Here is a 144,179-nt window from a genome sequence, read left to right as displayed (position 1 = left end):
TCCCAGCGGCAGCTTATGGCAAGGAACAGTTTAGTTGTGAACCATTCAACACTGTGAAGTCTGCCATTGTGACTATATTGCTGAGAACTGATTTATAAAAACATAAAGCAAGTATTAGATGAAAAACCATATCCATTATTTGTCTTCAGATTGCCATTGGCTGGCTTTTTCGTATGAGTAGAATTTCTTCAGACTGTAATAATCAAAGATATAATGTTTGCAAAGTAACTGGTAGATGTTTTTAAATCATCTTCTTATATTCCAAAGGACTTTTGACCAGTCACATAAGAGGGAGAAATGATCCTTTATGGATTAAGAATTGGTTAAATGTCAGAAAGAACAGAGTAGAAATAAAAGGACAGTTCTTGCAGTACAGATAAGTCACCAGCAAAGTCCTCAAAGGATCATATTGGGACTGATGCCATTTATAAACAAATTAAATTAGGGATAAGCAGTGGCCCAGTTTGCAAATGATGCTAAATTATTCAGGATGTAAAAACCAAGACAGAGAGTAGAAACCTACAGGAGGACCTAAATGGCAAAAATATGGCAAATGAAGATCAGTGTTAATAAATGTAATGGGATGCAAATTGAAACATAAATCATAATTTTAAATATATGCTGAGAGAGACCTGGATTATAGTGGATAGCTCAAAGAAAATGTTAACTCGGTGTATGGCAGTGGTTAAAAACAGCCTCTCTGTTAGGGATTATTAGGAAAAAGATGGAAAATAAAATTGCTAATATTGTAATTGCCTTGTGCAGACCAACAGTGAGCTTGCATTTGGAATCTTGGGTACAATGTATCACCAGAGGATGTTGCAGAGCTGGATAAAATACAGAAGAAGACAACCAAGATGATTAAGGTGTTAGAACAGCTTTCCTTTGAGGACATACTACAAGTTCTGGAACTTTTCTATTTACAAAAGAGATGACTAAGAAGGAAAGGGCCTTGATCTCTATGTTTTGATTGCTGGGCCTCCAGGGCAACTGGCTGGCCACTGTGTAAAATAGAACATTGGGCTAAGGGGCCTGATCCAGCACGGCTCTTCTTATGGTCACACTCACGTGGGCTCTATTTAGACTAGGTGTAGGAGATAAATCATTATGGATCATTTGCTGTGATTTAGAGAAGAAGAGCTTTTATACTCTGCTTTTCATTACCTGAAAGAGTCTCAAAGTGGCTTACAAAACTTTTTCCTCTCTTCTCCTCTCCCCATAACATACACCCTGTGAGGTAGGTGGGGCTGACAGAGCTCTAACATAATTGTTCTGCAAGAACAGCTCTAAGAGAACTGTGATTAGCTCAAGTTCATCCTGCTAGCTACATGTGGAGGAGTGAGGAATCAAACCTGGTTCTCCAGATTATTGTTGTTATCACTTTGTTGTTACTATAGATGGAGTTACCTGTATTGGGGAGGGCAGTATATAAACAAACAAACAAACAAACAAATAAATAAAATCACAAGGTGAGGGCAAAGGGTAGATTGTGTCCTTTATCTCTTCTGCCAGACATGACTCACCATGGATACTTTTCAATATCTTCCCTTTTAAATCATTTTCCCATTGTGTAAGCTTCCTTGATCAACTGTTTAGGTGTGAATGTGGCAAGAAATTAATAAGGGTGCAAATGTCAAGGTACTTTTATTTATTTATTTGTGTTTGGACTTGTATACCACAGCTCCCAGCAAGCTAGCCCATGGCGGTTCACAAAAAGAATAAAACAGTATACAGCAAGTCACATCATCAATAATAATCTAAAAACAATCCCCAATCCCAAAAAACAATCACCCCAACACCATACAAAATGGTGGTAAACACATTAAAACCTCCTCATGCATTCCAACTGGTACAGATGCCAATTGTGATTGGCATTTCAATAGAATAACACAGGGTTCCTGGAATGGTCTAATACCATAACACAGGAACTGGGGGGAGGGACCCGATCTTGATCTCACACCCCGGGATCACCGCCCAGCCCTAACCAAATGCCTGGTGAAGAGCTCCGTGTGGAACTCAGAGAGTCCCATCAGGGCCCACAGCTCTTCTGGGAGCTCATTCTACCAGGTAGGGGCCAGGACCAAAAAGGCCAGTTTACCACATAAATAACATTATGGGAACTTGGGGGGAACAAACAGTAAAAACTAATGTAAAACAGGCAAATTATACTCTGTCATAGTGAATGATCTTCTTAACCTATTGGCTTTGTTGCTGTGATGTTGCTTGATGCCTATTACAGAAATAAATTGGCACCTGAAGGGATGTGAGAATAACAGAAAAGGAAAAGGAATGTCAAGAGATATAGACTGGGAGCTATATTCCTGATATACCTGTATTTGTTATTCCTAGGCTGATTCTGTTCTTACTTTGTTTATTCCATTGTCAATCCTGCTGAATTCAGATCCGTTTGAACCTGGGTCTTCCTCATTGCTTTCCCCCAACTTGAAATAGAAAGTGTTCTGCACTTAATTGAGGAATCTGAGAGGGGGGAGGAAGCCAAGCTGATATGTTTTATTTCTCCTCTTTTGACTGCCAGTGAAGAAGTTTAGTGCATCATGAGGCTGCTCATCTCTTTCCTTAATGGGGGGGGGGGGAGGGGGACCGAGCCATCCAGCAGCAGAAGCCTCTCGGAGAACAAGGCAAATCTCTGCTGATTCTGGAGCACAGTCACTTTAAAGCAGATTCCAGAGGGGAACAGATAGAAAAAAATAAAATCGGCAACCAGAAAGTCTTTGAACTGGCACCCAGCCAATCAGGGACAGACTGCTTCTCTACCTCAGGAGTTGGATCAATTATACTGAGTTATCTCTGTTCCTGGATATTGTGGGGGAAAGGTAGGGTCATTGCAGCTCAATCATTCATGTTGCAGATGGAAAATTTAAAGTGCCCAAAATCAAAATGGAACTCGAATTCAGTGTAGATGGCAGTGATTTATTTGGACTGGGAGTGGATAAAAAAACCCTGCACACTCCACCATAGTTCCTGGCATCATTTAAGGAAAGCTCAGAAGAACTCTGGTTTGGATAGTTCCTCACCTTTCCATAGTTCTATGAGATTCAAGGAAAATCATATGAATGATCATCTGCAATACCTTTGGATAGTCCTCCATTATTCCCAGCTTGAGAACCCATTGTGCATACTGTGACCATGCTGGTTTTGTTTCTCTGTTTATTAGCACCATTTAAATCAAGAAAAGAGATACCACAAAAACATCTATTCCCACAGCAAACAAATCTAAGAGCAAGTATTGACAGATGATATTTTAATTGGTTTGACCTCTAAAGTGATTAAATAATCATGAAACCTCTTCTGTTTAACAACTGCTTGAAGTACTTTATATTCTTGTCTCAGAATGAAACAGTTTCTAGCTAGTAACGGTGTGATTGATTTTCCCATATCAAATACAATGTTATGGTCTGTTGTTTCCATGGCAAATGCAAAAGAATCAGTCTTCAGACTCAAGCTTGAGCCTGGCACTTTCAAGCCATACTTTATGTGACCACATCCTTCCATTACAAGTATGAGTGGATTAATATTGATTTTCCCCTCTCTTGTCCAGAAGTGAAGATCCATCTTACAAGCAATAAATTACACAGCTGAAATTTGAGGATATGCTTGCTCCTCCTTGCTTTTCATGGTCAAGATTATTGTTAAGCATCAAAACTATTTTCTGTTGCTTTTAACCCATGAAAAGCAAAAAAGAAGAGACCAGGCTCAGGATTTGGAACCTTTGTTTGACATTAGATGTCCTGAGTTCCCAGTAAACCTGGTTCAATAAAAGCTCTTAACCCTTCCCAGATATTGGTGGGAATAAAATTGTGAGTAATTCATGAGTAGAATTTGTTTCAGATTATGAGAATCAAAGATGTCATTTATTAGCATCCCTATGACCGTTTATGCACTGGGGACTTCACTGCCCCAGCTCCCGTGCAGGAGCAGAAATCGGGGGCAGATGAGGTGCACAGGGACAAATGCTCCCCCGTGTGGGTGCAGGAAGAGGTGGGACAGCCTGCCATGACTAAAACTCCAGCCTGCAGCCCAGCATGAAACCTCCAGTGCATAAACGGTCTATCTGAAGCTTGAGTTACTTTTGGGAAAGGACAAAATATTTGGGGAGCCATCTCTTTGGTCATTACAACAGAGGAAAAATAAGCCATCTTCTGTGGGCAAGTCAAAAGAACCCGTTCCTTCCTTTCAAGTGCTCTCTCTGAACCTGTGTTAGGATAGAGGAAAGAAATGCCCCTGGATCCAGAAGTAATGTACAATGCTATCTGGTATAGCTCATTCTAGAACTGCTTGGTAAAAAATGAAACCAAAGGTGATGTTTCAGGTCCATCATCATCATCACTGTCATCATCATTGTGATTTATTTATATCCTGCCCTTCCACATCACTTTGAATATTTTCATTGTGTCCCTCAAATAACAAAGAGCATTTGCCATCGTATCTCATTTCATCCATTGGTAAGGATTGTAACCTCTTTTAGAGAGAAATTTAGTGTTGTTAGTGATAGCTGCACCTCCATTATTGCTATAGAACTCTTGTAAGTGGTGTAATATTCTTTCTTATTTTGATTTGATGCAGATTGTTACATTACACACTGACAAAATATATTGAAACAAGTGTAATTCACCAGGACTTGCTTGTTACTCAGTTGGAAATTGGCACACTCCTGTTAGGAGGTTCCCTCATTAAACTGTTTATTGAGCCTGCATGGATTCATTTGGTGTTTAAGTTTTGTTGCTGTCATTAAGAGGGCCTTTTCAGTACTGTTGCAGAACTGTTCCATAATATAGAGGATGTTTTCTTATTTTCATTGTTACCTAGTTTAAGTTATTTCAACTGTCCATTTGAGTAAGGGGAGAAATTTCATTACTTTTTCTTATCTGCTACACAGCTAAGGGTAAAAGAAAGCCTTCTAGGGAACCTTCTAGGGCAGTGGTCCCCAACCTTTCCGAGGCTGGGGACCGGCAGGGCATCGGGCCGCGCCCCCGCGGCCCGCGCCCGTGCGGGCCATGCCCGCGGATCGGCCCGCGCCCGCGGGCCGCGCCCACGGATCGGGCCGCGCCCACGCCGCGCCCGCGGGCCGCGCCCACGCCGCGCCCGCGGATCCGGCCGCACCCGAGCCGCGCCCGCGAGCCGCGCCCACGGATCGGGCCGCGCCCGCGGATCGGGCCGAGCGGGCGTGGCCCGCACAGGCGCGGCCCGGCCCTGATTCCCTCTCCCCGCCTCCCGCAGTAAGAAGCTTCCCGGGCCGCAAGCTTGCGGCCTGGGAAGTTTTTTACTGCGGGGGCGGGGCGGGGAGAGGGAGCCGCGGCCCGGTTCCATGGCCTTTGCGGCCCGGCACCGGGCCGCGGCCCGCAGGTTGGGGACCACTGTTCTAGGGAACAGGACTATTAATAGCTTGCATGTCTCCCTCATATATGTTCAGTATGGCTAGAAGTGTAATGTGATGTTATCATATGTATGGAAAAGCAGCCAATCTGTTGGGAGTTTAGGTGGGTAAATGCTGAATATAATGTCACCACTGAGATGTAAGTTATCAGCAGCAGAAGGTTCTCTGTGGCCTCAGTACAAAGAAAGCAGAGATCATTCTCATCTAGTGTTCCAGGGCTATTTATTTATTAGTATTTCCTGCTTGAACAGGGCCTGTGCCAGAGAGGATGTAAGGTAGAAGGTGCAGAGCAAAGGTTTTGCATTAATTGGTATATGAGGGACTATGGTCCATGCTAATAGCTGTAGCTATAAGGCTATGATTTAGCCTGGTTAAGAAAGATCTCTGCTAAACCCACTGTTTGAACTGATGGTACTTCTGGTGAGGTGCCAAATGATGGGAAAGACTCTCCTCAGAAAGTTTTCTTTACTTCTAAAAATATTTAGTTACAATGTGGACTCAAGTATTGCCTATTTACTTTATCAAATATGACATTTCATTATTAATTTGTTCTTTAGTTTATTTATAAATATTACTGTAAATGGCTTTTAAAAAGACTAGATTGTTGCATGACCTAGAAAGAATCGGCAGTAAGATGTCTTTCTGCTTTGACTCAGTGAAGTACTTTTCCAGCTCACTTTTTCAGGTCTATAAAAAAAATACCACAGATTCACACTGTCAAAAATCTGCCCAGATGTTCATTTCACCCTCCTAGTGGTTACAGTAAAGAACAAATGATACAAGGTGGATCCATAGGAATCAATAACATGTCTAAAGAGTACTTCAGAACCATTCCAAAGAAAAACACAAATGTTCTCATCTGTCTAAGAAAAATATCATATACTTCTGAAATCCATTTAATTCTCCAATTCCTCTTAGAGACCACAGTATTTATTTATGTCAGAGGAATAATATTGGGACATCTGTAAACAGCCCGTGGTGCCACGGGCGCCACGGACTGTATAAAGGAGTAAGGGGTAGTGGGGAGGAGTTAGGGCGGGACCGGTCCGGGATAAAAACTCGGGGGGGGGGGGGCCAATCAGGAGCCGCGAAGCGGCTCCTGATTGGCCCCTCCGAGTGTCAATCCCGCCCCAAGCAGATAACGGGGAGCCGCGCGAAGCGCGGCTCCCCATTGCCTGCTTCACTCGCTCGGAAAATGGCGGCCCGCCTGGTGAGAGCCTCGGCTGGGGGGTGGGCCGGGAAGCCTTCTCTCGGCCGGCGGAGCGGCCTCGCAGCGTTGTGGACGCTGCGAGCCCGCTCCGCCGGCCGAGAGAAGGCTCCAGAGAGCCTCGGGGGGGTGGATGGGTGGGGGGGGGGAAGGGAAGCCTTCTGCCGCCGGCCGCAGCGGGCTCACAGCGTCGTAGACAGAAAAAAAAACCCTGTAGGAGCCTTTCGCAGATCCAAGCAGCAGAAAACAAAACCCTGAAGGAGCCTTTCCCAGCTCCAAGCAGCAGAAAAAAAAACCCCTGTAGGAGCTCCAAGCCGGCACGCCCACGAGAGCTAGCAGGAAAAAAAAACCCTGTAGGAGCCTTTCACAGCTCCAAGCAGCAGAAAAAAAAACCCTGTAGGAGCCTTTCCCAGCTCCAAGCAGCAGAAAACAAAACCCTGAAGGAGCCTTTCCCAGCTCCAAGCAGCAGAAAACAAAACCCCTGTAGGAGCTCCAAGCCAGCACGCCCACGAGAGGCAGCAGAAAAAAAAAAACCCTGTAGGAGCCTTTCCCAGCTCCAAGCAGCAGAAAACAAAACCCTGAAGGAGCCTTTCCCAGCTCCAAGCAGCAGAAAAAAAAAACCCTGAAGGAGCCTTTCCCAGCTCCAAGCAGCAGAAAAAAAAAACCCTGTAGGAGCTCCAAGCCGGCACGCCCACGAGAGGCAGCAGAAAAAAAAAAACCCTGTAGGAGCCTTTCCCAGCTCCAAGCAGCAGAAAACAAAACCCTGAAGGAGCCTTTCCCAGCTCCAAGCAGCAGAAAACAAAACCCTGAAGGAGCCTTTCCCAGCTCCAAGCAGCAGAAAACAAAACCCTGAAGGAGCCTTTCCCAGCTCCAAGCAGCAGAAAAAAAAAAACCCTGTAGGAGCTCCAAGCCGGCACGCCCACGAGAGGCAGCAGAAAACAAAACCCTGTAGGAGCCTTTCCCAGCTCCAGGCAGCAGAAAAAAAAAAACCCTGAAGGAGCTCCAAGCCGGCACGCCCACGAGAGGCAGCAGAAAACAAAACCCTGTAGGAGCCTTTCCCAGCTCCAGGCAGCAGAAAAAAAAAAACCCTGAAGGAGCTCCAAGCCGGCACGCCCACGAGAGGCAGCAGAAAAAAAAAACCCTGTAGGAGCCTTTCACAGCTCCAAGCAGCAGAAAAAAAAACCCTGTAGGAGCCTTTCCCAGCTCCAAGCAGCAGAAAACAAAACCCTGAAGGAGCCTTTCCCAGCTCCAAGCAGCAGAAAAAAAAAACCCTGTAGGAGCCTTTCACAGCTCCAAGCAGCAGAAAAAAAAACCCCTGTAGGAGCCTTTCCCAGCTCCAAGCAGCAGAAAAAAAAACCCTGTAGGAGCCTTTCCCAGCTCCAAGCAGCAGAAAAAAAAACCCTGTAGGAGCCTTTCGCAGATCCAAGCAGCAGAAAACAAAACCCTGTAGGAACCTTTCCCAGCTCCAAGCAGCAGAAAAAAAAACCCTGTAGGAGCCTTTCGCAGATCCAAGCAGCAGAAAACAAAACCCAGAAGGAGCCTTTCCCAGCTCCAAGCAGCAGAAAAAAAAACCCTGTAGGAGCCTTTCGCAGATCCAAGCAGCAGAAAACAAAACCCTGAAGGAGCCTTTCCCAGCTCCAAGCAGCAGAAAAAAAAACCCTGTAGGAGCCTTTCGCAGATCCAAGCAGCAAAAAACAAAACCCTGAAGGAGCTCCAAGCCAGCACGCCCACGAGAGGCAGCAGAAAAAAATTAACCCTGTAGGAGCCTTTCGCAGCTCCAAGCAGCAGGAAAAAAAACCCTGTAGGAGCCTTTCGCAGCTCCCAGCAGAAAAAAAAAAAAAACCCTGTAGGAGCTCCAAGCCGGCACGCCCACGAGAGCTAGCAGAAAAAAATTAACCCTGTAGGAGCCTTTCGCAGCTCCAAACAGAAGAAAAAAATTAACCCTGTAGGAGCCTTTCGCAGCTCCAAGCAGCAGGGGAAAAAAACCCTGTAGGAGCCATTCGCAGCTCCAAGCCGGCACGCCCACGAGAGCTAGCAGAAAAAAAAACAAACCCTGTAGGAGCCTTTCACAGCTCCAAGCAGCAGAAAAAAAAAAACCTTTAGGAGCCTTTCCCAGCTCCAAGCAGCAGAAAAAAATTAACCCTGTAGGAGCCTTTCGCAGCTCCAAGCCGGCGCTCCCACGAGAGCTAGCAGAAAAAAAAAAAACCCTGTAGGAGCCTTTCGCAACTCCAAGCAGCAGAAAAAAATTAACCCTGTAGGAGCCTTTCGCAGCTCCAAGCCGGCGCGCCCACGAGAGGCAGCAGAAAAAAAAAAACCCTGGAGGAGCCTGTCGCCGCTTCAAGCCGGCGCCCTGGGAGCCCCGGCAGCCGCCCACAGCGCTGCTGCTGGCGGCTCCCTGCCCTCATGGCCCCAGAACACAATGGAGCCGCCGGGAAAGCCGCAGAAGAACAAAAAAATGCAGAGGAGCCGCCGCAGCCCAGCGCACCACACCTGGTGCTCCTCGGCAAAAACTACGAGACGCCGAGGAGCCGCCGCCCGCCTCCTCTTTCAGGTAGCCTGTCCCTCGCTCTGTCCCTCGCCTGCCGCTCGCTCTGGTCCCCACCTGCTAGCGCCCATTGTCTTCTTCATACAATGGGCTTTTTTACTAGTAATATATAAAACATCAGTGATAAATTTGAAAAATAGTAACTGGAATATTAATAACACACATCTGCCTTTAATACTAACTTTTTAAAATAGAAGTTAAGGCATTACCTGAATGTTGATAGGTGTTTTGGTTGCTCCAGATTACAACTTTTTGGATATTTATGTCCAACAAACTTGATTTATATAATTCAAACTGACTACATACAGTATGCTTACATTGGCCAGACCTGGAAAGCTTCATTTGTCATAGCTAGTAATTATTAAGATGAGGTTATGCCACCTACCAGTCATGCTGAAACTAAAAACAGAGGGGAAAACCAGGTGCTTAGCACGAGAGGAATCTGGCCTAGGGGATAGTAGGCACTGCTTCCTGCCCAAAGATTTGTTATGTGCACAAATTTCTCCAAAAGCAACTGTGAGAAAAGCTGGCCATGCCAATATATCTCTATGAATAGACACTGCAAGTAAGGCTATCACTTTCCTCCAGTAACCAACCATCTGCATACTTTATTGTCTCCAAAGTAGGTATAAATAGCTAAATGTTCAGTTTTAATTGTTTTAACTAAAGAGCACCATAGCAATGAAGTATTTCCAAGTGAGACCATAGTCCATGTGAAGTGTCCAACTCTGTTTTCTAACCAGATGTTTAGTCATCTTCTTCTGTTTCTTGCAAAATGTCACAATCCTGTATAAATACACAATGTGGATTCCTGCATCCTTGAATATTACATAACACAACTGCACATTCATAGTGCCATCCTAAGGAGAGTTATTCCCCTCTAACTATGTCAAGATAACTGGATTTAGAAGGGTGTAAGTCTGCCTAGGATCCCATTGTTTCTCCCCTCAAATGTTCAATCTATCTGTTCTTCAAGCCAGTGTAACACAACCAGTTCGAGATGGATTGTGATGAAGAAGAGGCCTTGGGAAAGTCAGGATCCTTAGGCTTTAATTCTCCATGTCTTAGGTAGTCTCTGCTGAAGCAGAGCACACTTCCTCTTGTGATAGCACCTCTATTTCTGCAAGACTTATTGAAAACCATTGAACAATTGGAAATGCTCGAGCAAGAAGGAGTACACTTCATGGCAGAGGCTAACTAACACATGCAAAATTTGATGATAGGCTCCAAGCAATTGGTTGGATTCACTGTATATTGTGTATTCATTTGTAATGGATGCCAGCCCATTGCTTCCCTTTGCAAATGCATATCTCATTAAATAATTCATACACAGAAAAGGCACAATGAGTTTGCCTTGTTTTTACATGGCTGAAAAGATTATATTAGAATTCTCTGTCTTGCACACACAAACACACACACATCTTCTTAATCTTTTCTTAGGGTCACAAATATATAATTCTTGGTTAACATACATTAAAATAAATAGGCTGTTATCATTGGCAGATGGAATTCTTTTGCCTGTGGGCTTCTTAGTTGACCCCCAGAGCTTAGCGTGCAAAGGCCATTTATAAATATGTTACATTTCCTGTTTAATTTAACAAAAAGCATTAATCTGATGATGAAATTTATTTTAGCGCTTCTCTAATGGAGGATAAATTTTTATTTATAAAATGTAATTAAGAAAAATACTAAGGGAAGTTAGACATAAGATTAGAGGAATATTAAATCCATTTCATTTTATTTTCAAAACTTAAAATGCTTTACAGCTGCAATAAATTCTAGGAGTGTGTTATCAACTCATAAATTTTAATAATTTAATAAACATTCTTCTATAAAGTTGGGAACGGTGCCAGACCCTTGAGCTGTTCACATAGTCTGTTTTATTAGGAATGCATTGCTTAGCTGGATAATTCAAACACAACCTCTTGCCATTTACAGAGCAAGGTGATTTGTCCATTACTTTTGATGGGTCATGAGTCAGTTTTCCAAGAAAAAAAATCAAATCAGAAAAGAATATCAAGGTTATTTTCCTCCTGCTCATTATTTGGAACTCACATACATGATATCAGACAACATGGTTGTATGTCCTTCTAGGTATAGGCATGAACCATGAACTGATACAAACTGGATGCTCGTTTGTTTGTTTGTTTATTTATTTATTTATATGCCTCCCTCCCCTGAGGCTCAGGGAGGTTTACATAAAACGTAGAAAACAGTACATGGAACTCAGCTTTTCACAATAACAATAACATTAACTATAACAGAGGTAACAGAGTATAACAATGCAAACAGGTCCAGAGTAGAACACATGGGTGGATTTCTAGAAGGGAGCAGGGGCTCTGTAGATGTTGCTGGTTACCTGGTCTCAACCAAATGCCTGGTGGGACAGCTCCCTTTTGCAGGCCCTGCAGAGCTGTTTTAGCTCTGCCAGGTCCCTGATCTCCACCAGGTGGGGGCCAGGACACAGAAAGCTCTGGCTCTGCTTGAGGTCAGGCGGGCTTCTTTAAGGTCAGGGATCATTAGCCGGTTGGTGGTGGTGGAATGTCTATGGCCTTAAAGGTGATTACCAGAACCTTTAGCCTGATCCAGAATTCAACTGGCAACCACTGTAGTTGGTAGAGAATGGGCTGAATATGGGTTCTCCATGGTGTTGCTGTGAGGAACCTGATGGCTGCATTTTGGACCAGCTATAGTTTCCAGATCAAGGCCAAAGGCAGGCCTGCATAGAGCAAGTTACAGAAGTCCAGTCTAGAGGTGACTGTCCCATGGATCAGTGTGGCTAAGTGTGGCCAGGTACGGCACTAATAGCCTGGCTTGGTGGGGGTGGTAAAATGCCTGTTGTGCTACTTTTGTGACCTGGGCTTCCATTGTGTGGGAAGCATCTAAGATCGTGCCCAGATTCCTGGCAGAGTGAGCCATTGAGAGTTGCACACCATCCAGAGAGGGTAGCCGCACTTCCTCACATGGACCCTTCCTGCCCAGCCACAGGACCTCCATCTTTGAAGGACTGAACTTCAAATAACTCTGCTTGAGCCATCTTATCACTGCTTCCAGGAAGCTGGCTAATGCTTCTGGGGAAGAGTCAGGGTTGCTATCCATCAGGAGGAAGATTTGGGTGTCATCTGCGTATTGATGACAACCCAGCCCAAACCTCCATACCAGTTGTACAAGAGGGCACATGAAGATGTTGAATAGGATAGGAGAGAGGACTGCTCCCTGTGGGACTCCACAAGTAAGCTGTCGGCGGCTTGATGTGCTCTCTCCTATTGCGACCCTCTGTCACACCCCCGCTGCTGCCTCCTGGCTCCCCAGGGTTGCCGGAGCAACCAGGGTCAACAGCCCAGCCAGATCTGAGTAATGAGATGGACTTGGGGGAGGGATGTTCCTGGCAGCTGGCAGATAACAGACCACAACTGGAGGATACCTCAGACCCAGAAGAAGTGGCTGTACGTCTGAGATGAAGCCAAAGGGTGGGGCTGATAGAACACAGAAGGAGTCAGAGATTGCAGGCGAACTGTCAGAAGCGATGGGGTTCAGCTGGACTCACGCTGGGAGAGGAGGGCCGAGTCATCCTGTAGGTGCAGCTCATTAGATGGGCTGCATTTAGGGAGACAGAAACAGCTAGCCAGCGTGGAAGCAATCTATGCGACCACTCCCTGGACCGGCTCTGCTATTGTGACCTGCTGCTTAATCCTTGACCCCCTGGCTTCGGACCTGACGACGGCTTTTGGTAAAGTGATTTGGCTTGGTTAACTCTCGGACTTTCTGGACTCAGACCTTCGGACTGTTTGACTACTCTTTGCCTGGCTCTACGTTGTTCTTATTAGCTCCCGGTGACCTGGACTGAACGTTACCTCCATCTGGGCTGGCCGCCCAGGCCTCACCAAGGCAGCTGCTACCGGGTGTGGCCAGCTAGGGCAGCATACCCTCTGTCCATGGCCCTGGAGGGAGGAGATCAGCCATTGAAGGGCTGTCCCTTGTATTTCGGCATTGGCAAGGAGGAGAGCTAAGAGCTCATGGTTGACTGAACTGTGAACTGTGAACTGAATGGGTTCATACTGGTTTGTGACTCCCTATTTTCTACTCCGCATCATTTCTGCTGAAAAGCAGGTGTTTAAATTGCTCCAAATTATTTAAACCCCTACTTTCTACTCCCTACTGCTTTTTGCAAGGAGAATACCTGCCTTCTTTTCCAAGTGATTTAAACTAGTGGTCCCCAACCTTTTTATCACTGTGGACCGGTCAACACTTGACAATATTACTGAGGCCTGGGGGGGGGTGTAGTCTTTTCCTGAGGGACGTCACCACTGCCATCCAAGCCCCTGCTCCGCTTGCTTTTCCACCAGTGCCCCTGACTTCCCGGCTGCCTGCTAGCAGCAACTACTCAGTGCCATGCTGAGGGGGAGCCCCAGCCATGGCAGTTGCCGGAGAGCACCAAAGGTGAGCTGGTGGCAGAGTGGCAGGGCAGCCCCTAAGGTAGCAGCTGGGGAGGAGGACCAGGAGGAGCCGCGGCCTGGTACCGACTGATCCACGGACCGGTCCCGGTCCCCAGACCAGGGGTTGGGGACCACTGATTTAAACCCTTGCATTATGCTGAAAAACTGGTAGATGCTGTAAACAGCACAGCAACAGCAGAAGAGTCAAGTGAGCAACAAAAGCAAAGGCAATCAAAAGTAAGTGAACTGCCTTCAGCAGGGATACCAAGGAGATGAAACAGAGGCATGTCAGGAGCAAAGGAAGGCAGCAGGCTAAGGGAGCCTGATTCCCGAGTATTGGAGTAAAGCCTATTTGGGGAAAAGTACAATGAGGACGGGGAAAATGGTAAGAGGATGATTAGAGCATGACATCATATGGTGGTTGTGGGAAGTGCCAACAAGTTACAGCTGATTTATGATGACCCAACAAGTCAGTTTTTCTCAACCAGGGGTTTGTGAAACCCTGGGGTTTTGCGATGGCCTGGATGAGATTTGCCAACTTCTCCCACAGAAGAGCATTTTAAAGTTCTGTGATACATAAAAAACAAACAAAAAAGCTCACTGTGCTCCCCCCACCAAATATCAAATACTAGCTGAAACTTCAAAACAGTTGTTGAAGCAACCCCACAGAGAGAATATTACAGTCATCAATCTCCAAGTCTACATACGAATGACAATAGCCAGATCTCTGTCCCACACTTAACAAGGACATAACATATCAGCCAATTGAGCAAAGTGAGTCTAGTGTCACCTTTAAGATTGACAAAGTTTTATTCAGGGTATATTTCATGTCCATGCAGACTTAGTCAGATACAGTGAAAGACAACATCCTCACTCATTATACATAGGCAGAGAAAGGGTGGGGTTTTTATTGCCAGGTAGGGCTAGCTATCAAGATCTGTAAATAAGTATACAGATACAAGAGTTAACAAAGAGATGCCAGATGAAGTTTGAGTTCAGTGGCAACCCCATGGTCAACAAAGTTCAACTCTGGGTATATACAGGAACTGAGAGACTGAGCATGTGCAGATGCACTATACTTCAGTTACACTAGAACAGAATTCCTTAAATAGTGCCAGGAGGGGGTAATTAGATCAAAGATGCATAAGTAGCCAAGCAATAAATACAGCTAAGATTGGAATAGCACATATGGTAAGACATGTAAATAGCAGAAAATTGGCATATAGATGACAAAGGAATAAACAACAGATGTGAAAACCGAGTTTGAGTCCACTGGTCTCCTCAAATTTAATTTCTGAGACTAACTGAGAACTGAGTGACTTAATATTTATAGTGAGATAAGAAGTCAATATCCCTGTTAGGCTGAGGGTATTTCATTGTCCTGAGTGTTACAATTCATCAATCTCCCACTCCAGTCTGTTTTTGAAATTCCTGTGCAATAAAATACTTTGAGATCCTCCCTTGAGTGTCCTGGGAGGTTGAAATGTTCCCCTACAAATTTCTCAGTTTCATGATTCTTGATGTCATTCATACTTTGATTTGACCTGTTTGCCTTAAGTAGATGGTATTGTTGGCATTTAGTAGTATATACAATGTTAGAAGATGAGCAAGTGGATGAGTCTGAGATGTTTGACTATTTTTAAGGTTGGACAACCATGATTGGTTGGGTTATAGTTTTGTAAATGGTGTGAATTTTATAGCTGGCTTATATTCGTATTTTAATAAATCATCATCATCATCATGAGTCTGAGATGGTATAGGTGATGTTGTTAGGTCTAGGGATTGCATTGTCTGGATGTATGTGGCAGCAAAGTGGGCATCTGGGTTTATTGCAATCTCTGGCACCAGTGTCCATATTCAAATTAAATGTTGTATTATAGTGGATAAGGAGTTGTTGAGATTAGGGGACTCTTTGTGGGCAAGAAAAGATTTCCTCCCTAGTACTTGTGAAAGAGAATTGTGGCAGAGTGCTTGCACTCAAAAGCGCACGCATTGAATAACAAAATTTCATCAATGAATTGCAGGTATAAGAGAGTTGTGAGTGGGTGGGAGTTTAGGACGTTTTGTTCCATGTTAACTATAAGGATGTTAGCATATTGTGGGGCTATGCAAGTGCCCATGGCTACACCATTCATCTGAAGGAACAAGTTGTTGCCATATCTGAAGTGGTTATGCATGCAAACAAAATGACAGACTCATTCTGCACTCATTTGATGGTGCATTCGTTTGATGGTGTGCTTTCAATGCACTTTAGAAGCAGATTTTACTGTTTCGCACAAAAAATCCAGCTGCTAAAGCACATTGAAAATGCATTATCTAATATGAACAGAATGAGCCATAGTCTGGTGGCAAAGTAGGCTGTGGTTTTGTCAGAAATCATATTCCTTATGGCTTGTAATCCATTATGTGGGATCTAGGTATACAAAGATTCCACATCCATGGTGGCTGAAATAGTATTTTCTGGAAGGTTATTTAAAGATTGTATTTTCCTCGGCAAGTAGGAGCATTGGTGACATAGGGTTTTAGAACAGAGTCCATATATCCAGATACCATGATGATAGTGCCTATCCCTAAGACAATTTGTCTTGGTTGATCACGTTTGTGTATTTTGGGTAGCAGGTGAAATGGTCCTTGTCAAGGTTCCTGTGGTATATCTGAACCTGATTTTGCAGGGGTAACTCATTTATAATCTTATTTTGTTCTTTTTTGTATTCCTACATATATTTTATGTAGAGATCCAATGTGGCATTGTGACCATCAGTAGAGGTCCAAGAGTCCTTTTTTTGGTGCATTGTTTTTAAGGTGTGTGGTAAAAGGTATCCTGTTTATTGGGTTGGAAGGGTGATTGCTGTTCTCCAGTCGATTATGTGATGGTATGTTGTGAAGATGCTGACTGGGAGCCAGCTTGGTGTAATGGTTAAGAGCGGTGTCTTCTAATCTGGGTGACCCTGGGCGTGTCAGAGTCCTGACAGAGCTGATCTCACATAGCAGTCCTGTCAGAGCTCTCTCAACTGCGCCTACCTCGCAGGGTGTCTGTTGTGGGGAGAGGAAGGGAGGGTGATTCTAAGCTGCTTTGAGACTCCTTAGTATAATGAAAAGCAGAGTATAAAAACCAACTCTTCTTCTTGTTCTATTTGGGATTTTCCAAAAGGCTTTGGGATCCCTGCAGAACTGAATTATCAGTGTGGATTTGGTGGGGCAGAATTAAAGTCCATGTTCAAGAACTGATTCTTCTGCTGGACTAAGTCTGTGCTGTGACAGGTTGTTAGAGTTCTTGTTATTAAAATTAACAGAGAGAGGGTTTTTTTGTTGCTTCAGAAGCTCTAATTGAGAGCAGCTGATGGTTTGTCTGTCAGCCGATTTCTAGTACACCAATTTATCACATTGGCTAGCTTGCATGGCTTGAAATGAAGGCACAGTGATGTGGCAATCTTAGTTCAACTGTAGGTTTGCTAGAAAGAATCAGATAATTTTTTCCCCAAACAAAGCACAATTGCATTGGGAAACTATACATCTGTATTCTCTCTCTCTCTCTCTCTCTCTCTCTCTCTCTCTCTCTCTCTCTCTCAGTATAATATTTATAGCATATATGAAAGTGGAACACATTCCTTCAGCTACATTTTGACTTAATGAAGAGCTTAATAAAAATCGGCATTCATAGCTCCTGCATAGACCGATAAATTAACTAATGCCAAAACTAAGTCCTTATGTATTATGCAAAAGATTAGGCTTTACATTTGCATAATGTGCTACAAATGACCTACTGTTTCAAGGAATAGCAGCTCAGTTAAATGTGATCTGAAAGCCAAAGTGACGTCAATAAGCTAATTACTCTTAGCGTGGCATATCTCATTCTTTGGAGGGAGTTCAAGACCTCTCGCTAGGCTTCACAGTGGTAAGAGGACAACTGAATGACATTGAAGGTGGGTCAAAGAAAACAGCAGAACATTAATGAAAGATGCCCAAAGTGGTGGGAAGCTGGGGAGGATTCCTATTTCTCAAAGCTTGGATTTCTCAGTCTCAGGCTGTGCTTCCAGTCTTGCCATTTCTTGAGCGCCTGCCTTGTGTAACTATACACAAACCACTACATATTTTTTTTTCTCCTAAACTGTACCACATTTTACTTTATTTATTTTTTTAAATCTATACCTCATCTCAAAAGCCCAATAGACTTCCACTGTACCTTATGACATTAATTCACCATAAACATATCAAAACAGAAATGACGAAGGGTTGCCCTGATAACTGCTCTGAACATCCAGCTAGTGGCAGTTCCTGAAACATGACATAATTTAAAACAATTAGCAATAACAAAACCACCTGATCACTGAAGAACCTATTCAGAGAAATGATAAGAATAGAAACACGAAAACATAAAATTTGATGGAAAAACACTGGTTTAAAAAGGTAGAGCTTTGGTTAGTGAGCACACTGAGAAGCCCAGCTCCTATGTGATTTGGGAACTCTTGAGTAGCAGATTAAAAAAAAATATATTTATTATTTATTGTTCTTTCTCACTGAGACTCAAGGCAATTTTTTTTACATCAAGCTATAGCTGATTTGTAGCAAACTTATAGAGTTTTCAAGGCAAGAGACTAACTTACAGAGGTGGGTTGACATTGCCAGTCTGTCGGGTGTCCCTGGGCTTCCTTGGCAGCCTCCCATCCAAATACTAACCACCAACCATGCTAAACTTTCAGAATCTGGCAATATAGAGCTAGTTTGAGCTATCCAGGTCACAGCCAAGGAAGATTACACAGTGTAAATCAATGCAGTCAACAGGATGGGACAATGCAGTCAGCTGAAGAAATCTGAAACCAAGCAGGAGTCTGAATCAGTGCTGAGCTGGTTCTGCACTGTTGTCACTGTTGTCAATCCTGCTGAATTCAGATCAATTTGAACCTGGGTCTACCCCCCCCCTCCGAATTGAAACAAAAAGTTTTAAGCACTTGATTGGGGAAGCTCAAAAAAGGGAGGGGAGCCAAGTGCAGCAGATGTCTCTTTCTTTCTTTTCCTGAATGAGGGAGGGGGGAGAGCATTGGAGACAGCAGAGGAGAGGGAAATAAATCCAAGAGGCACTGCTCAGAATCACTGCTGAGAGAAGTATGGACTTCTGGAGCACAGTCTACTTTAAAACAGGGAGGGAAGCCTTGCTACTGGGAACCAGGAAGTCTTTGAACTGACACCCTGGCCAGTTAGGGAAGACTGCTTGCTATGTCAGCATTGGAGGCATGGAGCAGGGAGTTAATTCACGAAAAACAGAAATCTACACTTATACTGATGGCGGTTTTTCGAATATCATGACTTATATCCGCTCCTAGATATCATGGGGGTAAGGTAGGGTCCCCGCGGATCAATCATGCATGTTGCAGAGGGAAAATTTAAAGTGCCCAAAATCAAAATGGAAATTAAATACAGTGCAGTGGAGAGGGATTTATTCAGGCTGGGAGTGGATAAAAAGCCCTGTGCAGACTTGACTCTGAAAGGAAGAAGAAACAAAACTGAAATAATGAATAAATATCTGAAATTTCATAATAATTCGTACATACAAAGAATAATGGGTAAGAGCACTTTGGCTCTTTCCTCATTTTTCCTGCTCTGCCTCCCACCCCCCATGATAGGTGGTTTGAGTATAAATCTGTTGAGAAAGGAAGGGACATATAGTTCCCCAAGACAACCCATAGCCTCCTAAGGCTGCTTGTATTCATAAAAACAGGTAAGGGAGATAAAAGCAAAAGCCAGTCTAATTTTGGCCACACTAATTCTACATACCAAACATTCCCAGTGCCAAACATTCCCAAGAGACAGCTTGGTGTAAGTGGTTAGGAGCGCGGACTTCTAATCTAGTGACCTGGGTTTGATTCCACGCTCCCCCACATGTAAACAGATGGGTGACCTTGGGCTCGCCACAGCACTGATAAAGCTGTTCTGATCAAGCAGCAATATCAGGGCTTTCTCAGCCTCACCTACCTCACAGGGTGTCTGTTGTAGGGAAAGAAAAGGCAGATGTAAGCTGCTTTGAGACTCCTTCTGGTAGACAAAAGCGGCATACAAGAGCCAACTCTTCTTCTTCTTCTTCTTCTTCTTCTTCTTCTTCTTCTTCTTCTTCTTCTTCTTCTTCTTAAGAGTGGGTGAGTTATCCATGTACGCTGCAATAATCTGCACAAAAGAGAATGGTGAGTACAATCTCTTCCTATCTAAGAACAATAAAGACAAAGGAAGCACCTAGGGCCAGTGGCTGCTCCCCTTAGTGATACCACCATGTTCCTTCCTGATACTGGAAGCCTTTTCTGTCCTACAATCGCTGGTGCATCAAGATTCTATTGACACCACCTCGGGCATTCCCTCCTGGACAACACCTTAAAACCACCTGGAACATTCCACTTTAGGAAGTTTCCCATCATAATTTCATTGTCAGAGCCTGGTTTGCCCATTAACATGCTATTGGGTCTTTTGACAATTCTCCACTTCATCCTGTCACCCACTGTCTCAGAGCTTCCTGCCCTGTCCAATGCCCTCCAGATACAAAATTTGCTATAAAGATAGATCAGAAACCCACCATTTTTGTTCTCATGTTCCACGAAACGCAACTGCAGTACAGGCTGCTGCTCTTCTGTGTGTGTCCCCCTGCTGCTCTTTTGGATCAGGTAAATATTACACAGTATTCCTCCATCTTCCTCCTTTGTGTGTCTGAGTTTCTCCCAGGGAAAAGACCCCATAAAAATAGGAAGAAAAGATCTTGCAATTATCTAGCCTCTTGCTATATATATTTATAATTCCCCATAATTCCCTTTGAGGGATTCATTTTGGGTAACACCACACAAGGCAGGTGATTGGGAGATGCTGCAGCTACTAGCTGACAGCCTCTGCCATAATGTAAGTGGACATGAATGAGATGGAAGTTGTGGATAGCCTATTCCATCCTTCTCCCTCAATTAGGCAGGCGGGTGGAAGAAGCAGGAGGGTGGATATGTTCTTTTCAGGGCTGCTTTTGCCTCCCAGTCTGCCCCTGCCTACAGTTTAAGCAAGATTACCAACATCACTTTGGAGTTCTCCCAAATTTATAACTGATTTCCAGACTACAAATATCAGTTCCCTGGATGGACATGGAAGCCTTGGAGGGTAGACTTCATGTCATCATAATTGCTGAGCTTCTACCACAAACTCTACCCTCCCGTCCCCTAATATTGTCCCCAAATCTCCAGACATATCCATGCCAGAGTCGGCAACCCTAGTTCTAATAAACTCTTTAGCCTTTGCTACAAAATATAGCCCTTTAGACATCTCAAGCAGGCTCAATATGAGCATGGCATAGAAACAATCCAAATAAATATATGCCTGGTACATGATTTCAAATTATTTGTGAAATAAGTTCAAGAGGCTAATTTAGTGGTATAGTAAAATTATGGTATTGTACCAGCTACATATTTGAGTAGCTGTCCTTTCAGCAACCAATACCTTAATTAGCGATCATATTTCCATTCCACTTAAGGTGACTGAAAAATTCTCCTGAGACCTATTTTGGTTATGATTTTGTTTAATATGTTATTAAAGCTAATAAATCTTTATTGTATCAGATTATCATCTGTACACCAGTGATCCCATTATTTAAACCAATTATTAAACATTACAATTCCACTTATTGTCTGACAATAACAAATCATAGTTATAGGTTATTCCAAGTAAATTACTTATAAAACACTAATAAAATTAATTGCAAGATGTTTGATTGAGCTGATTGAAATAGGAGCATTTTATCCTAGTCTTTGATCAACCATCAGTAATTTGAAGAAGGCTGCCAGCTCTAACTGTCTTGGTGCTTGTTAGCAAACAAAATGTAATTAATATGTAGGTGCCGAGGTACTTTATTTTCATTGTTGACAGACTTGAGTCTGTTCGATTACTGCTGCTATTGTTCATCCTACTCAAATTTCACTATTTTAGGATATTACAAAGAAGTGAGTTGGCTTTAAGGCCTGAGCAGAAATAGCCTCAGTTAGCTCATTAGGTTAGTTCTTAATTAAGTTCATGGTCTCAACATAAGCAGGACCTTCTCTAGTCATTCTAATGATCTGTGCTTTGCCAAGAGGTCTAAATCTTCTTGAGATGCCACTTGAATGGAGCTGATCCTCAGCATAATCCCCTTTATTTGTAAAGCATTTGCCATGGAATGGGACAAGATCATACTCTGCCAGGACAATCCTACATTGAGTTCTACCCAAGTCCTCTGAAGTTAATAAACTTAGAATGATGTCACTTACTTACTTTCTTTCTTTCTTTCTTTCTTTCTTTCTTTCTTTCTTTCTTTCTTTCTTTCTTTCTTTCTTTCTTTTCCTTTTTTAATTTTGGGGAAACTGTTGGGGTACAGAAAAGGCTAATGAAAAGGGAGAAAGGATCATCCTTATCTATATATTTGTGAAATGCCCCTGTGGGAGGAGCGTGTCTGGGATGTCCAGCCTGGAATACGGGCTAATCAGGCTGGCCACTTTCTGATTGGGCCAGCCCCTACTCTCACCGCCCTCCCTAGCAGCCTCCCTCACAGGATGCCTCTTATGGGGAGAGGAAGGGAAGGCAATTTTAAATTGCTTAGAGACACCTGAGGCCTGCTGAGTGACTGTGGATCATTCCATGTTCTCCCAGAGCTCTCAGCCTCACCTCCCTCACAATGTGTATTATGGGGAGAGGAAGAAAGGCAATTTTAAATTGCTTAGAGACACCCGAGGGTCACTGCAGCCCATTCCCAGTTTTCTCAGACCTCTCACAGCCCCACATCCCTCATAGGTTGTTGGGGAGATGAAGGGAAAAGGTGTTTATAAACCACTTTGAGACTCCTTTGGGTAGTAAACAGCAGGGTACAAAAACCCAGCTCTTCTTCTTCTAAGGGGCAACAGTGAAAGAAGCATGTGGGCACATAAATTTATATCAACAGTAAAAAAATGGAGACAGAAGGAGCAGGGTGGACACCTGTGTACTGTGACTACCCCATGTGGACTAGGGCAGGGGGACATTTCAGTTTCTGTGGCCTAATTCACACAAGAAGGGAAATGAGGTTGAACACAGAACTGGGAGGAATTGGTTGTCATGTAATCTCCCCCTAAGAAGAGTATCCAGTCTGATTTTCCCTTCACATATCTGGACATGGTTCTGGAAAGCTCATCTGTAACCACTGTGCCACAATTCCCAAAAGTCAGTCCTCTCCCACATTCAATGAACATTCCAAACCCCAGGTTCTTGACACCCATCTCTCCATGCCCATGCCCTCATTTGTCACCACACTATCACAACCCCCCACACAACATACACATTCAACCTCATGCCCTTACAGACTGGACAACTCCTTCCCTTACTCTTTCCAATGCCAAGCTCTCTCTAAATCACTCTCTTCCTTTCTACATCTCTCTCTCTTTGTTATTTCCCCCCTCTCCCTGATAGTGCTTGTTGTATCAGCTACAATGGGCTTTAATTCTAGTATAATATAATTATGTTTGTTAAAAACAATCATGTTGCACACAATATATAGAACAGAGAATATTTTCCCTTTCATTCCCTTCATTATAATTTTAAGGCATTATCTATAAAATCAATTATTTTTATTTATGTTGGGGTACAGTTGTATTAATCATTTAAGATTTAAATTTCAAATTTCATAGCTAATTATTTTGACCACAACACTGGATCCATTATTATTATGTATTTAATTTAACATATTTTCACCACTTCTATGTGTCCTATAGTATTTTAAATTGATAACTGTCATATTGTAAAAGAAAGAGAAGCCATTTTTAATTTGAGATATTTGGGACACATGTAAATTCTACATTTGTATTTGATATTTTCTAACTATAAGTTTGTCTCCTGCTAGTATAATATACATAATACACACTCCAGCTTTCAAATTGCATAATAGTCCTGTTTCTCAAGTAGATTGTTCATTTTACAATTACTGCATATTCAGCAAGTTTATTTTCCCATTTTTCTGAATGTGGACAGATGTAAATAGTTCAATGGTGTCACTTCCTTGAGGATTTCACTGAATATTGTTTAGCACAGCAAACAATTTTAGTAAGGAACCCATTGTCTTTCAGTGGGAACTTCATTCTCTCTACAATGCTAATGTGTGTGTGTGTGCCTGTGTATGCATGGAAATGTATACATAAATAATCCTGCAAAAAGATAATGCAGCACTAATTTCCACAGTTCCTAAACTTTCTTTACTTTAGAAATATAGAATATTGGGTAGATTGTAGATGCTGGGGTTGCAACTCTATGTAGAGTTACTTAGGGATTGGTATAATTGGTATATATTTCTGGTAAAGATACATTGGATGATGTTGAATCAGCATGACATCAGAATCCTAAACATATTTATGTCGAAGTAACAGTCACTGAAAACTGAGGCTGCCATTCTGTGCATATCTATTTGGGAACAATTTCAACTGAACAGGGTGGAACTTCTAAGTATTCATGCACAGGATTGTACTGAAGCATGTTTAGGATTGTAGCTGGAGATGCGAAACAGAAAGTCCTCATCCAGATTTCATTTTTCATGTTTAGTAATTGATATATAGCCTCAAAAGTTCGAATGTGTATTCCCACAACCTCCCCCCCTTTTCTACATTTTCTTCCACTCTTTTAGCCTTTGTGTGAGCCCCCATGAAATCTCCCTTCCCCATAGCCACAATCAATTTGTTATATAACTAACCCTCCCTTTCAACTTCAACTTTCTTCATAACCTGAATCTTTCTACCTGAACCTTACTGGCTGTAATGATTTTTTTTTTGTAACAAATGTGTATTTGAATTCTGTAAGGCAATCTATACAGCCGAGGTTGAGTATTGCAAAAGTAGAACACTGTAGCTAATCTGTCAGCTGACTACTGGCCAGAAGCAAGAGGCAATCCCATTAGAAGAGGTAGGTAAGTTATGACTCAAAGCCAGGACTCAGTGGAGCCTGACCTTTCTCCCAGTCCTTGGGTTGTGGCATTTTTTTAAAACAAAGAGTGTAAATCAGCTGCAGCTCACTTTCACTGGATGGCATTGTGTTTCCTCTAGGCTGTTTCTTCTAAATGTTAGGTTTACTGCATCCCGTTCTTATCTAATTCCACATCATACCTCTATCCTATTTTCATCAGTTCTCATATATTCTTTGGCTTGTAATTTTTAAAAATATTTTAATAAGATTCCCAATTTATTGGCTCTTTAAAACATCTATGTAAGCTTTTTTAAAAAAAAGGAAAACATGGTTTGCTGCTTAAATGATGATTTTTCCAATTATTAATTTTAGAGTAAATGTGTGATCTCAATTCTCAAAGAAGCATGAATTACAAAGTACTCATAATTTATTATTTTTGAAAAAAGAGATATAATGTTTAATGCCTCCCATACTGTAGTCTGTCACTCAACACAGTAAAATCTGTATTAGTTGTAAGCTTTTGGCATTGTGAAAATAATTGCTTCAGGACTATGAGGTCGAGGACAAAACCTTCCCTTCAGCTGTCAGCATCCAGGCAATTGATCTTCTCATTTTATTTTAATCTCACCAGCCACTTCCCTCCCCTCCTCAACAGACCCCCCTCTACTCAGAAGCTAAATGTCCCTACTGCCAGGAGTGCTTAGTGTAAATGTAATATTACATGAATCAAAGGCCCTTTAGGCTACAATATAGGCTGGTAATTTATTACTGAAGAACAGAGGCCTTTTTAAAAAAAAAATCTTTTCGTTGAGGCAAATCACTGTGAATTAACTAGCATGAGGGCAGCAGGTGCTCTCATTAAATTTACAGTCCCTGGCAGCAGATATCAAAGTTAAGGGGGGGGGGAATTGTGTAGTTCTACTGACACATGTAATATCAACTTTGTCGAAATACCACAGTAAGGCAACAGGTTTTTTTGTCAGCACTTGAACCAAATTTGTCAGGGGTTCATGCTATAAATTTGAATCAGATCAGAATGAGGAGATCTAAGAAGGGTAGACAGCAACCAATGGATAGTGCTAAGTAGCATTCTAGAGAAGGAGAGGTAAAAACAGGCAGAACAAGGAAAAGGGGGGAAAAGAAAAGGGGGGGACTGAAGAAAATCAAGATGCTCTGAGATGCTGCTCTGCCTACCAGCTGCTCTTTCCTGCTTTTTTTTTTAAACACAGGTATTGTGTTATGTGAGTCACAAGTCCAAACAAGGTTTACTTTGTAGAACTAAGCTGTACACCACAGCTGCTGCATTACTTTTAAGTTAGTCCTGAGAACATCTTCTGTCTTCTCATGTTTTCTATTCTGCTGGATGACTTCTTCCCATAGGCAGAGCTTGCAACTCTGTTTATAGTCACACTATTTGTAAGAATAAGGAGATCTCCCATTTGCAAAAAAATCTTGTTTATACTTAGCACATAACTCAGTTATATGAGTCTTTTATGAGCCGCTTTTTAGAAGTATTATTTAGCTGCTTTTAATGTGTTTTATCAGACCATAACCTCGAACTAATATCAGTTCACAAAGCTATTTGCTTATCTGTTTGAACCTTTGACCCCCCCTTGCATCTAGCATGTGGAACTACTTGTTCTGTTGAATTGTGACAGAATCCATATTTAAGCTTTCTACATGAAAATGTAGACAAATGACTATACAATGCGGAAACCAGTGGAAATAAACCAGATACAGTCAGTTTAAGTCCAGTACAAACGTGGCAGTGGTAGAGCATATTGTCCCACTGCACAGAATCAGTGGCGGCTCAGCATGGCCTCTGCTGTGCATAACGGGTCTGTGTTAAATAAGCTGATCCTTTTGGCTCCCAGCGTGCGTTTTGAATCTCTATAGCCTTAATACTACAATGAGTGACACACATATTTTATAGGTTTCAGAAGACCATTTTGGCTTCCCAGTTCTCTCTCTACTGTGCTTTGGTTATTTTGAAACAGCAGCCATGTGGAATCATATGGAAATAATAATAAATGTAACTGGCTTATTACTAAATCACCAACAAACAGAACTGTCCATTCACAGTTTGAGGACAATGTTTTCTCTAAGATTGTTGTCTCCAGTTTTTCTACGTTCAGATACTGAAGTCATAAACAAAGTACAATGCTTTAAACAGAGCAATTTATCAATCCCTAAAGATCTTCAGATAATAAGAATAAAATGAGTCCCATTTGAGCAACTCTAAACAAATTATGTTGCATTCCCCAAACTCTTATCAGACTCTGTCATTTTCTTACAGTTCCTTCAGTGGATATTTTTGGCTCTCATAGTGTTTTCCTATCAACTTGCTTCCTTATTCTGTATGCCCACTACCCATTTATCATTTCCTGGGGAAACCTATTATAATAAAAATCTAGCCCATGCAAAGGGATTAAACTTTCTGCTAGTCTTGGATCTGCTGCTCTCATAATTTAGTTTTCATTGTTAATGAACCAAGGGTAAAACAGCTTGTACAGATGAACTCCCAGTAGATATACTAAGGTTGGATTTATCTTTGGTACTTGTATGTAAATTAAAACATGAATGGGCCTTCCCAGAAGGAGCATGTAATACCTGAATGAATAAAGATCCCTATAATGCTTAAGAGGTAAGAGATCAGTATGAAATAAGGATCCTTGAGAACCCATTGGTTTATCTCATGTCATGTCTTCCAGTCATTAACAAGAAACCAGGTTTATGGGGGACTGTTAATCTGTCTATAGGCCCATTCATGACTGCCTCATATGTTGCATCACTTTTGACTTCATAACAGTATAATACAATTAGGTTTTTGTGAATGACTATTTGTCACAGTACCTGATGGAACTCTACTTGTTGCATCACTGCTCAGCAGGTAATTGTTGAAACAGAGAATTAAATCAGACATAAATCATATACACCAGTTATAAATAAATGTGGTTTAAAAACGATTACTGCAAAATTCATGGTAATCTTTCTCTGACACTGTTAGTATTTATATCTACTTTGATATAATGTAAGCTTATCTTCTGTTGCACTTCCTGGGAAGAAACAGATAACAGGCCCTTGGACCTCCGAAAGGTAGCAGAGGCGAAGGTGTCCTTTCCCCCAGTTTTGAGTTTCCTGGGTTAAATTTTTAAAAAGGGGATTAAGGGGACAGAATCCTTGTACCCTTTCTTATTCCATAAATTCCAATCGAACCATCAATTCCTTGTGGTATCTCCACTCCAAAAAATATAGGAATTGTCCAGGCTATTCCAAATCAATAATGAATCTTTTTATTTCTTCTTTTTTATAATGATTCAAAACTTTATAAATCATCCAAAATCATAAGCGAAATAAATCACAACCAAAACGGGTTCCTAGGTAAATTATATCCCGTTTTCCCAAACTTCATCTTATTCCAGCCAACTAACTTTCATGGCTGTATATCAATCATGCAACCCCAACAATGATCTTTCCGGAAATCAGCAGGAACTGCAGCAATAAAGGAAAATGTGTGAAAACTTTGATTACCCTCAGTGTATGATGACTGGATATGTGTCATTGTTGTACACCAACACAAACATAGAAGATTCTACCAACTAGCAGTCTCATGAAATTTATCAGTTCATTTACAGATTCTCAGCTACATACTTATTAATGTGCTTTATTTTATTTTTACTTTATCCAGGTTTCTACGAGGAGGGATAAGGGAAGAGGCTTTCTTCAGAATAGCCTGTGATTCGTAGAGAGACATTATATTGTAACATAAAGTATGCCTCTCTAAGAATCACAGGCAATTCTGAAGAAAGTCTCTTCCCTTATCCCTCCTTGTAGTGTTCAGCTTTAGCATAGGATGTTGCCATGTGATCGTTCTAGTTCTGTGACAGCCCTTTGCTCCCAATCTTACATGAAAGCCTTTGTCTCCTTAACCACCACCACCCCCAGTTTAAAAATAGTTTTTCAGTGTTGGAACCAGACTTCAATGGACCGTTTCCCTATACACAATTTTGGCATATGTTTGAAAGCCTAGTTTAAAAGGATTTTAACTTTTCAGCCTTGCTGTTTTGTTTCCTTTGGAGACGTTTGTAAAGATGTTGTCAGCAGATTTGTAGGAAACAAAGCAGCATGAAGGAGTGAGGGAATAATTCTGTGCATTGCCAAGAGCTAGAATAGCAGCTTGGAGCCTATGCAAAATAATTCAGCAGGTATTTGAATTCAATGCAACATAAAAATTAACATTACAAATCCCTTTTTATTATTTCGGCTGCTCTTAGTCCACTCTTTTTCCAGATTCATTCAACCTGCAAGAGAAGAATGGATAACCCCATCCCAAGAGTCACCGAAAGAGGTCCTGAGAAAAAACTGGGAATTACACATTTATATATACCTTCTTATAAACAGGCTTCTGCCCTTCTCAAACCACAGATTAAGAAACATGTGTGGCTAGAAAAGAGTTCATCTATATTTAAAATTTTAAAAGTTGAGATATCTCTAGCATTATGTAAATCTTTTCTTTAGTTACGCAGTTAAAGTCTTTCAACCCAAGGTTTGGAATGCAGTTCATACCTTTGAAGTCTGTTGTCTTCTAAAGGGATGTGAGACCATGCGGTAAAATGAAGTAATTGTAATTAAGACTATAAGGAAAAGCAGCAATTAATCTGTGCTGACAATGCCAGCTCCGTTCTATCTACCACAAATGGATCTTTTCCCTTCGGAGCATTACCAGTTCACACTAAAAAAGTGTTGGTTCCACTATCATATGTGGGATAATTAGAATGTGTCATATATGCATTTCAGGAAAGCATATCCTATTTCTCCTCCCTGCCCCCTGCTAAATTCTCCTAGAAACCAAAGTCACACAGACTATTTCCTCTCAGAGTCCACAGGCTAGTCTTCAAAGAAAAAAAATGAGGCTATGTGGTACTTACCTTATAACTGGAGAAGACAGACAAGCATGTCTGTCTATCATTGCAAAGAAATGCAAGCAGGGACAGTATTCCTGAAGGTATTGGCTGGCTGTCAAGTGAAAAAAACTTTGAACTCATCTCTAAAAAACCTGGCATTAACATCAAGACAAAATGGATACATTAAAAACAGTATCAACATACACTGAACTGTCCCATGTAATGTATAAAAGTTTTCAACCAACTTAAAAAGCAAAACACAGATATTTTATGCCTATAAGAAACTCGCATAAAGAAAAATGTGCATATTTTAAATAATAAAAAATTAGGTAAAGTATATTTTGCTTCAGCTCTAACAAAAAGTGGCACGACAAACTGAAGAAAAGTAATCAAAATGGACTTTTATCTGGAATTCCATCTTTTGAACTTTTATATTTTGGATCCCATTCTGTATCTACAATTGTAGCACCTATTTTTGTAACAGGAACTCTGAGGAGTCAATTGTCTTATTTAAACCAGTTTGGGGAATGTTACACGTCTCTATTCAATGTATATTTTGTGGCATGTTATAGCTCCTAACATAAATTATTTTGTACCTGCCTACACAGTGTTGCATTCTGCTTTTGCAGAAATCACAGTGTCATGGACAACATAATTGGATACTGTGACTTCTCCCCATATGGAGACAGCTTTTATCCTTTGGATGTTCAGTGAGCTGGGTGGAGCTGCCAGAGACCCACTGGCCAGCTGTTGCTGGAGCCAAGAGGTATCCTCAGTAAAAGTTTACCATCAGCAAACTGGAGGCTATAAGATGTTGTTATCACACCTTGGATGAGCTACTATGGTCCAACAAGGCCCAGCTCCATATAGGTTGGCATGCATCTTTCTTCCACATGGATGCCATACCGCTGGAGGGCCTGGATGGAGATCTCTGCTGGAGAGGACTGCCTACCTACTGCTGCACTGAGCCAACCAGGCAACCCCTGGTTGGTGCTCCTAATCCAAAGGTCAGCATCCCAGCAAGAACTGGAAGCATCGTAGTTGAAGCTGTGTCCCCTATACATGCAGACTATGTCATCCACGGAGGTCAAAGCTCACTGATTAGCCTCATCCAGACAACCCCCAGAGATTATTATGATCCAGCCAAGCCTCAGGTCAAGCCTAATCGTGATGCCACTGCACCATGCACAGTGGGCAGGACTGCACCATTGCTAGAGAGTCTGGAAAGAATGACCAATTAGCCCAACAATTTTGGGACAACATTTCAGTTGCACAACAGAAATGCTAACCACTGTCTTCTATCACCAATTCATGATGTGGTGCCCCCGCCACAAAGTGTGACAGGTAACACTAACTGAAAAAGAGTACACCCCCATGCCATCTATTTGAAGGTCTAGACCAATCTAGACCTGATGCTGGCCAGAGCTGCTGCTGGAGCCTCCGCTGGAACCTCCACCATCACCAGGAATGCTGCCACTGCTGGGGACACTACAACTGCTGGGAACACCGGCGCCACTGCTGGGAATGCTACCACTGCTTGGGATGCCACTGCCATGGCTGCTTTCGCTGCCCCTGCCAGGACTGTTGGCGACGTAGCTGCTGGTGTCGTGGCCGCGGTGAGCCATGGAGTAGTTCCCGCTCGACTCTCCTGGGAAAGAGGGAGAGCGGAGACATGGGGAGATGGCCAGCATTCATGGCCCACAGAGGGACAAATGAGGAAGAGTAGGGGGTAGGCAAGGGAAGAGGGGGAGAAGGGTCCAAAAAAGTTGGGATAAGGGAACAAAAGAATGGGGAAGGACTTACTTGGAGTGGAGGAGCCAGGATTAGGCAAATAGGACAAGCACGGGGATCCACAGGTGTTCCTACAGGGCAGAGAGGAAAGAGCATGTTAAGATAGAGGGTGGAGTTTAAGTAATATCAGTTAAGGGAGGAGCAGGGGATAGGAAGGAGGATTAAAACCCTGCAATATGCTGAACAGAATATAACCATTAAGTAGGGTAAACCATCTCAGTCATGAGTCACCTGAACTGAGAATAGACCAGCAAGCTTGCATGTATCTTTCTCCCTATAATAGCTGCCCTGACTTTTGCCACTGATGTAGGGCAGAAAGATTCTGACATTTAAAAATAAGAAAGAAAATCGAGGTGTGGAAACACAGTTGCCATCTACATGTAACCGGTACAGTTTGTATAACCAAGATGAAATATCTACTTGAAGCATGCACTTATGCTCATGTTCCAGAGCTCATCAAATGAGAGCTCCTGACCCCCCCATACCTAGAATGTGCAATAGCCATAAGTTAAGAGATGGGGTAACAGGATGGAGAAAGAGTGAGAGGCAGAAAAGTAGGATAAAAGTCCTGGCTCCTATGCATGGCATGTGTGCTTGCTAGGTGCCCATCATTCTGGCCCATGCCCATCCCTCCAGCTTCTGTGGAGACTCTGCCACCTCTTGCTGGCCTCCTAGTCTTCTGAGGCTGCAATTTGGCAGTCTTATTTTAGTATTGGCTGTGTTTGGCAATGGAACAGAAAACTTTGAGGAAGACTGAGATTAACTGATGCTCTTTTACTACAAGATGATGTAGTAAGCAAGTGTAAAAAGATCTGGAAGAATGTTTTAAAAATAAATAACACAGAAGGGATGTCCTTAGCTACAATTTGGGAAGCAAGCAAAGATTTTATTAGAGAAATCTTATTAGCAGCTGGTGCCAAGAAGAAAAGTGAAAAGTCAGAACCAAGATATTAGTAGAAAAAAAATCCAGAGATTGGAGCAAGAACACACACACACAAACCCTCTAATAAAGACACTAGCAAAGATAAGGCAATTAAAAACCCCCAATTATACATGTTAGAAAGGGACATAGTACAGAAAAAATTTAAATTTCTGAAACAAAGACATTTTGGATATGCAGGAAAAAAAACCTGGCAGATACTTGGCTTTGGGGTTTTTTGATTTACAGCAGGAGTTCAAATATAAAAGAGAACCATATGTTACAATTTTAAATGCCAGTTTCCTTGGTTTTGAGGATAGCATATCTAAAGTTTAAAGTTGACATGGGAGCATCAATCCTTTGACTGAATGCATTCTCTCAGTTAAAAAATGCAACAAAAACCCCCTAGAGATGTGTGTGTGTGTGTGTGTTTGTGTGTGTTCCTCTCGGTTCCAGCATCCATATGTTAGGATCATCATAAGCTTTATTAGTCAGTTGAGGTCAATTGAGAAATTGCTCTATTTGCTTTCATAATAGTGGTGTGCAACACAACACTCGAACTGGAAATCACACAATGGCTTTCATTTTACTTCAATCACTTGCAGATGCAGAGCAATTCTCTTTAAAGTGACATAAGGGATTAAAAGAATTCAAAAACATATTCAAGTAAGGGTTGTCTTTGCTTTCCATAATTCTACTTCTACAGACTTTAGAGGTCAGAGACACTTGTAATTTGTTCTGTCGTTCTCCCTCTACCAATTTGTCCATTGCCTCCTTTGTATCTTTAGAGGGGTGCCTTGGAAGCTAGCAATGCTCAGATCTTGTGCTTTTTGGCTGCACAATATTTCAAAGTTCACACCAATATTTGCATAACATTAGGAAAAATGCCTGAATTCCTTTGGCCCTGTGGCTAAGAATTCAAGAAATCCAAGAAATGAGAGATGCTTGCATAAAGAACACTACTTGAGTCCTTTTTCTCTAGTTTCATATTTACTTTATCTCTGCCCTTTCAAAAGGAACTTACTTCATTTTCTTCTCCATTTTATCTACATAACAATCCCGTGAAGTAGGTTAAGCTGAGACTGTGTAACTAAGCCCAGAATCACCCAGCTTCAATGGCAGAGCAGGGATTCAAACCTGGATCTTCCAGATCCTGGTCTGACACCTTAACCCAGGGTTAAGGGAATGCTGGCAAGGGCTCATTGGAATTGTAGTCCATGGACATCTGGAGGGCCACAGTTTGACTACCCCTGCCTTAACCATTATACCAGACTCACTTTAGCTTTGCTAAAGGTTCTTTTTTGACTTGCTATTAATTTGCAGTTCAGTTCTATCCACTTATCCTATTCTAAGCCTATTGACTTCAACAAATTTTGAAATGTATAATTCTGTCTAGGATTTTACTGTTAGGCTGTTTTGAAACAGGAACTGTGCAATCTTCTAACCAGTCTTCTTACCATGCTGACTTTGGTATTATTAGGATTGTACAGGTTTAATGGGATGTTTAACCTCATAAAGAATTTGTAGTCATTGTAGAATAGCTGCAGTGTTGTCTGGAAAGGTAACGCTGGGGAAAGGAATGGATTTAGTTTGTGCTGTATGTGTATATATTCTCTCCCTTACCTAACTCCACCCCCCCCCCCAATATAAACCCAGAAAAACTATAATGATCCTCAAACCATGGCCACCAAGAGAGGGAAACTTGTGTGTGTGTGTGTGTGTGTGTGTGTGGGGATTCCTGAGACTCGTCAGTGGGAGGGTAACTGAAACTAATGTCACACTGCATTCAGAATGCATCTCAATTTATTTTAATTTTAGTACAGTTCAGCACTGCAGTCAATTAGGGGTAAAGGGAAGGCAAAGCAGTTAACAACAGTAATTTTGCTTTATGCTTCTTGTGTCTTTCTGCACAGTTTACTACATGGGGGCAAACACTTGCATATCCTACCAAACCCATCAACCATGACAGCACTGGAGCAAGGCAAAACAAGCCCGCACAGCTTATGGCTGCTACAATTATTGACAGGCTGCAGGCTGTTGTTTCCATCAGTCTATTTCCCTTTCCCTTTCTTCTACTCAGCTCCATAGTTTTGCCTGTTTATCCAGATCTTCCCTGTTAGCATATTCCAGAAAATAAAGCCTTTCCTTTTTTTCTGCATTTCTCCTCTTTTCCCCACACTTTTCTCCTCTATTTTCTCTCTTTCATGACTTACCTTCATCTCTCACTTTCCCCACCTAATCCTGAGCTTTATTTTCAGTCTTTTTAATCTCTGGTTGGTAATTTAGAATATGCTTAATAGTTGTATAGCAGCAAACCTTCTCATTATTATGAACAGAAGGATGGGGGTGGTGGTGATTTCCCCATGCTAAGTGGTAAAATGCTGCTTTCCCCACCCCTTTTACAAGCATAGTAAAGGAATGTTAATCTGTTTAATGGTTACACATGTGGAACAACAATTAAAACTCATTTTGGATTTAATTACATTTCAAATTTTGTTCGAGCAGTGGGTTGTTATATTTGTGAGTAATCTAATATGTTTTTGTAAATGCTACTTTGCTTTTGTTGACATGTTAACGCTTTATGTTATATGACAGGAGACAATCTTTTTAAAGAAAATGTTGGCAAAAACAGTCTCAATTATCTCAGTACTTCTCATCTAGCACTACTCCACAATCAATTTGTCCCTGCTTTTGTACTAAGTAAACTTGAATAGATTAAATTAAATAATTTTTGCAAAGGAAGCTTTTGTGAACTACCACCCACTTCATCAGATGTAAGAAGAGTACCCTTTATTGGTAAAGAAATATATATGTCTAGAGCCTCATGGTGGCTTTGGCAGCCCTGTCCCAGTCTATGAAATACTTTCCCAAGAGACTCTGAAAAGCCTGGGACCACTCATAGATAGATTTTTGAACATCAGTTAAACAATTCTCTGCTTGAAGGCCTGGGAGGGGGGGGGTTGAAGTCTGGGCTGGAAACATGCCTGAGTATACCTTGAGGCTGGGATTCTGCTAGGGCCTAGGGCTTCTATCAGGACTCACTGCTTCTGACATCCACCACTCCCCATTGACTTGTGGGTACTTATGACTTATCAGTCTATACTTGTACAAACAACTACAGGTAGGGGTAAGCCCTGGGTGATGGGAGAGCTCATGAGCAGATAAGAGAAAGACACTCAGGAAGGTGGGAAACATATGGAGGGAGGATGAAAAGGAGGACATGAGCCTTGATAATGGGCAGAAGGGCCAATGGGCAGAAGGGCCCTGAATAGCATTAAGTTGTATTGTGCCAAGTTTGATCCTGAGGTTTGGTGGGGGCACTATTTCTTTTTTTTCCCTTTTTTTGTGGGGGAGAATTCTGTTGAATTTTAAGTTTTCAGTTAAACTCCACTGGATTTTAGTGTATCCTATCATTGCTAATTTTATGGCTCATATTTGTACATTTTATGCCCATATTTTTTATTCTTGTAATTCTTGCAGAGTATATTTTACGTAGAATGGCAGTGTATGAACCTTACAGACATATTTGTAAACACTGGCAGTGTTCAAAAAGCATTAGCTTGTCTAAAGGCTAAACATGGTAGTATTTACCTGAATCATGCACAGGAATTGTTGTTGAATTCTTTCTTAGTTCTATCATAGAATGGCTTGTATCTAGTCATAGCTTGCTAAGCAGTGTCCAGAAAAGAACAAATGCCCCTCTGTTCAAAATGAATCTGCAAGCAGTCCTCCTGAGTATGCAAAATTGTACATCTTTTAATACACTAAAACATTCTAAATAGCACTGCAAACGTTTTACGAATATATGTTTTTATGCTTTCTTGAAAGTGTCCTGTCCTGCCTTCCCTGTCTGCCCAATCTACATATTAGAAGAAAATAACCTAAATGCAAGTACTTTCTCTGAGTATTTCAAGTTTGCTAGGATTATGTGGGGTCCTAAGGCCATTCTGTGCATCTAGGCCAGGATTTTATGAAACACTGGGGTTTCTTGATGGCCCAGGAGGGGTTTCCAGATTGGGTGGGAGTTAATTAATTTTTATTTATTTTTTAAATTTGTTAAATATTTAATTGGATGATATGACCATATATAGTCATGTGAATGAACACACCCCTCTGAAAATGACCAATGAAGGGCCAGGAATGGATGGGAAGGGGAGGGGGCCCAGGTGAGTATGTGTACATCTAAACTTTCCAACCATATTCTACATGATTGTATTACTTCAGGTTTTTTTTTAAGCCTGAAAAATGTTTCAGGGCCACTCAATGGTAAAAAAGTCAAGAAAGGTTTATCTAGGCCAGGCTTTCTCAGCCAGGATTTCATGAAAGGGTTTCCTGAATGGGTGGGAGTTAATTAATTTTAATATATATATTTAAATTGGTGATATGACCACATAAGTTCAAATCAACCTGCTGCCTCCCTGAATGACCAGTGATGAACCTGGAGGGGTAGGGAGGGACCCCAGGTGGGCGCATTCACAGCTACGCTTCCCAACCATAAACTGCATGATCGTTCCATTTCTGGGGCTTCTTGAAGCCTGAGGAATGTTTCTCAGGGGTTTCTCAATGGTACAAAAGTTGAGAAAGACTGATCTAGGCAATTGCCTAGTGTACCAGAGGTAGAGAGCTCTGTTGCCACCCTGCCTGCCCACCTGCAGCATCCCTAACAGGTGCCCCGGCTCAAAGCCTACTACATTCATTTTAATACAGTGCTCTAAATTGGACTGAAACGCCATCTGGGAAATGTAGTTGGATATAGTAAATGGCATTGCTACACGACTATTATAAATACCATGAACTGATGAATGTCGATTACTGTACTCACTTTCACTACAAAAGAAATGTATATCTTCCAAACATAGCTGGTTTTTAAATGATGCATGACATGGTCATAATTATCTTGAGGTGCACCCAATCCAAGCAATCTAGTAAACAGCATGTTCCAAAAGCTCTTATGTAGCCACCAGTATAACGAATGCTATGACAGCATAAGTTCAAAGGGACTCAAAATACTTCATGGATTGATCTGCACAGTCATGTGAGATATTCAGTTTGGAAAGAAAAGAACATTCCAACAAGACAATTCTCTCTCCTCCCCCCCTCCCATTTCCTTATTAGTGAAAACTGAGTTACAGTTAAAATACAATCACCCATTGTCAATTTGCTCATTAGCTATGAGGTAATCAGGCTCATCTTTAACACAAGACATGTTCATCTGTTTGATCTAGTCATACATCTTTACTGTTGCCTCATCTGTAGGTTTCCCATTCTTTTTTCTTAATTTAGACTTTGGGTTTTCAAGCTCTCTTGCTGGGAGATTAAGTTTTCTGTTCTGTATTCCTCTCATGACACCCAGATGTCTTGCTTTTGAACTTATTCCTTTCTTCACACATCAAATGTTCCAATAACATTCTTTATTTTGCTGCCTCTTGCTAGAGTTCATTACTGCAACAATTCAGTAGATAATTTTGTTCAATGTGCAATATTAGCATTGTATGTAGAAAAAGTCATTACTGAAGGAGTAATTAAACTGAAGACGTAAGTTAAAGCACTCATGGTTAACAGAGGTGCAGCTTGGCAGACTCCCTTTAGGTCAGAAAAGTGCAATAGCTACCTTACAGTTTACTTTCAGTATTTATTTTTAATGCAATCATCTGTTTTGTTTGCCTTGCTTATAAAACCAAAGCATTATAAAAAATATTTAGCAATGCTGAAACGACAGTTTAAGTGCCTGTAATTTGTTCTTAAATAATAAATGTTATCCAATATGTTGATGCAAAGCACAGGACTTTCTTTCTGAAAACCAATGGCTTGAAGCATATGTAAGTTAGGGTGAGCCATTTCTCAAATCAAGCAGTTTATTTTGTATAGCATGCATATTAATTTGTGTATTATATAAATTTGGTAGGTAAGGAATAAAGAGTTAATGAACTATTTTCTACTGTTTACATGTGTTTCTTCTTAGCACATGTTACTCTGAAGAGAAAGGGCAGGTAATAAATACAATAAATAACAACATGACGAAAAAGGACTGGTTCAAAAGCTCATTGTCTACCTGCAAATGATAGCTTCATCTGGTAGCAGGAAGCATTTTTGCCAATTCCACTCTCCCACTGTAGACCTTGAACCCACTGTTGTTTCTGGAAGCCTTCTAAACCACAGGGACAGTACTTTGGAGTGTGGCAGGTGCTATGGCAGCAGGGGCATGGAACTTCCACCCCATGGCTCGGAGCCAGCAATACGCCAGCAGAAACATAAATGGATTTGACACATTTCCAGTTGCATAAGGAAACATTCCACACATGTTGGATAATGCACTTTCAATATGCTTTTACAGCTGAATTTTCCTATGCAAAACAGGAAAAATTGCTTCTGAAGTGCATTGAAAGTTCAATAGCATACAATACCTAGGTCCATTCCGCACGACTTCAAAGTAGCAGAAGGGTTGCAAATTGTAAACGCTACTAATTTGCAGTTCCACAAGACGTCGCACACCATCTGTTATACTCCTGAAACAGTCCCGCAAAAAGCGATTCATTGTAGTGCTTAAAGGGAAATCCAGAAAAGTGGATTCGCCCTCCGAAAAGCGCTACACTCTTGCAAACAATCTGCAACACTAGCGAAAAAGACCTGTGCATTCCCATTGTTGCGGTTCCAGCAAAGTCCCTCCCCTTGGCTCTCTTCTCCGAACTTCTGGCGAAGCAATCGCCATTTTTTTTTTCTCGGAGCGAGCAGAAAGCAATGAACCAGCGAGCCTTCATTCACCCAGCGAGGCTTCTCCGGCTACAGTCCCTCCACAGAAGTGCTTTAAAGCTCCCCTAAGTCCCCAAGCACAACACAGCCCCATTTGCCAGTTCCATTAATTTTTGGCCGAAAATTACGCCCGTGCAAGGGGGGGGGGATTTTTCTTTTCACTCGGGGGACTGCAGCAACAATGAATCGCCAGCTCACACACCAGCTGCCAGCTAAATGAGGCTCTCCGTTGCAATGAATTAATGCATATTCGTTTCAACATGTGTTTTTCTTTTTTAAACTTTTCTTAAAGGGAAAGGGGCTTTCCTGGAGCATGATACCAACCACCCATTGGCTGTTCGTTTGACTGACGGCCAGGGGCGGAACAAAGCACAGGAAAAATCTCTTCCTGGCTAGCGATTTTTGCAAGACCGGAAACCTGTGTGAAACTAATGAAACACTACTGGATTTCACTAAAAGAGCAGGTATGTGTAACGCCGAGATTGCACTTTTAAAAATAACGTTTCTGCTTTGTGGGGCCAATTGGCAACATTGGTCCTTGTGCGGAAACACCCTTAATATTTTCCTACCTATATATCACTGTGCCCTCTTTATTAAATCAAATATAGTGAAATAAATATATATACAGGAAAGAATGGGATTGCAGATTCAGTTTGCCTCAACCTATATAAGCAAAGGAAGGATGTCTGGCCTCAACCAGGGCCAGATTCTTTTTGGCCATGGCCCACCCTGGTGGAATGAGCTGCCAATTGAGCCCCAGGCCCTGTTGGAACTACCTAAGTTTCAGGGACTGGAAAATGACGCTCTTCCACCAGGCCTTTGGTTGAGGCCAGAACAACCTAATGTAATCAATAAAATCTACGGGCCTCCCTGCATTCATCTCTGCATTATTCCCTTCCCTAAACATGAAACTGAAGAATAATATTATATATTGTCCGTAAAGTGAACTTGGAGGTGAACAGGAACAACAGAACACTACAAGATTTTAATAATATTTGATTTTATAATATGGTGTATTAAATATGTGATGTTAACTGTTCCGAGACTGCTTGCAGGGAAGGGTGCTTTATAAAACCAATAAACAAATAAATATACTTTCAGTAGGCTGGTCTATGATATTGGGGATGAGGGGTGTGCATTCAGATTTACCTGAGCTGAAAATCTACCAAAGAAATACCTTATTGTTATTTTCCAGATCTATTTTGGAATCCCAAAGGTTTTCTTTTCCAGGAAAACTGGATAAATTTCCCCCCAAAATCATGGATATATTTGGGAATTACCTGATGTAGTCAAAAAACAAAGGAAAGGCTGCAGCGGGTTCCTTCTGCCTCTCAGGTGTTCATGGGCATCTATTGCAGTCTCTTTAAATTTTAAAGGAACAATAGAAGACAACCTGAGGATAAACTGTGCTTTATATTTAAACTAGGCATGTGCAAAATTCAGATTCAATCAAATCTTAAGCGATTCAGTACCTTTAAACGTCCGCGCATGCACGTTTGCCCCCTCCCGGCCCCTCCGGGCCGCCAGCAAATTGGCCACCAAAGCAGCTGATTAGCTTGCGGCTCGGCAAGCTTCTCTTACCCCCCTCCCGAAACAAGAAGCTTGCCGGGCCGCGAGCTAATTGGCCGCTTTGGCGGCCAATTTGCTTGCGGCCTGGCGAGCTTCTCGCTTTGGGGGGAGGGAAGGAGCCGCGGCCCAGTGCCAAGGCCTTTGCGGCCCGGCACCGGCCCGCAGCCCGCGGGTTGGGGACCACTGCTCTATTGCACCCAGACCTTGGTTTGGCAATTCAGCCAAGACAATTTAACTTCAGGAGAAGGTAAATTCAGACTGAATTAGTCCAAAAAGTGTCTGAATCAACAGGTACTCGACTATCCAAATGGGACTGCATGAGAAGCCAGCTCCAGGATCAGCTGTGCCTTGCACAGAAAATCTGCTCTCTCCCAGTGCCTGTTTATTATGCATGGTTATACTGAATGAAAGGAGCTGATGTTAAGGAGAGATATGGTAAACCGTTCTCCATCTATTATTATATACCTGCTTCTGATAATGTATAAAAAGTTCCAAGACTTTGGGGGGGCTCCTTTTAAATCTCTCAAAGTCTTGACCTCTTAAACTATTATTCACCAAAAAACCCTTGAGTTAGTAAAACTCATTAGGAATGCCTCATATTTTGCAGTGAACATTTCTGGCAGTTGAACATACTGGGGCTTTCCGCACTCCTTCAAAATTGCACAATGGTTGCCAATTGAAATCACTACAGTTTTGCCATTATGCACAATGTCGTTGACAATCTGCCACACACCTGAAACCGATCCGCAAAAAGCGCTTCCTTGTAGCGCTTTCAGGGAAATCCCCAAAAGTGGATTCACCCTCCGGAAAGCGCTACACTCCTGCAACCAATCTGCAACACTAGCGGGAAAGTTCTGTGCGTTACCATTGTTGTGGTTTCTACAAAGTCCCTCCCGCTGGCTCTCTCCTGATCTTCCGGCGAAGCGATCGCCATTTTTTTTTCTCCGAGCAAGCGGAGATCAACGCACCGGCAAGCCTTTGTTTACCTAGTGAGGCTTCCCCGGCTGCAGTCCCTCCCCAGAGCTCCTTACAGTCACTAAGTACAAACAACAGAGAAGCCCGTTTGCTGATGTATTTTCCCTTTATTTTTTACACTTTCGGCCGACAATTGGGCCCGTGAGGGGGGGGGGGATTTTTTTTTTCCACTCGGGGGGAGCGTGGCAATGATTAAACGACAGCTCAAACACACCTGCAAAGCTGGATGGGTCTCTCCGTTGCAACGCATCAACACAGATTCGTTGCAACGGGTGTGTTTTTTTTTTAAACTTTCTTAAAGGGAAAGAGGCTGTTTGGGAGCATGCTAACGGCCTCCCATTGGCTGCTTGACAGCCAGAGGCGGGACGAGCTTGGCAATAGCGCTTCCTTTCTAGCGATTTTTGCCGAGACTAGAAGCCTGTGGGAAACGATACAAAACGCAACTGGATTCCACTACAAAGGCAGGTATGCATAATGACGAATTCCACTATTTTAAATGGCGATTTTTCGTTCAGCAAACAATTTGCTACAAGGATCCCGGTGCGGAAAGCCCCACTCTATTGGAAGCTCACAATCAGACCATGAACCAATCCAGGATGCGTCTGGTTTGTACTCAACAAATCAAACAGCAGCAAACAGTGGCTATGGTCTTGTTCAGAAGTCAACTCTCAACTGATCTTGGAAATTGGGAGCTGGTGTCTGATATAAAAAGTGGTAAGATTAGAGGAAGGAATTTTAGAAGCCCCCTGCAATAGATCTTGGGGCTTCTCTAAGAGTCAGCTTCTCCCCCCTTATTTTGCCGCCCCAGCTGTGTTCCAGGACGGTGTTGCATGAATACTTGATCTCCAGTCAATATGGCAACTCTTCTACATGGCAATAATGGAAACATTTCTGAATATATCATTTTTTAATAGAGCACCACTATAATTTATAGCCTGTTTGGGCTATTGATAAGTTTCCTTCCTGTTTTACATTTCCATTGCTTGTATCACTGTTTTGGTGGTTTACCTCTTACCTTTGTGACTCTAGCAGAACAAAGTGGCATTTGTAGTAGGATGAGAAACAAGTATATTTCAGCACCATTGTTCTGCAGATTTTTTTTTATTGAATTGATCTTTGTTTCATATTACATTTCCCAAGACATATTAGGTAGCATTTTCCCCCAGATTGAAATGCTGATTTTGTTACTTCCTGGCCATGTTTCTGTCATCTCTAGACTCCTTTGTTCTATTATTAAACAAACCTGTTCATAAGTGTTATGAAAGGAGAGATCACACATGTTTAGGGCTTATTTCTATTGAATTGCGGTAAAGATTGCACCTTGAAGGTGTGTATATTATATTTAACTACCTTAAAAGATTTATTAAAATAAACAGCACAGGAATAAAAATAGACTTTCACATGAGATCATAAAACAGCACTACATGTGTCAGCATATTCCTGGTTCATATTAATAGGATTCTCCCTTTGTTTGAGCTACATTTGATAATGCAATGTCATGGAAATGGGAATTAGATTCTTTTCTTGTTTTATTGATCAACTTCCGCAAAACCTAATTGTAAAAAGAGATGACAGAACTTTAATTTTTCAAGCCTTCTTATTAACACAACTGCATTTTAGTATCTGTTGTCTGCTGAATTCTTTTCACTAAAAAAAATGATATTTTATATGCTTCAACATGAAGCAGCTTTTTCTTGCACAAATACCTTCCGCAAATTTTCTCACAATGACAACTGTTGAAAACATGACCATTAAAACTGTAAGTAAAAATAAAACGAAAGTAAAATCACAGGCTGTAATTGAGCCTCCCAGTTTACATTCAAATAAGACAAGATGGTGAGTTTCCATTTACACTAAAGATCTGGGGAGGGGAACCCCTTAAGATATGTCAGTTGCATCAACTCAAGGGACTGTACATATACAAAACCCACTAAGTGTGCTACTGTCATAGAAGAATAGCAACAGAAAACCCTCCAAGAAAACATCCACCCAGATCACTTGTGGTTTAAATGTATGGAGAGTCTAGCCAGAGGAAAAATATGGAATACTGGAGCAAGGAGCATGATAAGAAGCCTGCTGGGGTAAGGAGCATGACAAAATAACCCATGGGTTATTTTTCATGGGTCATTTCTCCTACAGTTACTGAGTAGGAAGAAATAGGCACAGATCAAAAGAAAAAATACGTCTAGACAAGGGGCTGTCCCCATCCCTGGCCTGGCCACACCCCTACAAAAGAGAGAAAAGGAAGGAGAAAAAGCCAGCCACCCCACAGTTTGCATGGCTTGGCTGGATACTTCCCACCACCCTGATGATCCCATGTGTGCCCATCAGTATGCTGAATTAGGCTCTGTTAGACTAGGCACATCTGCATCCAATTTGTCTGAGCCAAGGTGCTGCCTTCTCTGAGCTGGCCACCTGGCTACCTGTTGCTTGCTTGGGCCATATGCTATGTACCTCCTTCCACAGCCCTCCTATTCTGGACTAGCCCAGCACAACTGTGTGGGGGAACAGGCTACTAGCCCACCTTGAAATTATTCAGTAGCTCGTTTCTATAGAGCTGCCAACCACAGGATGGAACCTGGAGTTCTCCTGGAATTACAACTGATCTTCATACTACAAAATTCATTTTCCCTGGATGTAATGGCAGCTATGGAGAGTGAACTCTACCGAAACAGAACCCCACACTGAGCTCTCTCCCCAGGCAACACCCCCAACATTGAAGGAATTCTCCAAACTTCAAACTCACGGAATTGGCAACCCTATTAATCTTCTGGATTTGCCTAGGCATGGCTACACTCATGAGCAATAATACTGGCTATTAAAATCTGATATACCAATAGGCATACAGGAGAAAGAAAGAATCCCTGGTGGCATTCCACATGTGATGGGAATTGCATGTCTCATGTCTTGCCACGAACTGTATGAGATGGTCCTTAATTTACTACATATTTCAAAAAATGTTTTCTTAATATTTACCACTAATAAAATCTGCATGACCGCAAGACAACAAGCAAGACTCAAAGTGTCAGAAACAGCAGCAGGCCCATCTGACACTTATCAAATGTAATCAGGTTCAGCATCTCTTAGGAAGGTTAACAGACTGCGGCTTGTTTTGATGGCATTTCAGTTTTCTGGAACTCTGCCTTGTTCAACAATTGATCTCATTTGTGTCCTTCTGAACCTTATTGAGTAAATTAGAGGTTAGGGGATGTTGAAGAGAAATGTGGGAGAGCTGGATTTAAGCACTAAAAATATGTCTTCCTGACAAAAAATCTGGTATCCTTGAAAATCACATGTATATGCAAGCACTTGAGAAGATATCTGCTTCAGAATGGCAAGCATAGTATAGGATGGGGGGGGCGCTGTTTGGGTTGTGATATGAAAGTTACATTAGGCTTGATTTGGATAATGAAACAAGTCTGGTGTAACAATGTTACGAGTTAATTGTAAATAAAATTACTTTGTTCTGCTGCAATTTGGATTTTGCAGCAATAGTGAAATTTCTGTTGATCATATCATTAGGTACCCCAGTGATAACGACTTGAATTTTCATTCCCACAGAGCATGCGATCTCTTTTGCTCTTGCCATAAAGTTCCTTCTGACATGTCTAGCACATGGGAGCTGATAAAACATGTGCTGCATAAAAGGCTCCAGTAATTTGGATGGAAGCTCATGCCTTCCCACAAATTATGCTAGTCCTTAAAGTGCTACTGAACTCTTTGCTCTTTTCTACTCCTCTGCCACTGAGAGTCAGATTGCGATGACAAAGAGATTCCAGTAGTATAAGAGAGGCGTGTGATGGAAGAAGGGCTGTTTTTATACCATGCTTTTCTCTACCCAAAGACATCCCAAAGTGATTTACAAACTCCTTTCCCTTCCTTTCCCCACAACAGGCACTCTGTAAGGTAAGTAGGACTAAGAGAACTCTGAGAGAACTGCTTTGTGAGAACAACTCTAAGAGAACTGTGACTTGCCCAAGGTCACAAATCCCATTCTTCATATAAGGGTCCACTTTAACCACTACACCAAACTAGAGAGATGAAGTTACCTTAGAATGTCTACATTTCTGCTGTGTTGCGAAAGGAAGTGCTGTAAGAAATCAACAGTTGAAGAAAATTATGTCCCACCTTCTAAACAAAGGAGAAATTTCTATTGCCATTAAAAGGTAGATAAAGAGAGATGGATTTTCCAGTGTCCTTAAAGACAATATGGGTTGACTGGGGGGGGGGTCCCTGTTAATTTCTCCAGACTTTTAATGTCAAATTTCAGACCTTTAATGGCATAGTAATATAAACAATCATACTGGTGCATAATAAACAAGAATGCCCTATCTGCTTAAAATAAAACAGATATTTGAGGTAAAAGTAGTGATAGGACCTAGATGTAAACCATAAGTCAAACAGATTAAATTAAGGTATAAATTAAATGAACATTTCAAGCAGTAGTTAAAATTACTAGTGATTAATTAAAAGGGAAATCATAACAAAAAACATCCAAAAGGGGTATGAGAAGCACATTATTCCTTACAGATGTAACTTTTGCCTTGAAGAAATGTGTCCAGAAATTCATCCACCTTCTCAGTTTCTATAGAAAACTTACCTGCTAATAAAACTGAGTGTCATTTCTGGGAAACCGGATGCCCGATGATGGACCAGGTTAGTAAGGTTCAAGAAAGAGTGGGCCTGATAAAATGAGTAAGGGGATGAACCAAGGTACCAGGGAGAACAGATCTGGTTTATCCCTGCCTCAATAAGCTAGATTTTAATGTCCCAGATTCTTTGTCAAACAATATGATAGATTTGGGACCCATTGCAATTAGTCAGAGAGTTTAAGTTAATGCCAAGAGTGTTATTTTTGTGATATATTTCCTGAGATCACTTGAAGACATAGGAGTCCATTAGCATATCGTGAAGTAGACTCTCCAGTTGGGAGCAAAAATGACATTTAAACCAATATTTAATGGTTATCGTACAGGCTCTGGTTGTCAGTAAGTGAAGGCCAAGTTCATTGCAGTGGGTAAAAGGGCTGATTACATTTGGAATCACAAAACATGATGAAGGAAAAGGGAAGCTAATTGCTCCACTTCAGGGTTAGTGGCCTGGATCCAAATAGGGATCCCTTACAAAAGTTGATTAGTTACTTTATTTTGAAATCTCAGGATTGCTGCCAGAACATATTGATTCCCTTTATGATGATGAAAACACAAAATGGTGTGGAGTTGGTTCCTAGCTGCGGAGAGAGTGACTTCTTGATGTGAGGACCAATTCAGTTGGTATTGAAAAAGAACACCCAGATACCTAAATGTTTTAACTTGCTCCAGTGGTTTCCCTCAACTTTCCAGGAATAGCATTTCAGCAATTTGGGGGGGGGGGAGAATCTTGATTTTCTCAAAATTTATAGAGCGACAATTCTGGGAACAGAAGGAGTTTAAGGCTATTAGTGCCTATTGTGGGCCAATAAAGAAATAAGCATGACATGACTTTTAATGTCTTAAACCTTTAGTGAGCCAGGATGATGTAATTTTAGAGCATCCTTTTTCAACCTTTTGAACATGGAGAAGCCCATGAAATAATTTTTCAGACTTTGAGGAGCCCAGGAAGTTATGTCAGCAGGCCACGCCCCTGCCACACCCCGACAAGTGACATCAGTACCTGCACCCTTAACCTCACTTTTGCTTCCTCCCCCCTACCTTTACTACTATTCTGCTTCATGTAGGCTGGAAAGAAGTGTAGGTGCTGAAATATAACCCAGACCACCCCCATTCCACACCACTTCACAGTTCCTGCAGACCCCCTCTAGAGCTCCCAAGGACCCCCAGGGGTCTCTGGTTGAGAATGTCAAAGTATACTGAGGAGACCATGGGATCAAATTGCCATTCAGCCAGGTAGCTCATGGGTAATCTTGGGACAGTCATTTTCTCTTAGTCTATCCTAGTTCATGAAGCCACTGTGAGGATTAAATGGACATCAGGAGAATGAGATCCTTGGATAAAAAGCAGAATAAAAATGTGACAAAATTATTTAGTTGAGAAGAACTAAGCTTCCCTTAGAAGATATTTCCACAAAACCTGCACCAGTCCTGTATTCTCAATATCTGCATTAATGTATTTTATTGCTCTCTCATTCCTTCATTGAAAAACCTAAATCCACCCTTGCCTCAATCAAAGACAAATGATGGTGGTGTCATGGTTCTAAACCACCTTTGATTCTAGTGGCAGTCCTCCAGTAGGAGGCCAGTCAGTGCTGCAGTGGACTCCAAGTTAATAAACACTCCACTTAGACTAGGAATTGATAGAGAAAAATATTAACTTGAATAAGTCCTTCTATGGACAGGCATAGGATAAATGTATAAAGAAAGTATTTATGCTGATGTTTCAGACTGTAGTCAGGCTATTTGAATGTAATGACTGCCAGGTATGATATGTGAAACAAATGATCTTGTATGATGGTTGGCTTCCCCTCCTCTGCATGCTCAAGTGCTCATTACAGTTCTTTCTTTAAACTGCTGCCTAGACAGCTGCCTGTGCCTCTGAGGAGCACTGAGTGAGGAAGCATATAAATTACTGTAGCATTTTACAGCCAAGATAAACTCAAACTGCAGGGTTATAGCCTGAACTGATATAGAAGAAGAACCAAGCAGGGAGGAAAGTATTTATATTGAGTCATGTCACACCCACAAAAACATCTATACAAATATTTTCTCTTCATGCATTGCCTTCCAGCCCTTTAAGTCAGCTTAAATATTCTGTAGGGTGTAACATAAACCTCCAGTATTTCCTTCAGTAAAATGTAGTTCTAACTTACTGATGTAAAGTTGTTAACTAACATTTTGATTATTATTCTTGCTTTAAATTAGATTGGGCCTTCAGCTATATGTTTGAAACAAAGTAATAGTTTGAAATACATAAAATAGACTCTTCTGCATATTATTAAGTTGCAAAATGATTCACCTCACAAAAACATATTTTATTTATAATCTAAAATCTGCACATCCCTCAATTGTAGCATACTTCACTGTGCATAAATCAAGCTATGTCTATGTTGCTTGTTTAATAAAGCATGTTGTATTAGTTAGAGTAGTTAGAGGCAGAATGGTGTATTGGGTCAAATAGGATCTGGGAGACTCAAGTTTTAATTCCTACTCTGGGCACAGTGAAATATTATTGCATGCTTATTGTTGTGTGTTTCTCCATGGAAGCTTGCTGAGTTGACATGGACCAGTTGCACACTCATGTTATCCTAAAAGGTAGCCCCATGATGGAAGGGTGCCTCACAGATAGACACTTTCATGTATGATGCCTATGATAGGACATTGAGTACATTGGGGCACACAGAAACCAACCTGGCAGAGACTTACTATGGAGTCAGAAAGGTCCACTAACAAATGTAGGAAAGCCAGGCCAGATCTCAATTTTGTTTGGATTTGATCAGAAGCAAATTCCTTCCTGAAACTTGCCCAACTGACTTAGCTAAATGTGCACATTATGGGAAAGCATCGCTCCCTGTCAATAAAAAAGGAACATACTCCCAGAAACTAACTGGAACTTCTTTTGTCAAACCCCGGTCCTGTCTCCTTGCCCCAAACTGTCTATTTGTTCAGTGTATCTTCTATCTCCCTCTTCAGGGATCGCTGCCTTGTTGTGGCAAGGGGGCTTGCGTAGTTCAGTGAAGCTATGAGCTATACCGTGCAGGGCCACCCAAGACGGACAGGTCATAGCTGAGAGCTCTGACAAAAGGTGATCCACTGGAGAAGGAAATGGCAAACCACTCCAGTATCTTCGCCATGAAAACTCTATGGACAGTTCCAAAAGGCAAAACGTTATGACGCCAGAAGATGAGCCCCTCAGGTCGGAAGGTGTCCAATATGCTACTGGGGATGAGCAGACGGCTAGTACGAGTAGCGCCAGAATGAATGAAGCGACTGGGCCAAAGCCGAAAGGATGCTCAGTTGTGGAAGTAACTGGTGGCGAAAAGACAGTCCGATGCTGTAAAGATTTTTATTCCATAGGAACCTGGAACGTCAGATCCATGAATCAAGGCAAGCTGGATGTGGTTAAACAAGAAATGACAAGACTGAACATCAACATTTTAGGAATCAGTGAACTAAAATGGACAGGAATGGGTGAATTTAATTCAGATGACCATCAGGTATACTACTGTGGACAAGAATCTCGCAGAAGAAATGGAGTAGCCTTCATAATCAATAAGAGAGTAGGAAAAGCAGTCTTGGGATACAATCCCCAAAATGACAGAATGATCTCAGTTCGAATCCAAGGCAAACCATTCAACATCACAGTGATCCAGGTCTATGCCCCAACCACTGCTGCTGAAGAGGATGAAGTTGATCAGTTCTATGAAGCCTTACAACACCTTCTAGAAGCAACGCCAAAAAATGATGTGCTTATCATCATGGGGGATTGGAATGCTAAAGTAGGAAGCCAAAAGATAACCGGGATAACAGGCACTTGGAGTACAAAATGGAGCAGGGCACAGGCTGGTAGAATTTTGTCAAGAGAATACAATGGTCATAGCAAACACTCTTTTCCAACAACCCAAGAGACGACTCTACACATGGACACCACCAGACGGTCAACACAGAAATCAGATTGACTATGTGCTCTGCAGCCAAAGATGGAAAAGTTCTATCCAGTCAATAAAAACAAGACCAGGAGCTGATTGTGGTTCAGATCATGAGCTTCTTGTTGCAAAATTTAGGCTTAAATTGAAGAAAGTAGGGAAAACCACTAGGCCACTCAGGTATGAACTAAATCATATCCCCAACGAATACACAGTAGAGGTGACAAATAGTTTTAAGGAATTAGATCTGATAGACAGAGTGCCTGAAGAACTATGGACGGAGGTTCGCGACATTGTACAAGAGGTAGCAACTAAAACCATCCCAAAGAACAAGAAATGCAAGAAATCAAAATGGCTGTCTGAGGAAGCTTTACAAATAGCTAAGGAGAGAAGGGAAATGAAAGGCAAGGGAGAGAGAGAAAGATACACCCAATTGAATGCAGAATTCCAGAGAAAAGATAGAAGAGATAAGAATGCCTTCTTAAATGAACAATGCAAACAAATAGAAGAAAACAATAGAATGGGGAGGACCAGAGATCTTTTCAAGAAAATTGGAGATATGAAGAGAACGTTTCATGCAAAGATGGGTATGATAAGGGACCAAAATGGTAGGGACCTCACAGAAGCAGAAGAGATTAAACAAAGGTGGCAAAATTATACAGAAGAACTATACAAGAGCGAGCTTAACATCCCTGATGACCACAATGGGGTAGTTACTGACCTGGAGCCAGACATCCTGGAATGTGAAGTCAAATGGGCCTTAGGAAGTCTGAGCAACAATAAAGCTAATGGTGGTGGTGACAGCATTCCAGTTGAACTATTCAAAATCTTAAAGGACGATGCAGTAAAAGTGCTACACTCAATATGCCAGCAAATTTGGAAAACTCAACAATGGCCACAAGATTGGAAAAGGTCAGTTTACATTTCAATCCCAAAGAAGGGCAATGCCAAAGAATGTTCAAACTACCGCACCATTGCACTAATTTCTCATGCTAGCAAAGTTATGCTCAAAATCCTACAAGCTAGGCTCCAGCAATATGTGGACCAAGAACTTCTAGAAGTACAGGCAGGATTTCGAAGAGGCAGAGGAACTAGAGGTCAAATTGCCAACATACGCTGGATCATGGAGAAAGCTAGGGAGTACCAGAAGAACGTCTACTCCTGCTTCATTGACTATGCTAAAGCCTTTGATTGTGTGGAGCACAACAAATTGTGGCAAGTTCTTAAAGAGATGGGAATACCAGAGCATCTTATTTGTCTCTTGAGAAATTTATATGCAGGTCAAGAAGCAACAGTGAGAACTGAACATGGAATCACTAACTGGTTCAAAATTGAGAAAGGAGTTCGGCAAGGCTGTATACTGTCGCCTTGCCTATTTAACTTGTATGCAGAGCACATCATGAGAAATGCGGGATTGGAGGAGTCACAAATTGGGATCAAGATTGCAGGGAGAAATATCAACAACCTCAGATATGCAGATGATACCACTCCAATGGCAGAAAGTGAAGAGGAACTAAAGAGCCTGTTGATGCGGGTGAAGGAGGAGAGTGCAAAAGTTGGCTTGAAACTCAACATCAAGAAAACAAAGATCATGGCATCCGGCCCTCTCAATTCATGGCAAATAGATGGGGAAGAAATTGAGATAGTGACAGATTTTATTTTCCTGGGCTCCAAGATCACTGCAGATGGGGACTGCAGCAAAGAAATTAAAATACGCTTGCTCCTGGGGAGGAAAGCTATGGCAAATCTAGACAGCATCCTAAAAAGCAGAGACATCACCCTGCCAACAAAAGTGCGTTTAGTCAAGGCTATGGTATTCCCAGTTGCAATGTATGGCTGCGAAAGTTGGACCATAAGGAAGGCCGAGCGTCAAAGAATTGAGGCTTTGGAACTCTGGTGCTGGAGAAGAATCTTGCGAGTCCCTTGGACTCCAAGGCGAACAAACCGGTCAGTCCTAGAGGAGATCAGCCCTGACTGCTCTTTAGAAGGCCAGATCCTGAAGATGAAACTCAAATACTTTGGCCACCTCATGAGAAGGAAGGACTCACTGGAGAAGAGCCTAATGCTGGGAGCGATCGAGGGCAAAAGAAGAAGGGGACGACAGAGAATGAGGTGGCTGGATGGAGTCACTGAAGCAGTCGGTGCAAACTTAAATGGACTCCGGGGAATGGTAGAGGACAGGAAGCCCTGGAGGATCATTGTCCATGGGGTCGCGGTGTTTCGGACACGACTTCGCACATAACAACAACAATCTTCTATCTAGCAGTATCTCTCTTGCTCCAACAAGATGAACTAGAGCATGTCCAGAGGAGGGCTAAGAAGATGGTGAGGGGTCTGGAGATCAAGTCGTATGAGGAAAGGTTGAGAGAGCTTGGTCTGTTTAGCCAGGAGATAAGATGACTAAGAGCTGATATGATAACCATCTTCAAATACTTGAAGGCCTGTCTTATAGAAAATGGAGCAGTTGTTTTCTGTTGCCCCAGAGGGGTGGACTAGAACCAATGGGTTGAAACTAATTTAAAAGAATTTTCACCTAAGCATTAAGAAGTATTTCCTCACAGTTAGAGTGGTTCTTCAGTGGAACAGGCTTCCCGGGGAGATGGTAAATTCCCCTTTGGAAGTTTTTAAGCAGAGGCTAGATAGTTATCTGACAGAAATGCTGATTTTTATGAACTTAGGCAGATTGTGAGCAGGTGGGCAAGAAAGGGATGTGCCAGTGTTTGTCTCTTGAGGCCCTTCTTTGCATACCTAGGGAATTGCTAATTGCTACTGAGGGTTGGTAGGTGAATTTCCTCCAGGTGAGGCTGGATTCTGGAGATTTTCATGGAGGAATCAATTGGGCATGAAATTGGGGTCACTGTGGGTGAGCAGATAGCTGTGAGTTCCTGCATTGTGCAGGAGGTTGGACTAGATGATTAGACAATATGGGCCATTAAGAAGGTTTTAGTAATCACATTCCTCAACCATAGATTCCAAGCCATAGATATGTTTAATCTCTGGCCAAGGTATTGTTCAACTTAATGGACTTACATGACACAACCATTCTGTCCACCTTAGTTACATCAGCCCACCTATCAAATTTGTATATAACTCATAACTAATCACTAATCACTTATATCACATTGAACCTCCCTGTTTGGAATTTCAAACAGTATATCAACCCCAACTACATCTGTCTCTTTGGATTATCCTATTTTCAGGACAGGTGTAGTATATGTTTCATTTCCCCCTTTTCTTCCTTAAAACTCCCTTAGCAATTAGTTTGTGGAAAAGGTGTTTGTGTGTGCCTTTTGTCTTCTTTTATTCCATTTTCATTATTTTATTTTCAATAAAGACATTTTTTGTTTTATTTCTAGTGTTTTGTTTTATTTTTGGTGCTTTATAAAGTTTTCCCTTTAGGAATTGGGCTCCTGTATACACACAGGAAAAGATCTTAGTTACTCCTACCTCTTACTTCGCTAATTCCCTCCAACTAGGAGCATTTTGGGTAATACTCTCACCCTAAATGGCTTTCCAAGGCTGTCATGAAAATAAAATGGAGGAGAGGAGAACAAGAGAGGCCACTTTATACTCAATGGGTGAGAACGGTGCAGTATAATTGAAGCAAATAGATACTAAAAAGAAACTAAAGAAGGCCTAGAACAGCTGATTACAAAAATTATTGAAGAACGCAAGAAGTTTGGACTTTTCTTATACATTAAAAATAAAAAATAATGACCACTACAAAAGGCCTTATATGTCACAATAACAATTGATGGTGAAGGGATTGAATGCATTCAAGAATTCATATTTCTTGGATCACAAATTGCTAAAAGTACTGATTGTAATATGGAAATAAAACATTGAACATAGGTCTCTCAGCAATCACAAGCTTGAACTGAGCATGGAAAAGCAACAACATAAGCCAGACCACCAAATGTAGATTTGTCCTATCATAGTTCTATCATATTTACAACAGCCATTTATGGCTGTGAAAATTGGATGATGAAAAAAATCACACAAGAGGAAAACTGATTCATTTGAACTCCGATGCTGGAGTAGGCTTCTGCATATTCCATGGACAGCAAATTAACAAATGAGAAAATACTAGAACACATAAAGACCAGTATATCACTGGAAGGCAAAATCACAAAACTCAAAACTGTGTCTCACTTACTTTGACCATGATAGGTGATCCAACTCACTGGAGTAATTATGCTAGGACTGTTCAGTGATAAAAGGAAACCAGACTGGCAATGAACACAATGGTAAGACATGATCAAAATGAACACTGGCCAGAGCATCATACAACTAAAAGAAGTAATGTAAGCTCAAAAGATGGGGCAACAACTGTGCCATAGGATCTTCAAGAATCAGGCATGACTGAATGGCTAACATTATCATCATCAAGAAATCTGTGATATCTTACTTATCTAGTTTGATGATTAGTGTGCAACTTCTATCTGATTGAAGACTTAACTTAATCTATGCTGACTTTTGGTCATTTGTTACTAAGAGACCCTGAAAGGTAGGCAAATTTTGTTATTCTTATATGGCAAATATGTGAGATAATGCCTTTTCTAAGGTCATAACAGGTTCATGGTCATTAGCTTTAAAGACACAACTTTGAAGCCTATGCCTTCAACCATTCAATCAAATTGATCCTGGTTCCATTTGAAAGGAACTGTGATTAGGCCCATCTAACACAGCATCCAGTTTTCATCAGTCTGGGAAACTCACAGTCAGAGAAATGAAGCCTTAACATGTTCTGTGATCCTATCATCTGTTACTCAGTGATATACAACCACTGTAGGTTAAATTAAATATGTTTAACTTTCTCCAAATGGATTTTGAACATGTTGTTGATTGTTGGGTATAGGAGAAAAAAGGCTTGGTTGCTTGGACTTCAGGAGGATAATGGGAAAAATTCAATGGGAAGTAGGAGGAACAGGCTGTAATGTTTCCATCCTAGAGTCTGCCCAGGCACCCCGTAACCAGCTCACAAGCAGTCTAGCATGACCTAGCAATGCTCAGAAGCCAGGTGGGGAGCTCTTTTTTTCCAAGGGAAACTCACTGTACTCCACAATTGTCTTTGGCAGGGTGTTTTCCTCCAACCACTGCCACTGCCTTCTGAGATTTTTACATAAACACCTTTCTAGTTTATCTCTTAAATGATTAGCATGCCTCTAGAGCAGGGGTAGTCAACCTGTGGTCCTCCAGATGTCCATGGACTACAATTCCCATGAGGACCACAGGTTGACTACCCCTGCTCTAGAGTGTATGCAGGCTACAGAGATTATGATGAAGATAATAACAAGGAAAATGGAACATAGAATGGTTTCTAACCTAATGTGAAAATACAGCACCTGGCATCTGCTTTCTCCCCCCCTGCCTGGAAGATCCAAATGGCTGCAAGTGTAACAATTGCTCTCTGGCTCTCATTCACATGGACCCACACAATTAAGAGCAGTACTTCTCCACAACACATACAAGTGTACAAAACTCCCAGCAAATCAGGGCTCTGGGTTCTGGTTGCACACACCAGAACTCATCAGCCAACTAACTATTGTTTGTACATTAGAGAGATTTCTTATCTTCCCCCACAGGGTGTAAAAACATCTAGTTTTGGGAAATAAGAGAATTTCTCAGCCTCTTTGTCATGACAAATTTTGGACTATCTCCATATAAATGTCAGTCCTTTATAAGATGAAAGGCCTTGTCTTGGTCTCCATCTGTTAAGTTTTCAGACACAGCCAAGGAGTGGCGTGCTGCCAGGCAGGTAGTTCCAAGGGAGAACATGCATAGTTCTAACACATGCTGAGGGTCAGAGCCAAAACTGTCACTCACACAAACAGCCAAACCAGGCAATAGCAGAAGAGGGTCCATAATCCAGGTCACTAGCCAAAGGATGGTAGAGCACATAGTATCTGAACAAGGTAAGGTAGCAGAGATGGGAACTGCAGGCCCAGGATAAGTGATGTTGCCAGCACAGAGCGTTTGGGCCTGCATTCCTGTGGAGCAAGCACTCATGAAGACCATTCCTGTGTTGAACTCTCCAGTAAAACCAAGTGTTGCTTGCTATGCTATTGTTCTCTGGGCTTGGGAGACAAAAGTGGGGAATGAGCTGGTGCTTCTTTTCCCAGACGGGGGTCAAGAGACTGAGTGCTTGTACCTGGTTCATGTTCTGAGCTGGGCTTCCTGGCCAGTTCTCAGTCTGCTGGTAGTGCCTGTGGCTCTGGTGCTGATCCTGGAAAGGTTCTCCACACTGTTTCTTCTTCAGAATACAATGGAGTTGCAACTGGAGGGAACCTGACACAATCCATGGCACAGACTGATGTTCATGTGTTGGATACTGAATTGGTCAATGATGCTGACTCAGTCAGAGTGTACTGGTTGCTTCTGGTGGGACTTGGGGCTGGGAAGTGGGCTGTCAGCATTTGAATCTGGTCAAATAAAACTTATTTCTCTTAGTTATTTTTTAACCATTATTTTTCAGTTCAAGTCTACTGGGCCCCCCAAATCTTTGGGATCCCCAAAAAATCCTGGTTTCAAATAGTGTTATAGCATTCAAATTCAGGATTTTTCAGAAATCCTTAAAATTTTTAAAGCCCATTTGGAAAGCTGAAATATACCTGAAAAATATTGACAGGGGCTTGGGTTGATTTGAATGCACACCCCTAGTTGTCTTTCCAAAGACTACCCATGCAGCCTACCCTTAAATATATGAGATGCACTCTTATTTTTAGTGATAACGAATCATGAATTGAGACATTCGAAATGTAAACTTCATATAACAATTTCAATGCAAGGCAAACCTTTTGAAACCATGGCTGAACTTCCATTAGGATCTGAAATGCAGCCAGATAATACTTGGTCTCCCCCACCATGATCTCCCCTAGAACCATCCACCGTCCTTTCCTTCCCCAGACTAACTGGGTAGTAGGGCTATACTAGTGACAAAATATTCCATGTTTCTCTTATCTGTCTCTTCAGGCCTCACGTGTCTAGAAAATTACTGCAATGCCTATAATTTATTATTTTAATTGTTAGCCTCATGGAGCTGAACTCTGAAGAGGTGGCATTAAAAATACCTAACAAAATACATTTATTCAATGCATTCAGGAAACACAGTTATCCAGGGTCCTGAGCTAATATGGATTGATTCCAAGGGCATTGTGATGTACACTTGTATTTTGCAGATTTCTAGGCAAACCCTAAAACTAAAGGTTTTAAAAAAAACTTACAAGGGAAGCTCACAGGAAGCATCTGTGAATCAGTGAGTTCGGTTATCAATACATATTTTATAATAATTGCCGAACAAAAATTGTGTTTTGGTTTCCATTAATTAGTTTCACATTCCAAGCACCTAGATGGTTGTTTCATTGGAAAAGTGAATTCCTTGTTTGTACCTATCCCTATGTTAGTGTCATGCATGCCTTCTGTATAATTTGTATCCTAGAATTACTGAACTTTGAATTGCAATTACTGAACTTTGGATTGGACCACAAATCCAAGAAGGATATCAAAGTGGATGGGGGTGAAGCATCAGACCTCTGAAGTGTAGTACTCAAATACCACTTGAGAGGTCACAGCTATCACTACAAAGCAAAAACCTTAGAGTCTGACATTATCAAGCCATCGGCACTAATAAGTTGAACTCAGAAAGAACTTAACTCAGCTGTGGAAAACAATCCAATTTAAATCACCAGTGTTTTATTTTGGTTGGATTATGACCCAATACTGAAATCCTACACAGTAGTGTTCCTTTTCTAGCATGTTTACTTATTTTCCTGCCAAATAAGTTAGCATAGCTTTTGATTCAACAACTATGCTTATGACTGGTGCCTAAAAAGTCCAAACATGATTGGTATAAATTCTGTTCAGCCAGTCATCCATGAAAAATGAATGTTCAGGAGGTTATGACACTCCTGTGAATTCAAGGGCCTCCTTTGCATAGAGCCTCAAATTTGTGAAATTAAAAATGTATAGGCTTTCCCCACAAATTATACATTCATTTAGATCATACATATGAAAAGATACACACATTCCAGCAGAGACTCTTTAAAACCAGAGATCATTAATACATAGAAATTTGGGGCATCCGAATCATCATATAATCTCTCTCTCTCTCTCTCTCTCTCTCTCTCTCACTCTGCTTTTCTGACATGGAGGAATGTCTGAACAAAGCTATACAAATGCCTGGGTATGGTTTATAAATCATGTTAAAAGAAACACTGCTAAATGGCAGTTGCATTCAGGCTAATATTTTTTTAACCTAAACATGATCTTATGCCGTAGATATTTCCAAATTGGCCTTCCTTCTTTGTGTTTTGCTCATCCAACAGCTGCTTTTCCATTTGCTATTTGTGCTATGAAAATGTTTGGATTTTTGATGTTGAATGTGCACTCCCAGAGGTTGCAAGGTTCCGGGCAGAAAGATAAAGCTTTACTCTTCATGTTGCCTTGCAGCAGAGCAGTAATACATGCCACACACTGTGTTTAAATCCTTGGTTTTATGAAAGTAAGAATAATTTCTACTTTGTGGTTCTTTTGACATTCAAGTGGTGTTTCCTGAGGGAATGAGTCAGCCAGCAGAACATTTTCTCAGCTTCTCATGGTTTCACAAACTATATACAGCTCTCAGGGAAAATTGCTGGTGGTGCAGAAGAGAGGCGAAAAATGGACTGAAATTGCTAGAAAGAAGCATAGTTCATTCGACACCGCTGGCTGCAATAAAGACACCATATATTTATGGAAATAACTGCTTCAGCATTGTGATCTATAAACAAAGCAAAATCCATACCACTGTAATTGGTAAAATGCAAAATTAAATTCTGTAGTCCGAATGGGAAGCCATAAGTTGGTTTTCCAATGAAAGGAAAGAGAAAATAAAGAAGAATTACAGAGTGCATTTTAAATAATAACAGATGAAACACACAGGCTACAAATTGAATCCTTATATACATGCCCTTCAAAGAAAACTTGGATTTCAGTTCCTGATAGAAGTGCAGTCTCATTAAATATACTTTGTTAATGCTTGGCTCTGCACTGATCGTCTAGGCTGACTCTAAGTATAATTGGAGATAGTGGCAAGAAGGATGCTGCAGATTTCACTGTGAATATGTTGGCCAGTCAAACTTACCACAGTTGAAGGTCTGTTCAGTTCATGTTCACTCAGAAGTGCTATTAAATTCATTGGAGTTTCTCATGAAATAAATTTCATGAAATAAATTTTCATGCTGAAAAGCCATGAATGTGTGCTGAACAGCTTTTTGTTGGTTTATGCCCCCCCAAAAAAAGACAGATGGGCAAAGACACTGCTGATTCAAACTGAACTAGGGATTACTTAAAACAAACATTGATGTATAGAATTTTATTAAAGCTTAGCATTTATTTGACTGATGTACAGGGCCGGATTTACATGAAAAGAAGCCCTAGGCTATTCCACTTATGTGGCCCTTTCACCTCCCATTTTTAAGTTTGCAAATTACATGAGAGATAATAAAATACATCATTACTGTGATATATATCAATATGTTAAATGAAACATGTTGTGATTGGTACTAACCTTTATAAAAAATGTGGAATATAGGCCTCTCTTGATCTTGAGGCCCTAGGCTGAAGCCTAGTTAGCCTATAGGAAAATCCAGCCCTGCTGACAATTGTCTGTGTATACAATTGCCTGCTAACAGAAGCAAGGATGGGGTGGGGTAGTTGGATTAAATGCACATTGTACTACATGGTTAGAAAGGAATATAACAAACGAAGCAGCCAAACTAGTCTATGAACAATGAATAAGTGATCATCAAAAATCAGGCTCCCTGTTTGTGATTGATGAACAGGATGTGAGATGAACCAGCAAGTATTTCTTTCTTAGGAACATTTAAACAGTTTTGTTCTTAAGTCCAAGAAGGCCATTTGCCATATACTATTTCAGAATGCCTGTGCAGTATGGTCTGGTAGCATACACAGAAATGGCATAACTATGGAACTCCTCCCCTGCAGGAGTCATCAAAGTCTGACTATCTTTTGGCAAACCTTCGCTTTTATCACACAAGTTTGCCTTGGAGGAGGGGTAGTTGATCTGATATTGGGTTTAGGGGTTGTTATTTATTAGTCTTTAAACCTAAATTTGATTTTATGTGAATTGAAACAGATCATATTTCATATGTACTTAACTGATTTTTAGCCTTTCTGATTCCTGGAAAGAACAGTAACTGTTATAAAATGTTTTTTTTGTCAAACATCAGATCAGTGTCAGAACGGCAGCAATGTATTTTTGATGACTTAATTAAAGAAGCTTTATTACAATGAAAAGTCAAATAGGGTGAATTTTAAAATTGCTCTGAAAATGAACTCCAACTCATCTGTTGATTGTAGTGTGTTGGTCTCATCTAACAAGGCAATTCTCGTGGTATGACTTTTTCTGAGGAAAAGAGGACTAGATGCAATCTGAAGGGTTTGGTGCTATGATGAATCCCTTCAGTCTTTCCTACTCTGAGGTAAAATTTCCCTTCTAAAATAAAACGTTGTTCCCATACAGACTGAGCTGCCCTTGTAGAGTGGATCCTTTGTTATAAAAAATGAGCTCATTGTTCCACTCTGTGACTATAAGGTTTTTTTTGGCCTTACTCAGTCCTGGAATTTTTGGGGCAGCTGTAAGAGCCCTCTTTGCTTTAACCATTGTCAGAATGGCACTGAGATGTTGATATAACAAACAAATACCATATTTTATGAGGATAATAGTTGGAATGAGGAATCAAGCTTTTACATATAAACTGGATGCTATTCAGTTAGAGCTTCATAGTTACAGGTTTTAAAATAAATTTTAAGTCTTTCAGTCATTTAAGTCTTTTAGACTGTTCTATTACTGTGTTAACTAAAAACACATCTGTTTTTCTTTTTATATATATTTGAGTTCCATTTCAGAAACATAATAGACTAATGGCGATTCCGCACCCAGAAAATAAAGTGAAAGGGTTACCTCTTCCAGATGCGCTTTTTTTTTTTACATTTTACAAGATGCTGTCAGCTCCAGTGTTCCAGCAGCAAACTGGCAGCTACATCCTCCTTTTTAAAGAGCTAGCCTTGTAGCATGAGCGGGAGGAGAGCAACCAGAAACCACTAACGAAATGGCTGTGGCCAGAAGTAGCGTGATCTCTATCTCCAGCACCTGCCCTCATGCCCACCTCCCTTTCCTTTCCTTTCTCCATGGAACGGGTCTTTTTGTTTGTAGCAAGCTGCCTGGAGCAACAAATACGTGTTGCTTACGCCAGGGAGAGTAAAAATAATTTCTACTTACCAGTTGCCGTAACAAGCATGCCTCTCAACACCCCACTCAAATTGGGAAAAAATTACATTTGTGGATCTTCGAGCATAATAATTCCAAAACAGGTTGGCATTAAAATATGCACAGCAACGGAGAATTTATTCTTTAAAAAAAGATCACTTTCCCTTTAAATCTAGGAGAAAGCTGACTGACTGGCTGGCTGGCTGGCTGGCTGGCTGGCTGCCATGACTGACAGGAAGGGGGAGACACACTGGTATTGTGAGTTGCTCTCTACAGCCATTTTAATTAGCCATGTGGAGTGCCTGGGAGTGTGGGAAAGCAGGAGAAGAATGTAAGAGAGCAAGGAGGTGAGAAATGGCGAGGGGGCATGATTTTTAATAGTGTTACGCGTTTGGACTGGCTTAATTCATTTTTTTAGAAGTGCAGAATGTCCCTGAATCTTTCTCCAGAATAAAGTTGGTATTTCTGATGTTGATATGCACACAATCAGAATACTCAGAGCAATCTATCACTCCTGCTCTCTCTGCCTAGTGAAGATTTGTAACACTTCAGCACTCAGAACCTTATTTTATAGTGCTGTCTGTCCAAGATGCATATACCAGGGCTGTTAATACTCATGGATCATCTTGTGTGTGATGGCTTCTTTCAGTTCCTAGTGCAGTATTCCATAAACTCAACAAGCAAAGTCTGTGAATAGGACTCAGATTTTTATTTCCAAAAAAGAAAAGAGGAAAATATACTAAAAGCTTTATGTAATGACTGTAAAGTATAAGCATTCCATGTTTTTTCCCTTCTTTGTATAATAATGCTACTATGTAAGACTAGGGGCAAAGCCCGTTGTATCCAAGAATACAACGGGTGCTAGAGCTTGGCAGTGGGAAGAGGAAGGGGAAGAGTTGTTCAGTCTGTAAGGGCATGGGGTTGAATGTGTGTGTTGTGTGGGAGGTTGTGGTGGTGTGGTGGCAAATGAGGGCATGGGTGTGGAGATATGGGTGTCAATAACCTGTGGTTTAGAATTTTTGTTGAGTATGGGAGAAGACTGACCTTTGGGAATTGTGGCATAGTGGTTACAGATGAACTTTCCAGAGCGATGTCTTCAGGTATGTGAAGGGAAAATCAGACTGGAGACTCTTCTTAGGGGAAGATTACATGGCAACCAATTCCCCCCAGTTCTGCATCATTTCCCTTCTTGTGTGAATTAGGCCACAGACACCGAAATGCCCATCTGCCCTAATACACATGGGGTAGTCACAGCACAAAGGTGTCCACCCTGTTCTTTCTTTTCCATTTTTTCACTGTTGATAAAATGTTATGTACCCACATGCTTCTTTCATGGTTGCTCCTTAGAAGAATGGATTTTTGAACCCTGTTGTTTACTACCCAAAGGAGTCTCAAAGTGGTTTACAAACATCTTCTACATTTGTCTCCCCACAATAGTCAACCTGTGAGGTATGTGGGGCTGTGAGAGGTCTGAGAGAACTTGGAATGGGCCACAGCGACCCAGCAGGCCTCAGGTGTCTCAAAGCATTTTCCAATCATCTTCCCTTTCTCTCCCCATAGCAGACTCCCCATGAGGGAGGTGGGGTAGAGAGCCTCACAGGGAAGCTGACAACCCTAAGAGGAAGACTCTCTGTGCACAGCAGCCTTGACCTTAGTAAGGTTTTTTATACTGTTTTTTTTATTTGCCAGGCCAAGGTTGAAAAAAGTCATGTGTCTCCAGCCATTTACTTGTTCACTATTTACAGTTTCAGGCTATAAATATTTATTTAGATCTTCCTGCACTTTCCAGACTCACAGGACTGACGCTGGTCTTCCTGTCTGTGCCCCAGAATACAAACAGTTGCTGGTAAGGGCTGGCCATAGCCCAGAAGGGACATACCTGCACCACTTCCTCCCCACTGCAGGCAAAAAAAAAACAAAACTGCAGGCACCACTTCCTCCCAACTGCAGGCTCCTTTGAAGGCTGGACTGATGCATTGTACGATTTTGAAGTCCCACTCCAAACCTCCAGGAATATTTCCAACCCAGGGGTAGCCAACCTCCAGGTGGGGCCTGGAGAGCTCCTAGAATTACAGCTCACCTGCAGAGTATAAAGATCAGCTCCCCAGGCAGAAAGGGCTACTTTGGAGAGGGTTGTGGTAGAGAAGAAACATTTAAGGCCTCCCACACAGGTTGTTGCTGAATTGAAAGACTTGAGGCCTACTGCACAGGGTTGTTGTACAGATGAAACAGGAGACAAAAGAACCAGTTTCATCTGCAGAATAATGCTGTGCAGTAGGCCTCAAATCTGCAGATAGTTGCAAAGAATAAAGATACATAGCTTGGCTATGTCTAACCTCCAGCCAGAGCAGTGTTTTAAGTGAGAAGGGGCTTTTCTGTGGCCTCCCTGTCAGCCAACTGTTTGGCAGAAGGGGAAAATTCCCCACCCTCAAAAGGAAGGCCCTCAGGCTCCCCTGCATTGCTCTCTGAAGGAAAATGCCTCCCGCCCCTCGGTCAGGGCCTGTCAGAGGCTCCTTCGCAGCAGGCCTGAAAGGGGGGAGGGGGAGCACTCACCAGCTTCCTGCCAGGTCTGTCAGGGTTCTGAGGCAATTTACAGTTGGAACTGACAGTTAGGACAGCCTTGGGGTGAAAGGGGCTGGTGTGGCCTGTCCAAGCCTCTGTTCTCATTCCCCTTGGCAGCACTACTGACCTTGTCTCCCTGTGGTGGTCAGGAGCAGACTAGCAGCCATGTCTCCTGATAGCCACTGGCTCGGCTGACTGGATGGAATTTTGGTGTGTCCTGATGAGGGGCCATTGGCCCCTTCGCTTGTCAGTCTGGGGCCTAGGGGCCAATTGTTGCCCCCCCATCCCAGACTGAGCCCACCCCAACACCCCTTACTGTTTTATTAAGAGGGAAAAGATAAGGTGAGGTGGCAAGGAGATATTTAGTATGTACTATAAGAGTTCTTGCTCAATTATTGCAGTAAATGAATTAATGGCAATGGACATACTTTTCATATCAACTCTTGAGCACATAAAAATTATTATTTGTCTATAGAGCCATTTGTCTATTGAGCCAGTTTGGTGTGGTAGTTAGGAGCACCTACTTCTAATCTGGGAATCTGGGTTTGACATACAGTCCCACATACAGTCAGCTGAGTGAAGATGGGCTCAACACAGCACTGACAGAGCTGTTCTGACCGAGCAATAATATCAGGGCTCTGTTAGTTTCACCTTCCTCACAAGGTGTCTGTTGTGGGGAGAGGAAGGGAAGGAGATTGTAAGCCGCTTTGAGACTCCTTATGGTAGAGAAATAAAGATGAAACTCAAATACTTTGGCCACCTCATGAGAAGGAAGGACTCCGTGGAGAAGAGCCTAATGCTGGGAGCGATCGAGGGCAAAAGAAGAAGGGGATGACAGAGAATGAGGTGGCTGGATGGAGTCACTGAAGCAGTCGGTGCGAGCTTAAATGGACTCTGGGGAATGGTAGAGGACAGGAAGGCCTGGAGGATCATTGTCCATGGGGTCGCGATGGGTCGGACACGACTTCGCACCTAACAACAATAACAACATGGTAGAGAAAAATGCCATACGAAAACCAACTCTTCTTCTTATAGCATAGAAAATATATTATTTTAAAACCAAACAAAACAAAACAAAAAACTTTTTTGTTTATTATGTCACTTTCTACTACTTAGCTTTTTTCCCATTTGCTCTAGTACTTTGTTCTAGTATGGTTTCCCATTTGTTCTAGTAAATTAAAATAAAATCTGTGGCATTTGGAAAGACTGAAAATACATTTGTTGTTATCATAGGTCTACTATATCTATGGCTCAAGCAGGAGTGAAAATGGAAAAATTCACTTAGGGAGCCAACAAAAAACTAAGCTGAGAACTTGTACTATGCCTTATTTATAAAATCTCTTAAGAATTTTATGGGTATTTTCCTGAAGGTTTTCAAAGAGTTACTGACACAGTTTTGGGTGGTTACAAAAAAAAAATTCTTTACTGCTGATATATAGAAATCTATGCCTGGAAGGTGTCAAAATAGCTTTATGGAATTCATCCAGAAGTAATATAACGGCAGGAGAGAACAATCGAAAATAGCAAAGAAATAGTCAACCTTTGGACTTACCCAAGTCTGAAATATTGGAAAGGTGAGAAGCAAAGCCAATCAGTTAAGTAAGGGAAAAAATACTGGCGGATATGAGGCAAGATATAATACTGAAAAGGAATCTTAAAATACCTAATTACCTTATTCTTTCAAGTATTCTTATGGTAAATGAAAGAAAAACACATATGACTTTTTAAAAAAAGGAGCAAGAATAACTGAATTGTGCTCCTTTCTTTGGAATCGGACACAGAGGGTAGCAGTGGGGAAAGAATTATCACATCTATATCAACTCCCTTGCGGGGTTTTGCAAGGAGCTATACTCTCTCCTACACTGATTAACATATTTATATACCCTCTGGCCCAGCTGGTCTAGAGTTATGGGCTGAGCTGTCACCAATATGCAGATGACACCCAGCTCTATATCCTCATGGACAGACACCCCTATATATTGCCAGTAGTTTGGAAGCCATGGCTGGATGGTTGGAGCAGAGTTGCTTGAAACTCAACCCCTCCAAGGCAGAGGTCCTGTGACTGGGCAGGATGGTGGCAGAACAGGAAATGCACCAACCCATTTTGCCTGGGGTACATCTTAATATCTTGCCCTCAGCCAGGAATTTGGGAGTCATTTTGGATGTCTTCCTATTGATTTTTCCATCTTCATCAAGTGAGGCTACTAGCGCCCAACCTGTCCTCAGACAGCTTGACTACATGATTCATACAATGGTCTCCTCTAGACTGGATTTCTGTAACTCACACTATGTGGGCCTACCCTTGTCTTTGAACTGGAAATTGCAGCAGGTGCAGAATGCAGCTCATGGATACATCGTGGAGGGCCCATATCCAGCCAGTACTGAGGTAGCAGCATTGGTTACCAGTTGCAGCCTGGATCAAAGTTTTGGTATTAATCTTTAAAGCTATTAATGACTTGGGCCCCAAAGATCTGAGGGACTGCTTGCCTCCTTATGCAAGGCTCTTTGCTCTGTGTTTGCTAATGTGTTGGAGATATCTGGCCTGAGGGAAGTTCATGTAGCCTCAACCAGGGCCAGGGCCTTTTTGGTCCTGGCCCTGACCTGCTGGAGTGAGCTCCTGGGAGAACTAAGGGCCCTGACAAAGCTCTCACAGTTCCACAGGGCCTGTAAAATGGAGCTCTTCTGTCAGGACTTTGGTTGAGGCCAGGACAGATGAGATTGTGGGCCCCTCTCCAGGCCAAGCTGGGACATTAGGCTACTCCTTTAAAACCCCAAGGTGGGATGCTGCCTAGAGTGTGTGGGGGGGGGCTTTTTTTATTACCACCGGGTTATGCTGATCTTAATTGAATTGCTGGAGTTTTACTGGGGGGTAAATGTTTTGTTCCCCAGCACAAACCACTTTACAGGAGTGGTGGGCTAGCAATTAAATAAATAAATATAATATTGATTTTATCGACTAATCTCTGTTGAACTTGACCTTTATAAAACTTACCCATGTTCCCACCTATATGTGCTAACCAACAACCAATTGCTGAAAAAGGAGTGTAGACAATCCCATGTTTAGCATCATAGCGCTTTGGTCCTACAATTATTGTGGAAGATTTTGGGAACTTCCCAAATACCAGTATTTGGGTCTCTGAATAACATTTTGGGATATGGATTCTATATTTTTGAGATTTCTGAATTATTTGGGTTTCATTAATCCCCATGGCTGTTGTAGTGGCTGCTGGTCAACCAGATGACACCACAATTGCAGGTGATTTGAGGTACATTAAAGACCCAACAAAGATCCAACAAATTTCTAATACATTGGACACAGGGGTATAGGTCTATAGACCCCTGAACAAAGAACCCCTAGACATCATATTTGTCTTTATTATTTCCTATGGTGGAAGAATTCAAAGAAGCCAATAACCGGACATGGAAGAATATCCACTGTCCAAAAGCTTCCCAATTCAAACAGAACTAAGAAGCCAAACAGAACTATCTTCAAATTAGATAATTACAGCAAAACCATGGGCCACTATGGCAAGCCCATCATAATGGCCAGAGATTACCACAAGGTACAACTTAAGCAAGGAGTACTTTTGCAAGCCCAACATGATCTAATGTCTAGCCTGAGAATCCCAGCAGACCCAACTTAGCAAATGACAAAACTACCTTATTTTAACCAACCACAATGCAACATGCATGAGCTTAATTTTAAGTATCTATGTGGATTCTGCTTCTGTTTGTTTTAAATTGAGATAAAGTGGCCGCGAATAAGCGCGGCCGCTGTGGATGCGGCGGGGGCGCCTGGGAGCGGCGCGGACCCAGCCGGGTCATCGGCGTGGCACGGCGTCAAGGGTCGGGGGCTGTCGGCCTTAAAAAGGCTCAGAGCAGGCAGCCCTCCCATTTTGGCCAATGACACAGCCCGGACAGCTACCCTCCCATCCCTCCCTGTAATGTTTTCTTTCATTAAGTTCGTCGCAGCCGGGTTATGCCACGTAGGGAGCCTGTTGGCGGGGAGCCCGTCTGCGCACGGGACTCCCTGGAGTAGGGGGTCTCATTAATGAGACCGCCCGTTAACCGGGTGCGGCCTACCCGGCTGGGAGGCCAGGGGCCTGGGTCCAAGCGGATAGGGGACCCAATGGAGGCGGACGCCCGTTGGGTCCTCCAGTGTCGCTTCCCAGGGATCCCACGGGGGAAGGCGTCCCATCCTCCCGGCTGGGAGCGAGGCGTGGAGCCGGAGCGCCGCAGTTTGGGTGCTCAGCCAGATGGCTGACAAGGTTAGGCTCCCTTACCGGCATTCGGGCCAACCCTCCATGGGAGGGGTTCTGGTTAATAAATGGCTGCGGCCAAGTTGTTACCAAAACTGGGTTTGTGTTGTTATTGGGATAGTCACCACCTGCTAGTCAAACTTATCTGCTTTCCTAATATCTCTTGTTCCATTGACACTTGTGGGATATTTTATTTACAACACCAGCAAGAATGACATGACTGTCAGTGTATTTATTTATTTTCTGCTCAGATGTGCTCCTCTTAACATCTGATCCCATTGTCTAAGAAAGCTGCCTCCCTCCCCTTCTGTCTTCTGTTGCATGGGACACTTGTAAAATGTAAGAAAAACAGGCATGGAACCCTTAAAATGCCAGTTCTGAATATTTTCAGATTTTCCTAAGAATTAATGTCTGATACTCCTGATAATCTTGAATATCACCTAGATATTTGAATATACCAAAATTACAAATAAGGTATTTTTCAGATATATAATTGGATAAGAAATATCTGAAAACCCATCCCCAGAGAGAGTCTGTGTAAAACTTTTTCCCATTAAGTCCAGTGCTAGCAAATATGATGTGTCATTTATAAGAACCATATTTACAGAATGAACCCACAGAAGATCAGAGAATTTCCCAGTGCAGCTTAGGTCAGATTAAGGTCTAGAGATCCATGGAGGCTCACAAGCATGTTCCAGGAGCCCTAAGTCCCTTGAAAGACTTTCAGTCTTCTCATTTATCTTTGTTTCACCATTTTTTTTAAATGGCAGTTTTTCTACTGTGATCTTCAGTTTTGTTTTGACCTGTATCAATCAAGGTTTCTCAACTTCAGTCTGAAGCTGTCCTTTGCACTTGACATTGATTTTGTACTAATATACTTTGAGTATATGCAAGCAATTGAACTGGAAGGACAGTGTTTTATACATTCTAATCAAAGAACATTTTCTACTGAAATGTGGGATTTGCTGAGGAATGAAAATTCTTGAGATCAGATATTTGTCTCAGAATCCTTGAGATGAGGATGGGAATTCTTATCTCGAAGGGTGAAACTAATATGTCTGTGTTAGGGTGCTATAGTTGGTCAGTTCCACACGGGCAGAAAAGGCCAAGCGAGTAGTCATATGGAAGTGGGGCTAATCACTATTTCCATATGATGCAGCCACGAGGCAGGCCCTCAGTTGGCCTAAGGTTCCCTTAGCCTGTTGTGGGGACAAACAGGGCCTGCAATTTAGTAGGCCCATGTGGACAGGGAAGAGCTGGGCCTTCCAGGCCTGGCACCTCCTTGCCCTATGGTAGCCCAGAACCAGCAAGAAATACCCCAATCTGCTTTGTGGTGCTTAGCTGCACCATGGGGCAGACCGGAGCATCTGTAAACCGCCCGTGGCGCCGCGGGCGCCACGGTCTAAATAAAGCAGTAAGGGGTCCTGGGGCGGGATGAGTCCGGGATGAGGAAGGGTCCAGATTGGACCCTTCCTCATGACAGACAATCGGAGGGACCAATCGGCAGGCGCTTCGCGCCTGCCGATTGGTCCCTCCGATTCCCAGCCCCAGGAACTGAGAGCCGCGCGCAGCGCGGCTCTCAGTTGCTCCCGACCTGACGCGGCGAGAGGCGCGAAGCGCCTCTCGCCGCGTCAGGCCGCCGCCTGAGGGAGCCCCCGGCAGTCGCGCTGTGCGCGGCTGCCGGGGACTCCCTGCCTGACGCGGCCAACGAGCCCCGCAGCCCGCCGCCGAGTCGCTGACCGCCCCGAAGCCGCTGGGGCCGTCAGCCCAACAGTACAGCCGCTTCTGCTGCTCCACGGAGGTAGGCTGCTCCACGGAGCGGGGGGGGGGGAAACGCCGGGGACTCCCTGCCTGACGCGGCCAACGAGCCCCGCAGCCCGCCGCTGAGTCGCTGACCGCCCCGAAGCCGCTGGGGCCGTCAGCCCAACAGTACAGCCGCTTCCGCTGCTCCACGGAGGTAGGCTGCTCCACGGAGCGGGGGGGGGGGGAAACGCCGGGGACTCCCTGCCTGACGCGGCCAACGAGCCCCGCAGCCCGCCGCCGAGTCGCTGACCGCCCCGAAGCCGGTGGGGCCGTCAGCCCAACAGTACAGCCGCTTCCGCTGCTCCACGGAGGTAGGCTGCTCCACGGAGCGGGGGGGGGGGGAAACGCCGGGGACTCCCTGCCTGACGCGGCCAACGAGCCCCGCAGCCCGCCGCCGAGTCGCTGACCGCCCCGAAGCCGCTGGGGCCGTCAGCCCAACAGTACAGCCGCTTCCGCTGCTCCACGGAGGTAGGCTGCTCCACGGAGCGGGGGGGGGGGAAACGCCGGGGACTCCCTGCCTGACGCGGCCAACGAGCCCCGCAGCCCGCCGCCGAGTCGCTGACCGCCCCGAAGCCGGTGGGGCCGTCAGCCCAACAGTACAGCCGCTTCCGCTGCTCCACGGAGGTAGGCTGCTCCACGGAGCGGGGGGGGGAGACGCCGGGGACTCCCTGCCTGACGCGGCCAACGAGCCCCGCAGCCCGCCGCCGAGTCGCTGACCGCCCCGAAGCCGGTGGGGCCGTCAGCCCAACAGTACAGCCGCTTCCGCTGCTCCACGGAGGTAGGCTGCTCCACGGAGCGGGGGGGGGGGGGAAACGCCGGGGACTCCCTGCCTGACGCGGCCAACGAGCCCCGCAGCCCGCCGCCGAGTCGCTGACCGCCCCGAAGCCGCTGGGGCCGTCAGCCCAACAGTACAGCCGCTTCTGCTGCTCCACGGAGGTAGGCTGCTCCACGGAGCGGGGGGGGGGGAAACTGCTAGCGCCCATTGCATTTCAATCTGCAATGGGCTATATTTCTAGTTTGTTTTAATTTTGCAGGAATGGTGGGATTGCGTTCCATGCAATTCCCCCTTCCTGCAAAATACTACAACCCTTCCTGCCACTGACATGTTTCCTGTTGGGACTCTTTTCAGCAGGACACCAGGTGTGCTGCTGAAATGTGTCCCCATGACCGATTATGCACTGGAGGTTTCATGCCGGGCTGCAGGCTGGGGTTTTAGTCGTGGCAGGTTGCCCCACCTCTTCTTGCACCCACATGGGGGAGCATTTGGCCTGGTGCACCTCATCCACCCTCTATCTGTGCTCCTGATAGGGGGGTGGGGCAGTGAAGTTCCCAGTGCATAAATGGTCCATGGGGAACATTTCAGTGCCGGAGATTATCCTGCATTGAGATGTGTCCCCCATGGGGTCAATGCACCAGAGGCAGCCAGGAGTGGTGCCACTGGTGCAGAATCAGCTCTTGCCAGCTTTTTCCAGGAAGATTTCCTGTGTCCTCAAGAACTGAATGGTAAACAGAGATAAAGCCGATGAAATTTTTCTCACATTTGGAGCTGCAGTGATTCTTCACCCACTGAATTTACTCCAGACATGCAAAGCTTCTGCCAGGAACAATATCTGGCAACCCTATTTTGTGCTCATAGCTGTTTGGGAAATCAGAAACCTCAGCTGAGTATAGGGTAATATTTAAATGATGTGCTTATGGTTCATTGTGTGTAAAATTTACTGAATGGAAATGGGCTTAGTCAGTTATATAAATGACAACTGTAAATTTCCAGACTGAGAGTTAAGCTGTTGGATGACAAGCAAAAAAGACCGAATTTCAGCATCATCCATATATCTGAAATAGCTCTTGGCTAAGCATAAAGTGCACACAAATACCCACAATTATAATCCAGTTTGCCTCCTGGGTTTTGTTCTGTCTTTTGTTTGTTTGTTAAGGATTTATCAGTGGAACCACATTATCAGAGGAGCCGAATAGTAATGCTTAATAATGCTTACTATTAATAATGTTTTTTCAGGAGAAAAACAACCCACCCAAAGCAGTCATTTATATTTTACCTAAGAAGATATGAAAAAAAATCCTAAAAGACAGTAATGCTCCGAGTACCTGCCAAGTACCTATTTTGTCTTCCTGTCTCATTGCAGCATTAATAGTCATGGTATGTATATTCTGTAGAGACCAAAGTAATTTATTGTGCAATTTCAATAAGGTATTTTGTTCAGAGAACTGCAATTTTTAAGTTAGCTGCATTTTCCCCTAGTATCCAAATATAGGCAACAGTGTGGGTGTTACTAGCTTGTATAAATTTGTTCAGATCAATTAAAACTGCTGTTATTTAATAGAGGATGAGCTGCCCAAGGCAGCCTGTCCATGGCTGACTTTCTACTGGCAAATCCACCCTGGCTCCAAACTAAGCCAGTGATGACAGCTGCCCTTGTTTATCCTCACCTACACATAGAGTGTTGAGTGATGCCCAGCCTCAGTCCTCTACCCTGATGTACTATTAAGCCATTACCTGCTTGGGGAAGATATTGCTCAGCACCAAAGTTGCTTTTCCCCAAGCCCCATCCAGCCATCCAGCAAGTGATGGCCTGTTCAAGACATGTCTTCCATGGCACTTGATGGCTTAAGGTACTCACCACTTATCCATAGCTAAATGAGCAATCTGTCCTTTCTTTGCCAAACAAAGTGGATAGTTTCACTTTACAACTCTTACTCCACACGTGAGATATAACTTCGCAAAGGCCCAATTTGTAGAAGACAAATTGGTTTTTATACCTCGCTTTTCATGATCCAAAGGAGTCAGCTTAGTGTAGTGGTTAAGAGTGGTGGCCTCTAATCTGCAGAACCAGGTTTGATTCCCCACTCTTCTACCTTGGGTTATTCACAGTTCTCTCAGAACTCTCTCATCCCCACCAACCTCACAGAGTATGTTATGTGGAGCAGAAGGGTAGGTGATTGTAAGCCCCTCTGGGGGACCTGCTGGGGGACCTTGGGCCATTCACAGTTCTCTCAAACCTCTCTCGGCCTCACCTACCTCACAGTGTGTCTGACGTGGGGAGAGGAAGGTTTGTAAGTTGATTTAGGTCTCTGTCCAGTAGTAAAAGGCAGAGTACAAAAAAAAGCTCTTCTTCTTTATGCTGGCCCAAACAGCTTTTGTTTGGCCAAGTCCACCTTTGTTTTTAAGTGCTTAGAGCTTAATATCTTGTTCCAGGTAAGGCATGTACCAGCACTTAAGCCTTGGCATCTTGGAAGCTTGAAGCACAGTGGGCAATAATGGCCTCATTGGCACTTTGTGCAGCGACAGTCTATGGGAAGAAATGGAAGGGGTTCATAATCTCATGACCAGGAAGGAATAAGGCAATGACCTAATCAACTGCATGAACCTAGGTTTCTTAGAGGACTGACTATTCACTACCTGGACTACAGCCTGGTTATCACACTAAAACAAAACACTATTGCTAAATTGCTCCCCCAGATGTGCACAGCCACAATTATGGGTAGGGACGTGCGCTCCAACATGCTTTGGCTGCTTCAGCAATCACTGAAGCCCAAAGCAGCCAGTGCCATAGCACAGAGGGGAGGGTGCCAGTGGTGTGCCAGCTGGCATGCAGGCACTGCCCCTCCCCTCCGCGCTGCGATGCTGGCTGCTTTGGGCTTCAGTGATCGCCGAAGTAGCCAAAGCGCACCTGAATGCACAACCCTAAAAACAACTAAAAAAAGATTATGTCTCTCAGGACACTCTCCTAACCCTAACCCTAAGATCCCTGTTAAGCATACCAATAGTCCCTAAAATAATTCTCAAAATCTAAATACCCTTCAGCATCAGTCTGAATCTGAAAATTGTGGCTTAGGAGATGTGAGTGTCTCCATAAAGACACCTCATGTATGGTCACCCACATTGATATTTTAAGGAGGTGATGGAGGCTTCTTCATTCCCTTCGTTATGTCAGCCATACATTTAAGGAAAGCCCTGTCTTACATACAAAGTTCAAATGCCCTAAAACAATTTGTAACTGCATTCTTATCTCACATTAACCTTGCAATAACTCCTTGTAGGCACTGCAGGAATCTTCTAGTCTGTTCCAGTGGAAGTGACAAGGGTTTTTTTTTAATTGCTTCATTTATACCCCACCTTTCCCCCGGGAAGGGGGGGATCTAAATGGCTTACTGTTCTCATCTCCATTTGATCCTCACAACAATCCTGTGAGGCTTTTTAGGCTGAGAATATCACCCAACTAATTTCACTGTTAGAATAAGGGCTCCACCCTGGTTCTCTGAGATCTTGGCCTGGCACTTTACTGTTAAGCCTTTTTGGAGGCAATGAGGGTGCCTTCATTGTCTTTGCTGGGAGGGATTTACTTTATCTGTCTAAACTTTAGCCGTGGGTATCCTTGGAGAATACCATAAGTCCTTTGTTTTGACCAACTTGAATAAAGCGACAAAGGGCAGAAGTGTCTTCCATGAAAAACAATAACAAAATTGATTCACAAAAATGAAACAGCCAAAGAAACAATAATGAAACAAAACCATATGAAACAACTTAATAATGAATTAGGCCCCTTTGGAACAAATAACAAAAGTGAAAGAAACTGAACAAGTTCCTGTGCACAAGTCTAATGGAAATATTTTCAAGAGTTTCTTTAAAATAGTGATGAAAGTAATACATGGATATTTTCTTGATAGATTGAAAGAGAGGAGAAATGCACATCTTTTTCTAAAGAAAAGGATTTTAAGAGTTTTCATCTACACACTTGAGGAATATTTTCTCTGATGCGAAAAGTGACCTTTCTAACTTTCGTGTTCACAAAGGCCCCCTCCACAGCATGTGATTTATACAGAGCCATGAAATTTTGCATAATGCAAGTGACACTTTTTGATCCATTTTCCCTTCTTTCTTTTTCTTGTGAATTGCAGATGTTACATCTGTAAGGGTTACCATAGAAACAGTCAATTTGGGATTTTCAAACAGGTTGAAGGGTGGGGTACAGAAGACTTGAGCAGCTTGGGAACAAGTGAATGGGAAATGGAGTTAAAATAATTCATCATTTTAATGCTAGTTAAATATAAGACAAAATTAAACATATGAATCATCTGAGGACTCTCATTGGAGACTGGAATATTTGATTAGCCATGGACTCCATGTGTCTAATGACAGAATCTCAGTATACTGAAATAGGCCCATGTGATTCCATCGGATAGGGAAATTCCCACAAACAAAAATATGTTTAACTTTGTTTAAATTCTTATAAGAGACAAGCATTGTTGAATGTTATAATAAGAAAGCAAAATCCAACATGGTTGTACAGAAAACTTTTGAGGCTATGGCAATGCCCAAGACAAATGGTGTGAACTCAACAAGTAATGTTTTGGCAATGGACAAGGTCACAATCAAATGAATTTGTAATTGGCTGGCTGATAGAACCCAAAGGTTTCTCATCAATGGTTCATCATCTTGGAGGGAGGTGACCAATGGTGTACCTTAGGGTTCTGTGTTGGGGTCTGTATTGCTTAACATTTTCATTAATGATTTGGATGAGGCAATAGAGGGAACATTATTCAGATTTGCAGATGACACTAAATTGAGTGGGGTGGCTAATACCCCAGAGGAAAGGATTACTATTCAAGGAGATCTGGATAGATTGGAAAATTGGGTCATAGCCCACAAAATTCATTTTAATAGGGATAAGTGTTGAGTATTAAATTTGGGTAATAATAATGTGACACAAATGTAAAATGGGGAATACCTGGTTTGATAGTAGTACATGTGAAAGGGACTTAGGCATTCTGGTGGAAAATAAGTTGAACATGAGTTAGCAGCTGTCATAATAGCTGCTTGAACAGCCTTCTCCCCCACCATCTTCTCTAAAGACAGGAAGATGTTCTGGAGACTTATCATTTACTGGCCAAGCCAATAAGAACAGGCTCACAGCTATGAGAGGACACACAGTAATGGGTTTAAACTACAAGTTTAAACGATATAGGCTAGATATCAGGAAAAAGTTTTTCACAGTCAGAGTAGTTCAGCAGTGGAATAGGCTGCCTAAGGAGGTGGTGAACTCCCCCTCACTGGCAGTCTTCAAGCAAAGGTTGGATACACACTTTTCTTGGATGCTTTAGAATGCTTAGGGCTGGTCCTGCATTGAGCAGGGGGTTGGACTAGATGGCCTGTATGGCCCCTTCCAGCTCTATGATTCTATGATTCTATGATCATTAATATTAACATTTCAATTGCTTTTATAATTTTAAGTGTATTATGTATATATACCTGTTGTGAACTGCCCCAAGACACTAGGTGTGATAGGGGTTGGTCTAGAAATAAAACAATAAACAAAGAAACGAACAGTGCATTATGACAGCTAAGAAAGCTAATACAGTTTTAAACAGAATTGCTAAGAGTATAGAATCTAGTGCAAAGGGAGTTATTATACTACTCTATTTCATATTGGCTAGACCTCATTTGGAACATTTGCAGTTCAAAAGGATATTGACAATTTGGAACGTGTTCAGAAAAGGGTGACTAGGATGGTTGAGGAGTTGGAATCCATGCCTTATGAGGAGAGTCTGTGAGAGATGGATATGTGTGGCTTGAAGAAGAGGAGGGTAAGGGGTGATATGACAGCTGTGTTTAGCTACATTAAAGGTAGACATGTTGAAGTGGGGACCAACTTGTTTAAAGGTAAAGGTATCCCCTGTGCAAGCACCGAGTCATGTCTGACCCTTGGGGTGACGCCCTCTAGCGTTTTCATGGCAGACTCAATACAGGGTGGTTTGCCAGTGCCTTCCCCAGTCATTACCGTTTACCCCCCAGCAAGCTGGGTACTCATTTTACCGACCTCGGAAGGATGGAAGGCTGAGTCAACCTTGAGCCGGCTGCTGGGATTGAACTCCCAGCCTCATGGGCAAAGCTTTCAGACGGCTGCCTTACCACTCTGCGCCACAAGAGGCTCAACTTGTTTACTACAGCTTTAGAGAGAAGGACTTTCATGCTAGTCAATGATCATAAATAAATGAATGAATGAAAGAGAGAAGGACGAGAACCAATGGATTCAAATTTCAGGAAAGGAGGTTCCACTTAAAGATTAGAAAGCATTTTTTGATGGTGAGGGCTGTTTGTAGATGGAATATGCTACCTTGGAGGGCAGTAGAATCTCTTTCAATGAAAGTATTTAGGTTAGGAGGAGATTGGATAAGCAGCTGTCAAGAATGTGTGATTTTTAAGTCCCCAAGAAGGCGGGGGGCTAGATTGAGTGGCCTTTTGTAGTCACTTTCATCTCTGTGTGATTCGGATTCTGATGATCAAATAGAAACACTTTAAAATTGGAAGTTGACGTTTTGCATTCAGTGAGGTTGAAGGAAAGGCTAGCAATATTGTAACTTTTTAATTTAAAAATTAAAAAAAATATAAACTGCCATGTCCAGTAGTTAGAATCCTTTGTGTAAAAAATGTCAGAAAGGAAACATGAGATAGTTCTATATAACAGTGGATGCATATAGAAATCTGCTATAGAATTATACAACAACTTGGATTTTGACTGAATCATACCAAAATATATCTAACTATGCAGTGTGATAGATTCAAATGTTGGTCTGAAGTAGCACAACAAAATCAGACCAACAAAGATTTATTCAAGGCGTGAGCTTTCGAGTGCAAGCACTCTTCCTCAGACTATGAACTACCATCATGACAGTGGGAATATAAAGCAAAAGTTAATTCTGTTAAATAGAATATGATACAACAAGGGCAATTGCACTTTGGGCAGTGCAATCACTCAACAATTGCATGCCACTTAACAGAACAAGGAATTTACTCAAATGTATTTGTACTGTAGGACTGATTTTTCTCACTCTTTCTCACACCACTGAAGTGGGGAAGAAGAGGCTAGAGTAAGCTGGCTGTTTTGCTAGCTCATGTCCTTGTTTTTTGAAAAGATGTGGGGGTGTTATAGTCTAGTCAGGAAGTTAGTCATAGGCCAGAAAAAAAGGGTAAATCATCCTTGACTGTAACCACAAACTCTTTACAGTGCTCGTGTAGGCCATTATTACATGCGGAATGATAAATAAGTGATCCAAGTTGTATTGCTCATCTCTTTGGCTATGGCTAGATCTACCATGTCAGATGTTAAGGCTAAAAAAACACCGAACCTTGCAGGGCTTCTGTTTGCCCTGGGCATGTACTACAGAGAGCAATTTTCATTTGGAAACAAAGTTAGACTTCTAATCTTCACGAGTGAAAACATTTCCATGAAGCACAAGATTAAAAATACTCTAAACAAAAGCCATAATTTCTACTTGGCAAGGGAATTTATGCCTTAACCTGATGTAACCTAACTGGAATTCATCACTCACTTCAAAAAGGACAACCAAAACAGCCCCTCCCCTTCCTGAAAAGCATCCTTTTCAGCAAAGGACTCCATTTTTTCCCCATGTAACCATGGTGAATGTATGCAAATTAAATGGTTAGTACTTCTGCAAAAGTGGCTTGACAAACATAACAGTTCAAATCATGGCTGGGGAGGGGAGGGGATAGGGAAGAGGTAGGACTCACACTTGAAAATCCATAGAGAGTAGCTTCTTTTGCTAATTTACAAGCTCAGGCTGCACCTGTCACTTTTACAAATCAATGAGAGTGTCTAGCTTTTAATAACACAGGGTCACTCATAAAGGTTGAAAGTGTGGACCATGCAGACAAGACCTTTAGGGATGTCAGAAAAAGAACCTTGGTGACGCGCATTAACACCCACATGCTCTTTTATGTCACTTCCAATTTACTTTATCTTAAATTGTCAGCTAGCAGAACACTCTCCCATATTAATAACTTGAAGTTTGTAGCCAAGCCAGGAAAAATAAATCCTGCTGCTCTTTAAGACAGCTGGCTTGCTTAGCGAAAAACCAAAAGGGGAAAATATGCCTCAGCCTGAGAGGAGAATGAAGAGGGAAACACAATGGAATTTTAAAGATTTCTCAGTGGGTTAGACTGAATGTTCTGCTTTGATAATTTCAAGAGTCATTCTTATAATACAAGTGAACCATAGAATACATTGTTGTACCTCAGTACTTGAGGTTTGTGGTATTTAGACACAAATTGGGCTGACTCACAGGATCCTTTTGGGGCTAGTTTTAAACCAAGTTGCCTTGGTTTCAGATTCAGGTTCACTGAAGGAGACGTGCTACATGGCCGATCAATGCCAGCTGAGCAACTTTTTGCCTCAATGGATGATGGGAATGCTGTAGATATGGGTGGGTGGCAAATCTCTTTAAATGTCCAGTGCTTTTTTGCTTCATTTCTGTAGTCACGCCAAATAAGACCAAGATTGAAACAAGCTTTCTCATCAACAGGCAGAATGAGTCTTTGATTTCATCCAACTTCAAATAAATGTGTTTGAAATAATTGTTGCAGCTTTGAACAATTCAAATTAATGTTGTGACTCCTATTTATTTGTAGAGCTCTAGATAGCTACTTTAGAACATTACTTCTATTTTTAAAAAACATGTAAATATGAAAGATCTCATTTGATTGGTTACTTTCAAGTAAAGTCAACATCAGTTTCAGTTTGGTGAGGTCTTTAGACTTGGCCTTCCGCATAATCTTGTGAAAACCATTAAAAATAGTGAGTCTGTGTTTGTGCAGGGAGGAGGACTTAAACAGGCAATTTAGACTACACTGTCTGTTTGTCTGACAGGGAGGGAGGAACAAAGGAGCCCCTGAGCAGGTAGGTGTTCCACATACCTGTAAGAGTTAGACTGTCACTACATTCTTTTTTACAAAAATTAAAACAATGGGGAGAAGGTTTTAAAAGAGTTTATTGCTGGTATTGACTTGATAAGGGATTTGAGAGGAGGCAAATGGCAGTGTCTCCAATGGAAAATAAAATAAATCAGTGCTGCATACAAACAGAATAAAGAGAAAGAGGATCATCATTGTGGAATGATGTTGGCATGAGATGTAAAGACAGTGGGGTGTGAAGCCTAAAGCTTTGAAAACAGTTTCCCCTGTAATGCTTTAGTAAATAAAGTTTGAGAGGAACCATTTTGGGAGTCTTTGGAAGCCTAACATTAAAATGACAGTTGAGCCACATGGACCTTCTTTGAACCATGGAACTTAAAAATAACTTGAGATTGATCCATTTGGAGGAAGAGAAGTTCCGGAGAACTTGCACAACCCTTGTCCATCATCTTCGGGACCTCTTTAAGGACTGGAGATGTCCCGGAGGACTGGAAGAGAGCAAACGTTATTCCGATCTTCAAAAAAGGGAGGAAGGATGACCCATGAAACTACAGATCTGTGAGTCTGACCTCTGTTGTGGGGAAGATAATGGAGCAGATATTAAAGGGAGTGATCTGCAAACATCTGGTGGACAATTTGGTGATCCAAGTGGTCACCATGGATTTGTCTCCCAACAGGTCCTGTCAGACCAGCCTGGTTTCCTTTTTTGACCAAGTGACAGGTTTGCTGGATCGTGGAAATTCAGTTGATGTTTACTTGGAATTTAGTAAAGCTTTTGATAAGGTTCCCCATGATGTTCTGATGGATAAATTGAAGGACTGCAATCTGGATTTTCAGATAGTTAGGTGGATAGGGAATTTGTTAGAGAACCTTACTCAAAGAGTTGATGTCAATGGTGTTTCATCAGACTGGAGGGAGGTGAGTAGCGGGGTACCTCAGGGCTCGGTGCTCGGCCCGGTACTTTTTAACATATTTATTAATGATCTAGATGAGGGGGTGGAGGGACTACTCATCAAGTTTGCAAATGACACCAAATTGGGAGGACTGGCAAATACTCCAGAAGATAGAGACAGAGTTCAATGAGATCTGAACACAATGGAAAAATGGGCAAATGAGAACAAAATGCAATTTAATAAAGATAAGTGTAAAGTTCTGCATCTGGGTCAGAAAAATGAAAAGCATGCTTACTGGATGGGAGATACGCTTCTAGGTAACACTGTGTGTGAACGAGACCTTGGGGTACTTGTGGATTGTAAGCTAAACATGAGCAGGCAGTGTGATGCAGCGGTAAAAAAGGCGAATGTCATTTTGTACTGTATCAACAGGGGCATCACATCAAAATCACAAGATGTCATAGTCCCATTGTATACGGCACTGGTCAGACCACACCTGGAGTACTGTGTGCAGTTCTGGAAGCCTCCCTTCAAGAAGGACGTAGATAAAATTGAAAGGGTACAGAAGAGAGCAACAAGGATGATCTGGGGCCAAGGGACCGAGGCCTATGAAGATAGGTTGAGAGACTTGGGAATGTTAAGCCTGGAGAAAAGGAGGTTGAGAGGGGACATGATAGCACTCTTTAAGTATTTGAAAGGTTGTCACTTGGAGGAGGGCAGGATGCTGTTTCTGCTGGCTGCAAAAAAGAGGACACACAGTAATGGGTTTAAACTTCAAGTACAACAATATAGGCTAGATATCAGGAAAAAGTTTTTCACAGAGTAGTTCAGCCTAGGGAGGTGGTGAGCTCCCCCTCACTGGAAGTCTTCAAGCAAAGGTTGGATACACACTTTTCTTGGATGCTTTAGGATGCTTAGCGCTAATCCTGCGTTGAGCAGGGTGTTGGACTAGATGGCCTGTATGGCCCCTTCTAACTCTATGATTCTATGATTCTAAAAGTACAATAATAAAAATAAATAAATAAATGTTTGTAATTTGCCCCTCTAAGGAATTTAAGGCTATTTCCTTTGTCTTCTCACAAAGAGGTTGGTTGATCCGAGAAATAATATTGATTACGTCTTCCCAGTTTAAGCCGAACTTTCAGTCAAATTGTGGCCTGTATGGCCCCTTCCAACTCTATGATTCTAAGAGCAATCCTCACAGACCAAGATAGGCTTTTAAAAAACTGACATGATCATGACTGGTGTGCAGGATCAAAGAGAATCACAAAGAGAAAACCATGAAATTTGCAAGGAAGAGCAGGAAATTAGCCTTAGTACACAGCTGCACCAGGTCATCAGCAAAAATACCCACCATTTTTTTCAGTCCAGACGGCATTAGACTAAAAAAGTTCTCCAATGCTTCTGCCAGAGGACTCCTCCCCATACAAATTGCAGCCCTGTGCAAAGTGTGATGGGCTTTGCACAGTAACACATATGCAGAAAGACATGTTGCCAAATATCATAGCTTGCAATGCCAGAGTCAGTGGATTCTACCATGTTTTTTGTGCACTCAACATGCTCCCCTGTATTATGAGATTGTGTGACTCCCATTTTTCACAGTTGCTGACTACACATCAGAGAATCCCCTAGGGCAGGGGTAGTTAAAATGCGGCCCTCCAGATGTCCATGGACTACAATTTCCATGAGCCCCTGCCAGTTCACCAGTTCACTGGCAGGGGCTCATGGGAATTGTAGTCCATGGACATCTGGAGGGCCGCAGTTTGACTACCCCTGCCCTAGTGCTTTGAAATATGGAAACAGGGCTTCACCACTGCTTGTCAGTTTCAAAAAGAGCCTTGTCAGTTTCAACACCAGGTTCCCCATCCCCTTGCCTGTTTCCTTCAGTTTCCTTTCATTCAATGAACTTATGCTTTAATGCATGTTAAAATCTGAACCACGAGAATTTAAATGGAACGGACCTGGATGCTACTGCACATCTTTGATAGGGCAAATGCACAGATTCTTTAAAAAGCTTTGAACACCACCCACTACATGTCACAAGTGACATTCCATCCTGATTTTTTAAAAATGTGGGGTATTTTTAACTTGTTGCTGCAGAATAAATGCACCAGAGGAAAAAGGCAGGCACAGAATCCTAAATCAAGATTAAAGGCTTACTGCTCTGAAAATCTGCAGTAAAATGTGTGTGCGTGTAATAGTCCTATTAAGTAAGTGCAGTTTTTCCTTCTTTGCAAGCATTTCTACTCTTGTGTGATCTACAGTATCTTGAGCTGATAGCTAAAACCACTTTAGGTGCTCCCTGCACAGGATTATAGGCCTTTCCACTACTGAAAAAGAGCATGGTAAGTGTAGAGGCATTTGCGAGTCACGTCGCAGACAAAATCTCAACTCTCCGCCATGACCTCCCTCCAACTTTGGACACAGAAAGTGAACTGGAGGCCCCTTGGCCATCTTTGGAGAGAACAATGAGGTACTTCAGACGACTCTCACTAAATGAAGTGGATAGGATGCTAGCAGCAACGAGGCCAACCACTTGCCCTCTAGACCCGTGTCCATCGTGGCTCCTAAAAACAACAGACCTAAGAATAGGAGCCCCCCTCTGGGAAATAATCAACCTCTCCCTTTCAACAGGAGAATTCCTGGAGGGATTAAAAGAGGCAGTGGTACGCCCATTGCTCAAAAAACCATCCTTGGCTCCACAGGAGCCTGACAACTACTGCCCCGTCTCGCATCTGGCTTTTCTGGGGAAGGTGGTTGAAAGGGCTGCTGCGGGCCAAATATCAGCATTCCTGGAAGAAACTTCAGCCCTTGACCCATTTCAGTCGGGCTTCCGGCCTGGCCATGGGGTGGAGACGGCGCTAGTCGCCCTGACGGATGACCTCCGCCGCCAATTGGACCGAGGCTGGTCAGCGCTGCTGATACTATTAGACCTGTCACCAGCGTTTGACACAGTCGATCATGAGCTCCTAGCTCACCGCCTTGCTGACGCTGGGATACGGGGGACAGCCCTCAAATGGCTGATCTCCTTCCTCCAGGGTCGCGGACAGAGGGTAGCAATAGGAGAGAGAGTATCTAGCCGTCACCAGCTCACATGTGGAGTCCCAAAAGGAGCAGTCCTCTCTCCTATCCTATTTAATATCTTCATGCGCCCTCCCGCTCAGCTGGTGTGGAGGTTTGGGCTGGGTTGCCACCAATACGCAGATGACACCCACCTCTTCCTCATGATGGATGACTGCCCTGACTCCCCCCCAGAATCTTTAGCCAGATGCCTGGAAGCAGTGACAAAATGGATCAAGCAGAGTCGTCTGAAGCTCAACCCTGCAAAGGCAGAGGTCCTGTGTTTGGGTAGAAAGGGACCATGGGAGGAAGCGCGCCTGCCCACCCTGGATGGTGTGCAGCTCCTAGTGACTCACTCCACCAGGAACCTGGGTGTGATCCTGGATGCTTTCCTTACAAGCCCAGGTCACAAAGGTAGCACGGCTGGCATTTTACCACCTCCACCAAGCCAAACAACTAGCGCCCTACCTGGAACCAGAGCACCTAGCCACAGTGATCCATGCAATGGTCACCTCCAGACTGGACTTCTGCAACTCGCTCTACGCAGGCCTACCATTATCCTTGATCCGGAAACTACAACCTGTGCAGAATGCCGCGGCCAGGATTCTCACTAGGACATCATGGAGATCTCATATCTGGCCGGTACTCCAAGAACTTGGTTGGCTCCCAGTTGAATTCCGGATTAAGCTTAAAGTTTTGGTAATCACCTTTAAGGCCATACGTGGTCTGGGCCCAGTGTATCTGAGAGACCGCCTCCCTGCCTATACCCCCAGAAAAGCTCTACGCTCCGCCACCTCCAACTGGCTACAGATCCCTGGCCCTAAAGATGCACGCCAGGCCTCAACAAGGGCCAGAGCCTTCTCAGTCCTGGCCCCCACCTGGTGGAATGAGCTCCCCGAAGAGATCAGGGCCTTGCCGGAACTTCCACAATTCCGCAGGGCCTGCAAAAAGGAGCTCTTCCACCAGGCATTTGGTGGGGCCGACTGAGCCACAACACCTACAGGTGCCCCCCAGACTGAGGGACCGAACCTACTGAGGGATTGTTAAGTTATTGTTGAAGTGCCGTTCTAATTGTTCCAGGTGATATGTTGTTGTTATTGTTATACTGTTATATTTGATTTTTAAAGTGTTCTATGTGAATGTTCAAAAATGTTTTATGTAAACCTCCCAGAGCCGTAGGGAAGGGCGGTATAAAAATATAAATATAAATAAATAAATAAAAATAGAACTGAGCAGAAAAGGAAAAGGGTGGCTTCTGCTGCATACTATAATTATCCCAGAACAAATCAGGATTCTTTTCCTATAATCTGCATTACTTTATAAGGCCATTCAGTGTACAAAACTATAATTTTTATCTCTATTCTTGCAACTGAGGGAGCCTTACATCCAAGATAATTTTAAAGGGCTTTTTCTTTGGCCTTTTATAGCAGCTATCACCTTAGCATTTTAAACGGAAATCCCCTGCTAAGTCCCCTCAACACCCCCCAAAAATCCAAACCCTGCCCCTAGATTGTTTTTGCTAACATTTAAAGTATGTGCTTACATTATGGAAAGTATTTTCCAGTCTCCAAGCTGTTTTGATTTTATCCAGACTGCGGAGATAAAACCAGTGTGTGTGGGGGAGGAGGGAAAACAATATTTTAGAGAGGAAATAGTACAGGTTCTCTGCTACTTGATTGTTTGGAAATCACAGTCCCAATACAGCAAACTGAAAGAAAACAGGATTATTTCAAATGATCACTGAACTGCATGTAACATGAAGATTGGACAGAGAGCTAGCAATTTCTCTAAGGCCTCCTAGGCAGAGTCTGCACTTACTTTCTTTATTCCATTGTCAATCCTGTTGAATTCAGATCACTTTGAACTCGATTCTTCCTCCCCCCCTCCCCATTGAAACAGGAAAGTCTTCTGCACGTGGTTAGGGAGGCTCAGAAGGTGTGTGTGGGGGGGGGGAGCCAAGCCTCTTTCTTTCTTTTTTTGAAGGGGGGGGGGAGATGAGCCAGGCAGGGAGCCTCTGTCTTTTCTTGGAGGGGGGGGAGAGGATCGAAACAGGCAGAGGAGGGAGGAAAAATCCAGGGCCGACAGAAGTTGAGAGAAATTAGGGGCTTCTCCTTTAAGACAAGCATGTCACATGACCAGGTGTAGCCTATCAGAGGTTCTCTACCACGGAGCTTTCTTTCCCAATCCAGAGCTTTCTTTCCCAAGCTGGATATTCAGGCTTAAAAGCAGTCTGAGATATCGCACAATAAAGATAGGGTCACTCCGGATCAATCCTTCTTGCTGCAGAAGGAAAATTAAAATAGCCCAAAATCCAAACGGAAATCGCATTCTGTGTAGAGGGCAGGGACTGAATCAATCTGGGGTTGGAATAAAAGCTCCGTGCAGTTTGCACCCTAGTCAGTGGTGTATTGAGGCAAGCAGGTAACCCTGGTATGTATGGTTGGAGAAGGATTTGAGCCAGGTTAAGATATAATGTGGTGGGTTGTTGCCTGGATTTACCCTGAAAGCATGAATTTACCACCACACAGACTTATTCTTACTGCCTGACTTTGGCTTGACCCAGATCATCAAGCACCTGATTAAAGCTGCCGTTCATTAGTTTGCAAAAACATTTAAACAGGATAAAATATAAATTCATTGAACTAGGCTTGTTATCTTTCGGTTATACATTTGGTCATACATTTAACTTATTTTTCATGAATGCTTACTTGGTAAGAATATCTGCATGTGCAAAAGCTTGTGTCTAAACCAGCTCCTCTGCAGTCTCTTTTATGCACTATTCATATAGACTATTTTCAGATATTGGGGGCCAGATGTCAGGAGTGACATTGTTATCGACATTGTCTATGACATTTGCAGCTGTGCCTTGTGGGGCTGAACCCTCCTGTTGCAAGGCCAGACTGCACACAGAGGAACATTTGGCTCAGAGCCACTGGCTTGCAGAGTGTTCTTTTCATTGGCAGAGGTGCTGTCTTCAATCACCATTTCCCTTTGAATTCAAGATGAGAGTTCAAGGCAATTTTTTTTTTGCATGTTGGTCACAGATTGTTTCCTTCTCTAAATCAAGCACCTGATCAGAAAAAAAGAGGATATTATCTGTAGTTCTTAGATCTTTTGCCTGGAGAGGATTGTGCTTTGTACTTTATTGTTTTAGCATATGGACAGCTGGGACTCTTTCTATTTAATTCCATCCAAAGAGCCAAAAGGACTTTCTCTCCCATCCCCCTCCATCCACTTTTTAAATTTCCTCTAGAGAAAATTGAGGGTTGTGCAACACTCAGTATGATCATCTACAGGGAAAATGGAAAGAATCATTCATGCCGGTCAAGGAGTTTAAGGATGAACTTGTTTCATAATTAAACAATATCTTCATATGGCTGAGCAAAGAGCAAGCAGCTATCAGGCCTCTGATATTCACTTTGAAATCTCATTTCCATTTGAAAGCTGGCTTTATAAAGCCTTGCTTTCTGCCTATCCTACTTTATTTGGCAACAATTTCAAATTATGCATCCATTAAATTTAAAAAAGCCTACATACTGTTATTTTTATATGCTCAATCTGCAGGGGGAAAATGCCACAATAGCCTGAGGAAAAACTTAATTATGAATGCTGCACTAACAAGTTAACAACCCTGAATAAAATACCAAGCAAGCTTTTCATTTAATAACCATTCCTCTTCTTTTTACCTAGGCACTGAGAATGCTTCAGGGTTGCTTCTCCTCCTACAGAGAAGACTAAAGATGTTTTCAAGAACATAGGAAGTTCTCTAGAGATCTGTGGAACTTCAATGAATGGGACATGTGATCATGGGTTTCCCTAAAAACCTGTAGTAACTATGTGGTAGTTGAGGCATTACTAGGGACTATATTTCCCATTTCTTGATACTTTTAAAGGAAACTGTTCACAAAAAAAACCTCTGCAAAAAGTAAAAGTTACTTTAAAGAAAAGTTCAAAGAAGACTTTCTAATATTTCTACTCTCTTTCTAAGCATCGCATACTTAAAGCTTTAGTAAATTCTCAAACATGGAGGGAGCACAGCTATGGAGTCTTTGCTACAGGTGTTCGCCAAGTTGATTCTCTGACTAGGTAGGTTCCTGCAATGGTGTTGTAGAATTTGGCTCAAAGTTGTCACATGCAGAGTTGCTGCAGCCTAACCTCACTGAAGCTAATGGTCTTAGATTGCAGTAATCCTTGATAAGTTTTCTCTGTAAGAGTCTTAAAGGTCAAACTGGTTGAGCTCAGTTTGGAAGGCAGTGCCATTGAAACAGCACAGGAGTCATATTCATTTTGGCAGGTGTCTCTTAGCACTTTAGTCACCACCTGTCTCACCAATTTTAGCTTCTGAACATTTTTTCAAAGGCAACCCTACATAAAGCAAATGACAGTAGCCAAAAGATAATGTTTCTGAAGCACATGTGAAAATGGCTAGTTATTCCCCTGCAAGTAGCTGTATGAAAAGCTGAGAGAAACACTTCGGGTTACCTTTGCCCCTGTTATCTAGTGACAAAGATAAATCCTGCTAATGGCTTACAATCGTCCCCATGCCCACTCCCCCTGTTGGGGAAAACTATGGATTTTTATTGTATATTGTTATTGTGTTGTGACCGCCCCGAGCCCCTGGGGAGGGGCGGGACATAAATCAAATTATTATTATTATTACTATTACTATTATTATTATTATTATTAATAATAATAATAATAATAATAATAATAATCCAAAGGTGCTTCCAAATCCATGGATTTTCAAATCCCTACCTAGCTTTCCATTTGGAGTACAGCTGCAGTTAAAAAAAGTTATACACCTATCTGTAGGTCAGCTTTATTCCTGCTTCACTTTATTTGCCCATATCTAACTATCTGGAGCCTCTTGTGGCACAGAGTGGTAAGGCAGCAGACATGCAGTCTGAAGCTCTGCCCATGAGGCTGGGAGTTCAATCCCAGCAGCCAGCTCAAGGTTGACTCAGCCTCCCATCCTTCCGAGGTCGGTAAAATGAGTACCCAGCTTGCTGGGGGGTAAACGGTAATGACTGGGGAAGGCACTGGCAAACCACCCCGTATTGAGTCTGCCATGAAAACGCTAGAGGGTGTCACTCCAAGGGTCAGACATGACTAAAGCCCAGAGGATACATTTACCTTTACCTAACTATCTGGATGGGAGACCTCCAAAGAATACCATGGTTGTGACAGGGAGGCAGGCAATGGCAAGCCGCCTCTGAACAGATCTTTCTTTGAAAAACTTATACATTAGCTGTGACTTTAGCTGTGACTTGATGGCAATAAATAAATAAATAAATAAATAAATAAATAAATAAATAAATAAATAAATAAATAAATAAATAAATAAATAAATAACCAGAGATTCAGTGCAGATTTAAGCAGAAAGGATCAAAGTGAGCAGAGTGTGGTCAGCATACTGATGACAAGATAACCCAAATATCTGAAAGACTTTCCTTGGCAGATGTTACAGATGTTAAATAGATCAGGGGATAAAGCAGAGTGCTGATGTGTGCTTGGTCTAGAGGCACTGGGAAGAGCAGTTGTCTCCTAGTTCTCGCATCAGAAATCCATCAATAAAGAACAAGCTGCACTGCCATGAAAATTGAGGTAAAGTGCCCCCAAGAGGTCTAGAATAAGCAGGGACTTATTGGCTGACCAATATAGGTCATCCAAACTTTAAAAGCAATGTTTGTCCTTTTCTAGGTCAGAATCTAGATTGGAAGTGTGTGTAGAGAGAAGGACAGTCCATATATTTTTTTAAAATTAATTTACAGGCCCTGAACACCTCTCCCCCCCCCTCCGAATGCTGTACAGAATGATCTGATGAGGCAAAGTTATTTTATTCTTGCGTATCCTCTTTTCCCGATAGCACTGATTTCCTCATTTAAAATCTCTGAACCATGTTACAGTCAGTCACGATTATTTCTAAGTGGAGCTGACAAGTGTAGCACTAAAGATATCCAAAGGCTTCAGTCACAGGCATTTACTGTAGTAATGACAATTTACAAGCAATCAAAAGTTTACCAGAACAGATGCTTGAGACTATGTGGTGTATTGGTGATGATAGCTAGGGCATTTTTCCCCCAGACTCTCTTACTTTGGTAAACATTCTTCAGAAGAAAATAACCTAGAAACACTTCAGTCAATGCAATCACATGCAGAGAGAGAGAGAGTTCCGATTCTAGGTTTAGTGTTAAGGAGTGCGCATCCCATTGTTCAAATGATTCTCTGCTGCAATGAGGTGAAGTTTTCAGATTGTCAATTGCAGTGATCTCATCCCCACCCCTGTCATCTTTCTGAACTCGAGATGTTATTCCAGTCATTGCTTTGCCTTGCCAGTAAAACAATGTAAAAATGGTTGAAAATGAAACAAATGAGATATTTTCTTAATTTCCAGGACACTGATAGATGTCGTGCTGAAAATATAAACATTCCCTCTTTCTTGTCACACATGACAAAAGTTTTCCATGGGGACCTAACATTTTTGCAGTTCTCCTCCTGTAAAAACGAAGAAATGTGTGGCACCTGATTAATACTGACTTCTTATCATTTCCTCCTCCCATTGAAAAAGTAGCTAAAGCTAGCGTTAAAATGGAAGACAGATAAAATGGAGAGTGGCACAGTCCTAGCCAGGTTGTCATTACATTCCTTTGTGTAATATAAGACTGTTAGATGAAGAGGGTCATTTTTGCTGACCAAACTTTTCAGAAAGTGCTTGTGCTGATATTTATATTGTTCCTCTGCATGTTATACTATGATCCATGTTAACATTGTTACCTGGCAACAGTAGGGTTCCCAGCCTCCTGATGGTGTCTGAAGATCTCCTGGGATTACAACTGATTTCCAGGCAACATAGATTCATTCCCCTGCATAAAATGGCCACTTTGAAAGGAGGGGTTTATGGCATCATGGAGGTCCCTTGGTTCCTTCCCCTCCCCAAACCCTGCCCTCCCCAGATTATACCTCCAAAATCTTCAGGAATTTCCTAAACCTGAAGTGGTAGTCCTTCTCAGTAGTTCAGTTATACCACTTGCTGACAAGATTGCAGCTGACTCTCTGAATTTTATCTATCTCTAACAGTGAGCCATTTCAAAAATAGTTGAAAGTTAGTAAGGGGTAGTGGTTAGGGCATCAGAACAAGACCAGGAAAACCCAAGGTTCTAGTCCCTACTTAACCATCAAAGCTCATTGGCATAAGTGGTCTTTCTTTGCCTAATCCAGAGGCCACCTTGATTCTCTTGGAAGAAGAATGGAATACAAATATGAGATGGAGTAGTAATCCTAATTAATGCTAATGATTTCTTCTGTTTTGTAAGTTATTATTAGAGTTAGTTGATAAACAACTCATAAAGTGATTATGCACAGCGGAGGCCACACAGGAGCACTGTCACTTCCTCACGGCTCTCAGAATCCCAGGAATTCTGTCATATTAATTGTGATTGATTATTAGCGCTATCCGATATTGCCAGGCCTGTTCCCAGTTCTTGTTTCTGTTTTGCACCTCAAGTCTGAATTCCTTAGTCTTGTGTTGTATGACTTTTGGTTCTCACACCAAAGCTTCACCAGGCTATCTCCCCCCACTGACTCCCTGTGCTTTGTACTTAGATTGTAGAATGGTTTGGTCTCCCTTTGAAACCCGAGTCATCACCTTCCCAGGGGGGGGGGAGGGAAGGGAACGTGCTTGTGTTTTATAAATGCAAACCCTTGTGTATAACTTCAGCTCTGACTATAGTTTTCTTGGATGTCTACGCTTTTGAATAGAAATAGAAGTTTACTTGTCTGAAGTCAAGCACTCTGACAATGGTGGGGCATCATGCCCCACCTCTTCCCATGTACACGTGATGGATGGAATGCCCTGGTGGACACAGTCCACCCCAGAGTTGTGCGTACACACGAACAACCCATGTACACATGATGGATGGAATGCCCTGGTGGACACAGTCCACCCCGGAGTTGTGCGTACACACAAACAACTCTGGGGAACAGCACAGGGGTCCCACCACAGGTTGATGGGATAGTGGCATGCCACTATCCTGCCATCCTGGGGGCTATAGAAATACCCTGTTTGGCTCCACAGCACTGCAAAGCCGAACAGGACATTCCCTCCCCCCTGCAGGGGCACCATGGGTGGGGGGGGGAGTATCTGGGCCTCAAAGTCCCATTTCTTCCCTTATGCACAGGCCAGCCCTCGCCAGTCCTCCTATGGCTGTCGTTGCAAGAAAGGGACCCCTAAAGTGGGCCAGGGCCAGGAGGGAATCCGGATGGCGCTGACATCATGCATAAGCAGGAATTAGCCCCATTGTCATGCAGGTGCCGGCCCATCCTTCCCTGCCCATGCATAATGGTTCATAAGGGTACAAAATAAAGTATCCAATCTTCATAAGCATGAACACTAGAAATCTTAAATTTGCATGTGTTCCTGATTTGTTTTCTTCTACCAGTTACTTCATCCAAGCACTTGAAATGTATTGATTGATTCAAATTACAAGGAATTGCCTTTGTTGGAATACACAAGGTCTACTGAGCATGAATACCAAAAGGTGACTGGAACATCCTGCAGGGGCAGTAAAGGGATCAGCCAGCTAGCGTAGCAAGGTTAGGGACCTCCCTTTGTTTAAAATTGTTTCTTCTCTGTTGATTGGCTTGTTAAGGTTTCCTCCTTCTTCAGAAAACTGTTGACTCTCTTCCACTCTCCCAGCTATATTAGACAGGCAGGCTTTTATTTCTGTTTTTTCCTATAAAGTTTGTTCTCTTCTTTAGCAAACTGATTTTATTCTTGGGCAGCTTGTGCTATGCTTTACTGCATATTTAAACTCTGCCAACAGCCTTGTGGGTTTCCTCAGGGCTCAGTCTTATCTTCCAAACTTTGTATAAAGCCCTGAGGATAAATTATTCTGGATTTGGAATAGACTGTCATCAATATGCTGATGACATTCAGCTCCATATATTTGTTATTCAGATAACCTGACGATCCTATACAGTTCCTTACCTGCTCTGTTTTAATGCATAATCAAAATTGAGTCCTGAGAAGATGGAGGCAATGCTGGTTGGGAAGGCTAAGGTCTCAAGGGTTACTGTGCTCATCATCCTTGATGAGGTTTAGCTCACATTCACTGACTCAGTCCAGAAGTTATACTAGATGCAGCAGTATTACTGGAGAAAAATGCACTCTAGAAGCCCGGAAGATGGCCCCGTACCTTGACTCGACTCATCTGCCCCACATACCTATGATATCATTAACTCAAAGCTAGTGTTGTGGAACAGCCAGATCTTGGAGACAGTTTTTACTCCTATGATGAGGAACAGCTGGATTCTGTTCAGGGCTAGCCAGCCTTCATATCTCCTCCAGGACCCCCAGGTCCACAAGAGCATTGCTGGCACAGGTGTAGAGGGGATTTACAGTCAGCCTGCCTCTGAACTCAACAACCCTGGGCATGAAGCAGCTGTTGCAGGTGTGATGGAAGGTTTGAAGTATATCAGACTACAGAGGAAGACTTTTGCAATATGGTTTCATCACGTTCAACACTTGTATGCTGTCTTGCTGCTGCTGTTTCTCTTGCTTTTCAGAAAACTGACTTTGGCCTGCTCAGACAATGCTTGTACAATTTACAGACTCTGTTTATTAAACTCTGGCATCCTGCCTCTGATAACCAGTTCCAGTTCTCCGCCTCAGTTGAAACCGTGTATGCTGGCACCTGCCTGAAGCAGAACAGCATGACTGTTGTTATGTACTCTACACTGGTCTGGCTTTAAAGACAATTTTGAAAACTCAATTGGTGCAGAACACCACAGCCCAGTTTTACATGCATTTCCCTCCCATTCTGCAGATATTCTATTGAGTACATATCAGTTGCCAAGTTCAGGTCATGATTCTGCTTATTGCCTGCAAAGCGTTTAATAACAGTGGGCCCACATACCTGCTGGACAGTCTCTCCTGCTCTGCTGTGACACTGTCTCTCATCTAAGTAAAGCCTTCTGAAGGTACCATCCAGCAAATGAATAAGATCAGCTGCTGTTCATTCACATGCATTCTCAGTGGTGGCTCCCATCCAGTTCTATCAGAAAGAGCAGAACAAAAATATTTAGGAGCATGTTTTTATGAAGGTATTAGAACTATAATAGATGGGAAGAGTTTAGGACGGAGACTTCATAATGGATAATGAACTGCGAAGATTATTATTGCACTGTCTTGTAATCCATGTTCTGTATTCTGTATTGTTAGTTCTCATTGTTTTTAAATTCTGCAATCCTAGTCCTATTGTGTTGTTCATTGATCATGTCATGCTGTCTGATTGCACTGTTTTATATCCTACTAGTAGCTTAAGCCCGTTGTAGGCAGAAATACAACGGGCGCTAGAACTCCCGTCCCCCCCCCCACCCACCCACCCGAGGCTCTCTGGAGCCTTCTGCCGGCGGGCGGAGCGGGCTCGCAGCGTCTACGACGATGCGAGGCCGCTCCGGCCGCTGGCAGAAGGCTTCCCGTCCCCCCCCACCCACCCACCCACCCACCCGAGGCTCTCTGGAGCCTTCTGCCGGCGGGCGGAGCGGGCTCGCAGCGTCTACGACGATGCGAGGCCGCTCCGGCCGCCGGCAGAAGGCTTCCTGTCCCCCCCCCCACCCACCCACCCACCCACCCGAGGCTCTCTGGAGCCTTCTGCCGGCGGGCGGAGCGGGCTCGCAGCGTCTACGACGATGCGAGGCCGCTCCGGCCGCCGGCAGAAGGCTTCCCGTCCCCCCCCCACCCACCCACCCACCCACCCGAGGCTCTCTGGAGCCTTCTGCCGGCGGGCGGAGCGGGCTCGCAGCGTCTACGACGATGCGAGGCCGCTCCGGCCGCCGGCAGAAGGCTTCCCGTCCCCCCTCCACCCACCCACCCACCCGAGGCTCTCTGGAGCCTTCTGCCGGCGGGCGGAGCGGCCTCGCAGCATCTACGACGCTGCGAGGCCGCTCTGCCTGCCGAGAGAAGGCTTCCCGGCCCACCCCCCAGCCGAGGCTCTCACCAGCCGCCCCGCGTCTACGACGCTGCGAGGCCGCTCCGCCCGCCGGCAGAAGGCTTCCCGTCCCCCCCCCCCACCCGAGGCTCTCTGGAGCCTTCTGCCAGCCGGCGGAGCGGCCTCACAGCGTCTACGATGCTGCGAGGCCGCTCTGCCTGCCGAGAGAAGGCTTCCCGGCCCACCCCCCAGCCGAGGCTCTCACCAGCCGCCCCGCCATTTTCCGAGCGAGTGAAGCAGGCAATGGGGAGCCGCGGTCTGCTTGGGGCGGGATTGACACTCGGAGGGGCCAATCAGGAGCCGCTTCGCGGCTCCTGATTGGCCCTCCGAGTTTTTATCCCGGACCGGTCCCGCCCTAACTCCTCCCCACTACCCCTTACACTTTTATTCAGTCCGTGGCGCCCGTGGCACCACGGGCTGTGTACAGACTAGGGGCAAAGCCCATTGTATCCAAGAATACAACGGTCACTAGAGCTTGGCAGTGGGAAGAGGAAGGGGAGGAGTTGTCCAGTCTGTAAGGGCATGGGGCTGAATGTTGAGGCCTACTGCACAGGGTTGTTGTGTAGAGGAAACAGGAGACAAAAAAAAACAGTTTCATCTGCAGAATAATGCTGTGCAGTGGCCTCAAACCCACACAGAGTTGCAAAGAAGAAAGACACATGGCTTGGCTGTGTCTGTGTCTAACCCCCAGCCAGAGCAGTATTTTAAGTGAGAAGGGCTTTTCTGTGGCATCCGTGTCAGGCAACTGTTTGGCAGAAGGGGATAGAGCCCCCCCCCCCCCGCGCTCAAAAGGAATGCCCTCAGACTCCCTTTCGTTGCTTTTGGAAAGGCCTCCCTCCCCTCAGTCAGGGGCTGTTAGAGGCTCCTTCGCAGCAGGCCTCAAGGGAGGGGGAGGGGGAGCACTCTGCAGCCTCCTGCCAACTCTGTCAGGGTTCTGAGGCAATTTACAGTTGGACATGACAGTTAGGACAGCCTTGGGGGGAGGGAAGGGCTGGCGCAGCCTGTCCAAGCCTCTGTTCTCATCCCCCTTGGCAGCCCTACTGACCTCCTCTCCCTTTGGTGGTCAGGAGCAGACTGGCAGCCATTTCTCCAGATTGCCCCTGGCTGGATGGAATTTTGGTCTGTCCTGGTGAGGGGCCAATCGATTGGCCCCTCTACTTGTCAGTCCAGGGCCATGGGACCAATTGTTGCCCTTCCTCATCACGGATTGATCCCACCCAAACACCCCTTACTGTTTTATTAAGAGAGAAAAGATAATCTGCCTTGAATCTATATGAGAAAGGAAAATAAAGTAAATAAAATAAAATGTTATGGAATATAAAATAAAACAATAATAAACCTACTTTCATAAGTTGAAAACAAAAACACTAGAAAACATAATCTTAAAAATGGCCACTTATATCAGTTACATAAAACTACTAAATAAAATATAAACACATGTTGAAAATTGAAATTGAATAGCATTTCTGAAGAGATCTTTTCAATGATTTAATAAATGCCGCTGCTTGTCAAAGTGCATCCCCTTAAAATTTATTTTTAAATTGAGAAACCACTTACTATTAAACTCTTCTGACTTGCCTTAACCTTTTGCAAATCTCAATTAACATGTTCCTTTTTCCATTACCAATAGTTCCCAGGCTCTTTCATGGCAATTCTTTAATGATGGTAAAGGACAACTTTCCCAGTTTATAGAGACCTCTATTGTAGCTGCAGTTCATAATGATTAATTTTTCCAGAACAGATCTTGCATGTAATCAGGATATATGTTAAGCAAGCTTCTTGTAATTACCACTGAACATTTTAAAGCCCCTTTTCCCTTCTTGGTACTTTAATGTTTCTGCACTTCAGTGCTTATCTGCATTTTTTCTCAAGGCCATTTTAGACATCACTAACACCACATGAATGCGGCCGATTAAAAATGGGTTGTCAGTGAATGTTGGAACATGCTGGGTCTTATTTTCACTGAGGTTTAGAACAGTAACACAGAGAATTTCTCTCAAGTGACTGAGTGGAATCTGCACAGGAATGCAGAGGAGCAGGGGGGAGGGAATATCCCACACCAACTTCCTTTATTGCCTATTTGTACAGTAAAAGTACTGCAGGTAAAGTACTTTCTACATGAATATTGTTATATATTAGAGAGAATATTTTAGAGAGAATAAAATTATTGTATTGTGAAACTGTCAGAACAGTCTCCTCAACTCCCTCAAGCATGGTGCCAATTCGGGTCACAACCATGGTGCATATAGACAAGGGGATTTGTTTTTGCTCTCATGCCATTTTCCTAGTCTGAAAAAGCATTGTGGGATGGGAGGAACCCATAAGTGTATATTGAATTGGTCACTACACATGGGGGAATCCACAATTCGCATCTAGTTGTAGAACAGGGCATGAAGTGGAGATCCTGGACCCAACCTGTGTATTTCATAATATGACTGAGTGAATGAATGAATGAACTTTATTGCACTAGGCCATCACAATTTAAAAGCATGTTATTGTTTACAGATGTCACATCTGGGTTTAAGACTGTCCCAATTATCAACAATACAGAAAAAAAGTTAGTGGTAACAATAAACACTGCAGTTCAGCTGTTTGAAGGAGCCATGATATTTGACTGGCACTCAGTTCGGATCTTTCTTGAAGACAACATCAACATAGCGACCTTTTGTGACATAGAGCAATTATGCATGGCAGTAGCCATGCCAGGCTGCTGCTGGGCCCTGGTGGTGGGGTGGCATGCCCCGCCACTTCCTGAGTAAGCATGGGGGATAGCCTTGAGACAGCAGATGTGCATGTACAACACCGGGGCTGGAAGAGCCCATCATGTGCGGTGGTGGCAGTGGAAGCAGGGGGATGAGGGCCCCACCACACATTGTGGGGCTGGGGGAATGCCTTGTCCAGCTCCATGGGTCTGCGTTCGGTGTCTCTTCCGTTATGCACAGGGCTGGCCCAGCAGGGCCATGGATGGCAACCACAGCATCACAGGGAACATGGAAGTATCCAGGTTTGCTTACTGTGGGCCAAGGCACTGAGTGGGGCCAGGGCTGGGAGTCAGCTGGGATTGCAGCTTTCTTTTCCTCACACTCCAACTGGAACAATGAAGATCGTACATGACATTTTAACATGCATTCATGCAGTATTCCTCCCCTCCCCTCCCCTCCCCTCCTTTTATTCCTCGTTTGCCTGTGCACTAGTCCTATCAGGCACACAGGATTAATCTCTGTGTAGAACAGCAACAAACTTGTTTATCATCTGTAGCCCTGACACAAATGCCATTAGGGCTAAACACTGTAGCAACAGAATAGATGGATTCCTAAGAAATTATTTATGTATCCATGTTTGAACATTTATTTGAAGCCTTCCTAACATTTTTCTCTTAGCATTTTGAAGCGTGGAGATGTGAAGTGCTGTATACATCTGCTTCTGCAGTTTTGTGGGGTATAATGTCAGAAGCTATAATTAGTGAGACATTGCTTTGTGCATAATAATGTCATGCTCCATTTCAAATTATTGTTGTTTAAATCAAATGCTAATTATGACAAGGCTGGATTGTGGCAGTTAACTCTATATTCATAAACTTAATCTCTCATCTTGGGTGGATTATTTTTATCAGTCTGAAATACATTTTTCTTGATAGGTGGGTTTTTATATAACAGAATATCAGCCAAGCTCTTTTTTTTTCCATTCAGGATAATACTATTCTTATAAATACAGAAATAATTTTAGAAAACTGATATCAATCCCAGCAGACATAATTACACCCGGGCTTTCTTGACAGAAATGTTAAGACTTTCATACTGTGAGGGACATCCTCTTCTCTGAGGCCAAATTTCTTACCTGCTTCCTCAATATGGAGTGGTTGCAATGGCTAACAGCAGAAATAGTCACAGAGGGTTTTGCAATGTTTTAAATAGATGTGTGTGGAATAACTATGGTTTAAATTGTTATAATTTTAGGGTGTAGCAAATTATCTTGATTATCTAAGAAAGGCAGCCTATTCTCTTTAGCTTGTAAATCAGAAGCAGGGTACTCACTCAGGTTACTGCTCACAGGTTCATACTGCAGTAAGGTTACAAGCCTGAGTCTTTTTTTAAAAAGCATACAGCTATTTCAAAGGTATTGCTGTCTAATTGTGTTACTTTATGTGTGTTTTACTTTAGCTGCCTTAACTATTTTATTTTATTTGTCTAATGTAGTATGACTGTTACTCTAAGGCAAACTTTTCCAACCTTTTGACCATGGAGGAGCCCCTGAAATGTTTGACGCTTTGAGGAGCCCCACGCCTCCCTGTCATGCCCCCACAAGTGACATGCCGTTGGAAGTGATATCACTACTTGTGTTAACAGACAGGCTCAAGGAAGGCTGATGGGGGAGAGCTGGGGGCAATTTAGTGGGAGTAGGCAGGCAGGCTCAGCCCCCTCCCAGGAGCAGATATCACGAGAGAACTCACTAGCACTCAGGAGGAGGGAACAATGGAAGTTGGTTCCCAAGCTTGTGGCAGACTCCATTCAGGCAGGAGGGGAAAGACTGTGGACCCCCCAGGGATCCACCAACCCCTGGTTGGGAATCCCTGCTCTAAGGCTTTTTCCAGATTGCTTTAAGTTCCATTCCCTGATGTCACCATTTGTTTCCTTGTGTCCAGACAACTTCGTAAACATCCCAGCACTGTTCCAGTTCTTCCCCATTTACCCCCATTGCTTTTACTACTCGTTTCTTCTATACTTTTTATTTTCATTGTGAAATGAATTCACAAGAAAGCCTCTTCTTGGGAATCTGAACATTTGCCTCACCTTGAGGACTGTCTTCCAGAAAGGACAGGTTTCAGCATTTTTGTTTTTTAATCTGCATGCCAGCAGTGAAATGTTTCAGTACTGGAATTCACCCGCACTAAAACAAGCAGTCATTTCCATTAGGAGTGCCGATACCAGCAGACAATTATTGCCCTCTTTATTTCATTCAGACTGCAGAGCAAATTATTGCATATCCCTGGGCATGTTTTCAAACACCTTTTAGTCTTTCTTGGCAAGATTGGGTTTAGAGATACATAACAAATGCCTCTGAATAGTCTACAGTTCTGTTTAGAAGGCTTTCAGGTCAAAACACATTTCTTCCTCTGAGGCCTGGTGGATTGTGGGGAGCTCTATCCTCACTTTATTTGATTACAAGCAGTTCATGGATGTTATTCCTAGGTATTAAATCAATATGAATTAAGATCTCCCTTGACCTTTGGAAGAAGAAGAGCTGGTTCTTATATGCCGCTTTTCTCTACCCACAGGCGTCTCAAAGCGGCTTACATTTGCCTTCCTTTCCCTTTGAAACATCCCATCTGATACTTGAATTTTAAGATTTTAAGAGCCAGTCTAGGCACATGCTGAGAGTTCTCCCGACTTCTTCAGATGTTAGCAGGCAGGCCCCTCCTCTCATTGATGGGCAGTTAATAGACAGAAATCCATAAATACCCTTCCTAGAATATTTCGTTAGAACTCTTACACTCACTACTCTGCCTGGCCAAATATGACACTAAATGTCAGCCAGATCATAAATTTAAACACACTGTTTGACTTAACAGGACACAGACATGGATGCCAGTCTTCAGAACATGCCAGGGCATAAAGGTTTAGAATGTGTGACCTGCTGATGACCTCCCTCCAACCCATGGAGATGCATAATTTAGGACTCTGGATTTCCCAGGAATAATAAATCTCTCAATCTCACTTCCCTCGCATTGACTCGTTTTAATTTAGCAATACTTCCCAAATGCGGTAGCTTTCCTTTGTAAGAATTAAAGGATCATAAGAACCATTTAATACTAAAAGAACCATTTAATACTTTTAGTAGAGCAATCAACCGGTAGAGCAATCACAACCATTATCTGTCTCCTGAAAACTCATCAACATTTCTCCTGGTTCATTGTCCACTACTGGAGATCCTATTGTTATCAGAGCAAAGATGACAGCATTGTCCCAGGGAACATTTTTCCTAATCAAGAGGTCCTCTGTCTCAGGACTCTGTGTGTGTGTTCTTGGATCCCTACGTATGCCCAGTGAATTATCCCCTTCTTCCTTCCTCTGTGAAAAGCTCATCATTTTGCAGCTTAAACTGTAGACTTCCCTAATCTAGATTGGTAAATATTGCCATCTCTTAAAATACACCCTCCCTTTTCCATCCTTAATTTTTTACTTAGCCTCATGTGGGTGATCTTGAGTTTTGGAGAGCCAGCCCACTGCTGCCTGCCCGACAAGAGGGCTCTTTAGAAGCACCAGTGACTGCAGAGAAACAGCGAAAGGGATGGAACCATGGCATGGATGGTGGCTGCTGCTACAGCTGCAGTGCTTCCTCTTTACTCCTTGCCTGGTGGGGAAAGCAGTGGCATAGGGTCAGGCAGGCAGGGAGCGAGTGTCAGCGAGGAGAGGAGCATGGGCTTCATTTGGGATCTGGGCCAGCAGCACCAGGAGGAATTATATCCCTTTAATTCCCCTTAATAAAAGTTTTTCCAGTTTAACATCTGACTGGTCATCTCTAAGGCAACAATCACTGTAAATATTGGTGTAGATTGCTCACTCCGTCTTCTTAGCTAATTTCCCAAACTAATTTGAAAAAAAACTCCTATTTGACTAACACAGCTAAACTGTAATACCCAGAGCACAACTCAAAGGTGTAATTTTTGGTGACAAAGGAAAAGGGAATCCACTCCAAGGGGAAGGGGGGTGAGACCCCAAACTTCTTTAAGCATGGTTGTCTCCTTGAACCGTGGTTCCCAACCCCCGGTCTGGGGACTGGTACCGGTCCGTGGATCAGTCGGTACCGGGTCCTTGTCTTTCTCCCTGGCTGCTGCCTCAGGGGTCTGCAGAAGATGGGTCCAGGGCCCAGGGCAGAGTGCCCTGCCAGGACGTGCGGGGGGCAGTGGCAAGCTGCTTGTGCCCAGGGAAGGGGGGGCGTAGCCACTCAGAGTCGCCCAGCCATGCAAGAGGCAGCCTTGGAGTGCTCCAGCACTCTCTTTGAGCCTTGGAGCAGAAGTGCATGGTCGTGGCCAAGCTCTGGCATCGGGGTTTGTGCCCACGTGCTGCAATACAAACTTGCAGGTCTTCTAAAGATGGTGGCAGGGGGAAGAGGGGCAGGAGGACTTTTATATGCCCTTTTTACTGCCCCTGACTATCCGTGTAGTTCTTGGGGGGGTACCTTTCATAGTCATAATACAAGGGGGGAACCCTGTTTGTTGCAACCCAAACAAATCCAGTGTGGGTAACTGGAACAAAGTTTGAGTCTGGTGGCACTATTAAGACCCACAAAGTTGTATTCAAGGTGTAAGTTTTCTTGTACAAGCAGGTATCTGAAGAAGTATGTATGTACATCACTTGGTGGCATTGCTGGTGGTCGCCGAGCGATCGCGGGAATAGGGGGGGTAGGGCCTCTTCTCACCAGCGGTGAGTGACAGTTTGGTCTCCAGGACAGCCCTTGATCTCCAAGCCGTGCAGGCTTGAGTGGTGATTCTAGAACTCCAGGCTGTGCTTGGAGGTTGGCAATCCTCCAGTCAATTGTGTCACTTGTTGTTGTTGTTCTAAGGTGCAAAGTTGTGTCCGACCCATCGCGACCCCATGGACAATGATCCTCCAGGCCTTCCTGTCCTCTACCATTCCCCGGAGTCCATTTAAGTTTGCACCGACTGCTTCAGTGACTCCATCCAGCCACCTCATTCTCTGTCGTCCCCTTCTTCTTTTGCCCTCGATCGCTCCCAGCATTAGGCTCTTCTCCAGGGAGTCCTTCCTTCTCATGAGGTGGCCAAAGTATTTGAGTTTCATCTTCAGGATCTGGCCTTCTAAGGAGCAGTCAGGGCTGATCTCCTCTAGGACTGACCGGTTTGTTCGCCTTGGAGTCCAAGGGACTTTCAAGAGTCTTCTCCAGCACCAGAGTTCAAAAGCCTCAATTCTTTGACGCTCGGCCTTCCTTATGGTCACTTTTTACCAAACTTAAAATCTGGTCACCTTAGGCAAAAGGCAAAAAAGGATGTTTAAACGTTACCATAGCGACCAGAGTCAGAGAGCATTAGGGCAGTGGTTGAGAGGGGAGGACTACCCCCCTCCGGGCCTCAGTAAAATTGTCAAGCGTTGACTGGTCCCCGGTGATAAAAAGCTTGGGTACCACTGTCCTTGAGATTGCTTCAGCAATTCAGCATATGTGCAAGGCATAAAACAAAACCTCCAAAATTCATTCTTCAAATGTGAATCTGAAGGATGGAAGACTGACAGGGAAAGACTGATGGAAAAAATGTCCATGTAAACGTATCGCACCAATAGTGTGATCGTTGGAAGTGCCCGAACACTGATGAATACATGAAAGGTGGCTGCAGTCTGGAAAATGCCACAGTGTATTTTTGCAAGCCATCTTCAGCATTCTGTATTGTTGGATAGCAGGTATATATTTTCCACATCAGTCATTTTGATCTAAGTTTTTTTGTATGCAGCATTTATCTGAAATGTCCGGAAGAGAAAAATCAACTGATGTCATAATTTGTTTCTAGGTGGGGTTGGGCTGTACCTGAATATTTGGAGAAGACTATTTCCATTTAGCTTATGGAATGTAGTTATTTCAACAAATCCAGCAGTATTTGATAGTTTAGTATGCCCCTGTAATTTTTTTCCTGCTAAATGTCAACCCAAAGAACAGTAGCTAAGTGAATGTCTGTATCGACCCATTTAAGGATAGGCCAGTGCAAGTCAGGTAATTTCAGTGATTTGATTATAACAGCCTCTTCTAACAGTGCTTACCTTTTGACAGTTGCTATTTAGGCTCCTTGAAAAAGATGTAGCACAGCCAAGCCAGTCACAGTTTAAAATGAGGCATGAAGATGAAAGCATTGTGCTGGGGAACATTTGCAAAACACAGAGGAGCTGTGTTTCCTCCCAATTCTCCCTCTTTGTTGAATCATGCAGCAACTATTGATTATATTTCAAAGTTTTCCCCTCTCCCCCCTCCATCTGATGCCTATGACTTCATCTGTCTGTAGCTGTCTGAACTTCAAAGAGATTCACAAAGTGACCAGGAGAGGCATTTCAGAAAAATAAGTTATGACACTGGACAGTAAATCTTCCAACTTCAACTATATAACCCTTCGTGCTTTTTCTTTTAAGTATATATGTTGCTTTCTTTGCAAGTATGAAAATATCTACGATGCACACATATTGGTTTGTGATCAATTGCTTTCCTTCCCAATAGACTACTTTATAATATTAATTACAGATCAGACAGAATAAAGATTTCAATTTCCACCTCAGTTTGGGATATTTTTTAACACTGGATTTTTAAACACCAGAATGAAATCCATACAAAAGATTTGAAAACTAAGAATCTCAAGGTAGGAGCATTAAGATGCCCATTCTGAAGTGCATATTAATAGTCCACATGGCAGTGAAACATGAAAGCATGGACAAATTAAAAGCTACTGGTCTTCAATGTACAATGATAAACATTATAATTTAAACAGACTATAGAAGTTCAGAGGGTTCAACTTAAAATTCATCATAAGCCACCGTGTATGGAATAAGTTCACGCAAGCAAGTTTATTTTGCTCCTCTTCCCATTCACTGAGGGAGTGACCTATAGCAAGAAGGGATATGTCATTGACTTGCAGGAAGGCACCTGGGCTTAATGCACACATCTCCATTGGCTTAAACAAGGCCACAGCTTTATTATTGACTCTGCAGGAGTGTTGGCACAGCATGGGAGCGGGAGCCTGACTCGTAGTCAACTGACCACAAGAACCTGTACCCCAGCAGTGCTCTTGGGCCCACCCAGTTCCTCTACCAGGAATGCGGGTCCCCTTACTGCTGGATTCCCAGTAGGGAAATATTTTACATGGGATGCCAAGTGCAAGTGCACACTTCCCTGGGTCCCACTCCAGGCCACCCAGCACTGTAAACCCTGGGGTGACAAGAAGAGATGACCACCTCCCTTGGTCCCACTCTGGGCTACCTGGCACTGTGAGCCCCATGCCTCCTCTGTTGGGTTGGCCCTGCTTGCAGACCTGCTGCCTCGTAAGGTGGCCCTTGACCTGGGGAGTCTGATGCACAGATCGAACTCCCCCAAAACAGGCTCCATCCCATGCCAAACCACAAGCTGCGACAAAATGCAAATTGAACACATATGACAGTAGCCCATTAAACCATAAACAATATTAGCCAAAGCAACAGGGTAGGTGGGAGGGAAGCTGCCCTGGCAGCAACGTGAGTGTAAGATGCGGAGCCCCCACACAGGGTGCTTTTTAGGCACCCTGTGCCCACTCCTTCCCACCCTGCCCCAGGGCAATGTTACATCACCACTCCTACTGCCTGCGATGCCGAGCTCAACCACCCAGCATGTCCTCCTTCTCTGCCCAGCTTCTCTGTTGCGTCAATGGGTGGCCGAAAGTCAGATCTCAACCGCATTTGTCATATGGATGACAAGTTCTCTGCATTAACAGCTTTCATTTTTTGAAAAAGGCTCTAGCCAATTTCATTGTGGCAATATAAGAGGAAAGACATATATTTACAAGAGGCTAGAAATATTTTAAAAATAAAGTAAGAGTTTAGATGATATGCACATTGTATGTATGTATGTGTGTAAGTAAATAAAATATAAAAATGGTATTCAGTTTTTGATTAAAAGAACACATACAGTGGCAGGAGGAATTGTTGGCATAGGGGGATGGGAACATCTAATTTTTTCCCCACTGATATGGCAGCCAACCAGGTTTTGCCTCAATCCCAGAACTTTGCAGCAAAGAAGTTTTGTGGAAAATTGGTGAAAAATTCAGGAAACCTAAAAGGTGTGTGAATGCACTGTGATGCTGTGAAGAAGTAGGGGAAGCCATACTGTTCAACAGCATAAAACCTAGGGAAGATCCAAGGTACAGTGGTCTGACCATGGCTCTTGCGTGATGGAATGAGCTCCCGAGAGCGATCAGGACCCTGATGGAACTCTCCGAGTTCCACAGGTCCTGCAAGACAGAGCTCTTCTGAGGGGCCTTTGACTGAGGCCAGCTGGACAGCAACAATTACTTCCAAATCTTGGGCCTCCCTTCCGCCCCCTCCTTTTCCCATCCAATTCTTCCTAATTGTAACATCTGGTTGGCTACAAATTATTATAGATTTTTGGCTGATGTAACAGTGATTAATTGTGTTTATTAATTTAAAAAAAATTATATTGGTTAATTTTATTGGTTTTATTTTTAGACTATGTCTGAGAGGGATGGTATATAAGTTCCTAAATGAATAAGATAACCTATGTAAACAAACAGTGTGTACGATCATTTCGTATATTACGTTTCCCATCTTCTGTTCTTTTTCCATCAGTGATTCTAATCAGTTGATTGTTAGCTGACACATTTGTGTATTATACTCACATCAGAAATATATCTCGCACTTTATTTTAAGAGACACAGAATAAACTTCACATTGTAACTAGTGACTATAGATAAAAAAATTCAAGTAACCATTCCTGATTTGAATTTGCGTTTTTAAAATTTTAGTTTTACATTTGAATTTGATTTTTAAATAATATTTTCACTTACAGGGATGGCTGGATTTAGAAATACTGGACTGAATCTGCAATCTGAAATTTGCTTCCACTTCTCTGTGGCGCATTGTAGAGCACTTGCAGTTTTGAACAATAACTGTAGCTGACATATTCTAATCAAAATAGAATGGTTATTTTATAAAAGAATGGAACTCTTCTAGATCTCCATATAAAAAATGCTCTTTTAGCCCCTCTGCAGTGTGCTTTTGCTTGTTCTTTTGTATTCATTTAGTGTTAAGTGCAGCATACATCATGCTTTAATATAAAACTTGACAGCCAAGAAAGAAAATAAAAAAGTTATCTTACCACACGTGTGCAAAATGCAATCCAAAGGATTTATTTGGTTTGTATAACTATCATGGGTCCCAGAGTTCCAATACATACATAACCCATGAAGCCAAGTATTTATTCTGCTGTTCAGAGCCATCCAGTGACTCATGGATAACACAGTCCAATCCAGCAACATCGGAGTTACTCTTCTGAGAGGCTTATTTTTCCTCACATATTCTACCCTCCACAAGACCTCAGTGGGGAGTCAGGGACTCAGAGTGGCATACATAATTCTCCTGTCCTTCATCTCATCCTCACAACAAACCTATGAGGTGGGCTAGGCTGAAAGTGTGGGATTGTTCCAAGATCGCTCAGCACCTTCCATGGCAGAATAGGGATTTGAACATCAGTCCCTCCGACCCTAATCTGATACTCTACCCATTTTGTAACACTGGCTCCTCAAAGTATTCCACAGATACTGTTTTACAGAGGTGAGTGCTCTCTCCTCCCTGGGCAACTGGGTTAGGGGCTAAAAGCAGACAATTAAAGATCAGGGTCAGAGAGAGTCTGGCCATCGGTGGAAATCTGGAAGAGAAATATCCCCTTTCAAAGGTAACATGAGTCAGCCAGTCTAGACAGTAGCCTCAGTAAAGATTTTAACAAGGGAATGGTGTGATGTGATGGGCATGAAGACTCTTTTCTGTGCCATCAGAAGGTGGCCCTGCTGGTGCATCATTGCCCTTCTTTAGGCACTTCATTTTGTGCACTCAGCTTTAGAATTTTCAGTACTGGCTACCACCCACATTGCTTTCAGCGACACCTGCCAGCCTTGGAAATGGCCACCTCCCCCTTTCCAGTGAGAAGCAGGCTGCCTGTGAAGGAAGAATGGGGGAGGCAGCAGTCCTTGCTGATCCTGATGCTGGCAAGAGCCCTCCACACAATTTATGATATCACAAGTGAAGGCAGCAGTGTAGGAGGTGGCAAAAAACCAAGAGGAGCACCACAGCTAATACAGCAGGAGCCCAGCAGTGAGGCAAGGAGTCAGGCCCTGCAAGCCAGCTTGCTCCCAGTGACAGCCTTTCAAAAGGTTGGGGCAGCCTTATGCAAGTCCAGGTGGACAGCTAGAAGGAGGGAAATGCTTACTGATGAGAAGGGCAAGATCTGGAGGGAGGGAAGAGCCAGGAGACTGAAGGATGTTAGGAGGGAGATGCCAGGAGACAAATGGTGTGTCAAGAAGGGGGATGATGAAGGAAGACAAAGGGCAATAGGGAGGAAGAAGTGGAGAATGGACAGAGAAGACATAGAAGGGAGAAATGAAGCAAGAAAGCAGATGATTAAACAAAGAGAACACCAAAAGAGTAAAAATGAGAAAAGAAGAAAGATTTAGCCAAGAGATTGGGAAAAGTGAGACAGAATTAGAGGGGGATTGGATACAGGAATATGCAAGATCCATTGTGTGTATGATTTAAAGGCATATGAAAAATATCTTTTAGGGGGCATCAGAGGAGTTGTGTATTCAGCATAGTTAGTACAGGGACTTCCTGATGCTCTTCAAATACCAGGGTCCAGATTGGCTCAATAGGAGACTTCCTTTTCCTGTGAGCACACTTCCACCCTTCTTGCCTCCAGAATGAATGGACTGAATGCCTAGAACAAAAATGGGATACTCAAAGTATGCTGCTATTTAAAATTGAAAGAAGCAACCCTTTGAATATCCGTACTCACAACCACCCTTTTTGTCAATAACACGGCTGCTATTGCTTTGCCAGTCTCCTTTTCTTCCCAGTTGTCAAAAAAAAAAAAAAAAAAAAACAGATCCAAAGACAGATTCACAAAGGTTGATGGCACTTGAAAGGAAATCTGCTGGAGTGAAAAGCTTGGCTAGACATAAAAGCCTTGACCAAGATAACATAAGTCAACCATATCAAATAAACAAGTGTAGCACAGTATAACCACAATGCAGTCTTAGCCAAACACTAAAGGTGTTCATTCCGCACCCCAGGACTTAAATGACTAAAAAACAAAAGAGTATGTGGGGAAAACAAGGTACATCAGGTTATTTAGAAAATCTCTCTCCACTCCTTCCCAATGAACTATCTTACTATAAAGCAGAAGACATAATTACTAGAACACTGTGCTCTATCAAATGATTGTAATGGTTGCTAGAAAATAATAACTCACAACACTTTTAAAATTATATATAATGTTTATATTTAAAAATTAAAATGAAAAGCTATAGGAAAGGTGAAAGACCACTGTTTAACTATTGATAAATAGATTCAAGTGGGTCTGAGGTAGGAAAACAAAAATTGAGTCCAATAGCACCTTTAAGGCAAACAAAGATTTATTCAAGGTTTGAGCATTCAAACTAGTCTCTTTTAATCATTTATTTTCACAACTGGGAAAGTCTATGCCATTAATTACTTCTCTTGACATTTTTATTTGTCCAATGTTTTGGTGAATTACAACTAAACTCAAAAGGACTGATTAGCTGTTTTAGCAAAGAATTACCATACTGCTTAAATGGATATTATGACAAAGTTTATTAATTTGCCACTAATTTACTATTGCCTTATATCTGTACTCGTATGATCCTTGTTCCATTTTGTTTGAAGAAGAGTGCATGCACTCAAAAGCTCATACCTTGAATAAATCTTTGTTGGTCTTAAAGGTGCCACTGGACTCAATTTGTATTGACAAACAGATTATGGAAAGTTCTGGTTGCTAGGTAAGAAAATTATACTATAGAGCAGTGTTCCGCAACCTTTCTGCGGCCACGGACCGCTGTGACAGTGTGGGGGGAGAAGGTGACCTGGGGCCCCGTGCCCGCGCGGCAGCCCCGGCGCAAATGCGCATGTGCGCCCATGCCGGACACAAACGCTCATGCATGGCAAGTCCGTGCATGCATGTTTGCACTGCAAGCATGCCAGTGGCCATGGCTCCCTCTCCCCACCCCTGCAGGCCATGAGCAAATTGGCCGCCAAAGTGGCCAATTAGCTTGCAGCCTGGCAAGCTTCTCTCCCCCCCCCCCCCGAAGCAAGAAGCTTGCCAGGCTGCAAGCTAATCGGCCGCTTTGGCGGCCAATTTGTTTGCGGCCTGGCGAGCTTCTCGCTGTGGGGGGGGACGGGAAGAGGGAGCCGCGGCCCGGGGGTTGGGGACCACTGCTATGGAGTATTTCCGCATTAGGATACATACCTGGTTTTCACCTTGATTTGGAGTTCCTTTGGATGCTGTGAGTCAATTCTAGCCCTTCTGCATATGGGCTTTCCTCCCCTCATTTCCCAGGATGAAATTCACAATATGCTTTCCACAGTCTAATGGAGGCAGCCTCCTATCATGCTTTGCTCCCTTCCCCTTTTCATAAATCTATATCTTGCAAAATGGTGTCTGCTTGCACCTTTGTTTTCATTGCACCCCTTAATCCCACCATTCTGTACCCTTGAACCTCCCCTCTTTCCACCGAAGTACCTTGAGTGTGATTAAAAAATAAAACCTGAGTTATAATGTTATAACGCTGTTGTTCAAGACTGCTTTTTTAAACTTAAAATCAGCAATGTAATGTGATCTTCACTATTATTTTAAAAGGCAGATTTTTCAGAATGGAGGGAGGGAGGGGGAGGATGATGACAAGGAAAGGGGAGTGGCCAAACAACTCCAAATGGCAGGTGTGGTTAAAAAACCCTGCAATGCACACATTTCCGCATTGAATAACCCCCAATTAGACCTTGTTAGACCCTGCTTGAAAAGCTGAAATCGGGTTTTCTGGGGATTCCTTTGCTGTAGGGCAAGTAGACAATTCAAGTCTATCCCTGAAGTAGTGGAAACAGTGCAGAAACAGGCAAAACTGTAAAAAAAATGTGACCATTTAAAAAACCAAATATTAATGGTAGTGTGGAAACAGTCTATCAGAGTACTTCAAAACAGGTATTAGAGAATAAATATATTGGCAAGGCAGCTCTATGCTTACGAGCATCTCAAAGTGCTACTTGCCATAACCAGCATCAAAAGCATATTGGAGCTCAATATCAAGGTATTGTCTGAAAGACAATGAGACGCAGCAGTAACACTTTCGAGAATTTCATGAGTTAATTTCATTTTCAGACCTACTGAGCCTTACATAGCTTTAGTTATAAATGCCCTGCTAACAACCCAGTTAGAACACAGCAGTGCTTTCTATGCACCTGGAATGCCTTTGAAAAGCATTTGGTTGGTCCACTATGCAGCTGATAGCTGTTTCCTTTGTGTACTGTGGACTTTGCTTCCATAATCCTCTAAAGTAATTGTAGCAGTGGGGGTCAGTTCACTTACATGTTTCTGAAGCAGTGTAATAAAATTGTTTCTTTGCCTAATTAAATTAGTATTCTTCCCTGTATGTCAAGAGTGCTAAAGTACTAGTACCATTATATAATGTTATAAAATATCCTGCTTACTGAACATTTCTTTGTGTGCAGGCAATTGAGAAGGATCTTGAAATGTGTGGGAGGCTTTCACAAAAGGAACTACATTTGCAGATATGAATGTAATACAGCTTTGATTAAGAGGAAGAACGGATTTCTATTTTGAGAAAATTCTATAGACTCAAGTCTTTGTAGACCATCTATGCTAACCTTTGGACATTTTGGCAGAATCTGATCATCATAAGATGACTGGTCTTCTAACAAATCAGAATAGATAGAAGCAATAAAGAGAAATACAGACAATAACCTCTTTTTTGTTAAAAAAGCAAGCTGTCATGTTCTAATGAGTGATTAATACGAAGTCCCCAAAAAGGTGGGAAAAGCTGTCACAATGTATACTTCAAAATTTTATGATAAAGTTTCAAAAAGAAACAGGCAAATCTGTTCTGGATTACAACTCTTAACATTGTAAAGTGATTAAATCCACTCAGTTCAAAGGACATGCTTCCAAGTAAATATAATAAGAATTAGACAGCTAGATAAACAATTAGTAAAAACTAGAAAACAAAATCAGAGCCCAGTGGCACCTTTAAGGTCAACAAAGAGCCCCACGCCTTGAATAAATCTTCATTGGTCTTAAAGGTGCCACTGGACTCTGATTTTGTTTTGTTGTGGTGCTGCAGACCAACACACTACCCACTTGAATCTAGTAAAAACTAGTTACCTTTGATTTGTGAAGCAAAAACTCTATTAAACAAGAATTTTCCTCTTCCAGCAACTCTCAGATGTGTTTTAACAAATTGTTATTCTCAGGTGCCAATTCCGCAAATTTGTTTCTAAAAGTATGAAATAAGGGAAATGAGTTCTTTGGAGAGAGAAAAAAATCATATTGGTTTTAATTTCCCAGGCACCTTTCTCCTGATTTCAAAAGACTTGCCTTTTCAGCAAGTTTAACATTTTCCTTAACCAGAAAAATGTAACAAGAAAGTAGCAGCTTTCCCAAAGCAAGTAATCTTCAGCAGAATCACTTGCTGTCTCAGTTCCCTGCCTTCAGGTTGAACTTTGGCTCAATTATTATTTGCTGAGGTTCACTTTAAATCATTAGGACTGGTTAAATGTAAACCTCATAAATAGCAAGGGGGGAATACAAAGGAAGACTTCTAAAGTACTCTGAAGCAATTTTGTGTTTGTTACTAAGTAAAAACATCATATCCATGTTGAACGTTAAAGTTTAAGCCGCAAAGCCCTGAGCTTGCTGAGGTTTCTAAAGCAATATATATCTAAATATGTTCTTGCTTGACGTCCACAGCTGTTTTTGATCAGTCACCTATGAAAAGGAAGTTTCAATTAGCACTGTTCCCAACCTTTTCTCAAGACAGATTTTATGGCTGCTCAACCAATAGGCCTCTTTGTTCCAACATCGCTGACGAGACTGAAACAAAACACAGCCAGAACAGTGAGTCATCCCTGTAAGAGCTGTACTTTGTTGCAGAGGTCAGGTTGTGCCAAAACCATAAGAATCAGCTAGCCAAATTGAATTAGTGGTTGAAACACATTAATTTATACTAGATAAATGTTATTGTGGCCCTGTGGGCAAGTACTTAGGTCATAGGCTTTATGAACTATTTGCAACAAGAGGGCTTAACAGCTGTAAATCAGCACTGGCTGCATACCTTTGGGAAAAAATATTTACAGCTCCTTGCTATCCCCTCATTGTCAGCCCTCGTGGAATAGCTCACAATTTTGCACATGTTTTGCAATACTTCATAGACGTGCAGCAGATGAATGGAGTCTAGTTGAGGCCTGGCTATCTATTCTGCTTGTAGCCCTTTCCACAGGCAGCTGTGTGTTTATCATTCCAGACAGCTCTCTATGGGTACAGAGCATTGGCTTTGCCCCAGATTTCTGAAGCAATGCAGCTGTGCAATAAATGGGAGCCTTGATGTTTCAAACACACACACACACACAGCCAAGCTCTGACAAGGCTGTTTCTCTTCTGGGGTGGAATTAGATCCACTTAAGGATGGACTATTTCTAGAATCAGGAGATGAGAAATAAGTGGTTCCTTGCTGCAAATTGTGGCAAGTGAGGAAGGATGCCAAGAAAGAATTATGCATAAATGATAGTGTTTAAACTTGTTTTTATGTCTTCCAGGATGCTGTTGCCAAAAACCTGACAGGGCCTCATTGTCAGAGTGTTTCATTGTGAGGCCACTGCCTACATACATAGATTCCGTCTTAAAATAATGGAATAGTTGCACAGCTCTGGTGTACAAGTAGGTGTCAACATATTTTTATGATCCAAAAGGGATGATCAAGATATAGAAAGACAATGAGGAAATGTCTGTCTTTCTGAACTTGTCCAGACAGCTCTGATTTGGGAGGGGGGATCCAGAGGCCTCCATTATAGACACTGACTTCTGCAGTTCAAATTTCAGACAATACTGCTTACCTTCAGTCTACAGGGTTGATAAAGATAGAGAAAGATAGACATAAGAGCTACTCAGTAGTGTTGCTACGCTCCTGTAGGGGTGCAATATCCTAGTAGTTGAGCAACACTCATTGTTTAAACCCCAGGGTTTTGGATGAATGGTAGAGCATTAATAGTGATATGGTGATACCACATCTAGTCATGTCAGAGGTGGCATTAGGGTGTCACCGATGACATCATACATGTCCAGCAAGGCCCACCACCACCACTACATGGTCAGTCTCCTTCCTATTGTCAGCCTCATGCTGGCATCCTTCCTGCACAGGCTGCACATTTTGAAAACCTGACTTCCTAAACCTGTTACAAGCTGCACTGGAAGAAAAAATAGGGATATGAATGAGGGTATTTGTTAATCAAAAAGCAAATTGAAAACAACTAATTCTTGCATGTCCTATTTCTGCTGAATCCAAAGCGGGGGGGGGGGACAAAAGTAATATTTGGAAAGATTAAAATTTCACCATTATTCTGGCACCAGTCTATTTGGGTTAGCATTCAGGAATTTTAGAAGGAGAGGGGACAATGAGGAGAGAAAGATCTTCAGCAAAGCTAAAACTGATGTGCACTAACGCCAGATTAATGCCAGAGATTCTGTAACTTTTTCAACAACAAACATGCAAACAGAACAATCTTCCTCACCAAGTTTCTTCTCTGTGTAGTTTCTGCTCCCCTACCCATTCATTGGGCCTTGTAGAGGTCTACATTTTATTACAACTATTGCTAATCAGAAGAAATAATACACAGATTATTTCCACCATGTATAGTTCTGTATTTCTAAAGTGTTGTTTACACCAATTACATTGTTCTCTCACTGGCTTGAGGCCAGTGCTTAATTTTTGTAAGTACAGCAGTTCTTATTCCTAAATTCTGTTGTTCTGTTATTACTTTGCTTAATTAAGGGCAGAGGCAAATGTTTTGTTTGCACACTGGCTTAAAATGCAGACCAAAAGGGATTAGAAATCACATGCATTTCAAAGCTAATGTGCACAGCGAGGAAATATACAATAGAAAAGCAGGGGACTCACACTGACTTATTAGGGGCATCTCATTTCCTCCGTAGTTCTGTTGCCAATATAGGCTCTTTCCCTTCAGAGCAGCAACTATAGCCTATCTAATTTTTCTGACACCTTCTTCAAATACACCAGCCAACCTATTTTCAATTTTGGGTGGTGGTTTCTAGACCTATCCCTAGCAAGTTCTCCATGTAGGGGCTTTGGCCTTCAAGCCCATCTCTGCTCCCCCCGGTGTGTTTGATTTACAGAAATCAAGGCTTAGCAATATTGCATTGCAGGGGGATACATTTTGGCCCATACAGAGGACACTAACACAGACCATTTGGGGCATAAATGTAGGCCACAGCTTTATCCATGAGTATCAGCCCACGAGCAGATCCTATCCCCTTGTGGCCAGCCTCAGAGAAGAAGAAAAAGAAGAAGAAGAAGAAGAAGAAGAAGAAGAAGAAGAAGAAGAAGAAGAAGAAGAAGAAGAAGAAGAAGAAGAGGAGGAGGAGGAGGAGGAGGAGGAGGAGGAGGAGGAGTTTCAAAGTGGCTTATAGTCGCCTTCCCTTTCCTCTTCCCACATCCTGTGAGGTGGGTGAGGCTGAGAAAGCCCTGATATCACTGCTTGGTTAGAACAGCTTTATCAGTGCTGTGGCGAGTCCAAAGTCACCCAGCTGGCTGCATGTGGGGGAGTGCAAAATCAAACTCGGCTCGCCAGATTAGAAGTCCACACTCCTAACCACTACACCAAAATAATGGAAAATTGCCAAAGAAATTTGGAAAGTAGATGAAGACTCCCGTTCAGGCCAAGGAAAGAGGATCAAATTTCTAGAGAGATAAAAAAATTCTCTATTCAGTCAAACATGGAGAAAGTTCTGAAGAGAACTAAAGAGATCCCTGACCTTTTCCCTTTATGTTAAATAAAATTATTTATTTTGGAATTTCAATATGCCTCAAGTGCCATTTAAGTTGTTTAAATTAAAGCAGGTTCTTCTTCCTTCAGGTTCTAGACTGAGCCAACAGTCAAATTGTGACAGGAGAGGATAGAACAGCCAGAGTTCTTCAGACAAGAAGAAAACACCTTACTAGGGCAACTCAGTTACAGAAGGGATAGAAAGATGGAGGGAAAAAACTTGCCTCTGAGGGAGGGAGGTGGATGGGGTTATCATAGATCACTTGACATTTAAATGTTCCTTAAAAGCTACTGCAATGGGGCTAATGGAGGGCAGTAAAGCTCTCCATTCACACATTTCTCCAAGAGAAGTTGTACACTAAAAGATCATTTTAGGGGGGGGACTTATGCATCTTCCCAATCTGATATGAAGTACTGAGTGCATTTGTTTTTGTTTTTAATTAAGAGCTTTTGTTTTTAATTAAAAAAACAAAATAAGGTATCATGTACCTCATAGTATTCTGTATCTTTCAGCATTTTACTCCTAGCCAGTCTCACTTCCAGTTGTAAAGCCTGGCTGTGGGGAAATGCTGATTTTCTCAGAAATAATTATGACTGGATATAAAATGGACATTGTTTTGTCCATCTGCAGACATTGTGCTGGCATTATACCTTGGAGGAGGGATGCTATCCAAGAATTCCTTCTCAGCTGGCAAATTTATGAAGAGAAATGAGTTTCATACCGAAACCAATGGAAATGTATATACTAAAGAAAACGAACACATGTGACATCAATAAGACTAAGACGTTAGATGGAAAGTCTAGGAGGAAATAGACCTGTCTTGCATGGCCCACTAATTTTTGACAGAACCCTTAAAATTTTATCATTTTAACTTTACAAAACACAAAGATGTTGTCATATTGTTTTAACAATTAATGCTTAACTCATCTATGTTAAATAATCCTAAAGTCTTGTGATGTAAGATCAAGGGCCATTCTGCACAACAGGCAATGTTACTAAATGTGAGCGCTACTGAAAAGCACTGCGATCAAAAGTGGCAGATCTCGGTAACGCACACAGCTATTTCTAATGGAAAAAAGGCTCTCCCACTAGCAACGTTCTTGTAATGCACAAGTTTCCAGTCTCGGCGAAATTGCAACAAAGGAGGCAATATTTTTCCATGCTTTCTCCCACCCCTGGCTGTCAATCAAAAAGAACAGCCAATTAACTGTTGTGTTCCTGCTTCCCATTAAAAACTGTTTTTTAAAAAACCGAAAACACCAGTAGCAACGCATATTCGTTCATTCGATGTATCAGAAAGACCTTTTTCGCTGGCGTAGGAGCTGGTGCTTAATAATTTACACAGTCTTAAAGTAAAAAAAATATATCCCCCCCAATGCTATTTCTGGCTGAGATTATGGGCAGTGTCAAACGGGGGACTGCATTGTGCTTGGAAACTTTACAGACAATTGCTTGTGGAGGGATTTCAGCCAAAGAAGCATTGCTTATTCGTTGATTTTGCCGGTTTAAGGGGGGGAAATGGCTATTGTGATGCTGAAAGCTCGGGTGCGAGAGCTTAGGAAGGGACATGCTTGCTACTGCTATACTGAGATCACACATGTCATTTCCAGATGTGTTGCAAGTTATTCTCAAGAGTCTAGCAATTTTTTTGGGGGGGAATCCACTTTTGTGGATTCCCCAAAAAGTGCTACAAAGAAGCAATTTTTGCGGGAGTGTTGCAGGAGTGTTGCAGATTGTGTACAACAGTGGTCCCCAGCCCCTGGTCCAGGGACCGGTCCCGATCCGTGGATCAGTCGGTACTGGGCTGGGGCTCCTCCTCCCTGGCTGCTGACTCAGGGGCTGCCCTGCCACTCTGCCACCGGCTTGCCTTTGGTGCTCTCCAGCAGTTGCCATGGCTGGGGCTCCCCCTCAGTGTGGCACTGCATAGATGCTGTGGCAGCACCCCCCAGCAGGCGGCGGGAAGTCAGGGGCACCAGTGGGAAAGCAAGAGGAGCAGGAGCTCAGGCAGCAATGTCCCTCGGCAAAAGTCTACCCCCCAGGGCCTCAGTAAAATTGTCAAGCGTTGACCGGTCCCCGGTGATAAAAAGGTTGGGGACCACTGGTGTACGATGCCGTGAATAACGAAAAATAAATAGTGTTACACAATTGTAACACTTCAGCAACATTAACGCTGTGCGGAATAGCCCCAAGAGTCACCCAATCCAACATTCTTGTAAGAATACCAGCACAAAAAAAATGGCTGCAGATTTATCAATGGCTAGAGCCAGTTTGGTGTAGTAGTTAAGAGCTGTGGCTTTTAATCTGGTGCATGGGATTGATTCCCTGTCCCCCACATGCAGCCAGCTAGGTGACCTTGGGCTCACCACAGCTTGTGATAACGCTGTTTTGACTGGGAAGTAATATCAGGACTCTCTCAGCCTCACCTACTTCACAGGGTGTCTGTTGTGGGGAGAAGAAAGAGAAGGCACTTGTTAGCCGCTTTGAGACTCCTTCTGGTAGAGAAAACTGGCATATAAGAACAAGCTCTTCTCTTCTTCTATCCCTTCTGGCTGAATGGAAAGCAATTTATTTTATGTAATGATAACAACATCCACAATCCTCATCCTGAGAGACTTTGCAAGATATAAAGATTTAAAGATCTTCAGTTCTTCTATTGAAATATTTTTGTGCCAAGGTCAGAGAGAGATGTTTCTAAACTGCATTTTAAAGTGCCAGTTTTCAATATTAGATCTGTGCACATTAATTGCTTTGGTGTCTGATGGAGCAGGGCAACCTGCAATGGAGGTGATGACATATTGGAAGTTCATGACTGTGAATGACAATAAGCCCTTGTTACCCATGAAGCAGTTATTGTATTTCACAGCAGACGAGAGAAGAGAATGAAGTAACATCATTTTTCCATAACTTGAGACATAGCATCATCTTTCCATTACTTTATAACAGATCCTTCATGAATCTATCTTATAAATGGTCAGTTCATGAAATTAGAATAATAAAGAGACCAAATGTTATTATATAGGATAAAGAAAAAAATTGTGGAAATTTAGGCCCTCGTCAGTTGGAAAAATATGTGGAAATTTCCTCATCAGGAAATTTAAGCCCTCATCATCCCTTTTCCTGCCTACTGTGAGAACATACTAAGTGTGCTTCTGTTATATTATGTCTGAAAAGGTCAACTTGGATATTTTGCAGCTTTGGTATACACAAATACATACCCTCCAAAATCCAGTTCATACAGTGGTGGAAAATACCAATTTCCCTTTTCCAACAAGTTGGTGATTATGTCTACCAAGCTTTCTCAGTATGTGAGATGAGAGTGCCAGAAATGTCACACCTGAAAAGGTTATACAAAGGGTACAAAACAGAGATAATCAGCAAACTAGCCAAACAGAGTCCAAATTGGGTTACTTTTTACAAATACCAACAAGATGAATACGTGTATAGAGCAAACTACAATGCTGTCTGTATTGAGGGAGCTGTTAAATTATGGATCTCTGCTCAACGCCTAAAGCAGGTCATTAATAAAGATCTTCTATATTGGATTTTTGTTCTATTAAGTGAGGACATAACTTAAAGCATGCCAATAACTTGGTGCAAAAATAATGCTAATGATTCATCTTCATCAACTGTGGTCAAATCTAGTGAATGGGAGCTGGAGGAAGAATATGTTTGAATGTTGTAAAAATTGTTTTAGCAAAAATCAGAGTCATTTCCTTTCCAAGAACAACATGCAATGCAATAACTTCACATATTTTGGGAGGCCCTTCAGTTATTCAGAGTCACATGGAATATTTAAAATCAGAGTCCAGTAGCACCTTTAAGACCAACAAAGATTGATTCTAGGCGTGAGCTTTTGAGTGCAAGCACTCTTCGTCAGACTAATAACTGACCATCATAACACTAGGAATATATAAGCAAAAGTTAATCCTCTTACATTAGTAAACTGTGTCACAGCATCCAAACACAGCCACATGATAACTCCCTGCCAAACCAGGCAATCAAACCCCTGGAACCCATTTGTAGTTCACAAAGACATTTGTAGTTCACATGGAATATTTAAGAGCCAAAATGTGTGCTCTCATATCTCCTAGAAAGCATCCTGAAAATTCAGATCTACTAAATCTCAATCCAATAGTTTAGTAATCCTTCATTACCATTAAAATGTATGCCAGGCAAGTGTAACAAAGAAACTGATTGCAGCAGTCCTATGCAAATCACACTGAAGTCAGAAACAAAAGTGTAGTAGCAGTTCCTGGTGCATTATATACAACGTTGTTTCCACAATCGGATTTTTCCTTGTTTTCATAGAGAGTATCAAACGTAAAGGTTTTATAAACATAATGATCCTTTTTATTCATCCTCTGTATGTTTATTTTAAAAACTGTAGTTCTTATACGAATTATAGAGATGCACAACTTTCCCAGTCTTAAAAAAGTTATTTTTAATCTTCCCGAGGGGGGAGGGGTATTGTTACCAGCATTTATAGAGGTTGTATGCTGGCGTTATTTGCTAGTTTTAAGCTGCTTTGCAACTTTTCAGTGGTTGAAACAAAATCTAGTACATTTATACCAGCTTTGAAGGCAGTTTTGATGGATTGATTCTCTATGACATCTGGACTTGATTTACCAAATTGCTCAAACTTCTGGCTTGTTTTTGTCACATCCTGTATACTGGCTGTGTGAGCTTTTGTGTTTCTCACTTTTTAAAGTATGCCATGCAAAGCATTGACACTAAAACCTGAAAGCAGGAATTTCCATTTTGTACAAATGCCTGAGCTGGCAAGGAACACTTCCTCTTCCTAATGCATTTACTTTCTCTATTCAATTCCCTAGGAGATCATAACTAAAATCACACTTTCCTCAAGGCATCTTCATTACTACAGCTAGCAGCAATAGCGTAACATGTTCTGCTCAGCTACCCATACATCAAAAAGATAGGAAATATTACAGAGTGAAGTATCACATAAAGTAAATCAGGAAAATAAATACTTAACTGATACTGGATTTCCAGAAGTAAATCAGAATGATTCTACAAAAAAAAAAAAAACCCTGAGTCCAATAGCACCTTTAACAACAAAGATTTATTCAAGGTATGAGCTTTTGTATGCATGCACAATTCCTCAGACAAAATGGAACAAGGATTGTGAGCGTACAGATATATAGAAAGGTAAATTAGTTGCAAATTAGTAGACTGTCATACTATCCAAATTATGCCAGATTATTCCATATGGTAATTCTTTGCTAAAACAGCTACTGTATATACTCGCATATAAGCCAAGATTTCCAGCACAGTTTTTAGCAATTAAAAGACCTCCTTGGCTTATACATGGGTAGCTGATTAACAGCCTGCCCCCAGCCAGCCAATTGCAGCATTGCATGTGCAACCTAAGCTCTTTGCAAGTGAGCTAGTTGCTCCCAGTTAACCTTTGCTTTCTGCAAAGATCTTAAAAACTAAGCTCTTTGCAACTGAGCTAATTGCTCCCAGATAACTATTGCCTTCTGCAAATATCTTGAAAGCTGAGCTTACTCATTGCATTTCTTTCAGTTTTCAGTTTTACAATTCTTTATTTCAGTGTTTTGTTCTGGGGGGCACTGTAGCCCCCAGTTTGGTAGCTGTTGCACTTGTTGTAGTAGGTTGCCAACTTTGTATACTATTGTTCTGCTCTGGTTTGCTGGCCTGGGGGGCACTGTTTGGTCCTCCTGCCAGAGCTGTTCTCACAGAGCAGTTCTGTCAGTGCTCTCTCAGGGTGTCTGGTATCAAGAGAGGAAGGGAAGGCAATTGTAAGCCACTTTGAGACTCCTTTGGTTAGTGAAAAGTGGGGTACAAAAACCAGCAGCTATTCATCCTCTTGACTTTTCTGTATTTGTTGAGAGGGAGGTTGGATGGGAAAGCCTGTGATGATTGAGCATGGATTAAACGCTTAGGCCACCCTGTAAATTTACCAGTAGCCTGCTGCATTTCCCACCCTTGGCTTATATGTGAGTCGATAAGTTTGCCCAGATTTTTGGTAAAATTAAGTGTCTCGGCTTATATGCAGGTCGGCTTATACGCGAGTATATACGGTAATTCACTTTTTCTATATATCTATACTCTCACAATCCTTGTTCCATTTTGTCTGAGGAAATGTGCATGCACATGAAGGCATATGCCTTGAATCAGACTTTGTTGGTCTTAAAGGTGCTATTGGACTCAATTTTTGTTGTGCTACTTCAGACCACCATGGCTACCCACTTGAATCTATGATTCTGCACAAGGCAATTCTCCATTAAATTTCTCGAGAAAACCATATTCATAAGTTCAAGAAGATATGTTAGTGCAAAACCATTCTGCCTATGAGCCAGAAGAACAGCCATTTTAAAATCTATTGGAAGAAGTGTTAGGTGGATGGCTGCCACAGGAGAGTCCCTCTGGCCGCCCTCCTAACCCCCACTCATCACATGTGGCAAATTTATCCTTACAATTCAGAAGAATTATACAGATAATCAAGATACTCTGCAGTGAAATGCAATTCACACGTAGTTATAGTAATTCAGTCATTTGTATGGCCTCCTAGTAACTTAAGAAAGGGTGTGCGTCATCCTGAAGTACATTAAAATTTCTGAATGGAGGCTCTGGCAAGTTATGAAACCAGATTTCCTGCAATGGCCTGACTGAACCAGTGATGATAAAATAATTTAGTGCAAGTAGAATGAGGGAAAAAGCTGCCGTCTTCTAATTGTGCAGGTGCTTGAGAAAGCAATGCATTTCATATGCTAAATCTACTGAATTATTGTAGATACTGTTTTATAAAATAATCATCTCATGGACATAGGTGCCACAGTAAGTTGTTATGACCTCTAAAATATTTGCACCACAATCATTATGTCAGACTGTCTTACAGTCAAAGTCATTGATAGCATGAGTGGGACCGTAGATTTTGTCATATGCTTATTGCTAATGCAAGATGTAGGTCTCTCAGGAAGCGAGCTGATAGTGCCAGACTCAGAAGGACAATTATTTACTATAGAAATCTGTCATCTTCTTCATAATGCAGAACCATGTCCTTTTTAATGAAGAACTGGTGGCTTAAATCCTAATATAGTGAGTGACGTTTTAGTTGTTACTGTTTCTCATATTAGTACTGTCTTAAAATATATAAAGAGTTCCTCATTGCACCAAGTCATATAAAGACTGAAAAGATTTTGCGTTAGAACTAAGGTTACCTCTTCTGCCTTTACAACTGGATAGGTGCTCACAGACTGGCACTTCAACAGGTGGAGAAGGGTAATGAACATGAAAAACCCACCATGTGCTGCTATTGTCACTTGGGATGAGTGATTAGGTACAGATCAATGGAGATTTAGGTATTTTTTGGACCTGTATGAGCTGAGTCGCCTATCCCTGCACTTTAAATGGGCCAAATCAGTAGTGGCTGAATTGTAATTCGGTGATTTGGGAATGATTTGGCCAGTTTAAAGGAAGGGTCTTGAGGGCAAGACAGCACACCTAGCAACTGATGTGTACTTTAAATGCCTTCCTCCACTTTCTCAGGCAGCTGAGATATATTATGCTGCTTGGAAATGTGTGTGTATGTGTGGGGGAACATTTGTGTATGTTTGGGAGGGGGAAATTTGGACCAGTGAAAGTTGGTTCAGGAGATTCAGATTCAGCCAAAATCAATTCCAGATGAATCTGAAATGGTTCAGTGGCCTGCAGCTGGAACTTGCAAGTAAGATCATCCCGTTCCCTGATTCCCAGTCATCTCCCATTACTTTGGATGCAACTTTTTCAGAAGACATAAAAGCAATGAAAATACAAAGAGCATGAAACTTGAACCAAAATCAGCATCTTAGAAATCCATAAGAGCACCAGTTTATCAAGGCCATTTGGGGGGCCAATTATGAAGGGGGCTCCCCTTTAGGTATAGTGTGAGAAATGAAACTATGCAAGGTAACACCATGTCTGCATTCAGTATCAAAAGCTCATGGGATACCTTGATGGCTTGTCACTGTCAACTGACAGTTTCAGATCTGATAACAATATTCCAGTGGGAAACAAAGGGATAAACAGAAAAGAGAGGGTTTTCTTCACAATTTTCCTTCTTGGCCCTGGCCTTGGCTTGGTGGAATGTTCTCCCAAAGCAGATAGGTTCTGCTGAGCTTGTAAAATGAAATGGTTCCACCAGGCCTATGGTTGAGGCCTACAAAATCACTGAGTAGAGTTGGACTCACTATCAAAGCCCAGACTGTACACCAATAAAACTCCTCTTGCCTCTCTTCCCTACTACTGGGATCTAGAAAAGGCAATTATGGATGGAAATGTTTTTAGATGCTTTAGAAATTTTAATTATTTATTTATGAATTTATTTATTTTTAACTTTAATATATATTAATATAATGTCCCCCACTCTGAGTCCAAAGGGAAAGGGTGGGTAACAAATACAATAAATAATAACAATAACTAGTAACTGACACTGTCATAGCTGGAAGTACTGACCATTTGTTCAGTGGCAAAGTCCATATATTTAGCAGTCCTTACTTGTGCATGCTGATGCTGCTTGGGTAGATCTCTGCACTGGGATAATGTGGTTGTGCTATTTAGTGAAGGACCCTTGATCCTTGTCCCTTACAGTCTTAAACAATGGATCTAACAACACTGAGGTTTTTTTAAAAAGAAAAAAGTATATTTTGATGAGGAAAAATGTCCCTTTGTCAGATAACACTGTAACACTAATGTTTTTAGTGCTACTGCAATATCTGCTTTATAAATCACTTGATGTATTGTTTTGTTGACAAATCAAGTTAGTGCGATTAGAGGAATTGGGGTTCTGTTTTTCTCATGCAGCTATTACAGAACTAGGTATTAAAAATGACAAATGGCGTCTATCATGTTATGGATCCAAAGGTTTTATCCTGTTGGATGAATGATTTATCGAACAGATTTGATTTTATGCACGATTGTAAATACTCACTTTTCTGGGTGATTTTTGATTCATAAAGCTGGCTTGTTTTCCATCATATCTGCATGGACCTCTTCAGAATTAGTCACCTTTCTAATGTAGATATATACATAATTAATGAGCTCTCTTACCTTTTTAAAAAGGAAGATTATTAATCAAATTCTTTCCCATCAGTAGTATTTCCCGGGATAGTTTTCTAGAGGATTTCCCCCTGTTCTTTGTATCTACTTTAGTCATATTTAGTAACATTGAAGATCATGTCTACATTGAATGGCATAGCAATGTAAATACCTTATGTACTGATCTTGGAATTGGATATGCAACATTTTCTTGGTTGCTATAAACTTGGATTTAAGTTTTTAATGATATTTCTTTCTATTTACTTTATTGTTGCAATGATTTAACCAGACGTTTTCCACACAGGAGAGTTAAGTAACTCCCTGCTCCATGAGCCTTTTACTGACTCCCGTGCATCCAGCTTGCCTTTTCCTCCATCCCTGGCTCCTCTGTGTAACTGCCTTTAAATCCCACCCCAGTCATTGCCATCATTTGGAAAACTATGGGAGTGAACTTTCTCCCCTTCTTCTTGCTGCCCCTCGTAAGTTAAGGCACACCTTCCCCACTGGGGGCGTCTGGCAAATTGTACTTATGTTGAAATTTATATAACTTTTTGTTGCTCCATATAGACCAAATTTTTAATTAAGACCCCCCCCCCGGTCAATGGTGTCCCGCTTTACCAATGTTAAAATCTGGTCACCTTAAGCTAACCCTTTCTGTTGCCTCTGCTGCTGTGCCTATGGCCAATTTGTTGGCATCGTAAGCCTTCTCACCTGCCACAAACTGCCACAGATTTTCTTCACTATAAATGACTGCATTTAACTCTGAGACTTTAAAAATGAAAATCTTATTTTGCATTTCAGTAAATGATAAATCTCCACAATTTTTAACTGCTGGAACTGGAGGGATTTTATTACAACTGTCAATTCTACAACTGTAATCCAAACAATTGCCAAATTAAACCAAAGTGTCTGTATTGAACATAATTTTGTTCTAACTGCATTATAAAAATGGCTGTAAGTACCTTTGATACCACTACTGTATCTGTGGTAACAATATCTTTCTTAGAAACTCTAGCCATCACATTAAATCAGATCTGATTAAACTGGGTTCCCTAGGTAGAGGAGAAGATTGCTTAAACCTTCTAATTTGTGACCTATGATTGTTCTCAGTTAAATGTGATATTAAGGTCAAGGTCTAACATGAAGTCACATGGCACATCACAAATTCATTACTCTATTCTAATTCATGTAGTGCGGCAGCTGAGAACATGCTCTTTTACCTTTGACCCTGAGTTGCAAAGGAAATCTATCTTCTTTAAGTTGGTTTGTTATGAGTCCCTCTAGGGAGTTGACTGCTAGGCAATAAAAGGGTAAAATACCAGGGCATGTTTGTGTACCCACACTTAACATTAATATCATACTCCATCACTTACAAAAGTCCATTTGGTTAAAAGAAGAATAAATTGCTTGATTCTAGCTTAGAGAACAGCAGGAAGTACATATACAACTTTCAAATGTTATTAATGAAGGAAGGATTCAAGTGGGTAGCCATGTTGGTCTGAAGTAGCACAATAAAAATTGAATCCAATAGAACCTTTAAGATCAACAAATATTTATTCAAGGCTTGAGCTTTTGAGTGCACATTTCCCCATGAACCAATTCCAAAGAAAAATATTTTTAAATGTGTATTTTTAAAACCTAGATGTTTTGGTCACCATCAACATTGTGCAGTAAATACCCTCTTTATTTGTGCTATACTGTATAGTTGCAAGTTTTGTATTTTTTTTAAAGGTTGCTATTGCTTTGTTTGCTCTAACAGCTCAGCTGAAAGAAATGTTATATATTTGGTCATAGCTTTTTCATTAGTACTGTCACCTGCCTGTCAATCTTCATAGTTACCAAGAATAAAAACCATCAACCACCCCACTGTGCTGAATGCAGCAGCATTGTAATGTCAGAGGACCATGAGATGGGTAATGGTTTATGATAGAAATAAATCATTTATAAGAGCAAACCTCGGAGAATTGCAAGCTTTTGTAAGGGATATATCTTGGTATACTTATTACTGACAGTCTCCTCAAATGCATCAGTTTGATAAGGCAAGGGTTTATTGCATATAATCATGTACTGCGGAATAGAAAAAGATTATGCATTTTCCCATATGCTTATAAAAGGGGGGTGGGGAAGTCATTCTTCTGCATTCATTACAGAATGGTTAATTTGGTCTCCTGTATTTATTAGAGATTTTTAGTTTTTAGTGTAAACCTCATAGCATTGATCACTCATAGCATTAGCAAATTAATGCAATCTAAAATGAGAGGCTTGCTTTTGTAAAATAGGCTACTTGAAATGCAAAAATCTCTGAATCTAATTTTGGGTCTTCAGAGCATGAATAAGTGAACAGTGCAGCATCTCTATGCAGTACATTGCTACAGGCACTGTAAATAGACTGCATAATCACTGCACTAAAAAGGATTTTATTGTTCTCCGAATATGTATAAACAAAATAATGACTTCCATAATGCATAAAAATGGGAATAATCGAGAGCCAAGCAGAAAGTTGTGGCTGTACCATTATTCCTAATCCTGCAATAGAGTAAAGGAGTCAACATGTTAATTATGATTACAAGGATCTTATTGATATGGAGCTTTAGTTATATGATATTTATCATAACACCTTACTATTATTCCTGTCTTTCTTAATTAAGAGCATTGGATCCTATGATGGCATAGTTTCTGCTGTGGTATAGCACATGTTAATTGCCTTGACACCACAATTATGCTTCTTTCTGGAGCTCCTGGAGTCAGTAAGCATTGTGCATAAACACAAAACAAAAAAATAGACTGAAACTTGGGGCACAATATTTGCTTTGTTACCCATGCAGTCTGGGAAAGATCAGGTAATTCTTGGAGCTACTGTAGTTAATGAACATCTAAAGAAGGACACAGGATTATGCCTGCTGGTTCCACCCCAATTTACAGGTTTTCAGTTGAGCATTCACAGTGTGCCTTTATGTATACAAAAGTGTATGCTTGTATAAATATGGAACTTCCCATGTGATTAGGATCCTATCAAACTTCCTGAATGTATGGGCAAATCTATGAATACACACGTATATGCACATAGGAACATGCTACAGACTTTTTGTTGAATTATACGCACATGCACATGCAGGGTTATTGAGTAAGTGATCATGTTTACTTTGATATGTTGTTTAACACATAGGCAGATATGATGTAGATTTAATGCTCAGAATGTAGCTAGGCTTCAGTGGATGTGAAGCTTATAACTCTGCATAAGAAGGAACTGTAAGAAACCTATATGAAGCAGTTCTACATAGGTCTACTTGGAATCCTACTGAAGTCTATTCATTGGAATTTATTCTCAGGACAGTGTTCTTAGGATTCCACTGATAATAAAGTAAAGGTAAAGGTATCCCCTGTGCAAGCACCGAGTCATGTCTGACCCTTGGGGTGACGCCCTCCAGCGTTTTCATGGCAGACTCAATACGGGGTGGTTTGCCAGTGCATTTCCCAGTCATTACCCCCCAGCAAGCTGGGTATTCATTTTACCGACCTCAGAAGGATGGAAGGCTGAGTCAACCTTGGGCCGGCTGCTGGGATTGAACTCCCAACCTCATGGGCAGACAGCTTCAGACAGTATTTCTGCTGCTTACCACTCTGCGCCACAAGAGGCTCTCTCCACTGATAATAACCACATGCAAATTGTTGATTGTCTCTAAATATGTAGTTTGTCATATGAAACTGGTGGAGGGATAAAATAGTATAGTCTCTTTGTCTTCCCTTCTTTGTGCAAGGTATGTTCTCTGCTCATAATGAATGCTTGTTTTCCATTCTATGTTTACATATTTATTTTTGCAACCTGTTTCTGTAAGTCTTATCTGGAAATGAGCAGAATATGTCTCTTCCTCAGAGTCCCATATTTGAATATTTGGTGTGATGTCAAGGCATTGGAAGTATCAACATGAAGCACAGAAGAGGCCTATTCTATTCTGCAGTTTCTTCATCTCCTTCCAAGTATTATTCTCTAGATAACAGAAATATGCTAGTGATGAACATCAAAGTCAGTATATAGGATTCAGGTTAGTTTCTCAAAGGTCTGTGTAACTAGAGAAATTTTCCCAAATTCTTGACAAGTTTTAAATTGCTACCTGGCCATCTTTAAATGCTAATATTTATTTGTAATGTTTGGACTATTACTTAAACACAACTTGTTGACCTTGAAAGCATCAGATGATCACTTAACATTTCAGTAATACTACCTATACATTCTGCACACTCATTTTTGGATTTAAAGATTCAAGAATTCATAATTTTGTGAGAGACAGTTAAATGGACTAACATTATGCCTGGGAGTCAAGGAAAAGCATTACAAGAGATGGTTCATATTTTGTAAGAACACTGCAAGGAGTAGTTCATCAGCAAGGAACAGATTTTTATCCAGGGCTTGCAAACCACTTTATTTGACTTAATGGAAGACATCAAGCCTTAATCTGTTCAGTGCAGATATAACATGAAACAATGGTTTATTTTAACTATGGTTAGTCTATGTTCACAGATGATAGCATACTCCAACAAATCCTGGCTTCAGGGCTAATTTGTTTTCTTTAAAGAGATGTCCCAGGTTGCATTACTGAGAAAAAGCTTCAAAAAATCATAATTTAGTTTTTACTGGCTAGCTCGAGGCCATAATGTCACTGCCCCTCACTCTCATAATAAATAACCTTTTCTGCCACCAAAATCAGAAGGCATACAGATTAAATGGAACTATCCAATTCCAATTTCCAAGTGTCTAACAGAACCTCTCTCCCCAAGTGGCAGTGGCAGGGAAGTGAGTGTTTCTGAGGGTAATCCTTCACTAGAAATGGGCAGAATTTAACCCTTCCTGGATCTGCCCCAGCTCAGCACTGCTTTGGGTGGTGAAACAATAACACTATTTTTGATTGCAATCATAAAGCAAACCAGTGTTCTTCTTCTGTTGAGAATAAGAAGAGACTGGCATGGACGAGAGAAAGGCCCTGGCCCTTCCTGAAAAATAATTTTTAAAAGCTGCCCAGGACATTTTTGCCCTCTGCAGGCCTCCTGATGGGCCAGCTGCAGGACAGGCCCCATTGGCCCCCCAGCACCAAAAGAGGCTTCTGGTGCCCAATCCACTCCTGGCCTGGAAGGGCAGTGGCCTGGCAGTGACATTGTATGGACACAGGGATTAGCCCCAGGTCTGAAGACACCCTGGCCTTTCCCGCCTAAGTAGAATTGTCCTTAATAAAGCAAACATAGCTTTGCTTCAGATCCCGTTTTAAAGAACTAACCACAGAAGAAGGTTAGCTCTTATATGCCCCTTTACCAGAAGGAGTCTCAAAGCGGCTTACAATCTCCTTCCCTTTCTTTTGCCCACAACAGACACCCTGTGAGGTAGGTGAGGCTGAAAGAGTCCTGATATTACTGCTTAGTCAGAATAGCTTTCTCAGTGCTGTGGCAAGCCCAAGGTCACCCAGCTGGTTGCATGTGAGGGAGCACAGAATCAAACCTGGCTCCACACTCCTAACCTCTACACCAAGCTGGCTAGCTAATGTACCGGCCCACATCCACACACAACCAAATCATTAAACCATGGTACTTCCAGATGCCTGAGCTAGGCCTTTATTGACTCTTCCAGAATTGAATAGTCTGTACCATGGTGCAACTAAGAAATGTAACTGAGTAGCTAGTTCATGTGTGTGTGTGCATATAAAGTGCCGTCAAGTTGCAGCCTATTTGTGGTGACTCCAGCAAGGGGCTTTCAAAGCAAGTGAGAAGCAGAGATGGTTTACCATTGCCTTCTTCTGCAGAGTCTTCCTTTGTGGTCTCTGCCCAGCACTATTCTAGTTATATATTTATAAGTGATTTCATCGTCAAAATGTAGATTTTGTCTTTCAAAGAAAGACATATAAACTATGTGACCTGCTTTTTTTATGTTTGGTCCTCAAATCTTGACAGAGATGGAACAATAGCTGTATGGATAAGTAAACAGTTCCGTATAATTTCTTTTTTTCTACTTGTCTAGGCTTTTCTTCCATTCAAGACTGGCACAAACAATTCCTTCAAAAGCAAACATCCTTTTATTTTCTTCCACGTTTCATCTTATTATGAACTCTTTCCTTCAGGATATTAAAATTTTATTGGCTTTTTAACTTCAGTTTTTATTTAAATTGTATAGATATACATACACATACATACACACTTTGGATTTTGTGTACCTCTAAATAATCTGTTTACTGAAAGCCCTCCTGCCTTGTCCAGATGGTATATTCCTCTCTTGTCAACTATGTTTCCAGCCTATTGGTTTATTTGTGCAAGTCTCTGGAATTGCCATCAAATCCCATAAACAGAGTGGATAGATGCCAGGTTATTTTTTTTTCTTCTGGGTTAATGACTTGGCTGCTTTTTTTAGAGTATAAGCACTGCTTGACCCAGAAAATTGTCAGGAGAGCTTTGGCATTTGGTAAAATGGCAGCAGAAAGACCTCAGATGGTAATAAGAAGCATAGCATTTGGAGAAGTGTTGGGTTTCACAACATTTAAATCTTGGCTTTTTGTTGTTTTTGATTCTGGAGCTTGCACAACATAAATACTCAGTTTCCGATTCAGCTTCAGAAAGAGGGATCATGAAAATAGGATCCAGACTGTTTATCAGCACCTAAGACTTTAGCTAGAGCTAAACTATACACATATTTGCAAGCCAGTGACAAGTGTTTTGGAAATTCCTAAGAAAAAAAGAAAAATCACAATAGAGATGGCTTTCTGCTTCTTATTAATGGACTCAGACACAACCCACTGGGATGTTCTCCTGTACAAGTCTCATTGAAATGAACCGCTGGTCTCTTTCATTTCAATAGGACTTGCGAACTTCCCAGTGGATTACGTTTATGGAGATGGATTGTCCATTGTTATTTTAAAGAGAAAAGACAACATGACAAAAAGGATTGAGCGCAGTTAATAGTATTCAAGAGTCTCCTTAATTTAAATTTAGATCGTATGAATCACTGACAGTACTGGCACCAGCAGTTATTCTCTGTTCTCTTTAGTGAATTTATTACAGAAAAATTATATAGGAAATTATAATCTTGGAAGAGATATTCTCCTGGGCAGTAACATCCAATATAAAGTCCAAATCGAATATGAGTGAGTGGGAAAGTGCAATTAATGATATATTTTAAAAATCATCAAATAACAATGTCTTATTCAGTACAGTGAGGTTGAATAAAATGTAATAAATTGAACCTCGGTACCTTTTTCCTGTTGAGCATATGAATTATCCTATACAAGGCGACTCTAGAGAAATCATTTTAGCCATATATAAAGTGTAAGTAAAATATAAAACTGAATTTTTACTATATGAATCTGTTCACTTTTATTAGATAATTATTAATGGCAGGGGAAATAGGCAATACATTGCACAATGTGCATCTGAGGACATCCCATGTCCTTCATGCTATAACCACAACCACATGTATATGCCATTTTAACTATGCTCTCCAGGTTCATGTCTGGATTCATAGGATCCAGTGTGCCATATTGGTTGACCCAGCCTGGGATTACCCTTGGCTGGTGCTGACATAATCTGGAAACAGGCATTAACCCTGCGACTGAACAAACACTGGCCTGGGCTGAATTCCTCAGGTAGAAAAGGTCTTTGAGACTCCCTCAGGTATAAGAACCTGAGTGGGGCATAAGAACCAATTCTTCTTCTTCTTCTTCTTCTTCTTCTTCTTCTTCTTCTTCTTCTTCTTCTTCTTCTTCTTCTTCTTCTTCTTCTTCTTCTTCTTCTTCTTCTTCTTCTTCTTCCACAATTAGTGAGTGTTTAGATTCCCATATTTTGTTGTAATTGGCTGGCCAGCCGTTATAAGTAGGGGATCCGCATTATATGTATACTAGTATCAAAGCCCATTTAAAAAATGGGTTTTGAAAGGGGCGGCAGGCAGGAAGGCGTGAGAGGGTGGCCACGACTCCGTTGGGCCTGCAAAGTGAGGTTAGGGGGGAGGCTGCAAACTCCCTCTCCCCGGCTCCCCCCCAGCAGGAGCTTACCTGCGGGCTGTAAAGCCCTGTCGCTGCCTCTCTCCTCATGGGCGACAATGGAGGCTGCAGCCACAAGGCTTCCAGCAGGAAAGGAGGGAGGGTGGGAGCTGGAGTGGGAGGGCCAATCAGACTGAACCAGGATGGACAGGGCCCTGGACAGTCTCCTCCCAGGAGGCTGTTTCCCAAATATATAAGGGAGTGAAATAGTGTTAAGGATAGTAACTGAATATTCCTGTCAAAATGTGTGATCAAGCAGATCTTCTTCCCACTCTTGTCTTAGTGGTTGGGTTAATGTGTGTTTTGATCCAGAAAGCCAAGTTACTTCAATGTTGTGAGTGGACTCATATATATATTTAAATAGTTTGTTTCACTGGAACCTCATAGTCTATTCTTATCTTAAGCAATAGAGCACTAGTATTTATATCTACAATTTTTTTTTTAGTCAGTGTTTGGCGTTAGCTTTTATTTGGGCCTGAATACCTTCAACTCTGCTTGGCACCACTAGAGATTCAACACTCGAAGAGTACTGCTTAAACTACTTGGTTGCTCTTTTTGCAGCATACTTTACATATTCTTCACCTGATCCTGAGTTTTGCTGTGCCAGCAAATAAGTGCTTATTATGAAGTGCACATACTATAGTTCCACTGTAACATTATTAATCATAAAATTATATTGGGGGGGGGGAGAGATTGCAGTAGTAGTACAGCCAGAAATAGCAGCCCAAGTGCTAAGGATTTTTCACATGCTACTCTTCATTCCTCAGGGCCTTTTTTTGAAATTTCTCAACATTTGATTTCTAATGTCAGTGCTACTGAAGGAATCATCAACCTAAGAATACAAGTTGAGGGCCTGCAAACAATCATTGGGAGAAAGGAGAGGAACAATTGACACATTTTGCTGTTAAAGCCCATACCAATGGCCCATGAGGAATTCCTGGAAAGTCAAAAATTCTCCTATAAGGGCTTGACAGTTCTTACCTAGTCCTCTTCTATTCATTTTGTCTCTGAAAACTTTACCACATTGGGGACATCGTGCCAGGATACTGACTGGGGTTTGCCTCAAGGCGGAATGTCCAGCCTCTTCCAGGCTCCACATGGGGGAGTGTTTTGCCCATCGCACCGTATCTGCCTCAGATTTGTGCTCTCGCATGACAGCCAGGGAGGCGAGTAGCATGGGTGGTGAGGAGCTGGACCAGGATGGCCTGACTTTTCTGCAGCTGCATGGCTCAAGCCCAACATGGGGGCCATTGATGCCCAGAGCAAAAAGGGAATGCAGATTTATCAGTGCTCCCTTGCCACAGGACAACTGAGGACCTGAATTGGACTAGGCCTGGGACAGCCCCAGATTGGCACCAATGTCATGCAGAAATGGAAATTTGCCCTGCCATCAGACAAGCGGTGAGTCAGGCCAAACTCCTGATGTTGAAAAGGTCTGACTGATTCTTATACATTCTCATCATTCCAAGGACAATATGGAATCCTCACCACATTTTAAAATAAAGTGTTTTTCTTTTATTGCAACTGATATTTTTGTAGTATTGGAGTATCTTTGAGGTATATAGAACCTCAACTCCAAGGATGGATCTCTTTCACTGTTTGTGTGACATCATTCCATGACTCTGGAGCTGCTTTTATTCCCCTTGCTTTCTTAAAAAGTAAACTACGCTTTGTAGTTGGAAGCTGAGAGATTGGGTTTCATGGCCAATCAGGTTTGAGTGGCTGGCTTTATATGCTTGCTATTCCTCCAAAATGGTACTTTAATTTAGAGTTGTTCCTGTCATGCTGACCCCGTATCATAATTTTAAGGACAGATTAGTTGGTTACTTCATGGTCAAGCAGGAATGGTGGTGGGGAAGGTATTTCAGATTGGCCAACAAAAGGTTCTGCATTGCCTTTGTCATTTGGTCACTTTGGGGGGACGAATGTCATTTTGCCAATTAGATCTGATACAGTCTGGCTAGGTGTTGCTTGGTACGCTGAAACAGTGGATTTATGCTTAAGCTAGTACTTGAGCTAGTAATGTTTTGTGAACATCCTGGCATCTAATGGTTGAGAAAAACTTCCCAAATCAGTATCTCATAGCTAACCAGTCAGTGGGATGGAGAAGGGCTCTGTTCAGGGTTGGGGTTTCCCTAGTTTACACCCTAATGTTTGCTATTATGTGGGGCTGTGTTGGCCAGCTTCAAGGTGAGGCCTGAAGTTCTCCCAGGATGAATACTGATCTCCATGCTAATGAGATTAATTCCCAGGAGGGTAGACTCTACAATATATCATGTTGTCTATCCTCTGAAGCTGCCATTTGTAGGAGAAATAGAAGTCTAAGATTGGCAATAAAATAGAATCTAAGACTTAACATTTCTCTTATGGAAGAAATGTGCCCATTGAGCTCCCTCTCCTCCCCATTGTTGGCTTCTGTGAAACATTTTTAATGGTTTCACCTACATTAATGATAAAACACAATAGCTACAACAACAGAATACAATAGATTTGGGAAACCTGGATTAAGTCTTCATTAACCGCAGGAAGACAGTGTTTATTCCTTAAGGTTTATGAAACCTTAAAAAATCTAGGTCTTCAGAAGCCAAAGCAAATTAAACAGTCCATATGAAAACATTTGTTAATTGAAGCCAATTGGCTTGGGTACAAATTCTGATTATGGTAGGCTGCTTTTATACATGTAGAATGAGCCTCTTGTGGTGCAGGGTAGTAAGGCAGCTGACATGCTGTCTGGAGCTCTGATCATGAGGCTGGGAGTTCGGTCCCAGCAGCCGGCTCAAGATTGACTCAGTCTTCCATCCTTATGAGGTTGGTAAAATGAGTACCCAGCTTGCTGGGGGGGTAAAATGGTAATGACTGGGAAGGCACTGGCAAACCACCCTGTATTGAGTCTGCCAAGAAAACGCTAGAGGGTGTCAGACAATGACTTGGTGCTTGCACAGGAGATACCTTTACCTTTATACATGTAGAATGAGTGGGATTGCCCATAATATTGTCGGTCCTCTAACCACCTAATAATGGTCACAACAAAGGAGTCCTTTATGGTGGCTGATTAGAGCACAAACTAAACCATGGAGCAAAATTCATCAGGGCCATTCCGCACCAGGATCTATGTTGCAAATTGGTTTCGGAACGAAAAAACGCCATTTTAAATAGTGGAATTCGTTGTTATGCATACCTGCCTTTGTGGTGGAAACCAGTTGCGTTTCTATAATTTCCCACAGGTTTCTAGTCTCGGCAAAAATCGCTATCCAGGAAGCAATATTTTCCGAGCTTTGTCCTGCCCCTGGCCGTCAATCAAATGAGCAGCCAATGGGCAGCCGTTATCATGCTCCCGAAAAGCCCCTTTCCCTTTAAGGCAGGTTTAAACAAAAAAAACACGTTGCCACGAATCTGCGTTGATTCGTTGCAACAGAGAGACCAATCTAGCTAGCAGGTGGCGTGTGAGCTGCCGTTTCATTGTTGCCACGCTCCCCCCGAGTGAAAAAAAAATCCACCCCCCTGGCCGAAAATAAAGGGAAAAATAAAGGGAAAATAAACCAGCAAACGGGGCTGTGTGGTGCTTGGTGACTTAAAACAGCTCTGGGGAGGCACTGCAGCTGGGGAAGCCTCACTGGATGAATGAAGGCTCGCCGGTTTGTTGATCTCCGCTCGCTCCGAGAAAAAAAAATGCTGATCGCTTCGCCGGAAGATCAGAGGAGAGAACCAGGGGGAGGGACTTTGCAGAAACCGCAACAATGGTAACGCATAGAACCTTTGCGCTAGTGTTGCAGATTGGTTGCAAGAGTGTAGCGCTTTCCGGAGGGTGAATCCACTTTTTGGGATTTCCCTGAAAGCGCTACAACAAAGCACTTTTTGCGGATCGGTTTCAGGAGTGTGGCAGATTGTCTACGACGTTGTGCATAACCGCATTTTTGTAGCGATTACAATTTGCCACACTCCTGCTACAAAGAATCTGTGCGGAATGGCCCTCACAATTTTTTCCCTGTTTATGGTTCATGAACTGAAGTTCATGACAGTCTAAAAGAATAGACAAACTTCCATGAACCTTTAAAACTACCTGAGGTGGTGTGTGGTGGTTTATGAATAGTACATAAAGCATGGGTTTAAAAGGACTCCAAGTCCAAGTTCCTTGTGAAAACCACATAAAGTGCTAAGCGGTAGAGAAACAGGCTACTTCCTGCCATTCAGTTGTTCTGGACTTTGTTGAATTCCAGTAAGTTAGCAGAGTGTTCAAGGCTTAGAGTGCAGCAGAAGCCATGCAGTGTTATCATATGTGCGGGTAAGAATCAAAATAACAAACAAAAACTCTTTTCAAACTAATATGAAACCTTTATTATAAGGAAATTTATTCTAGAAAGAATATTAAAGAGAAACAAGTTCTAATCTAATCTAACAGACTAGGATGGATGCATGATGCTAAAACGAAGAACTGGCTTCATGTGGAGACAAGGCATCAAAAGCAGAAGAAAGGAAGATTCCCTGAGAGTAACATTCTACACATCAAAAAGATGGCTGCAAAGCAGAGAGAGAAAAGATGTTCTGTGTCTGAGTCTATCGATTTCTACAATGGTATTATACTTCCCCTCTGAAGTCTGAGGCCTTGCCACTCATCTGTTTTCTAGGCTTTCCGTGAACCCTGTTTTAAAGAAGCTGCAAGTCTCTTTTTGTTTGTGGGGGCCAGGAACCAGGATCTGGTTTGGTTTGTGAAAAAACCTCCTAGTTCAATTTAGTTTGTGGATTGGTTTGTAGTTCAGCTACAAATCACAAACTGATATGAACCACATTTTTCCAGTTTGTGCCTATCCTTACAGCTGATGTCAGATTTAAAAACTTATACAGTAAATATTAAATAAAAACTAGTAAAACCCCATATATTTTGCAATTTTATTTTAGCACCTTCACCCCCAAGATATTTTTTTGGGGAAAGCTTTTAGAACTTTATGAAATTATATTTATTTTATATTCATTTTTAAATGATTTATAATCATTGATTTATAAACATTGATAAGAATATGCTTGATTTACTCAAAATTTTATTTATACACAATTCAAAATCATGAAGAAAAGACCCTTGAAGTTGATATTTGGGAAATACTTTTCTCCTTATGAAGATAATGTTTGCTTTGAGGTTTTCATCTGAGCAAACAATTTCACAAGATTTGGTTTGCAGATATGGCAAGACATACCATTATCTCCATAGAAAACACTCTCTTTTTCACATGTAAGTGATAGAACTATTTATTCCAGTGTCATGATCATATAGCTGCTATTTGCTTTTGCAGACATATCCTCGATCTGATCAGATATCAGGAAATCCTAAATATGAAGGTTTTGATCAGAGCTTAGTAGCAGATGAAAAGAAACTCTGCATTGCATTGAATATAAATGTTGAATGATTTAATGGCTTTATTTTATAGCAATGTAAAATTCTATTGGTGTACCAGGCACTTAGGCACTCAAACTTTTAAAAGGTTTATTATAGACATTTTGCAAGTTAAATCAAGCAAATTTAGCTTTGTTCAGCGCCTTTCTGGTTTACTGCTAATTCTGTTGCTCCTCCAGTAGAAATGAGGGGCTTACTTTAGTTGGCTTTGAAAATCATTAAGTACAGGACTTCCGGCATCTCACAATCTGCATCAAGGCTCTATGGCAGTTTCATGAAATGAACATATTAGGGTCAAATTAGAAAATCTGCTTGGAGGCCATTTGTGGTGAAACTCCTTAAGTGCTTTTCTTTTATACAAGTGCTTTTTTTTTTACTACATAGGGCTGCAAATCAGATCAGTGGTGTAATGTGAAGGTGCTCTTAATCCTTTCTACACAGGAAGATTTAAATAAAAATTATCTTTTCACATTGCTTTCTAGTCACAGGAGAAATTATATAGAGTCTTGCCCACATTTATTTTATTATATTTATTGGATTTATATACAATCCCCAAAGGCTCAGGGCAGTTTACATGAAACAAGAAATGATACAGGTAACACCATTTGTAGTAATAATGAGGTGATAACAACAATAACATTAAAGAATGGTGGAAACCGCAAAGAGCATCAGTTCACCTCATATTGAGGCCCAGTGGGTTGGGCGAATTTGTAGTGCTCATCGTAGGAGGGAGGCTTGGGGGCCGATGGGAAGCGGTGGTTTAGGTCAACCTCAACCAAATGCCTGGTGGAGGAGCTCCCTTTTGCAGGCCCTGCAGAACATACATGTGAGTAGGGATGCCAGGCCCCTGCTGGGGCCATGGAACCCCCATTTTGGCACCTTCCCCCACTGTGGAATCCCCCTAACCTCCCTGCAGAATGATATTTGTGGTTTTTGGGTAGGAGGAGCAAGTGCACGCAATGGTGGCAGGTGCTCTTGGGGCAGAGTCGCAAATGCCAGCTTTGCAAGGTTCAAGTGGGGAAAGCAGGCATGCATGAAAGTGGTAGGTGGTGTCTGGGACAGAGTTGAAAACACTAGTTCTGTGAGTTTTGGGGTGGAGAGCGCACACGTGATGGCAGCAGGTGGTATCTAGGACAGAACTGCAAACACCAGTTCTACAATTTTAAAGGGGATCAGGGGATCTATGGTAGAGTTTTGCCCAAAGCCAAAGTGTCACCTCGAATGTGCTGACATCCTGTGTGTGACATCAGAATGTTGGGAAACTCCTGACCACACCCCACCACCAGCCTGCTTCCACCTGGCAACCTTAGCTGGGGAAGTCCCTCCACCACCCTGCTTAAATTGTATTGATGCTTCCCTGTATTTTACTTCTTTAAAATTATAATTAAAATGCCAGTTCATTCTTCATGTTGTAGTTCTGAATGCCTCCATAAAATTGAAGCCTTTACCTCATTGTTCTATTCATAGCAAAAGACCTTTTTCTCATTTTTGAATTCATAAACAAAACACTTCTACGTAACTGCAATTATAGCATGGACATTCCAATATTTGCAGCCACATGGAAAGGCTGTATAAAAACCTGAAACAAAATGTAAACAAATAGCAATATTATATATTGTTCAGGGATCCTAGTTCTTGATCTGAGAGTATCAGAGCCTGAGTGAAAGCTACCAGTGAAAGCTACCATGCCCTCTGTGTTCAGGTCTCTCCCTTACATTTTAACCTCCCATTAACCCTGTATGGTAGATTAGGTTGAGGCTGTGTGACTTGCCCAAGGTTATCCTGCAAGCTTCCATGGCAGAGCAGGGACTTGAACCTGGGTCTCCCAATGAACCACTAAGATACACTAGTAGTGTTTCCAGGGAAGCCTTTTTGAGTGCCATTTGTCAGCTGTGGGACCCATCTCAAGATTTGAAGGGTACATCCACCGTGTAATGAAGCCTGACTTTTCCCATGGGAGATGGAGAGCTGTAGTTCTGTGATAATGCTGTTGATAAGAAAGCATCACTTATCGTAAATCAGTATATTATGCTGAACTTTATAATCAGATTAAAAATAATTAGCCAATATTTGATGGTTGCTCCCAGTCTTCTCTATTGGAGTATTTATTATCCTTTACAATTCATTAGGAGGATGTCTCCAAAGGACTTGACTGGTTGCTTTCAGCTCTTATGCTGAGCAATAGACTTTGGGAAACAGATGATTTCCCTTGGAGCTCATGTAGCCGATGGCAGGTCTCTGCATGTAAGCACCAGTCAGCATTCTTTCCTTTGGCTTAGAGCACTTTGCCGTGAAAGCTAAAGAATTGCTTTAAGAGCTAGGAAAAGCTGTCAGATCCCCTGTGAGATTAAATGAATACACTTGCTGGAACAGAAAAGGAAAGGGAAATCTGCTTGTTCAGGGCAAGCGTGCTTTGGCTTGCTGCTGTCAGAACAAGAGTAGGTGAGGTGCTGGCGGTAAAGCTTCTGAGGCCTGTAATATGTTATTACAGCGTTAAGTAAAATTGAATATAGCTTCTTAAGTGATGGAATAGAGAGTGATATCTTTGCACACAGGGCTCATTAGTGCAGTTGAAAAGAACACTGAAAACAATGGAAATATTACAAATAGCTAGATGATATTGAAGTGATGGCAGAAACAGGCCAATTCTGATGCTGTTCACATTTTCTTATGGTAGGATTTAACATTCTTTCCAAGAGCTCAAATTGCAAGAAGCTCATTTTATTTTGTCAAACAATGCTGGGTTATTTTTCTACCTCCAAAGGATTGGTATGACATGAGAAGTTGGGGCCACACCGTGTGAGTTTATGGTTCACTCAGGGGCTCATATTCTCTCAAACTAGACTGTAGAAAATGACCAGGGATTAGGAAAAGGGGTGATAGAGTTGTAACCCAGGAAATAATCCAGGGTTTGGAACATTTGGCCAGTGGAGAAAAGAAATCAGGATACAGAATAGTACAGGTGTATATATGTGTGACTATGTAAATTCTAAGCAAGTAAAGGTAAAACTTATTTTTATGAAGGTAGGTTCAATTCACATCCATGTTGCAGTGGAAAGGAGAGAGAAGCCTAATAGAAGGGAGAGAGAAGCATACCCTATATAGAAAAATATAAACAATGTTTAAAAAAATAAAAGAACATCTTATCTTTTGGGCACATGGAAAACATCTCAGTGCGTACACCACAAATGCCAACCAGTTCAGACCTAGCTCATTTCAATCATACTGATCTTCCTCAGTGGTTAATATACGGAAGCACACAGTTGTTTATAACATTTTTTTTCAATTGCCGGGCAGGAGAGGGGGAATGTAAACTGTTATGTCTGGTTCTGGTCCTACAAAGTATTCATATTGAAAGAGTCCTCAGCCAGCTAATATTTCTTATTCCTCCTCTGGGTATTGGAAAAGCCTGCTGTGTGCTTCTCTGTGAAAACGATTCTGCCTAAAGAGGGGTAGAAAGCCCAAATGTGGAAAGCAGCATGCCAATTCACATAATCCAAAACATGGCTAAAATGAGGTATGTCTCCTAATGTGGAAACGGTTAGGGTGTAGCCTGCTACCCTTTGCTTAGAAGATCTGTTTTTTATACCCTGCTTTTCATTACCTGAAGGAGTGGTTTACAAATACTTTTTCCTTCCTCTTCCCACAACAGACACCCTGTGAGGTAGGTAGGGCAGAGACAGCCCTTACGTTACTGGTCTGTGAGAACAGCTTTTAACATGACTGTGACAAGCGCAATGTCACCCAGCTGGCTACATGTGGAGCAGCAGGGAATCAAACCTGGTTTACCAGATTAGAAGCTGCTACTCTAACTACTACACCAAGCTAATTTAGCTTTTTAAGGCTGCCTTGTAGCAGCAGCAGCAATAGTGGTCGAATAAGAACAAGAATTGGTTTTTATACCCTGCTTTTCATTACCTGAAGGAGTCCCAAAGCAGCTTACAATTGCCTTCCTTTCCTCTTCTCACAAAAGACACCCTGTGAGGTAGGTGGGGATGAGAGAGTTCTAAGATAACTGCTTTGTGAGAACAGCACTATCAGGACTGTGACTGGCCCAAGGTCACCCAGCCGGCTACATGTGGAGGAGTGTGAGATCAAACATGTTTTCCAGATTAGAGTCCGTCCGTCCGTCCGTCCGTCCGTCCGTCCGTGTCTCTCTCTCTCTCTCTCTCTCTCTCTCTCTCTATCCATCATTGATGGAATCTATGATTCTATCTATACATTTGATTTTTAACCTGCTACTCTCCAAAGACTTAACTACCACACCAAGGTGGTTGTCGAGCATTCTAACCTTGTTTAGTCACCTCAAAGGGTGAAAAACATGAATAAATTTTAAAGCAACTGCACAAGAAAGCATGAACAAGAAACTGAGCAGTAGGGAGCTCTACCAACAGTGTCCCTGTGGGCTTGAAACAAGCATTTCTAAAACTAGGTCCTTTTCAAATTTAATATAGAAACTCTGTCTGTCCCTAACACCTCAGAGGCTGCTTTTCCTGGAATTTCTAGAAGAATATGACTACAAGGTTTCTATATGAATAAGGGTACACATGTTGCTATGAAAGAAACAAAAATTGCATTTTGTGTGTGTAATATAGTCAGCTCTGTATGCCCTGAGACGTAAAAGAAATATATGCCAGTCTTTGGAGTGAGGCTTGATTTGGGAAGAAATCTATGTTCTTATGCAGAACTGCAATGAGCAAATCTCGGAGTGGGGAGCTTGCTAATTGCGGAGCTTGATTGCAACAGCTAATCAGAGTCATAAGGAAAAGAGGAGCCGGGAATTAATTAGGCAAGGACCTTCAGAACAGCAGCAGGAAGCCTCTGAGTGACCTTTATTTACAGTCAGTTAAACAGAAGTGTGACTAAAAATGCCAAGGAGCAAATCATATTATTAATATTGATTGCTTAAAAAAATGAATAATTTAGGAGTGGCCAGAATACATATGCTGCAATAGATAGGGGGAAAGTGTGGGGCAATGCCTATCATCTATCAACCAGCAGCATCCCAAGCTCAGAAACTGAGAATATTCACCATCACAACACATAATTAGTTTCATGACCCAGCATGCTTGCCTATTTGTATCACCAAGCGATGTTGCTTGGCTACAAAATGGGGCACACTGTCAAACAAAGGAATCTCCCCTCCCCCAAATATACCATAGTGTTGGCCTTCATGTTTTGGGGAGGTAAAGGTGATAAGTAGGGGTTGCTAACTCCTTTTTGGTAAACACCTAGAGATCTGAGCATAATGCGACAGAGTCCACCCTCCAACACAACCATTTTTCTCTGGGGAATTGATCTCTGCTGTTTGGAGATCGGTTGTAATGCCTGGAGATCACCAGCCACCACCTGGAGGCTGGCAACCCTAGGGAATAGAAGGCAAGTCTTTCGTGAATGAAGTCTTTCATCCAGAATTTTCAGCAATTTCTATTGCAGTCATAAGCAGCACCATAAGAGTCAAACATGCTTACATGAATAATCCCATTTACTTATATTACATATATGCTTATTAGAGACTGATGCTTATATCAGATGCAATTAAGGAGAAGTTTGCCGCATATGGCAAGGGCTAAATACACATTATATTTTTGAAGCACTTACACCTCTGAGGATTAGTTTCACTATAGTGAAGTTGCTCTGCTTGAAAGCCAAGGAATAATCTTTAGTTTTTCCAAGTTCACAAATTAATAACAATGGCAGGACCACATTTTTTGAAAGAGATAGATGTCTGTAAAACTCTCCACCCCCACTGCCCACCCCCGGTAACTAACTTCGTTTAGAAACCTTTTCCTTGGGAATCTGCCAGTTTGGAAATCATCTACCCTGACTAAATCTGCTTTGAAACAACAGGGAATGTCATTTCTCCCACATGCTTATATGAAATGTATTTGATTGTTCCCAAGTTTCCCCTATGCTAAGAAGGGGAAGGATGCAATGAGCAACTACATAATGACAAATAGGTGAAGCATTTCTCTCATACTGTAATTTAAACAAATCACAAGAAAACACTGAAAAACTGGGGGTGAGACCCCAGAATGGTTTTGGTATAAGATGCCTTAACCAGCAGAAGAGGGGGGAAGATTTTTGTCAAAGCTCTTTTTTTTGCTGCTGTCCTATAACAATACAATCATTCACTTTTCTGGGTATAAACCCTAATGAACAAGACCAAAGTAGGGATCAGAATAGATCTGTTTAGGATTCTTCTCTAAGTACCCTGGGAGTCTTCTGAAACAATATTTGTTATAAACAGAGGGTCTGCAGTGGAAAGTATAATAAACATTGCCCCTCCCCCTTCACTGGCAGAAAACAACCTGGGATTCTACTGACTATGTAGTACATGATTACTCTGTACTGCAAGATAATGGAGAAAATATTACTGATAATCTAATTTTCATGTGCCCGTGCGATATACTAGCTAAGAGTGCTTGATTAGGATCTGGGCAAACAGATTTGAATCCCCACTGGTGCCATGGAAGTTCTCTGGGTGACCTTGGACCAGTCACACTCTCTTAGCCTAGCCAACCTCTCTGTGTAGCAGTGAGGATACAATGGAGGAGAGCAGGGTAGTGTA

General features: G+C 42.3%; 3 long non-coding RNA genes across 3 annotated transcripts; 2 read left to right on the top strand and 1 right to left on the bottom strand.

The window, feature by feature from the left end:
- Nucleotides 1-29,478: 29,478 nt before the first annotated feature.
- On the bottom strand, nt 29,479-93,826 carry LOC143840952 (uncharacterized). The gene is made up of 3 exons (XR_013232488.1): nt 93,464-93,826; nt 31,202-31,260; nt 29,479-29,510 (listed from the first exon to the last, which is right to left on the bottom strand). It is a non-coding gene; the product is annotated as an uncharacterized LOC143840952 (long non-coding RNA).
- Nucleotides 39,156-89,713, top strand: LOC143840951 (uncharacterized). Its single transcript, XR_013232487.1, has 3 exons — nt 39,156-39,322; nt 71,887-72,027; nt 87,240-89,713. It is a non-coding gene; the product is annotated as an uncharacterized LOC143840951 (long non-coding RNA).
- Nucleotides 93,827-112,128: 18,302 nt separating the features above from the next.
- LOC143840953 (uncharacterized) lies at nt 112,129-128,986 on the top strand. The gene is made up of 3 exons (XR_013232489.1): nt 112,129-112,210; nt 112,909-113,029; nt 128,085-128,986. It is a non-coding gene; the product is annotated as an uncharacterized LOC143840953 (long non-coding RNA).
- The last annotated feature ends 15,193 nt before the right edge of the window (nt 128,987-144,179 follow it).

The sequence above is a fragment of the Paroedura picta genome, chromosome 7, assembly GCF_049243985.1.
Source record: "Paroedura picta isolate Pp20150507F chromosome 7, Ppicta_v3.0, whole genome shotgun sequence".
NCBI lineage: Eukaryota > Metazoa > Chordata > Lepidosauria > Squamata > Gekkonidae > Paroedura > Paroedura picta.
This window is presented reverse-complemented; position numbering and strand designations above follow the sequence as displayed.